This window comes from Stegostoma tigrinum, chromosome 2 (genome assembly GCF_030684315.1).
Source record: "Stegostoma tigrinum isolate sSteTig4 chromosome 2, sSteTig4.hap1, whole genome shotgun sequence".
Taxonomy (NCBI): Eukaryota; Metazoa; Chordata; class Chondrichthyes; order Orectolobiformes; family Stegostomatidae; genus Stegostoma; species Stegostoma tigrinum.
Genome location: NC_081355.1, coordinates 12,951,046 through 13,063,790, shown reverse-complemented (window position 1 = coordinate 13,063,790; position 112,745 = coordinate 12,951,046). Strand labels below are relative to the sequence as shown.

Genomic DNA, 112,745 nt, shown 5'->3' with positions numbered 1-112,745 from the left:
AGGATTTAGAGACCAGAGGAATCATTCAATATATGAGGAGATTACAAGAGCTCTTGTGGTGTAGTGGTAGTGTCTGTAACTCTGAGCTAAGAGACCTGGATTCAAGTCTTGCCTACTTCCAAGGCATGTAATAACATCTCTAAATGGGTTTATTGAAAAATAATTTACAAGGAGACCATTCAGTCCATTGTGCCTGTGCAAGCTTTTCCAAATACTATCTTATGATTGCTGGATACATTTTGTCAAAACATTTATACTATTCAATTGGTCCAAATCCTCCACTCTTTCTCTTTTTTATGTTTTCTAGTGTACATGCAATTTTTTTTATGAAAGTTACAATCGCATCTACTTCAACCACCATTTTAGTTAGAATAGTCCAGATCATAGCAACTCACAGCAAAAGAAAATCTCCTGCCACGTTTTGCTCTTTAGATAATTATCTTAAATTTGCACCGGCTGGTATACAATACTCTTTTCTCCCTATTTATTCTATCAAAAATTTTTATGATTCTGAACACCTGTAAAACAGTTCATGCAGTTTCTCCTGTGGTGCAGTTGTAATGTCCCTAACTCTCAGCCAGGAGGCCCAGGCTAAGAACCCACCTTCTCCAAAGGTGTGTAGTGAGACCCGTAAGCAGTTTGAGTAAAATAAATATACCAAATCTAGTTGTTCCCTGAGGAGACTGTCAAGGTCATTTGGCAGAATGCCTCATAACCAGAATTTTCCAACAAACTCTGAGACATCGCTCGGCTAGTGCTGAGAAGGACATTACCTGTGGGATCTTTCATGTATATCTCGATTCTCTGCATCAGTGCACACTGCTTTTAAGGCAGCTGCAGATGGTGGGGCGAGGTGGGTAGACACTATCATCCATTTCCTTCTGGAATGTACCTTTGCAAAGGATGTCTGGAGAAAGTTGCAAAAGTTTTTGTCAAGATTTGTCCCAAGCAAATCTGTGAGGTAGGTCTCCGTGTTCTACAGTCTATTCCCGGGATGCACACTGAGACAAAGTAAAAAACAGAAAATGGTGGAAACTCTTGGAAAGCATTCAGCAATTTTGGAAAGAGAAACTGAATTAACGTGTCAGGTTGTGACCTTTCATCAAAAATACAATTGACTGGCTATAGGTTTTTATTCCCAAAACCTCTGTGGATTCTGGTAACTCTGAGCTGTGCTGTGTGGAATCTCTATTCAGGCAGTGGCCAGGTCGTAAACAGTTCCATTCCTGAGTCTATTCACAAGTCAATTTGTATGCAAGTAAGAATACAATACAGGACAATATCAAGCAGCCATAGTTAAGTACAGGAAAAGTTCATATGTCAGATATTTAAAATTAAACCACTGAGTGGGATCACCTTCACGAGTAAGAGCATTTGTCAGTCAAATGTTCATAAATTGGGAACCCCTGTATGTGATTCAACACTTCCTATGCTACAGTGACTAATTGTTGTTTCCTGATTTAAACTGTCTTGTCCTTCTGCTCTTTTCAATGTCACCTGTATATCCATTGGGATTCCACTGCAGATGTAGGACACCAATTCCACTGTAAAGTGCCAATGCTGTGGTCACCGATTGTTAGGGTTGTTAGAAATGGGCTTCAAATTAAAACATTCTAAATCAGAGGTGGGAATTTTATCAATGGCCACTCTGGTTGAACATGGGTATCCAGGTGGATGCCAACTCAGGCTTTATAAACCATAGTGTAGCCACCACTCTGTTGAGGAAATGAAACCAGATGGGAGACAGACATGAGAGCAACAAATCAGAACAGCAGCAGGGATTCTGAATTAGGTCAGTGGAAGTTTAATATCTGTTAGTTGCAATCACATTGTATTGAAAGATGTTTAAAAACTATAAGTGGGCTGTACAGAGTTGATAGGGAGAGCCTATCCCTGCTCATAAAAAAGAATGAGACGACTTAAAGTGTTGTGCAAATGAAGTTAGAAAGTGAGTAACAAACATTTACAAACAGTAGTAAGGGTGTGCAAATGTGATGAAAACATGTTCAAGAAAGCCATTTAAGAGGGCACTGGATGATTGCTTAGATAGAAATGGTTTGCAGGAATGTGGGCGGAAAGGCAGGAGATTGGCACTATGTAATAGAACGAGTACCAGCATGTTTGGCAGACTCACCTCTTTCTATGCCATAACGATCCTGTGATTCTGTAATGTCAATCCTCAGTATACTTCTCTGTTGGAAAGGCAAATCAGGGCAGGATTTATAGACTGAATGGTAAGGTCCTGGTGAGTGTTGCTGAACAAAGAGACCTTGGAGTCTAGGTTCATAGTTCTTTAAAAGTGGCGATGCAGGTAGATAGGACAGTGAAGAAGGCGCTTGGTATGCTTGCGTTTATTGGTCAGTGCATTGAGTATAGGAGTTGGGAGATCATGTTGCAGCTGTACAGGACATTGGTTAGGCCACTTTTGGAATACTGTGTACAATTCTGGTCTCCCTGGTCTGGGAAGGATGTTGTGAAACTTGAAAGGGTTCAGAAAAGATTTACAAGGATGTTGCCAGGGTTGGAGATGTGTGATCCTGTTCAACAGCAACCGAGATTGGTAAGTGGCAAATAAAGCCTCTTTATTGAGCATCTGCAGTGCCATAGTTTGGGGCAGCAATGGAATCCAAATTACAGTTTTACCGTAGCCTCTTTATACACAGTTTTTACATGCATTAAAATTTTAGCACTATGCTGTACATGGTTGTATTTATTGTACACAATTTTGTGTGACAACTGGGTTGGGGAAGCAGGAGATAGTTAAGTGTTTGTGAAATGTTGACTGTTACTCCTGATGGGATTAGAATGTCTATCCAGTCGGAGCTTGCATAATTAAGAGGTGAGGCCTTTTGTCTTTAAAGTTAGTAATGTTAGTGAAAAATATTAGTCCTATATGATCTAAATAAGTGAGAAATTATATGTGTACTAAATAAAGTTATAGAGGATATTAAACTGATCTCCTGTAGCTGGGTCATGAGATTTCATCCCACTATTGCTGTTTTTTGACAGTTTCTACACATTCATTCATCCAGTTTCATGAAAGCACTCTTTTGACTGTAAGTTTGTTAAAGAGGGTAGCAGCTCTATTTAACATGTATTTAAAAAGTATAAATCCGTGTGTTAGAATAAGATGGTTGTCCTAAATAGAAGTTAGAAACAGGTTGTACCATGTTATAGAAATAGGATGTGTATAATGAAATTTTAAACAGATCAAAAGCAGTAGACTGTAGGCATTTGATGGTGGAGGAAACTCTTTGATGTCCTGCAGCCTATTCAAGTCCCAAGAAACAGTTACTAAGGGTTAATTAATATTATAAACTTTCTGTGAGTGAGTTATGCAGACGCGATGGCAGGGATGGCATTGTTCTGAGTAGGTTACTGTATTAACATTTATTCAAAGGTAGCCTTTGATACAGAAACAGGTCTAAATACTGCTTGCAGCATGGGGCTGATAAGAATTGAAAGGTGTAAAGAAACTGTAATGGGTTGGCACCCTAGGAGGGGATGTTTAATTTAGTTTATTTTGTAAGAGTAAAATGTACTACAAAAATGCATCTTTTTGAATGAATGAATGGAAATGTGGTATAGTAAACACAGAGTGCTTGTGAGTGAATCCGTGAAAAGAATCATAATACAATATCTCACAGAGGATTTGAGCAATAGAAAGAGGCTAAAGAGGCTGAATAGGTTGAGGCTATTTTCATTCATTGGAGTGTCGGAGGCTGAGGTGTGACCTTACAGAGGTTTATAAAATCATGAAGGGCATGGATAGGGTGAATAGACAAGGTCTTTTCCATGAGGTGAGGGAGTCCAAAACTAGAGGCTATAGGTTTAAGGTGAGAGGCGAAAGATTTAAAAGGGACCTAAGGGTCAACCTTTTCATGCAGAGGGTGGTGTGTGCATGAAATGAGCTGCCAGAGCAAGTGGTGGAGGCCGGTGTAATTACAGCATTTAGAATACATTTGGATGGGTATTTGAATAGGAAGGGTTCAGAGAGATATGGGCCAAATGCTGACAAATGGGATTAGATTTATTTAGGATACCTGGTCAGCATGGACATGAAGGGTCTGTTTCAGCGCTGTTCATCTCTATGAGTCTATAACATGATAATATTCTTCAAATTGAAGGTGGACTAAAACAATATATCTCTTCTGTAAATATATATGATGGAAAAGTGAGAATAACGTTCTCAACAAAATTAAGAAATAAAGAATGTACGATGCAGAAGCAAACTTGGTTATTGATTTGGTATAGTAAGCTCACTTTATATGGACAGAAAGTGCAAGCAGCAGAAGCTGAAGAACCCCTTAAGAAACAGATTTGTCGATCTTTGATCATGGATGTCTTGAGAGGGTCCATTTTGCACTCCTAGACAGGATACAACAAAATCTCAACAAGCATTTCCTGAAACACAATGCAAAAGGAAAGATTTCCTCTGGCCAGCACATATAGTAAAGCTTTACGCCATACCCCAGTGAATTTGGCCTCATTTAACATGTTATTATGTAAGGTATTGAAATACCAGCGCTAGCTGCAGTCAAATAAACCAGGCCTGGGGACCACCCATGACGACAGGGTAACATGTCACATTTACTCATCTAAGTTTGAAATCCACAAGTGGGTAAGCTCCTCCCAATTTTACTCTTAATGAAAATTCACTACCATTCCTAGCACAAGCCCAGCTCCTATAACAAATTGCCCTTGCTCTAGATTCCTCTTGGTTGCCTTCATTACTGCCCCTTCTTCCTTCACTTCTCTCCAAATCTCTGACCCTATCCCATTTTACAGCTCTGGCAATCACTAGACCCGGTGATTCCCACATCAGTCACTGAACCCTGGGTCCACCTGTAAACTGACAACCTGATGCCTTGTTAGTTATAGTCTGGTCTTCCACTATCCTTCACTAGTGAACACTCCTCACCTCACTGACTCCACTATAGTGAGATGCTTTGCTGAGGGCACTTCACATGACACTGGAGGATCACGTTAACCATCTCTGGGACAAGATAGCCTGACTGCGTCATGTCAGTGTGAGATGCAGCATTCTAAGCTGGTGAGCAGAATGGCAACAGCTGGGCACTGACAAAGTTAGGGAAGCTGACATGGTATCCTCCTGAGAAAGGTGACTCCAAAATCATGTTAGCGGTTGTCTGAGTTTTGGCTGCCATGGTAATTTAAGAACCTTCATTGTAGCAGTTTGGTAAAAGATATTCCATCATGGTGGATTCCATTTTGATGCTGGTGATAACTGTTCGGTCTAGATTTGGAAGTCTGGGTCCCATTTTCTGCATAAATTGAGACAAATTAGAGGTTCATGTCGTGCAAGGGATCGGAATGTGAAAGACAAGAGTCAGTACATGGTCAGATATTACGACGGAGAAGGGAGACTCGGATGTAAGAGAGCAGTTTGGTTAAGTACTACAGAACAATCTTAAGAATAATGAAAAAATAATGACGGAAGGGCTAAGCTCATGCCAGCTGATGCAGGCAAACTTGAGAACTACAGACAAGAATGATCCCCAGTAGCTGTTTTGATTTTGCAATGAAATAAATGTGAAAGGTAGCATGATCTGTTTGCTACAGATTATAAAGGTTACTGCATCTTAGTGCCCTCACTGAAGGCACTCAGAGTATCCTAGACTCATTCAATGAGTTGCCTGTTTCTGAGTATTCTTCTTCAATTCTCAGTCCAAAGTGTTGCAACATTCATATTGGGCAGTGTAAAGGTAAGTTCACCATAGCCTTACCAGATCGTAGGGCTGCTCTCTTATTAGATAGAGTCAACTGGTGGCAGTTTACCCTGTGGGTCACGATGCTTCAGGTAACAGGAGAGGTTGAGAATTGAATCTACATTGTTGGCATCGCAAATCAGGCATCCAGTCAACTCAGCTAACCAACCATCTCAATTTTGGGTATTGTTAAGAGGCAGGTGCGAAACCCATCCCAGCAGAAAGGGGATCAAACCGTACGCTGTTAGCACCAATCTGATCCACTTTAACTGTCAAGCCATTCAGTCCCACAATGTGACCAAGCTGCTATGGCAAACAGCACTTTTATGCACATGTTAAAGTTTTGAATCCTGTGGCTCTTCCTCAAAACAAGATGCAGCCATGAAAAGGTTCTGTCTACCGGGGTGGGGGGGGGGGGGAGGAGGAGGAGAAGGTAGGGGGAAGGGGGTAGAAGTGGAGGAGGGGGGTAGAAGGTGGGGAGGGGGGAGGAGGTGGGGCGGGCGGGGGGGGGGGGACACGAGGGAGAAGGGGGGCGGTCATGAGAAGCGAGTGTGGAGATAAGTGGAGAGACCAGTGAGAGGCAAAAATGGAAAGGGAAACAAAGGAATTGTTGATAGTTGAGGTGGACATGTCTGAGGGTCCCCTGCGGAAGATAGTATCATCAGAACAGATACAACAAGAAACAGACAGGGGAGAATGGAATGCTGTTCTTACAGGAAACAGGGTGTGAGGATGTAAAATTTTGTTTCTTTCAGATCTCCAGCGTCTGGAGTTCTTTTCTTTTTCTATTCATTTTGTGGGATGTGGGCGTCGCTGGCTGGCTAGCATTTTTTGCCCATCCCTAGTTGCCCTTAAGAAGGTGGTGGTGAGCTGCCTCCTTGAACCGTTGCATTCCTCCTGCTGTGGGTTGACCCACAATGCTATTAAGGAGGAAATTCCAGGATTTTGACCCAGCAATTGTGAAGGAACAGCGATATATTTCTAAGTCCGGATGGTGAGTGACTTGGAGGGAAACTTGGAGATGGTGGTGTTTCCATATATCTGCTGCCCTTGTCCTACGAGGTGGAAGTGATTGTGGGTTTGGAAGGTGCTGTCTGAGGATCTTTGGTGAATTTCTGCAGGCATCTTGTAGATAGTGCACACTGCTGCTACTAAGCATTGGTGGTGGAAGGAGTGAATGCTTGTGGATGTAGTACCAATCAAGCGGATTGCTTTGTCCTGGAAGGTGTCAAGCTTCTTGAGTGTTGTTGGGGCGCTACTCATCCAGGCAAGTGGGGAGTATTTCATCACACTCCTGACTTGTGCCTTGTGGACAGACTTTGAGGAGTCAGGAGATAAGTGACTCACCGCAGTATTCCCAGGTTCTAGCCTGCTCCTGCAGCCACTCTGTTAATGTGGTGAGTCCAGTTAAGTTTCTGGTCAATGGTAACCCCCAGTATGTTGATACTGGGGGAATCAGTGACGGTAACACCATTGAATGTCAATCGGCAGTGGTTAGATTGTCTCTTATTGGCGATGGTCATAGCCTGGCATTTGTGTGGCAGGAATGTCACTTGTCACTTGTCAGCCGAAGCCTGGATATTGTCCAGATCTTGCTGCATGTAAACACGGACTGCTTCAGTATCTGAGGAGTCATGAATGCTGCTGAACATTGCGCAATCATCGGCGAACATCCCCATCTCTGACCTTATGATGAAGGGAAGGCCATTGGTGAAACAGTTGAAGATGGTTGGGCCTAGGACACTACCCTGAAAAACTCCTGCAGAGATGTCCTGGAGCTGAGATGATTGACCTTCCACAATCACGACCATTTCTTATGTGTCAGGTATGACTCCAACCACTGGAGAGTTTGCCCCCAACACCAATTGATTCCAGTTTTGCCAGGGCTCCTTGATGGCACACTTGGTTGAATGCTGCCTTGATATTAAGGGCTGTCACTCTCATCTCACCTCTGGAATTCAGCTCTTTTGTCCATGTTCGAACCAAGGCTGTAATGAGATCAGGAGCTGAGTGGCCCTGGTGAAACCCAAAATGGACATCACTGAGCAGGTGCTGCTTGGATAGCACTGTTGTTGTCACCTTCCATTACTTTACTGATGATCGAGAGGAGACTGATAGGGTGGTAATTGGCCGGTTTGGATTTGTCCGGCTTTTTTTTAATGTACAGGACACACTTGGGCAATTTTCCTCGTTGAACCCAGGTTCCCAGAACATCAGCTGGGTTTCTGTATTAATTGTCTAGCAATAATATCACCAGGTTTGACTTTATGTGAGATATTGGAGTTACGTCGGACTATGTAGGTTGGAAGAGTTGGAAAACAAACATAAAATACTGCAGATGCTATAAACATGAAATAAAATACAGAAAACACCAGCAACACTTCTGTGCACCTGTGGAGAGCTTATTCTTTCAGGATAGTGACTTTCAGAACAAGATGTGTAAAATTTCAGAGTATAAATGAGATCCATATTTAAACAGGGCAGGTTTGAGGGGCCAAAAGGCTTATGTTGGGGTCAGAACATGTGAGAACGACTCTTGTCTTCTTGGACAGGTGAGGGGTGGTGTTCTTCACCAGCTTCTATCACACTTTTGACTGCAGTCCCCAATGAAGTCTGGTACGGGGAAGCAGAGTTTTCACAGCATCAAACCTTCTGGTAGACTCCAGTTGATTTTTTTTGTCCAAGCCAATAAACAGACAACAGGTTTAAACCAAATGCCACCAGACAAAAATACAGCCAACAACTAACAACCTGAAGTGGAAGGCATCACAAACACAAGTATCCCTTGTATAATGTGCACATGTACACTGTTAGATATTCAAAGCTAATAATATTTATGACGTGTCTAACAGTGAATAGATGGTCAAAGAGTGCTCATGTTCTGTGTTTATTTGATTATGCAAAAAGCCTGAGAAGGATATCAAACTGTCAAAGATCCTCCTTCCCAACTGCACCCCCTCCAGTTTCCCCTCAATCCCCTTCACATCCTTTTACTGCCCCACTTTCAACTTCTCCCTCTTCCCCCAAAATCTCCGCTCAACTTACCCCTGCCTCCAGTTCAATCTCTCAGCCCACTGGTCCCGCTCCCAACTTTCCAACTAACTCATCCCTCTCCCCTCCCTTTCCTCCCTTCTGCCTCTCTCCCCATTTTCCTCCTTGGTTAAAACATCTCCTTCTAAATTCCCTTTCCTCCCAGTTCCCCAAAATCATAATTGTAACATTGCCTTCTCGCCTGACAGTTCACCATCATCCTGCCAAACACTCAATCTTCATTCCTCCATTCACTCCAACTAGCAACTCCAACTTCCTTCTCCTCCCAACCAAACCTAACCACATTATTGCCCAGGGCAGATTATTTGCTAAAATTTATGAAGAATTCTGAAAAGGTGTCATACTGAATTTGAAATGTTAACTGTTTTTCTTTCCACAGATAATGCCTGGCCTGCTGAGTTCCTCCAGCATTCTCTGTGTTTGATTCAGCTCCTTGGTTAAGCAGTCTAAACTGATTTGAGAATAGCGCTTTAAGAGCAGCAGAGGATTGATAATTTCTGGTATTAGCCACCATGCTCCATAGAACATAGAAAAGTGCAGCACAGTACAGGCCCTTCGGCCCACAATGTTGTGCCGTGGAATAACCCTAATCCAAAAATAAAATAGCCTAACCTACGTTCCCCTCAATTCACTGCTGTCCATGTGCATGTCCAGCAGTCGCTTAAATGTCACTAATGACTCCACTTCCATGACTACCACTGGTAAACTATTCCATGCGCTCACAACTCTCTGGGTGAAGAACCTCCCTCTGACGTCTCCTCTATACCTTAAAACTGTGACCTCTCATGGCAGTCAATCCTGCCCTGGGGAAAAGTTTCTGGCTATCGACTCTATCCATGCCTCTCAGTACCTTGTACACCTCGATCAGGTCACTTCTCTTCCTCCTTCTCTCCAGAGAGAAAAGTCTGAGCTCAGTCAACCTCTCCTCATAAGACAAGCCCTCCAGTCCAGGCAGCATCCTGGTAAACCTCCTTTGCACCCTCTCCAAAGCCTCCACATCTTTCCTATAATAGGGTGACCAGAACTGGACACAATATTCCAAGTGTGGTCTCACCAGGGTTTTGTAGAGCACCCGTTTACCCCATTCTGGACTGCAGCACTGGGAAAGGAGGAGAGAGTGATACATGACTGGGAGAGGGGGACTGGCAGGTGAGGAGATGGCGGATCTAAGGAGACGAGGTGGATAACAGTATGTGATGGGGTGAGAGTGATGGGGAGAGACAGAATGACAATGGTGATGGGGATAGGAGAATAGTGTGACAACAGTCAATGGAGGGGGAAAGTAGCTGTGCTGACAGGGAATATAGAGTGACAGTCGTGATGGGGTAGGGGGATAGAAAGACACTGGTGATGTGGGGGGGGAAATAGACTGATTACACTTATAGGGAATAGACAGAGACAGCAGTGCAGGGGTACACGGTGACAGAAGGGAAGGGGAGAGAAAGAATGACCACAGGAGGGGAGAGTAACATGTCGGGCACAGTCTCCTCAGTGTTGTGAGTAAGTGATTGGAACTCTCCTCCATGATGGAGGTTAGACAGCAGGGGTTTGAGGGTCCCAATCTCCTCAGAAATGAAGCACATGGGCAACGATTGGAGTGGAGGTAGTACACACAGGGACAATGGACAGTGGTGGGGGAGGGAGTTCTGGGTATCCAACAATCAGTGAAGGAGACAGTGACCCAGAGTGGGAGGGGGTCTCCTTAGGGATGGGGGGAAAGGATCAATGAAAGTAGGGGGAGGTGAAGAGGTCAGTGAAGGGGGTCTCCTCAGTTACAATGCGGGGGGGGGTGGAGAGAAGTTGAGGGGGACAATGATGGGAGGCGTAGTTGGCCTCCTCAATGATTTGGACAGTGATCAAAGTGTTGGGGGGGGGGGGAGAAGATCTTCTCAAATGGGGAGGGGTGTCAAGGACAGTGACTGGATCTTCTCAGCAACCAGTAACGGAGATAGTGACCTGGGACCTAGTGGTGAGAAGGGTCAGTGATGGGGGCAATGACCAAGGTGGGGGCAGGTTTTCAGAGAAGACCCCCTGTTGTGGGGGAAGAGGCAGTGACGGAGGTCCTGTCCTCGTTGCTGACGGAGGGAGAGACATGCCGATCTGCTCGGAGGCCAGAGGCAGGAGTGGGAGTAACCTCGACGCCCTGTTGGTGCGCGTTCGCCCCTCACGCTCCTCCGCCGCAACCAAACTTTGGTGTCGAAGGATATCCCGCCCTTTCCGGTGGAGCGGGCGAATGGGGTTTGGGCCTGTCGTCAAACCGTCCATTCCGATTGGTTGCAGCAACCGCCAGTCATAAGGACCCCCCCACCGCTGTTCGGACCGTGTTTCCGGTTCCGGTAGGCCGAGTTTGGTTGCGCCGTGTCCGGCATGTGTGAGGCGGTAGGGCCCGAGTTTCGATCGCCATAGACATCGCGGCGGCGCCTGCTGCTTCTCCCCCACCCCGCCACCAGCCGTTCAGTATGGCCGAGCGGGACGACAAGAGTCTTGACGATTTCTTCGCCAAGAGGGACAAGAAAAAGAAGAAAGACAAAACCAAAGTGACCAAAGGAGGGGCGGCGGCAGCGCCCAGCGGCCCGGCCAAGGCCGCGGTGTCGCCTGACTCCCCGGCCCCCGCTCCGGACACGACCGCGACCGCCGCTTCCCTCGCACCGGTGACTGCTCCCGCCGAAGCGGCGCCAGTGACAGTCCCCGCCGCCTCCAAGAAAGGCCGGAAGGAGAAGGAGAGGGCGGCGAAGAGCGAGTGTCAGGATCCGCAGCAGGAGAGGGTGAGGGGCATTGAGGGGTCGGAGGCGGCCTTGAAGGCCGCGCTGACTCAGACTAAAGGCACGGGCAGGCCGAGGGTTTCGGGTGGGTAGGGCAAGGCAGAAACCATCGGCAGTTCAGGGATTGGGGCTCCCTGGTCGGCCGGCGTGGGGCTGGTAACGAACTGGGTGGATGGGGCTTTGGGGGGCAAAGTTTAAAAAGGACATCGGGGGCGGCCAGTAGAGGCTTGGGGAAGCCCCCACCCGCCTCCCCCTCGCCGGTCCAGTGGTGGATTGCGACGAAGGACCAAATTAAAGGAGAGTCCTCCTTGCAGGTGAAGGTGTGGAAGTGGCATCGGAAAAGACACTGGGACTGGGTTCGGGGGGTTAACGGTACAGCGATTTCTATATTGCTAAGTCTGGGAGGGGTCTGCAGAGGAATGTTTGTGGGCTGTGTGTGAACCGAGTGAGGCCAGCGTTTACTGCCTATCCCTAATTGCTGTTGAACTGAGTGGATCGCTCAGCACTGTTTCAGAAGGCTCTCGGGGAATTAGCCTAATTGCTGTGGCTCGGGAATCGAGTGTAAACGTGACTGAATAAGGATGTCAGGTTTTCTTCCGTAGAGGGCATTTGTGAACCAGATGGGATTTTATAAATACTGCTGGCTTTCTCTGGTCAGCGTTGTGAATTCTGTTTCACATTTGTCAGGTGAATTCAGATTTCACCAGTTTTGTGGTGGAATTTGAACCATGTCTGCAGAACACTGGCTGGAGCCTCTGGATTTCTACACAAGTGACATTTCCACTATGCTCCCATTTTGTCTCTAAACTAGAATTACATAAAGGCCACTTTCTTTAGGGATTGAAAAGGAACTGGGAGGTATTGTCGCATTTGGCATTGGAAATTGGACTAAAGGGAATAATTCAGAAAACTTCTGGTCCATTTGAATTGAAGGTGGGTAGGTGGTGTAATGATGTGGGCATTAGGTTTTTATTTCTCATTCTGTATATCCAAGTTCCTGCACCCCAAATTCATCAGTGTTATCTAGGTGCTAAACTTAATCCTTGTGACTCTCCTTAAAATCTCTTCAAACAAACCTTTGGTCACTTAGCATGTTACTCCTTCCTTAACTTGGTATCAGTTTGGCTGATTAAAAGTCCTGTTGAATCAATTTTTGACTGCTTTGAAGAGGCTGTGGAGATGCAGTGTTCTATAATTGTTCACATTCAGCCACTGAGCAATGCTAGTTAATTTTACAACCCTATGTATATAAGTAAATCTGAATTTGCATGTTCACTTTTCTGTTCTTTAAAAATGGTCAGAGCAAAGTAAACCTATGCTGAATAGACTGTGCAGAAATAAGGGGGTGTATTATTTCTGATTGTATTGTACCAAGATTTCGGAGTAGGATTTGTTATTTTTAAACAGTTGACTAATTTTTTTCTGACTTCAGTGTGTTGAATTTTCTCATTCATCTTGTTCAAATTTTCAGCATCCTCCACCATATGTGACACTCTGTTAAGCGGCAGTGTTTAGTAACTGAAAACTATCCATTCCTGACACACAGCCATCAAAAGTAGATTTGTTTTACAGCCACAATCTGTAGCCATGTGTCCTAGCATATCTCTTGGTCACTTAGCAAGCTGAAAGACTGCTGGTTCAGTGTAGAAAGGCATACCAACAGCAGCACCAAGCATCAATCCAAAGAATATGTACGCTGGGTACATCTAATTTGATAGGAAGCAGTTCCAAGTACAGTGGATGAGAGTAAAACACTCGCCCTCCGGTTAGTGTTGAATGCTAACGAGCAGACTTACATGTCAACTTCTGACATTGTGAATTAACTCAAACTAGAATAAAACAAAAAAAAGAAAATGCAGGAAATACTGTGGATCAGGTGACATCTGTTGAATTTATTAGAATGATGGTTTCATTGAAACTTGAAAGTGGGCTAGACAATGCAAGTGTTCAATGGATTGTACCCCTGGCTGGAGTGCCCAGAATCAGAGGTCACAACCTCAGGGTAACAGCAGAATGGTTTACAACTGATTTTTGACTATCTTCATTCAAGGTTCTGATTCTGCCCAGAGGGCTGTGGAAGCTCGGTCGTTAACTTTATTTACAACTGAAGAGGTTCTTGAACTTGAGAATGATCGAAGGGTTTAGGAATCATGTAGGGAAAGTGGAACTGGGGTCAAAGATTAGCAAAGACACTGACTCTAAGATCTGAGTGTGATCACCCTAATACACCATTAGATCTATTTATATCTGTTATTTCATATACTCCTGATAATATAGGAAAAATGTGTTGCAACAGAGCAGATGATGGCTATGGGAGAACAAAATGGAGGGTCGAAATAGGGCAGAAGGCAGGAATGAGGTGAAAGGGGTGTGGCAGAAAAATAAAAGATGGGAATGAAAGCAATGGTGAAAATGCTCAGGTTTGACAGTGACTTTGGAGAAAGAAACCAGTGTTTCTGGTCCTTTTGAGCTGCAACACCAGTAGTAGCAGCATTAATGACAACTGCTATCTCAAAAAATAAAGGAGCGATTATCTGAAATTGCTGAACTCTGCTTTAACAGGCAGCAGTGAGGTGCCTGTGAAACCAAGCTGCTCTTCTTTGAGCTTGTGTTGAGTTTCATTAGAAATTGGAGGGAGACACAGACCAGAGCTGGCTTGAGATTTAAAATGAGGGCATTGGGAGCGTTACAAGTGTGTAATTGCAGACTACCAATCTACTGTACAGTAGAACACATCATAAAATTCCAATCAATTAAATTGAAAGAGATGAAATTGCTCACTCTCAAAAGAGCATGAGAGACTCCTTTGGAAGAGAGAGAGTAAAGAAGGTAGGTGATGCATACTGTGCAAGAACAGAAGTAATTTTAAGTGATTGAAGAATGAACCAATATGGAAATGGCCCTTTTAGAATTCTGAACAGGGAGAAATGTATGTGGTATCAGGCTGGATGTGCTTGAAATGTGAATGAAGATCCAATGGATATGGATCGCTCCAAAGATGAAGATAGGGACCATGACCGTGTCTTTTGGAAAGAGGGGTGGGGAGAGAATAGATGTGGAGAATGAGATTGGTTGACAGTCCTGACTGCCTCAGTGGAGGAAAGAGGAAGACTTAATCAGAATAGAAGGTGTCAGCAGAAGAAAAGATGCATTGCAAAAACTGGAAGAATATAAAGCTCTAATACAGTGGGAAGAAGTGAAATCCAGGTGTGGATGTGGAATGATGCAGTGAAGCCCAAGAGTTTAGAAGTCATTTCATAGTCAGCATTAATCTGTTCTCAGTTTGGATTGTATCAAAACTATTTAGCTTTGGAGCTTGGTGCAACTTTGATCTCCGTGTGAATGCTGTTTAGAGATGAGTAACTGCCCTAGTCAGAACAACATTTGGCTGAGAACAAGAATCTTCAGCAAAACTAAGGAACAGCATTTGGTGGCTGGAGATGTTCTATTGTTATGCAGTTTGGGCTAGTCAGCTAAGGAAACTAAAGGGGTTGAAGACTGATGGATCCCCTAGACCTGATGAGATGCATCCTAGATATTAAAGGGAATAGCTGAAGGTAACAATCTTACAGCAATCTTTATGTTCTGGAAATGTTCCAGAGCATTGATGGCTTTTCAGTGTAACACTTTTTAAATAGGGAAAGAGACAAAAATAGGTACCTATAGGCCACCTAGCTTAATATGTCTTTGGGAAATCTTAGTCCTTAAAGGTGTAAAGCAGAGCATTCCAAAATGCACGTTACGATCCGGCATAGTCAGCATGGCCTAATGAATTGGAAATTATACCTATCAAATTTGTGAGAATTCTTTGAGGCTGAATAGATAAAGTGCAAGCATCAGATGTAATGTATTTGGATTTTCAGAAGGTTCTGATAAGTCATCACATCTTAAGCTTCTTAAAATAACCTGTGTTGGAAGTATGTACTAGCAAGGATAGAAGATTGCCAAACTAATAGTTGGGATAAAGTGAGTATTTTTAGGATGGCAACCTATAACTTGGTGTGCTATAGGGACCAACACGGGCTGCATATTAATGACTTGGATGAGCAAAGTGGATATAGTATAGCCAAAAAAGATCAGAAAGCAAGTGTTGAGGGCTATAAGCAAGTGAAGTTAATGGGTGTAAACTTAGCAGATGGAATATAGTATGGAAAAATGTGAGCTTATCTACTTGGGTAGAATGAATGGAGGAACTGAATATTATTTCAATGAAGGACTGCAGAAAGCAATGAAACACATGGATTTGGGAATCCTCATCCATGAAACTTTTCTTTTTAAAAAAAAAGCATTCAAATTCCGGTAATGGGGAGGGCAAATGGAATATTGGTTTTTATTTCGGGGGAATGGAGTATAAAAGTAGGAACGTTTTGCTAAAATAAATCAAGGCACTAGTCACACCACAGCTGACAAACTGTGTCCCATTTTGAGCCCCTTAGCCAAGAAAGGCATAATTACATTAATTAGAGAGGCTCACCAGGCTGATATCAGGCATTGAGGAGCTGTCTTATTAGTGGTTGAATAGACTGCATCTGTACATGGAATAGAGAAGAATAAGCTGATCTTAATTGAAAAATGCAAGAATTATAGAAAGCTTGACAATGGATGGGAAAAGATTGGTCCTAGATTTTCTCACAGGTAAAACAGAGGGCATAATCTCATGAGGGGTCGTGCATTCAAGATGCTAATGTGAAAAATTTCTTCAGATCATAAGAAATGGGAACAGGAGTAGGCTGTTCAGCCCTTGGAGCTGTTCCGTTGTTCAAAAGGATCATGGCCACATAACCCTTGATTCCCCAACTGATCAAGAATCTATCTTGGCCTTATGCACACAAGCACTCTGCCACACAGTGGTCTATGTGGCAGGGAGTTCGAAAGATACTCAACCTTCAGATAAAATTTAAGGAGACTTTACTTATCTCTAAGAATAATAGCGTGGTTATGGGAGGGGATTTAACTTCCCAGAAGTAGACTGGGACTACCATAGTGTTAAGGGCTTGGATGGAGAGGAATTTATGTAAGAAAATCTGATTCCACGTGTGGAAGTACTGACTCGAGGGCACAAAACTGGTGGCAGATGTTTGCAGATGGCTGGAAAATGGAAAGCCTTCAAAAATGAGGTAATGGTTGCCCAGAGACACTATGTTCCTGTTGGTGTGAAGGGCAAGGCTGGTAGTTCTAGTCAGTGCTAGATGACTCGAAATTGAGGCTCTCGTCAAGAGAAAGAAAGAAGCATGTGCCAGGTGTGGATGGCAGAGATCAAACTGAATCGCTAGAGTAGAAAGGCAGTAGGAGTATACTTGAGAGTCAAATCAGGAGGGCAAAAACTGAACATGAGAACTTTGGCAAATAGGATTAAGGAGAATCCAAAGGGCTTCTATAAAAATATTAAGGACAAAAGGGTAACTAGGGAGAGAATGGGGCCCCTTAAAGACCAGCAGGGCCACTGTGTGTGAAACTGCAGGAGATGGAGATACAAAATGAGTATTTTTGCATCATTGTTTACTGTGGAGAAAATGAAGAACTTGGGGAAATAATATGGACATTTTTCAAGATGTCACTATTCAGAGGTGGTAGTGTTGGATGTCTTAAAACACAAACATGGATAAATCCCTAGGACCTGATCAGGTGTTCCCTAGAACTCTGGGTAGCTAGGAAAATGATTGCTGGGTCCCTCACTGTAGAGTTTGTATCATTGCTAGCCACATGAGGTACCGGAAGACTGGAGCTTGGCTATTGTAGTATCGTTATTTAAAGAAGGTGGTAAGGAAAAGCCAAGGAAGTGCAGACTGGCGATTCTCACATCGTGGTGGGCAGGTTATTGGAGGGAATCCTGTGAGACAGGATTTGTGTGTATTTGGAAAGGCAAGAACTGATTAGGGATAGGCCGCATGGCTTTGTGCGTCAGTAATCGTGTCTCGATAACTCGATTTTTAGTATTTTGAAGGATTAAGGAAGAGGGTGGTGGAGGGTTATTTCTGGACTGGAAGCCTGTGGCTAGCAGTGTGCCACAAGGCTTGGTGCTGGGTACACTGCGTTTTGTCATTTTTATAAATGATTTGGGTGTGAGCATAGGTGTGGTAATAAATTTGCAGACGACACCAAAATTGGAGGTGTAGTGGGCAGTGACAAAGGTTACCTCGGTACAACGGGACCAGTTGGGCCAAGGAGTGACAGATAGTTTAATTGAGATACGTGAGGTGCTGCATTTTGGAAAGGCAAATCAGGGCAGGACTTAAGCACTTCTTGATAAGATCCGAGGTGCACGGAGATGTTGGAGTGTTGGTTCACTGTTCCTTGAAAGTGGAGTTGACAGACATGATAGTGAAGGTGGTGTTCGGTACAATTGCTTTTATTGGCCAGTGTATTGAGTATAGGAATTGGGAAGTCATGTGGCTGTTCTGGGCATTAGTTAGGCCACTGTTGGAATACTGCATGCGATTCCAGTCTCCCTCTATAGGTTAGATGTTGTGAAACTTGAAAGGGTTCAAAAAAGATTTTCAAGGTTGTTTCCATGGTTGGAGTGTTTAGGTGAGGCTGAATAGACTGGTACTATTTTTGCTGGAGCATCAGAGACTGAGGGGTGACCATAGAGGTTTATAAAACCATGAGAGGCACAAATAGGATAAATAGACAAGGTCTTTTCCTTGGGGTGCCCAAAGGCAGAGGGCATAGGTTTAAGGTGAAAGAGGAAAGATTTGAAAGGGATCTAAGGGGCACTGTTTTATGCAGAGGGTAGGATGTATTTGGAATGAGTTGCCAGAGGAAGAAGTGGAGGTTGGTACGATCACCACCATTAAAAGGCACCTGGATCGGTGTATGAACAGAAAAGGTTAAGAGAGATGGGCTAAATGTTAGCAAAGGGCACTAGGATTTATTTAGGATATTTGGTCGGCGTGGGTGAGTTAGAACAAAGGGTCTGTTTCCATCCTATATATCTTGATTGTAAGAGTTCCTCTCTATCTCAGTCTTAAATTGGCACCCCATTATTCTGAGACTATGCAGTCTGCTCTTAGACTCTCCCATGAGGGGAAATACTCATCTCCTCAAACCCCTGAGAATCCTACCTCAGGGTAGTGAATGTAGAATGCTTTACCACAAGAGTGCTGTTGAGGCTGGGTCATAAAGTATATTCCAAGGCTGAGAGAGACTGATATTTAACTATAAATAAATCAAGCTTTAGAAGAAAAGAGCAGGGAAGTGGAGTTGAGAATAATCTGATCAACTATTATCTCATTGGTGCAGCAGACTCTGATTAATGACTGCCTCCTGTTCCTACGTCTTGCCTTAGTATGGGGAAAGTGGTTGCAGTTATTAGTATTTAGTTGTCTCAACCTTGGCATTATCCCTTAGGATAGTGTGCCTAAGCAAAGCATCTTAAACTGCTTTCCTCTTGTCATAGACAAGCATTTGAGGCGTCTTACCTTTTTCGTACGAAATAGGTTGGCTTTGGTTGCCATATTCTGAAGCAACTGTTAGCAAAGGCAGGTAATATTTGTCAGATATTGACCATCTTTAATGAGAATGCCCAAACCCACAGTGTCAATACATCACTTTAACTGAGCACAATGGATTTCAATTGGTGCTGGCCACAAGAACACAACAAAACCTTATTGTTCTACTAAGGGTGACTGGAGGCAAGTGTTTATCACTTAGTTGTATTCTGTGTGATATCTAAATGTTCTGTAGAACGTATAACTAGTGGGTTAAATCAAAAGTGTTTATTGATATATTTGTCTGCAGCAGCATTTTGCATTGATTCCAGAAATGAGCAGTAAGGGAAACTGCAAACATTAAGGGTGGCACGGTGGCTCATTGGCTAGCCCTGCTGTCTCACAGTTCCAGGGACCCGGGTTCGATTCCACCTTCAGGTGACTGTCTGTGTGGAGTTTGCACATTCTCCCCTTGTCTGCATGGGTTTCCTCCAGGTGCTCGGGTTTCCTCCAAATATGTACAGGCTAATTGGATTGCCCATAGTGTTCAGGGATGTGTAGATTAGGTGGGGGATAGGGTGGTCTGGGTGGGATGCGCCGAGGGCGTGGACTTGTTGGGCTGAAGGGCCTGATTCCACCTTGTAGGGGTTCTATGATGATTTTATGATAAATCTACTCCATTGAATATGAATAGGGCAGAACATCAGGTAGCCTCTTGACTTGCTGTGCTATTTAGTTTGATCGTGGATGATCTTGGGCCTCAATTCCAATTTCCTGCCCATTTCTCATACACTTTGATTCCCTGAGATACCAAAGATCTGTGTCTCTGCCTTAAATATATTCAAATCTAGAACATCAGTAACCCTCTGGTATAAAAGAATTCTGACAGTTTGCATTGTTTGAAAAGTATTCATATCAATGATCAGCTTTCTATCCTGAGATCATGTGGCTGTGTTCCAGATTCCTCAGTCAGGAGAAACAACATTAGTGTATCTTGGAGCATGTTCGTAATCTTTACTGTTTCAATGAGATCACCTTGCATTGTAGAAAGCACCACAGGATAGAATCTGTTTACTCAGCTTCCCACTGTAAGAGAACATACTCTCATTCCTGGACCAGTCTAGTGAATCTTTGTGGTTCTGCCTCCAATGCAAGCATGTCCTTTATAATGAGTCCAAAATTACCACACGTCAGGTATAATGTCTCCATAGCCCATGCAAGTATGGTGATATGTCCTCCAGTCCCCTTGTAATAAAGTCAACATGCACTTGCTTTCCAAATTAATTGCTGTACATGCACACTAGTCTCATGTCCCTTGCATGGGTGCAGCCAAGTGTCTCAGCATAGTATTTACATGTTTCGCATCTTCTAAAAATGTTTCTCTTATGAACAAAGTGAATAACTTGCCCTTGACCATACTTGTCTTCTGCCACTGTCATAATGAACTAATTTTACCTGAATACTGGACTTTGTCTTCCCTGTACCTTGCATTCCGACTAACTTTATATTACCAGCATCCTTGGATGCATTACCATCTTTGTCTAAGTCATTACTATAAATTGTAAATAACTGTGACCCCTGCACTTGCTCACTAGCCATAGTCTGGCAACTGAAATTCTCAATTTATCCTTACATCTGTCCTTTCACCAATCTGTGATCGATACTCATTAGGTACAATTCTCCCATCACTTTCTCTTGAGTTTGCTGATGAAGCCCCTCTGTCCTCCCAGTATCTTCAAATAAATTCTGATCCTTGTTTTTCATCACCTGACCCTTCCTCCATCTCTAACCTCTACCAGCTGTCAACCCTTGGAGAAATCAGTGGCCTCATGCATTCTGCACTCCTTTCATCACTAGTGGACATGCCTCCTAATTCTGATTTATAATAGGAAAATTTAATGCAGGTACTAGAATTTGAAATCTTAACACACAATGCTAGAAATGTTCAGGCGATCAACCTTAAATGTTACCTTAGTTTTCCTCCATGGATGCTGCCTGATTTGCTGTGCGTTTGCAGCATTTTCTGTTTTATTGGCTATGACTTGGTAACTGACGTACATTGGCTTTTTTGGTCATCACAAGTGGTTTTAATTGTATGCAGGTGGTGGACATTAGGTCGGCATTGATTTAAGCTGTCTGTAAATGGACAGCATAAAACTAATTGAATTAGAAGGCATTGACTTAGCTGTAAATATCAGTATAAATATGATGTTCTATTCACCAACTATCTTTCTGGATATAACATTATAGCACCGAGTTTACCTAAAGTCAAATAAATGTCCTCCGAATCATACTGAGTTTCGGGAGGACATTTTGCCCATTGAGTCTGCCCTGTCCTGTTTGGAAGAGCTAGCTGGTTGGTTTCACGTGTCCCATAGCTCTCAATTGTTTGTTCAGGTATTTATGTCTGATTCTCTTTGGGAGATGCATTCCAGATCGTGTCAACTCCGTTTATATCAACTTGTCATTTTTGTTAAAAATTCATTCTTCTGATTTCTTTTGCCAGTTGTCTTAAATCTGTCCCCTCTTGGTTACTTGGAAGTGATACAATTTCTCTTCTAGTTTTCCAGCCCTACTGCACAACTGGCCCCTGTTCCAAGTATCATTCTAGTTAATCTTCGCTCCGTGGCTATGTTGCTCTTTTTATAAAGTATAATACCCAATATTGAGCAGAATTTTGCCAATTTTTCTTGACATCTTCAAAAAAACTTTTTACCTACTGCGTTTCTCCCCTACTTTGTTCAAGGTGCTACCACTTCATTCCTACTACTTTTGTATTTCTTAACCAAAGTACTTCACACATCTCTACCTTAAACTTGAATCTGCGTCTATCTGCTCAATTTCCAAGCTCTCGTGATACCTCTTACTGTCTTGACTGTTCACTGCATTTCACTGTTCGTTGTACATATGTGCTTTGAGTCATATGCTCTTTATCAATGACCTGGACTTGGATATATACATTCAAAAAGAGCCACGGACCCATAGGCACGTAGATCCGGGAGTAGACATGAATCGGGTTCTAGAAGATTAAGCTTTGGTAGCTTGACTCTCTTTTTTTTATTTTTTTTAAATGTTCATTTCAAAACAAAGGTTAAAACAGGAGAGCTAATCCTTGGTAATTTATGTAAGTTATCTTAATTTTGGTACAACCAAGACAGTTTGGTTTTTATTTCAAGAAGCATTGGTCCAGATTTTATAATAAGGAGCGAAATGCACGTTCAGGTTGCTGATTTCCAAGAAAACTATCCAAAAATCTTGTGGTCTGTCTGACCTGGATGTCACTTTTTCAGATATGAATGTAGTTGAGACTATCCATAGGGAAACACTGATATCCAGCAGCAGTGATTATCAGTAAGCTGCCAGTCACTATGAAGAATTTAGATTAGGAAGTAATTAACATTTTATCTCTTATTTTGTAATATTACAGAAAGTACATGGTGTTGAGAGAGAACTGGCCACATAATAAACAAGAGTTTTTAAAATACTATGGAAATTCTAACATGGAAGAGATTATTCACATGTATAGGTGTCGAACTTGTTTTATATGTAACTTATATATAACCAGTGAAACTTAACTCAAGACGAATGGTGTCAAAAAAATGTGCAATATATCAAATCAGTGATTCCTAATTGAATTCCAACTGTAGGGATGTCAACAGCAGACATTGTGGAGCAGTGCGGAAATCACTAACTGCTTCTAGATTTCTGTATTTTACTGTGAATGTATGATAGCCCGAAGTTGCTGTCAGTGACGAAAGGGGTTTCTCTGGCATGATGACTACAAATTCGGGTCTAATCCTTTTGAGGCTTTTACAGAAAATTGCCTGTGCTTCATATAAAGCTAGGTTCTCAGCATTCAGTTGCATACAACTGATAAACTAAGCTTGCTGTGTACTTTTAGGAGGATGAAGAATGGAAGGAGTTTGAGCAAAAGGAAGTTGATTATAGTGGCTTGAGGATCCATGCCTTACAAATCAGGTGAGCATATTAAAACATTGAGTCTGTCAATTATTAGAGAGCTCTTTGCTAAGATTTAACTATAACTGCATGTACTATAACCATTAGTCTGATTCCACTTTTTCTTAAAATTCTGAATTACCATTAAGTAATTTAATTCTTGAAAAAGTTGAGTTCACGCTGAGTATTGAAAATTATACATTGTAACTAAATTAGTAATACAGCACAGAAAAAGACCTACTGATTGCACTTGGATCTGTCCAATTAATCCCACTCTGTTTCCTTTTTCTTATAGTCCCATATTTAATTTGTCTTAAAACTTTTAAGTAATTGTGGGGTACTTCTAATGCCCTTTTGAAAGCCTGTGTGCCATATCACCTACATTAGAGTCATCAGCTTCTACGGTTACATCACCTTAGGCAAATGCAATCTGCCTCAATTGAGTCTGTGGTAAAAAGGTGTAGAGCTGGATGAATACAGCAGGCCAGGCAGATCAGAGGAGCGGGAAGGCTGATGTTCCGGGCCTAGACCCTTCATAAATGGGGGAGGGAAAGGGGGTTTTGAAATAAGTAGGGATGGGTGGGGAGGTGGATAGAGGAGAAGATAGGCGGAGAGGAGAGATAGTTCAAAGAGGCGGGGACGGAGCCAGTGAAGGCGAATGTAGGTGGGGAGTTGGGGCAGTCCAGGGAGGATGGACAGGTCAAGGGGGTGGGATGAGGTTAGGAGGTAGGAGATGGGTCCATACTGCTTTAAGTTTATTGTCCAAGTTTTTGGCTGAACTCCATTTAATTTTGTCCCAGTTTGGTGTTTCTAAGAACTCCCCCAGCATCAGCATAACACATAACATGTAGAGTTGAAATACCGATCAACATTGCTTAAAAAGATGATGGAATGGATTCCTAAGGGTTGAATATCCCTCTATTTCTTATGGAAAGCAAAATCTTCAAAAAAAATTACAGGTATCACTTGATGGTACTAATAACCAGGACTGCTGCAATTTGTTCTCCAGTATTATCTTGCTGCAGATTGAATGTTGAGCTTTGGCTAGCACCTCAAACTGAGGTCATTCTGGCGGGGCTGACAAGACTGGATTTTTGGGCCCGGGAATGCTATGGACTTTGTCTTTAGAATGGAATCAGCAGATTGAGCTTCTGGTTATGCTTTTTCTTCTTAGCATACATAGAGAGCAGTGATTGGATTCTACAATATAAAATCATTGTATGTTGCTCTCCATCCATTACCACTGGCAAACCACTATCAGAATTATTGTCACAGCAGACAGTATCTTACCTCAACTTCCATCCACTTCCCCGAACTGCCTAGCAATGCGTTTGTGTGCATGTGATTCAGATTATTACCATACATTGACACTGTAGTACTGCAGGACAGTTCCAGGATGGACTTTGCCACAGTGCCCAATTTGGGAATTTGTACTGAAGTTTCTACTTATGCCATCTGCATAAGAGCAGCAGTAAGAACTGTGGAGGAAATTCAGTCCACTGTGCTTTTTGCTTAACTGGATTGAAATGATATGAGTCTAACTTTCAAAGGAAATGTAGAATTGTCTTGTGCAGCACAATGTAGAATGCTGCTCCTCCTGCTGGTAGAGTTCATTTTTTCAAGTGATATGATCAGAGTGCCAGATGGTGACGATGCACGCAGGAGGAGGAAAAATCTGACTAATCCCAATCAACTTTCATGTACTTTCTAGCAGGATGGTAGGAATTTGGTAGGTTGACCCATTTTCAATCTGTTTTGGAACTTAGTATTACTAGGAGAATTGTAAAGGGATGAGAAGATAGTTTGAAGTTTTTTGCTCACATAAAACACTTGATTTGGGATTATCCAAGTGTGGAGCTGGATGAACACAGCAGGCCAAGCAGCATCTCAGGAGCACAGAAGCTGATGTTTTGTGCCCAGCCCCTTCTTCAGGAAAAGTAATGGTTTTGTGCTCCTAGGATGCTGCTTGGCCTGCTGTGTTCATCCAGCTCCACACTTTATCTTGGATTCTCCAGCATCTGCAGTTCCCATTATCTCTGATTTGGGATTATCAGTTGTCATTGACAACTTGTTCTTATTCAAACATTAAAAATTTGTGTTGACAATAAGCCATATCATTTGTGAGTGTTGTGTCAATTTACACAGCAAATAATCACTTGACCTAAGACACATTGTAACATTGCAGAGTTCTTGTCAATTTAATTCCTGCTTCTATCCATGCTAACTGATTTTACAGCTGTTTGAGCTTTATGAACAGAATATTGAGTTAGTGTAACTTTTGCTGTTACTAATGTGACAGTGATGAAAGAGAGGAAGAAGACGATGAGAAGAAAGATGATCAAAGTGAGGATGGTGAGAATGTCTTGTATAGAGATGGAGACGAGCTAGCCGGACCTTGGAACAAGATGACACAAATTCCAGCACCACCTGTTGTGGGTAAGTGTCAAGATAGCTTTGACCAAAGAATCCCAAAAAAATACACTCATGTATTGCTCCAGGCAACAATGCAACATTTTCTTTCAAAAATGTTGCACCTGCTGAGAAGAACCACTTTAGTAGTCAGATTCTGGAGATGACAAAATAATTAGTTGCTGAGGATGAAACTAGTAAGCTTAAGTGAGAGCTAGACTTGGAAATCGAAACTACATGCTCTTAACTCTGGTCCTTAGTCACTGGTAAAAATAGACATTTTAAAGTACTTTTGATAAGATACTTAAATTACCCAATGTGGGCTCAAAACCATGACCCTGGGATTCTGAGTTTTTTTAGAAACTTAATTCACTTGTATCAACAAATCTGAAGTTAGAACATTGAATGGATAAATTTGTGGTATTAAATGGGCCTGGGAACAAAGCAGCATGCAGCTATCATTTTGATGGGAAAATCAGCATGTGTGGCCCAACTGTGTGTACTAGTGTTCCTGGCAACTTTCCAGGAGTTAGTGTTTTAGGTTTGAAAGACTGTCATGCTCTTTACTGCTATCAGACAGTGAATAATCTCAAAGCAGCATGAACTATTCGGTGAAACTGTTTGTGATTATGCTGATTCAGACATGATTAGTTCAAAGGTTATTGTGCAGCTACTGTTGAGCACATTAATTCCACAACCATGTATGTGTGCAGCTTATTCCAGAATTGTGGAATTTGCTCAAAACATGAATACTACCCCCATCAGTTCAAAGAACTGAATCTGAATCTTTCAAACTTTTTGACCATTAAGGAGAGTTTGTAGGCAGTGTGGAGGAGGAATGTAAAATTGGTATTTGAATGTATATTTGCAGGGAATGTCAGTCTGCCTCTGCTGCTAGAGATATCCTGACTCTTTGGCTGTCCTTCCTTGTTTTAGTAGTGCTGACATTCACTATTGAGTAGGAAATAAAAATAATTTCATGGGGTGCAGTATTCCAGTTGGATCAGTTCAGCAACTTATTTGAGACCCTGATCATTTATACTTCTGGGGATAATGTCTGACCTTTCTAAGCAAGCCACCAAGATCAAATCTCTCAGTTCAACCTTCTCTAACCCTGCACGGATGCCCCATGTTAGATTGTTATTTTGTTTGTGTAGAACTGTTTGAACTATTGCACGATGTTAATTAAAATTTGTCTAACGTAAGTGTGACTCCAGTTGCAGAAGTCCCGGAATCAAAGCCATCTGGCGTCTATCGACCTCCTGCAGCCAGATCGGGTAATGTGCGAAGAACACAATCACAAGGACCACCAGAGATTTTCAATGACGCGCAGTTTCCATCCCTACAAGCTTCAGCAAAGCATATAGAAACTAGAAAGTAAGCCTCGGATGTGTTCGCTTTAGTGATTTGCTGGTTGTTGATTTTTCTTGGACACTTGAAAATTTTGAAGTTTCTTTGCATTTCAATGAAAGACATTGAACATTTTCAGTTTCTTAAGGTTCTTCATTTTCACAATTTTTAACTCTGGTTCATGGCCTTTCCAGTCTACCATTGTTCCAGCATCCTGATATGTTAGTCTGACAGGAATTTGTACTATGAACCTGGCTATTGCATTTAAAATGGTGTCTGCTGTGTCTTCTCTCAGCTATTTTCCATTACACCAGCAATCATCTGTGAAACATTTGTATGACTTAAAATTAAAAAAAAACTTGTTTTTCGCACTAGTAAATCTACATTCCTGTAGATATCAGCAAATTTAATTTTGGTTTGTTTGTTCTTTAGCACTTAAGCATGTCAGTGAATAAATACACTATCTGTTGCAGAACACACTATGAATTATTTGTTGGGAAGAGTTGGTGTTGGGACTGCTAGTGAGATGGGTTGAAGTTACCTCAGTACCCTAGGATAGTTGGAGTATGGGCAGGGGAAAGATAAGGAGTATGCTCTTGAGGGCTGTCCAATGCATTAGAAAGCCTACTGATAGATCAAACTACACTGAAGTCCCTGCAGTAAAAGAGGTTGCTGCCAGTAGCATACAGTGTCACTTCTGCATAGCTACTAGAGGACTGCTTCCATTGCCTAAATAGATTGCTGTGAATCATTGAGGTGGGGAGAAGGAAGAAGTGAAAATGAAGAACCATATATTTTCTTGTGCAGTAAATCCAATTAAAATCATTGTACATGTCAGACAGATATCTTGCAGTTTACTTAAATATTTGTATTTTTCAGTTGATCTGACTTGTCTTCATTTATGTATCATTTTTGTTCAATCTCCGCATACAAATTGGCTGCCGTAATTAGATTGTACTACTTGTCATAAATTCATCTAATTTCATCTAGAGCATATTAACTGTACAGTTAATGTACCCTGGAGTCAAAGGTTTGGGTGCTTAAGGGTAAGATGTCAAATGCAGTTGGAAATAGTCTGCAGTGACTTCTGTGGCGTATAGTCCCACAGATCACGTTACCTTGCTGGGATTTTTTTTAATTTAAGATGTCTGGTTGCAGCTCACGAGAGAGCAAGGAGAGAGGTGTGCAGAAACAGTGGTATTCTCAATGCAATTTGCAGTATGATTGGCTGCACGGTGCATTGGCCTGGGGTTGCCCACCCGTGGATGGGGAGAATGACGGGAGATTTTCTTTGAAGGCAGGATATATCCTCCACCCGAATTAAAGAGCTGGAAAGGAAAAGTACAAAGTGGCATTAGCTTGTGGGTCATACCTCTGCACCCTACCAGCAGCTTACTAATAATTTGCCAGTGGGAGTTAGGTTTTATCTGGATCAAGAGTAAGCACTGAGTGAGCTACACTTTCATTTCTTTTTCTTCAAGTCTTCAAGTAACTTCTGGGTAGGCTGCTTGTGGCCGTTGCAATGTGGCTCTCAAACCTTCAGTGTTGCAAATTGAACAGGAATTATCCTTCAGGGTGAGGAGAGATGGCTAAGTCCGCGATCATTAGTTTACCCTTGTTTATGGTCATTTTAAATATTGAATTGTCTCATTGGCAGATTCTTCTAAAACCACACAAGTTTACTCATTGCCTCTGCCACGATCATGTAGGATTTAATTCTGTCTGAATCATCTTGGATATAACCCAGAAGTCTTCAACTTTAAGGAAATGAAGCACCTGGAATGCTGGCTGTTACCTGACTGAAGCTTCATCTGCAGGAAGTAAATTATTAAGTCTCTCCCTTGTAACTTGACTGAAATGAGTGGTAGCTTTGACATTTCACATTAAATCATATCTGAATGATATGATAAACCTAATTATTTAAGTGCCTATACATGACAACATGAAGCGGTGATCCCTTACTATAGTTAACAAATCCACTGTATGAAGCTGCGAAATCTCATCTTGGACCCAGAGCAGTATACTACTGCCAGGCATATCTGGAGGCATGTACACGGGAGGTAACGCCCCTTCGGCATGTAGCCCGAATCCACAACTGAGTTCTGTGGAGATCCTCAGATGACAGCAAATGGCTTTTGTGGTATTTTATGCAAAATTGTGTCCATTTCACCTGCTTTTGTGGTTCCAGATGTATTGTTATCGATCAGAAATCTGCCAGGAAGTGGCCTGAAACTTTTTTAATGATCTTGAAATGAGGATAAGCCAAGTCTGCAGGTGCTAAGCACCTCACCATCCTTGAGGCTGTTTGGAATCCAGTTTGCAACATTGGAGGTCTGAGGGCTCTTGTGAAAGCTACGGGGCAAGATTTAAAGCAGCCCTTTGTGGTGTGAAACAGGGCAGTCAGGGCAACTCAATTGTGGGAGAACTCCATGTTAGTGTAAGCAGCAGGGAAGTCTTGTCTCCAGGTTGGGCAGAAGTGACTGCCATGGGGTGTTCTTTCAGCTCATTAATGAGCTAATTGATATCCCATTATTCTGAGTCCACCTTCAATTTGAAGAACCTGGCACTGACACAATCACGGCTGCTGAAAACCACGACCCTCCACACCCTTGCATTGCAGGCAGGGGACAGTGTATGCTTTTGAAAAAGTCAGGGGCTAACTAACTTCATCTGCAGAATGTAAATGATTGAGTTCCTTCCTTCAGGCCTCATCCTGCCCTTACTAATTTGTGGCCTATGGTCTCCATGGTCTTGGCCCGCTCAGGGAGGTACAGTGCCACCAGCAGTCACTTCCATTGGTGCTGTCAGCTTCTGATAGGCCAGCAGCTCTCAGTGGAAAGGACTTCTACTACTTGGGATGCCAATCCCTGGGAAGGTTCAGTAGCCCATTAAGTTGAAGAGCATGAACGATGGGCTTGCCAAATGGGATTGAGTGTTCCTGCTGGTTGTCTAATCAGTGGGTGGCCCACCAGGGTTCCAGCCATTGCATGTAAACCAACATTAATTTGATGTGATGCTTAAGAACATGTCAGATAATTGGCTACTTATTTATGACATTTTTTAAAGCAATGACTTGGTATTTAAGCAAACTCGATGCTTTTCTGCATTGCTATATGGGTGTAAATACCACAAATTATCAAAAGGCTGACATGTACAGATGGAGTCTCTCAACGCCTTTTTTAAAATTTTGAGGGTATGACTATGGAGTTGGTTCGTTGCCAAGCAAGTTTTCAGAACTTTAAGGCTACAGTAAAGTTTGATCCCGTTTCAAATAGATTGCATTCAAAGGTGAAAAATCAATTATGACAAATGATGACTGAATTGTTTGTCATCTTATGGCAGACTGTTCATGGGATCCAAGTGGTTGTAATCACATTGACTTCCTTTTGATCAGCCAAACAAGACATGGTGGTGGGAGCTATTGGTATTGTGCTGTTTGTCCTTGACCTGATTGGGTTTGTTTTTTTGCAGAGTGAGCGCCTTCAAACCAAATGGCTTTCAATGCTTGACTGTCTATTTGATTTAGCAGCCAGACTGTGTGTCTTTTATTTTCAAAGCTTACTGCCATTAGTTGCTTCATTTTATTAGCATTATAAAAGTTGGGAAAAATCAGAAATCATCATATTTACATGTGGTTGGGGATGTAAATCTTGCTGTGTTTGTCCTAGGCTCACCTGGATGTTGATCATCTGTTAAATTTGAGTTGGTTTGGATCTGCTGCCTGCTAGAATTGTGAAATGTGATTTTGATCTTGAGTAATTTGTGTTCACGTCTTGTACAGATTTGTCATAATTCAGTACAAGATTAGATTCAGTCTGGTGCTTCTAATTTTAAGTAGTGGCAAGATAGGGCTGAAGATTGTCTAAAGTGAATTTAAACTTGTCGCAATTATGATGTTTAGTTTTATCTGGTTTTGGAGCGTTCTTGTTGAGTCATCTGATGCAGACAGTTGTCATTTAGTCCAGTCAGTGTTCAGAAGCAAAATATTATGTAAGCGGCACCTGAATAAGATGTAGCCAGTCAGCAGAATACGTTAGCATGTAATTCTGTTTGTGCTCATGCCATCATGGATGCTATATTTACTGCGTGGAATAATTAAGAATTTCAAGCCTTCATTCAGTCTGACTTTTGGAGCTATAGGACTTGCAGCTTCTGTCTGTGCCACAGCAGAAATACTAATTTGTTTGTGGAGGTTGAATGAAAGTGGAAATGCTAGATACCTGCTACATGGTAAGGTCTTTACTTCCTGAATGTAGTTCAGCCTCCATATACAAAGCTTCAATTTCCTGCTCCCAGGGAATTTGGAACTTTCTTTTTGTGCATTTACGTTCTTTGCTGTTGCTTTTTGATGAAACTAACTACCTTTGCTTAACACGGACCTTCCTTATATTTGGGTGCAGGAGCACTGTATTGCTTAGTCAGTGAGCTGGTGCTAAATTTTGAAAGGGTGGTTTCCCTCACTTGAATCACAGCCTTTTTGTATGTGGAGGTTAAACTATATTTAAAGAATGAGCAAGACTGCGCCAGTGGTAGGTAATCTTAACATTTGGTCACATTTTCCAGTTGTGTTTGAGCATTTTTCGAGCTGATCATTAAAAATTATTTTTTCCCAGAGATAAAGAAATGGAAAAGACCTTTGAGATGGTGAAATACAAAAACAGAGCCAGGGAGGATGGTTCTAAAAGTCAGTCCGTTCAGCTAGAACTTGGCAACCAGTTTGCTGTTCTTGGGGAGCAGTAATATTGGTGCATGTTTTACAGACTGGTGCTCTGTATTTCATCCCAGGTAACTAAACTACATGGATCCCATTCGTCTTCACCCTACAATGCCAGAAAAAAAAAGTTTGATTGATCTGGTATAGACTTCTTCGGACGATGAGGCATCTGCAAGACATCATGGGAATTTTAAGCTTGAAGCACAATAACTGCTGTCATCTACTATGGACTGGAATTGATATAAGGGTTTGAATGAAGTGTCAGTTACTCTTGGAGTGACGTTTTTGGATAAAGATTAAAAATGCAGCCATTAAGTGGTCCATTTGTTTATAGTCCTGCTTCCTGTTTGAATGTTGAGCCTCTGCAAGGTGACTACCTCAGTTTGACAGAGAACTGTGGACACCATTTTGACTGTACCTCCTTTGCCACCTCAATTTTGCTACCATTTTTCTTTAAAAGGAGTATTACAACACTGTAGTTGACTATTTCAGAATATTAAACTAAATTCCTGGGAGCAGAAAGAGAGAAATCGTCTATCAGTCTACAAATTGAACGTGAGACTGCGCAACTTCTAAGTGCCCTTACCTTTAAAAACCAGTGCAGTATCCATTAAAACATGTGCTTAACAGGCTGGGGCTAAGAGGCTGCATGCAAAGGCTTGGACTGCATCACTTTCCTGCATAAGATCATTCTCCATGTGTGCATTACGATGGCAGTGAGCTGTAATCTGCTTCACCACTCTAGCATCCTCTTCCAGAGCGCTCTGATGCTAGCAGGACCGTAGTCTGATTTGAATCTAGGCCGCACTTCATACTTCATAGCTTTATGTTGACCTTTGTAAGTGATATCATCTATAAACCGCACAATCCTCTGATTTCAACCTGCTAAGAACTGTAGACATCTAAAATGGTCACCAGCAGTTAAATACCATCCCTGGAAATATGGAATTGAAAAGAGGGCTTTGCAACAGTATTCTTATTTGAATTATTTGCATAACATCACCTGAACAATCAATCTAGTGCTTGTTACATGTGACATTAATGATGACACTCGTCAATGAACCTCCAGAGGTTGAATTTAATTCATCCAATTTTTGTGTATTTATGTAATTAACTATTATGAAACCTTAACCTGGGGCTGGGGAAAATAAAGTTTAAGGTTAGTTTAAAGAAACAGCTGTACAACTATTTATGAAGACTTTCTGGTACAGTATTTTCTTAAGGTTCTGGTTTTAAGATCACTTTTAAAATTGGGCATAAATGTGCATCTTAGGCCCTGACTAGTTGCATTTTCAAATTTTCTTCTTTTTGGCTTGCAATAAACTTGATTCTCTGTTCAAGAACTAACAGCAACACTTTACTCAGAGTAGGCATCATTGGGTTGTTTTACAATGCACACTTAGAACCTATTTTGTGCTTTACAAATAGAACAGCAGCTATTGTCTGAACATGTTTGAATCCTGGGCATGTATTATGGCTGTACTGGAGAAAACAAAATTGAAATAAATCAATAAAGCTGCAACATTTGGCATTTTTTTCTTAGTTGGTTTAGCTACTGCCTGTGGTCTGCTTGGAAGGTAATGATTGAGATTGCTGCAGGCCGCCTTTTGGATAAGAGGCGTTGAGATAACAGACATTGGTTCAAAATGCATTGTTACAATGGGTGCATGTTAGCTTGACTTGGAAAACACAACTGCAGTATAAAATAGAAATTTTGCTATGAGCTGAACAAATGAACTCAACTGCATTGCTTTCTATTAAAACATCTAGTGGGAGAACTAGTAGTGCAACAAAGATCTTAATTTTGTCAATTCCTTTGTAAAGCAGAGGAAAGATTAATTTGTGGCTTTGTATCCAAAGTAATCCTTTGGCACTTGTGAATCTCAGGTGGGGGGAAATACGCCTGGGAATCCCAAAGTTTTAATGTTTTGTTGGAGAGGGTAGGCTGTGAAGCAAGTGCCTGCAGTTGTAGCAGCTTCATTATGGTCACGTAGATAGCCCTCTAACTTTAGCCTGTTTTGTCCCATTGGGTACTGCATTGACAATATTTTTATTCATTGATTCATATAGTCTCCACAGCACAGAGGCCATTCAGGCCTGCTGTGCAGGAGTACTTTGCAAGCAGTTTCTAAAATGTTAAATGGATGGCAGTAGAAAGAGGCGTTGACCTAGTTTTAAGCCACAATGGGTTACAGCCAAGATATGGTGGACCTGAGGATGGCATGAGATGAGTATGGAAACCATAACAGCGCCTCCTACCAGGGTGTCTACATATGGCAACCTTTGAACAGAGCTGAGTCGTGGTTATGTCTAAGTACATTGTCCTAAAGCCACTATTCCCTTATAAACACTTGTGCTTAGGTAGATATGAAAAAAACAGAAAAAGAATGAAAATGCAGTTACTCCATACCTGTGGCTAATAATAAAATCAAACAACAAAATGAAACCAAATAAATGCCCCAGTTATACCAACCTTAGCTGCTTTAATGTAAGTTACTGCGGAGTGGTACTTTATTGCCTTAAGGAGCTGTAAACTATTAAGGGTGGGTACTGGTGTTCTCAAAATAGTCACCATTCTGACCTTGGGTATTGTGAAGAAAGTAGTGAAAAGAATGAGTTTAGAGAAGCTCTGAGGAAGAGATTTTAAAGCTTTGCACTCTGTGTTCAATCGTTTTTTAAGAATGCTCAACGAATGTAGAAAGGATAAATATAAAATATTGCAGATGCTGGAAACCTGAAACAACAATGTTGGAGAAATTTGGCAGATCTGGCAGCATCTGGTGAGAGAAGTAGTTAGTTTTGAGTCTGGCATGACCTCTTGTTGATGCCTTGAATGTTCAAGTCAAACTAATAAGACTTTTTTTAAAAAATTAGATTTTTGAAATAGATGAAGACTGATTAATATGTTTCCCACCACTACATTATCAAGCTGATTCTGAGAGGGTTTCAATGTGTTGAATGTTGTGCTGCAGTTAGAGTGAAATTTTTAACGAATGGCTTACCCATTGACCTTGTTTTATATTCCTGGTGTGAAGCTGTTAACAAGTGGAAATAATATACCATTCTAATTGAGAGATTGCTATCAAATTCCATTTTGGTGTTTAAATTCTGCTGTGCTGAATGATCACTTGTGAAATATTGAAGAAAATCTCAAGTGGTTTGAAATTTCTGCTTGAAGTTGGCTAGTGAAGCTCACTAAATATTTTCTTTAAAGCAAAAGACATCAGCTTTTCTGGAGCAATCAGTGGAACAGTTTAGGTGAAGGTCATTTATGGCAGTCTGTCGCATAAGTTCATAATTTGAAAAGAAATTGAATACGTAGACTTTATAAACCATAGTGCACAAGTGTTTGCAAGAAGCCTGCTCTCAAATTGATTCCTATGTATAACTACTTGAATTGTGTAGTTCTCTGGTATATAACACCACTTTATGCAATTGTATGACATGTCTAAACTAATTGTGTAATTGCAGAAAGGATACAACTGTTGTGGGTGCTCTGATCTTGCAGTTACATGAACCAACTATTTCATAAGTGTATTTCTATAAAAACACAAGTTAGCTAGATTAAGTATACTCCAAAAGAGCACATTTTTTTCATTGTGTATTACCTCCATTGTAGACTCCAGGATTTATTTCCAGACACTAACTTACTGAGCTTAACCCCAAATACATACCAAATTGGAACTCAAATAAATAAACTCAAAGATATGTGAGCATTCTTACTGTTGGTCTAGTCAGGCCAGGTTTTAAATCTGTTTTAGTATTTGCAAACCCCAAATACAAATCTTACTGGTGTTATCAACATCCATATTGAAATATAGACATTCATCTACCAGGCCTCCACATGTATAATGTTTTGAGAATACGTATAGTTGCAGAATGCAAGAAGACCCCTCAGTCCAGCATCCAGTGAGCAAAATGTAAGCAGGAGCCTTGTCCAACTCGCCTTCATTGTTCAACTCTGAATGTCAGGTCCAAGTGTGAAGCTGAGGTGAGACTACTCTCTTTGTGCCATTGTTATGGATCAAGTTTCTGGAGAACCCAAAATGAAAATTGTCCAATTTGAGTGCATCCATTTTGTGGGTTTGGGACAATGACTATTTTATCTTTAAAGCTTTTATTCTGTTTTATGGTTTGGACAGGAGTCTTTCCCTAACTCAGGCTCTGTTTGATCAAATGTTGTACTTTGATTTTTGGACTGTAAACAGTTAGATTTTAAAAACTTGTAGGTGTTAACATTTTACATAGTAAATGAACATGGTAGATTTCATAGATGATCGTGTGCACAGTTTCTTGTAGGAAATCTGTTCACAGGTTGATTCCTTTGCACAACAATATAAAATGAGTAATGGTAGTTGGTTTGAGATTTTGTTTGCTTGTTTGTTTGGTTTCTGATTTCTGACACATTTCAAGAATTCAGTCAGTTGGTGTCCTTGCCCTTCTGGACCAGAGAGTGGGTGATTGTGGTCAAGGCTGTTGTGTGCTTTAGATATTAAAAACAGAGCCAACACAGCTGTTGCCTGGAAGCTGGGACATGTTAAGCAATTTATCACTTGTAATTCAGATGTCCCTTACAGCAAGATTCCAGTTTCAGAGCTGGAAATTACATTGAGTCTCATGATGCATGTTTGACCTCTGAATATACAAATCATATTCATGACTTAATGGTAACCAGTGCAGTGCAGGAATTGTTTCAATCAGCAAAGTTGAAATTGAGACTACCTGTCTACTGAAGGATCTTCAAATAGCCATGCAGGGACTCACTGGACTGATCTGATGCCCATCTAATCCAAGACTCTGAATCTACCTGAGTTGTGTTCTCTTGGGAGCTCCCACTGTGCCAGAGTGCCACAACACTTGATCTCACCTGTTTAAGTCCATTCTCATCTTGTTTTAGGACCTCATGCTGTTTGAGATGTATTCTCTCACACTTGCAGATACTTGCTAGAAGAATACTTACTAGTTTTAACTCCAAAAAGTAGCAAATTGGAGCTCAACACAGTTGACATTAGTATTTGTAAAACCCAAATGCAAAACTTACTGGTTTGATCAATACACATACTGAAATATAGAAATTCACCGTCCAGGCGCTCATACCAATACTGTTTTCTGAGAATATGTATAGTTGCAGAATGTAAGGAGACATCTGTTTAGCATCCAGTGAACACAAAACAAGCAGGAACCTTGTCCAACTTGGGACTTTACTGTTGAACTAATTGATCGTTTGGAGATGTTAATAGACATGTCTGGAGCAGTGCAACTTGAATCTGAGCCTCCTTGCTTAGAGGCAGTGACAATGCTGCTGTCGTCCAAATGCCCCTTCATGCTCCTGTGTACTGTTAAGAACATGGAGCTGCAGCTGTCCAGATCCTTAAATTTGAGTGGCTTTTCCGCTCTACAGCTGCCAGCAGTCCTTCAACCTGGCATGTTTGTCATGATTAAATCTTCTGATTTGTCCATTTTCCAAAGGTTGGAGGGACTGAACATGGCAAATGTTGTATGATGACATTAACATAATCTACTTCCCAAAGTCTGGAATGCATCAGATAATTTGGTCCCTCAGATGTAATAAATTCAACTGCATTAAAACAAGGCAGAAATGTGAGTGTTCTTACTGTTTGTCTAGTCGGGTCAGGTTTTAAATTCCTTGATTCCTTTTTTGGAAATTGCACGTCACCTTGTAGGAAAGAAATTACTTCTGGTTATCTGTTTAAAATTAGAATAATCCGTTGCCCAGAATTGGCTGTTATTTTTGACAATGACAACTTGATTCTCAAGAGAAAAAAGCTTGTTTGTGTTTACTGTATCAGATCCTTTTATATTTCAAACACAAAGTGAAAGAACTGCAACTTCATCATGCAGTTGTTTAACAAGAAAGTTGGCTGCTAGTGAATTTGCTGATGGTCATCTATCTGGCACATGTAGATTACATTTGGTAGGCACCTCCAAGTTAATGTTTTGTTGCTGCTGTATTCTACACAATTGAGAAAATGCTTTGTGCATTCCAACATGAAAATGGACTACAGTTGAAATAAGTGTTGCTAACGTATATATTTACAAAACTAACAATCAAATGAATTGAGATTCTAATTTTATGCAAGCACAACTTAAATAAGGCTATCTTAGTGAACAGAAAATGATATCTTTGGCAGGTGAAAGGTTCTGTTTTTCACATCCTTGGCCCTTCCCAAACAACTTGATAACTGAAAGATGAGGTTTTGAAGCAGAATCACTTACATATGAAAATGTGGCACACTGCTAGCCACAGGCTTCCAGTCCAGAAATAACCCTCCACCACCCTCTTCCTTAATCCTTCAAAATACTAAAAATCGAGTTATCGAGACACGATTACTGACGCACAAAGCCATGCGGCCTATCCCTAATCAGTTCTTGCCTTTCCAAATACACACAAATCCTGTCTCACAGGATTCCCTCCAATAACCTGCCCACCACGATGTGAGAATCGCCAGTCTGCACTTCCTTGGCTTTTCCTTACCACCTTCTTTAAATAACGATACTACAATAGCCAAGCTCCAGTCTCCCGGTACCTCATGTGGCTAGCAATGATACAAACTCTACAGTGAGGGACCCAGCAATCATTTTCCTAGCAAAATTTGCTAATTTGTCAAGGTGAATTAACATACTGTGGTGTTGGTTGGAGGGAATAAATGTTGGCCAGGGAATGAAATCTGTTGTTTTTTCTTTGAAATGCTGCCTTTAGGACCTTTGTCACCTACTGCAGCGGGCAGCAGCCTCAACTTTAAAAATCTCATCCGGATAGGCGGCATCTCCTATTGCTGGAATACTCCTTCAATGCTGCACTGAAGAAAGTTTAAATGAAAAGACATCACTGTTGCATTTTTTCCCCAAAATGAGTGAATTTTTAAGTGACATAATCACCTCTGCTTTGACCAGCTGTGAAAACCGAAGGATAATGATTACTGCCAGCTGTTTCCTTCAGTAAAACGACCTACATGCATTTGCGAAATATGTTTATTGCTTGTTTTGACAAGGTATTAAAAGGCAAAGTTAAAAGGGCATAAGCCCAGGCTATGCATCCATTTTGATTTGCAGTTCTGATCTTGAATTCAGATCTTCTCTGGATTTGATCTGATCTACATACTTTCAACATGGCTTTTCTTTGAAGAGTCATACCAGACTTGATGTTAACTGTTTCTTTTTCTTGCAGATGTTGCCAGACTTACTGAGTTTCTCTCATACTATTTTATTACAGGTTTTCCATATTGTCTTTCTATTTGGCTAGTCTCTTAAAGTTTTACGGGTTACTCTGATTTTATGTGGAAAAACAGATGAGCAAATCATTTTGCAAGTGGACACCAGATAACTGAAATGTGTTCAGAGTTATTGATTTTAAATGTGATTTCAGGGGGTATCATGTGCCCCACCCCCTCTGCCTTTTCAGAGTCTAAGGCAGCATTTAGGGAGAGTAACGGGTTGAGTTCGGTTATTGACCTCTCATCTGAACCAAAGATAAATAGGAACGTGTGTGTTTTGAAGATGGTTGAAGTGAGGATGGAGTAGGAAGAGGAGGAGATATGTGAAGGCCATGAGTATTGAAGTAACAAAATATTTCCTGATGTAACAGCTAATATAGTGTGACAGCAGATAGTAAAGGAGGTTGTCGAAATGAGTTCAGTTGCTACATAACCAAAACACAAATACAGCATGAAGGGATAATGAGAAACAAGGCAAAGAGCAATCCAACAAAACAAAGCAGAAGATAGAGGCAGAACGTGTAACTGAAGGTTGTTGAACTCTAGTCCTGAGGCTATATAGAGGGCTGAGCTGCAAGTTAAGTAGTTGTTCTTTGAGCTTGGTTGAGAGTCACTAATAAGTCAATGGGAAGAAAGATGAACAAGAAGCAAGATTAGAGAAAAAAAAAATGTGGTCTGAAACTGGGTGTTGTACTTGGGGGAATTGAATAAAATTCGGCAAAGTGGTTGCCAAGTCTAATACTGCAATCAAATGAGCTGTGAAAACTGAATTGCAATTTTCTTAATGAAGTGAAGGGCTACACTGATCCCAATAAGTGTTGGCAGAGGTTTTAAAAAATTGTGCAAAGTGGCTTGTGCACAGAACAAGAGGTCTGACAAGTGACTTTATGATGAACGTTGCAACATTATGTAGATAGTGTCCTATTTTGACTAACATTAAAGTAACATTGACTTGAATCAAGGTTAAGTGGAGACTTGATGCATAAGCAAATTGCTGTTAGAGCTGGAACTTAACCACCTCACTTCTCCCTGTCAAAGTTAAAAAGACAATAGTTGCATCTCTCTTGACTTGGTATTCTGTAGCCATATAGACTCAATCACTGTCTATCATGTCTGTCTGCAGCTTAGAACATGAAGTAGGAGCAGGAGTATGCCATTCAGCCCATTGAATCTGCTCTGCCAGCGATATGATCGTGACTCATGTCGTCTTGGCCTGAAGTCCACTCTTTCCTAACTACTCTTCATAAGCCTTCAACCTGTTATTAATTAAAAATCTGTCCACAATGTTCTTTTACTTCAGCTTGTTCCCATCTTATTTATTTTAACTTTGTATTCAGGACACTCTTTGTTTCCTCATTATATTCATTGCCATGCTTTCTGGTTTTTGCATCATAAAATGTTTTGTTTAATCTCCCCTTGCCTCCACCCTATCAATCTTCCTGACCCCTCCCCTCTTCCTCTGACTTAACACTTCCTTCACAAGTGAAGGGGAATCGTAATTAGGTTAGATTCCTTACTGTGGAAACATATAAGGTCATTGAGCTGAAATCTTAATCTGTTTCTGTCCCTGACCTGAGTTTTCCAGCTTTCTTTGTTCTTAATTTCAGATTTCTAGCATCTTGTCTTTTTAAAAAAAAGTTAACCTGTTTTTCACATGAACCTGTTCAGAATGTTATTACATACCTCCTGGAGCAGGTGGGACTTTAAACCTGGGCCTCCCAGTCCCGGAATAGGGGCATTATCACTTCCCCCCAAGAGGGCCCTGGTGCACCATTCCCAGAGGTACTGCAGTACCAAGTCAGTGTGTGAAGTAGATGGAGCAAGCTCTTATTCCATCTCTGTGCCGAAGATAAATTTATGAGCCTCTGATAAGGGATGGATTAGATAGTAAGCTGATGAGAACGGATATGTTTGATCTTAGCCTATTGGACACGGAGCGATTAAAATTGTTTTTGAATTATTTACAATACATTAGATGTACCATTTTGTCTTGTTAACCCTATAGATAAAAGTAATGCATGCCATCTTTGAATGAGAAGAGAGAACAGGTAGTCAAACTGAGAGACTGATACCATTTATATTACCTGATTTGCTTGTTTTTCATTCCCTTTTTTCTCATGCACCCTTTACCAAATTGAGAACTCAGGCTAATACTGAACTAATTGGAGGCTTAATTTGAAGAACAGAGTAAGACCCTAACAAGGTGGGTAACGTTTCTCTCTGGGATTTTTGGGTAACAGTAATTCCTGAGTGAGGTTTACATTGGCATCTAATTTTATACCAGCACTTTATACGGACGTGTGGAATTATTTAAAACTTGTGGATCAGGTGTAAATGTCCGTGACAGCATTTGGTGGGTTTGTAAATATCTGTACATAATGTGTGCTGACATCTACCCAAGCATTTTGTCTGAATGAGATATGATCGAAGATGGATATTGCAGACAGTTGCAACCTAAAACACCTACATTTCCTAAACTGTTTATATTGTAAGCTGTTCACTGAACAGGATACAGTCTGACATTACTAAGTACTTGGAAGAGCGTCAAGATCATTCAGCAGTGGGTTCTAAAATACAAGATGTTTAGCATGCATAAAACTTATGGAAATTTTTTAGAATTCTTTAAACATAGATAAAAGAAATGCAGTAGATGTGCCTTATGGATTTTCAGAAAAAAAATCATTAAGCTACAACATGAGATTGAAGGCAAAGGTAATAGTGGGACCAGCCAATAGACAATAGGTGCTGGAGTAGGCCATTTGGCCCTTCAAGCCAGCATCACCATTCATTATGATCATGGCTGATCATCCACAATCAATATCCTGTTCCTACCTTATCCCCATAACCCTTGATTCAACTATCTTTAAGAGCTCTATCATCTCTTTGTTGAAAGTATCCAGATACTTGGCCTCCGTTGCCTTCTGGGGCAGAGCATTCCATATATCCACCACTCTGGGTGAAGAAGATTTTCTTCAACTCTGTTCTAAATGGCCTACCCCTTATTTTTAAACTCTGTCCTCTAGTTCTAGACTCACCCATCAGTGGAAACATGCTTCCTGCCTCCAGAGTGTCTAATCCCTTAAACTTATACATCTCAATCAGATCCCCTCTCATCCTTCTAAGCTTGTGTACACAAGCCCAGTCGCTCCAATCTTTCAACATATGATAGTCCCGCCATTCCAGGAATTGATCTCGTGAACCTACGCTGCACTCCCTCAATAGAAAGAATGTCCTCCCTCAAATTTGGAGACCAAAACTGCGCACAATGCTCCAGGTGCAGTCTCATCAGGGTCTTGTACAGCTGCAGAAGGACCTCTTTGCTCCTATACTCAATTCCTCTTGTTATGAAGGCCAGCATGCTATTAGCTTTCTTCACTGCCTGCTGTACCTGCATGCTTGCTTTCATTGACTGATGTACAAGAACACACACATCTCGTGCTTCCCCCTTACCTAACTTGACTCCATTTAGATAGTAATCTGCCTTCCTGTTCTTGCTACCGAAGTGTATAACTGCACATTTATCTACATTAAACTGCATCTGCCATGCATCCGTCCACTCACCTAGCCTGTCCAAGTCACCCTGTATTCTCATAACCACCTCCTCACATTTCACACTGCCACCAACTTTGTGTCATCATCAAATTTGCTAATATTACTTTTAATGCCTTTGTCTATATCATTAATATATATCACAAACAGCTGCGGTCTCTGCATCGAACCTTGTGGTACCCCACTGGTCACTGCCTGCCATTCCAAAAGGGACCCGTTTATCACTAGTCTTTGCTCCTGTCAGCCAGCCAATTTTCAATCCAACTCAGTATTTTGCCCCCAATACCATGTGCCCTAATTTTGCTCACCAATCTCCTATGTGGGACTTTATCAAAGGCTTTCTGAAAGTCTAGGTACACTACATCCGCTCGTTCTCCCTTCTCCATCTTCATAGATACATCCTCAAAAAATTCCAGAAGATTAGTCAGGCACGATTTCCCCTTCATAAATCCATGCTGACTGACCTATTATGTTACTCCTATCCAAATGAGTTGTAATTTCATCTTTTATAATTGACTCCAGCATCTTTCCCACCACTGATGTCAGGCTAACTGGTCTATAATTTCCTGTTTTCTCTCTCCCTCCTCTTCTTAAAGTGGGACAACATTAGCCACCCTCCAATCCGCAGGAACTGATCCTGAATCTATAGAACATTGGAAAATAATTACCAACCATGGATAATGTGGCACATGGACGGTACAAACAGGTTGGGGTAAAGAAAGTTTTCATGGAGTCTGTTATATGGCAGCTCCAAATACAAAAGTAAAAGTTTGGAATTTACAAGTTAAGAGAACTTGGAAATTTGTAAGGTATAACAGGACAGTAGTGAGAAGTTGCTCGCTCATGACTGAGAAGGGGATTGTGGACAACCCAGTGGTCAACAGGAGGAAGAGCACTGAACCAGAGGGGCATTTTGGGAGCTCATTTTGGAGGGGGGGGGACTGAGGTTAAATTGCAAGCTTTGGTAAGCATTGAGCTTTGCTGAGGAGGGTAAGCAGCATTAAGACAAGGTCAGGTCTCCTTTTGTTTAAAACCAATAGTTACTAGAGGAACAGTAGTGGTTTTTGAGTGGTATGCTTCTCCTGTGAGATGTGAGAAATCGAGACTAGTCAAATGTCCTTCAAGAAGGCACCACCTGCAGCTCCCCTCTTGCTTACATGGATTGGTAGGAGTGGTAGTGGGACCTGCTGGGGAGTATACAGGAGCCAGAAAGTTTTATGGATTAGGATGCAGGGATGTGGTCAAAGGTTCAGCCAATTAGGTTGGTGACAGTAGGAGGGGCAGGCAGACAGTGCAGGAGTTTATATATAAGGGAAAGCAAAAGCAGGAGCCAGATCAGAGACACTGCAATGTCACTTAAGCAGCTAAGAGGGTTCAAGTGGAGGTGAGCAGTACTGATAGGTAACTCCCATATGAGACTCCATGATACCAGGATCAAGGATGTCCGAGTGTACACAGAATATCCTGAAAGGATGCTAACGTAGGCAGGGAGAGAGGAGGCCCTGCAAAGGGAAATAAGGAAACTGGGAGCTGAAAAGGAGGATCTGGATTACACCCTGTGCAATGTGCTAGTGAGGCCACAAACTGGAAGGCAATAAGAGGTGAACGTGTGTCTAGAGAACTGATGTAGGAGGGAGGGCACGGTTGTACCAATATCCTGGCAGGGAGGATAAAAACAGGGTTGTTGTATTGAGTAATTTTAACTTCCTCAATGTTGACTGAGACTCCCTTAGTGTAGATGGGGCAGAATTTCTTGGATGTATCCAGCAGGGCTGCTTGAAAAGTGTAGATAGCCCAATTAGGGAAGGAACCAAACTCTTGGAGAATGAGCCTGGCCAGGTGATGCAAGTTTCAGCTGGAGAGCATTTTGGGAATCGTGATCCTAATTCTGTAAGTTTAAGTATGACTGGTCCTCTGGTGCAATTGGAGAAGATTAATTACAGCAGTACTAGACAGGAACAGGAGAAATTAGATTGGGGACAGCTGTTAGAATCTATTTGGAAAACTACAGTATCACCACATCTGATGTGGGAGTTTTGTTTAAAAGGCCAGTTTTAAATTCAGGATTTAAAACTGAACTTAGGAATTCAGAATCGGCATATTCCTGTGAGCATGAAAGAAGGATGGCAAGATTTGGAAATCATAGATGACGAGACATTGAAAGTTTTTAGTCAAAAAGGAAGCTGAAATCAGACAAGGCTTTTGAGGAACATGAACCAAGAAAGAACTTAAACAAGGAATTAAGAAGTCTAAAAGGGGCTATTAAATGACCTTGGGCAAGTAGGATTCAGACTGCCAAGGCATTTTATATGTATATTGGGACTAAGAGGGTAGCTAGGGTTAAGGTAGGTCCACTCTTGGACAAAGGAAATTTGTGCGGAGCCAAAGCAAGTTGGTGTTCTCCTTTAATGAGTGTTTTGCATATGTATTCACCAAGGAGAAAATATGGATGATTGTAAGATTAGGGAAGGGTATGTTGATATTCTGAGTCATATTAATATTAAGCAGTGTTGGGTGTCTTCAGAAACATTTAGGTAGATGCCAGGAATAACAAGGTGTAGAGCTGGATGAACACAGCAGGCTGAGCAGGAAGGCTGGCCTTTTGGGCCTAGACACTCCTTCAGAAATGGGGGAGAGGAGACAGTAAAGGTGAGTGTAGGTAAGAGTTAGGGAGGAAATAGGTCAGTCCAGGGAGGAAGGACAAGTCAAGGGGGCAGGATGAGGTTAGATAGGAAATGGGGGTGTGGCTTGTGGTGGGAGGAGGGGATAGGTGAGAGGAAGAACAGTTTAGGGAAGCGGGGACAAGCTGTGCTGGTTTTGGGATGTGGTGGGGGGCAGGGAGATTTAAGCTTGTGAAGTCCGCACTGATACCATTGTATTGCAGGGTTTCCAAGCGGAATAATGAGATGTTGTTCCTGCATCGGGTGGCATTGTTGTGGCACTGCAGGAGGCCCAGGGTGGACATGTCGTCTGAGATATGGGAGGGGGAGTTGAAATGGTTCGCGACTGGGAGACGCAGTTGTTTAGTGGGAACCGATCGTAGGTGTTCTGCAACGTGGTCCCCAAGCCTCCGCTTGGCTTCCCCAATGTAGAGGAGGCCACAATGGGAACAGCGGATTAAAGAATACCACATTAGCAGATGTGCAGGTAAACATCTGCTTGATGTGGAAATTCTTGGGGCCTGGAATGAGGGTGAGGTATAGGGGTAGGTGTAGCACTTCCTGTGGTTGCAGGGAAAAGTGCTGGGTGTGGTGGGACTGGAGGGGAGTGTGGAGTGGACAAGGGAGTCTGAGTGGTGCATCTTTCTGATGAAGGGTCTAGGCCTGAAACATCAGCTTGTGCACCTAAGATGCTGCTTGGCCTGCTGTGTTCATCCAGCTCCACCCTCTATATTCTGTTGTTGTTGTGTTGGATTGGGTAAACAGAAGTTTTTAGCTGACTTTAAAACTAGGTGTCATAATTGTACAACAAATACCAACTAGTAATTTGAGAAGTTTCTGTTGCCAGAGACTGGTTGGTTAGATTGTGGAAGTCACTCTCTCTGATTTGAGTCCTTCAGGCAAACAGTATAAAACAATTGAAGCACAAGCTAGATAAATGCCAAAATGAAAGGAGTAGGTTATAGCATGAGATGAAGAGTGAGAACAAGCTCATGGAACTTAAACACTGCAAGGACCAGTTGAACCAAATAGCCTGTTTGTGCTTTAAATTCCTACTTAGCTTGATGCTCTTTGTAATCACTTCTGTAGAGCTTTGTTCCAAAAGGCCTATGTATATTAAAAGCCAGGTTTCAGCACAGATGGTACGCCTCAATTAGCGTGCAAATGGAAGAGTGGAGTTTGATTTTTGAATATTGTTAAAACTTGTGGAATATAAACAGTCAAGAACTGAGCTTTGTTTACAGTGCTGCAGATTGAGGTGTCTGTCAACAGCCCCTCATTCTATTCAAACAGGCTCTGTCCATGTTTAAACTAAGCTTATGCTAACTTTTGCATGGGTGCATTAACACCTTTGTAGATGATTTAGAGAAAGTGGAGACTAACTTTATAATACAGCAAGTCACCAGCAAATAAATCTGGTTGACATTTGTCAATCCTACAATTTTATGTACCTTTTGATCCTTGTAACATGTTGAGCTGTGGGGGTAGAGAAGGAACACAAGCCCTGAAGATTAAAGCTGTAGTCACGAGTTGAAGATGAGGTAATTTTTAAAATCCTACCTCAAATCATTTCGAGAAGTAGTCAAGCCATTAACTAATTTGCCCTTATCTTCCTGCTATCTCATTAAACGTTCAATTCACTTGGAATATAATGGCTCTGGCAATAATCGGGATTGAAGGCCGATCTTAAGTACAAAGAAAAATGCTTAGTCCATTTTAATATTGCCACATTATTATTGTACAAAATTCTATCCTATCATGATTAATGTTTTTGGAATAGAAACCTGGATCGAAATTTGTATTGCATTTTTCCTCCAATAACAGCAGTACATTAAGGAGCCAATGAAAACAAATTCATGGTTTAAACAGGTGCCTTTTAAAAATTTTGGAAGTGGTTTATGTTGTCCATTCTTTGAGAATACAGTTTTACATTTGAGTTGGATTGGCTGGTTTTCCTGTGCATTGACAATTTTTTAAATGGCTTGAACCATTTGGTGCAAAAGGGCACCATAAGGTATATTATACACCATATGTATTGCTTCACTTCTCCAAAAATAATGGCAGAAAAAAAAGTAATTTTTGCACAACTTACTTACATTCAGACATGTACTACAAAGTTACAACAGTGCATTATTTGTATCTTTACACCCAAGTATTATTATTCACTTCAAATCAAATTCTGCAAGATGATTTAGTTTTGGTTGTGTGCTACTAGCTCTAAGATTTTTAAATGTTTCTTGTTTCCATGTTTACTAAATTCATTGTGCAATTTATTTTGATTTTCACACTTTCATATGTTCTGGTTCTCACCAGTTTTCATTTATTTACAGGTGCTGTTGGACATGAGTGCATTTGGATCCAGTGAGATAGTAAATTTCTCTCCAGTGCTGGAAACCTGACAGTACAGTGCTACTGCGTTCACTAGAGCAGTGAAACCACTTGGTCTATTTATGCACTGAACTGAAATACTTTGTGCAGAATAAATTAATGGCACTTCTGTAGTCTCATTTTCTGATCACTTTCTGGGGATTGGAGTCACACTACTTTGGGAAACTAAGGTGGGATGGGAGGTAGAAGTGAGTTAGTTCAGTAGAAAAATAGCTGTCATTGAGACATCAACAGGGGTGCTTATTCTGGAGAGGTGTGTGACTCATCAGGTATATATCAATGAACAAGGACCATCTTCGAAAACCCTCGTGGCTTGCTTTCGATAATCCTAAAAGTAGTAGCTGGAGATAGTAGATGCATTGGTTGTGGCTTTCTTTGGTACTTTCAAAAATCCTTGGATTCCAAAGGATTAGAAACCCGCCCATATGACATCCCAGTTCAAAAAGGGATGGAAGCAGTCAGGTAACTGTAAGCTGATTAAGCAAACATCTATTGGAAACATGTTGGAATCAGTTATTAAGTAGTAGTTTCCCTTTTGTGAAAAATGTGCTATTATCTACTGTGTTAGTTTTTTGCTGAAGTCTCTAGTAGAATAGCCCATGGTGTTGGAGCTAGTGTTTGGTGTGGTTAGGAAATTGGCTAATGGGCAGGGAACAGTGAGTGGGGATATGTGGTTCTTAGGCAGCTTGGCAAACCACAATAAGTGGGTTTTGACATGGCTAGGTAGTGGGATGGCAAATGTTTACACTATATCAAAAGGAAGCACATGTACTATAGCCAAATTGGCAGACTACTCAAGATGGAAATGCAGGGAGAAAGTTTACAGAATGATTGCAATAGGTTAAATAAGTTGGTGTATAAGAGCACGATTCAAAAGCTGAAACACAAACTAGCACATAGATGCAGCAGGTAATTTGGAAGGCTAACCATTATTTCAGACGGATTTTGAGTATGACTAGAGAAGTTTTGGTACAACTGTACATGGTGCTGGTGAGACCATATGGTCCTCTTACTTAAGGAAAATTGTCACTATTGGAGGCAGTTCGGAGCAGGTTCACAAGGATGATCCCTGGTGTCGAGGAATTGTCTTCAAGTAAAGTTTGGACAGGTTAGGACTCTCCTCATTGGTGTTTGCAGACTGAGGGGTGGTTTCATTGAAACACAGAATTCTTAAGGGGCTTGACAAGGTTAATGGTGAGAATATGCTTCTCGGAGTATATGAGCAGAGAGCACAGTCTTGGAATAAAAGGAGCACCTATTTCAAACAGATGCTCATGGGAGCAGTGATCTTGCATATATTTAATGCTTTGATAGCTTCTCGACTCTCCAACTGATCAACAATTAACAGGGAAAAGACAAAGTGGTCGTGTGGAATGTCAGATTAGCCATGATGCCATTGAATGATGGAGCAGGTTTGAGGGGCCAAACAAACAGCCTATTCCTATTTCTTATAGTCTAACTGTGGGGAACAGGTCAGTGGCGTTAGTGGATAAATAATGAATATTCAAGACATTTAGCCCATTCTTTTAGTTTAAAAATCATTAACACAGTTGCCTCTAACTCAACATTCAAAATATAAGGATTTGAGTACAATTTTGGTTGCAATCCAGCATGCTGCTGGATTATCAGAGGTGCCATCTTTCGGATGCAATTTGAAAAGGAGGCCATGAAAGATTCCATGGCATTCTGAAGAAGAGTGAGGGACTTATCGCTAGTATCCTGGTCATTATCTTCAAATCAATGTCATGCAAAACATGAGCTGGTCATTCTCACATTGCTGTTTGAAAACTTGCTGGTTTTTCCTCCATTAGATGTCGTCTGAATTTTTAAATTTAAAAAGAGGCATGAAACTAATCCACTGGTAAAATGGTTAAATATGGCAGTGATAAGTTATCAATAGCAGGGAAAATAAAGCAAAAGGGATTTGTGACATTACTCATGCAGAAAGGAACATAGAACAGTACAGCACAGAACAGGCCCTTCAGCCCACAATGTTGTGCTGACCATTGATCCTCATGTACGCACCCTCAAATTTCTGTGACCATATGCATGTCCAGCAGTCTCTTAAATAACCCCCAATGACCTTGCTTCCACAACTGCTGCTGGCAACGCATTCCATGCTCTCTCAACTGTGTAAAGAACCCACCTCTGACATCCCCTCTATACTTTCCACCAACCAGCTTAAAACTATGACCCCTCGTGCTAGCCATTTCTGCCATGTAAATAACAAAGGAAAAATTAATTGTTTCAGACGTGTCCCTGTTTAAATATTATATTGTTGACAAACAAAAGGGTTAAAAATGCATTGATTTTCAGTGGTGGGGGAGAACAAGAGATTGGAACATTTCATTGAGCTGTGGAATGGATAATTGTAGAAATATGGGACAAGTGGCATGCACCAAAGCAATGCAGAAACAGACTAGGGCCAGGAACAACAAGTGTCCAGTGGGAGGAGGATTGCTGGATTTAGTGTAGGAGAGGACAGCCATTTAGAAATGTGTTGTCTCATGGTATGTGAAGATGGAACATAAGAAATGCTGTCTGTTGCATCGCAATAATTTAAAGCCACTGCCTTGCTGTTTGTCCATCAACCAGAAAGACTTCTGCACTCCAAGGTTCAGGCTGGGTTAAGAGGTAATCTAGATCTTCAGTCACCTGCAGTCTCAAATGAAGATCAGCAGCCTTCCACCTCAATGTTCAGACACTTGGAAATAGTGCCTACTTTTTGTGTTCCTTCCCTATTCTAAGGAAATACAAGCAATTAATTTAATTCCGTGACCCTGGCAGATTTTCTGCCTATATTCATTTCACATTTATATAGTACCTTCGACAGAGTGCAGAGTCATGATCTACTAAATTACCTGCAGTAAAGGCTGGTCCCTTGTCATAACAAGGCTATGCAATATCCATAAGACAACAAATCTATATGCTCAAAAGCAAAATACTGCAGTAACTGTGAAAAGAGAATCAGTTAACATCAAATCCAGTATGATTCTTGCAGGACCTTTGCACTCATTTGGCTGAGTAGTGTAGAACTTTGTAATGATTAGTCAGCGTTGTGGAAGCTTGGTTTGAGGAATGCTAACTGTCAGTTCAGTGTTTTTTAGCTCATTGAGTTCTGGATCAGGTCAAAAGAAGATCAGCCTTTGTCACTCAATGGACAGCCTTTAGGTTAGATAAATGATTGGAATGCATGAATTATAGAGGAGCTACAACTGATGTTCTGATAGCAAGCACAGACCGGCATTACATGCTGCCTGTAGTTGTATGTTGAAAACTCCTTTCTCTTGATAAAGAATAAATATCTCATGAGGGTCCACCTTCAGGACTCTATTTCAGCAACCAAGAAGTCATGGAGGTTTCAATTTTCACAAAAACAAAATGACTTACAAAATATGATCCCAAAATCTTCATAAACATTCTGGAGTTCAATATGTCAAAAAAGAATTTAACTTAGTCAAAACTTGTTGCAATTGTACATGTGACGAACATTCAAGGTGTCAGCTACTTGTTGGCTTTTCCAAGTTTTGCAATTCCTAATATGTTTCAACATCCAAGAGGGAATGCTCATATTAGAATGTAAAGAGGAGTAGAAGGAAAATCATTTATCGTAGTGAGATCATGTTTTAGGTGATTCAAGTCACCACTTTGAGAACAGACAGAGACTTAAGTACAAAGGATTAAGGGAGAGATACTGTAATACCAGTTCAGTCTGACACCAAACTTTTCTTGGCCAATATATTTATTTAAAATACTATCAAAAAATTCAAATATTTATCATCTGCTTTAATAGCAAACCCAAGAGTCTGAAAAATATTTAAGGAAGGATCTTTGTATTTTAATTGGTTAACATGCACCCTACAGTGCCAAAAATAAGATGCCTGATTTTATAAATCAGTTCGAAGTTCTTGAGCTTCTGAATACCCCACTGACAAATACACTGAATTTATCATAGCGCCTGAATGTGGAAGCAGAAAAATATGTCCTTTCTTAGACAGTCATTTCTTGGATGAGCAATATTAATGGAGTTTATCAGAAAAGTAATTTACAAACTTTAAAGAACATCAATTTTTTCTACACTTTCTTGGATCAGAATCATCTCCAGATGATTTCCGTTTACGAGTTCCCATCCCACTCTCAGCAGTTAGATAGTAATTCTCAACTGGAGGAGGATGCTCCTGGAAATGTAAAGAAATGTGAAATAAGTGAACAAGTTGTCTGTGTCCCAAGATTCAAATACATGGTCTGATATCAGTAAAAATGAAATGTACTTTAGCCAAATGCTCCTTTACTGAGACCTTCAGATAAACAGTTGTTTGAATAATCAATCTAATAGCTGCAACTATCTCCAATATTACTGCCATCTTATGCTAAAATCTGAGAGCTGAATTTTTTGTTAGACAGGAAATTTGAGAAATTAGGGTCTTCTTAAAAAAAACACAGCTAATTGTTACGATCTGAAATGTATAACCAACAAAAGGATGGTGGAAGCTGATTCAATAGCAACTTTCAAAAGAGAAATGTCTAAGCACTCTGAACAGAGATACCTATGGGTCTAAGGTTTTGGAAGAGACTTGTAGCTCTGATTGGTTGGCTCGCTGAGCTGGTTTGTTGTTTTGCTGACATCAGGACAATACTATGCCCTGACACACACAATCACATTACCCTACATCAGGAACACATGAGAACTAACAAGACTCCAAGACCGCTGGGCATCAGAGGGTCACACAAACCCACGACAACTGCTCACCTGAAATAAAGACCAACTCCCCACCATGGACAGGACCAAGGTCATGGAAATGATTCCCTGCAGAGACTGAGAAACACTACATCGGACAAACCGGAAGGAAACTAACAAGAGTACATGAACACCAACTGGTTACAAAATGACACGACCAATACTCACTCATCTCAATCCACGTGGATAACGAGAACCACCAATTCGACTGGAACAATATCAAAATCCTGGGACAAGCTAAGCAGAGACAGGCATGAGATTTCCTAGAAGCCTGGCACTCCACAAAGCATGCTATTAATAAACACTTGTACTCCACTATGAAGGAAAACCGGAAATGAGGCGATCCAGCTCAGTGAACTCCAGAGTGGAAAACACCAACTCTTCATTGGAGGCTGCACTGAGGATGTTACCAAGTTTGGTGACAAAATGTCTGTGAAACAACAAACCAGCTCGGCAAGCCAACCAACCTCAATGCCTATGGGTCAATGGGAAAGATAACTGAACCCAATTGCACAGCTCTTTTAAAGAACTATCATGATAATGATGGACTGAATAGTGTCCTTTTGTGGTATATCATTTTATTGTGCTAAGCAGGCCCCGTACACTGTTCAGTGTGCTGCAACACCTATGATTGTTCTGCATTTACATTCAGAAAATGTGACATGAATCACAGAAATTTCCATTGGTGACATGATGAGAAAACCACAGAGACAAAACACCAGACACTGCTCCAAGATGAGATTCTGCTCAAGTTTTGGAGCAAAATCCGTGGCAGAAGCTTGAACGTAAACTCTGCAAGGAATCAATGTAATCCACTTGTGACTGGAACAATAACTGAGGTTCTGTAACAGGCATTGATCAAGATTATTGATCATAAAGCACTTATCCCTTTTTGCAAACTTTTTTCAAGCAATATTGCCCTACCTTTATCATTTAAGAGCAGTGTAAAATCTTAAATATAGAATAGAAATTTGTGTGCCATGACTACAACTATTGCGGGAAGTAATCCAAGCAATTGGCGCAAACTGATTGAACACTCAGCACTGATCAGTGAGAAATCTTAATTCGCCCGAGCAGAATGCAAAGCAGTTGAAAGTATTTGTACCTTTTTCACTGCTATTGATGACGTATATTGCAAGATTAAAAAGGATGCCTACAAGAAGACTTTTGACTTGCTGAAGGAGGGTCAAAAGGCCCTCTCAATGAGGTGGAGGCCTAGTGATGGATTTTGGTTGCCTCATCAAAGGATCAGCCTTCACGTGTAGTTAGATGATGTATGTGACAGAGCTGGTGAAGGCTCTTAGCATGTTGATGACAGCAGGTTCTGGCCGCATGACATTCAAACATTTGACAAGGTCAGGGGAGGTGAAAAATTTATTTGTTATTTTTTTTCCATGTCCTATCTGTTAAGACTCAGACAAGGCAACTGTACTAAACTCGCTATCAAAGATAACTGAGAGAGGTGTGATGTGGAGGTGTCAGCGTTGGACTGGGGTAGACAAAGTCAGAAGTCACACGGCACCAGATTATAGACTAACAGGTTTACTTGAAATCACAAGGTTATGGAGCACTGATCCTTTGTCAACCTGGTGTTGTATGACTTCTAACTTTGGAACAGAAGTCTGTTTTTTTTCTTTATTCATTCACGGGATGAGGGCGTCACTGGCCAGGCAGCATTTATTGCCCATCCCTAATTTCCCAGTGGGCAGTTTAGAGTCAACCACGTTGCTGTGGGTCTAGAATCACAAGTAGGCCTGACCATACAAGGATGACAGTTTCCTTCCCTAAAGGACATTAGTGACCAGATGGATTTTTCCTGACAATTGACAATGGATTCACGGTCATCAATAGATTCCTAATTCCAGATATTTTACTGAATTCAAATTCCACCATCTCCCCCAGGGGGATTCGAACCTGGTTCCCCAGAATGTTATCTGGGTCTCTGGATTAACAGTCTAATGATAACACCACTAGCCACTGCCTCCTCGTGGATGGGTAAGGTAGACAGCAACAAGTCATTGTAATTGCTTGTAATATTTTAGATTGGTTTTCTCTTGGCATGTAAAGATGGTACACAGTGCCCTGTAGAGGGTGAAGAATGGTAGGAGCATACAGAGCCCAGGGCAAGCAGAAAGCTGTGTAACTTCGCCACTGCAGGTGTGACAGGGACTAAGGTGGATGGGGAAAAGTCAATCAGCTCCTCTAGATGTTTGATGCTTCCACAATGCCAAAGAGTTAGCCATCCATTTGCTTCCACTAACCAAATACGATAAACATTCTAACTGCACAGTTTATGTGCTACAGCCAAAAAGAACGGCTCAAGAGCAATTGTCCTGGAGCAGTTAGAATGAGGCAATATATGGGGGAAGCCGGAAGACAAGTGGTGGGAAAGTGAGGCAAAAGGACCTTAATAGAAAATGGAAGGAGATTAGCCTTATTTCTGAAGGCACCTTGTGTCCTTTTATGAGGAATAGACTGAAAATTCAGAGATCCTCATCAGTAGTTAAAGCTGTACACAATGGAGCAACTATTGAGAAAGTTTCAAAGCCAGATCTTCAAAAGCAAAGAATTACAAATTTCTTAGGAAGTTTTAATGAGGTTTGATGGTCTGCAGTGTCATTAATGGCTAGGATGTTGCTCAAAAATCCAAGTGATCTTTTCTGACTCCAGCTGTTATTTAATGTGATCTGTGGGGTGTTTGACGAGTTTGTACATTATTCTTATTAACATCTCATTAATTCTGCTGAGAATTCAAATTCGGTATATTTGTATGTTTTAAAGCCTTTTTTAGCAATACTCCATCTTGCTCAAATAAGTTTTTGTTCTGTAATAAACAAATTCTTTATTTATTAATTTAAGGAACCTGATTGACTTGCTTTTCATGCAGAGCCATATGCTGTAGTTAATATGTACAACAAGCAGTATCACATACATTTTAAATTCAGTTTGTTATAGTCAGTGGAAGGAGGAGACAGGAAAGACATCAGTCCACTTCTGCCAACTGTGTCATAAAGGCCACTCCTGTATAACCCGCCTCCAAGATACATTTGAGTTACCGTATTACTGAATGAATTATCTATGGGTTTAAAATGGGAAAACTCCAAAAACAAAAATCATAAAATAATATCTTCAATATCAAATTAAAATTGACTGGAAGAAAAAGCAAATGAAACCTTTCTCTTGTAACACAAAATAACTATTTTAAAAAAATAGAGTGCTCTAAGTTGTATATTAAAAATAGAAATCTTAGAAAATAGACAATCTGTCAGAATCTGTAAACAGCAAAGATAGATTCAAGATTTGGGAGTAAGATGAAGTTTTAACAAAGGGTCTGTCTGCCCAAATCATTTATGCACCCTTGGATCCCAGGGTGTACTAATTGTTTTACGCATCTATTTTGCATGAACATATATGCAAAATCTGATTTTTCATTACAACAAGTTAATAATGCAAAAGGCCACTAGGCATATAATCCCTTGTAGCAAGTCATACATTGAACCCATTAAGGGTTCGCTCTCGAAATAAGAACCTAAGCAAGATAACTCCACAGAATTTTTAAGATGATTTAAAATGGGGGACAAACCTGCATGAGATAGTCTGCAATATATTCTGGTTTGAGGCACATCACATTATGTTCAAGAGCCTCAGCCAAATTCACTCTTGGATCCTCTGGTTTTAGTTTACTGAAGTCAGCAAACAAATGAGTAGCTTCTTTATATTCATGTAGCAAATGAGTGGAAAGTACCTGAAGTTTGAGAAAGGTTACAAAATCAGTCATGAACACAAGATTATATTAAACTCAAAATTATTCTGTACAAGGTTTAAATAACTTGGTGTATTCTTTAAATGAAACTTATGGTCACTGATTCACTCCATCACAGGGCAAGAGGACATGTTACTCTATCATAGCACAGGGGATATGAAGAGACAACTGGCTTTGCAGGTGGAAGGAGCCAAAAGTAACAGCCTCCTAAAATTTCCTGAGATCCTCCTGGTTCCACAAAAGGTACCATCAGTTACAATTGACCAGAAACTTAACTGGACTTGCCATCTAAAGACTAGATCAGAAATTGGGAAGCCTGAAGTGTGTAACTCACCTCCCAACTTGCCAAAACCTGTCTACATCTACATCTACAAGGCACAAGTCAGGAGTATGATGAAACCATCTTCACTTGCTTGAGTGGGTTCAGTTTAACACAAGAAACTTGACACTATTAATCCAAATAACCTGCTTGACTGTCACCACATTCACACCCTCCTCAATCAAAGCTCAGCAGCAGTAAGTAACATATACAGGATGCGTTACAGAAATTCACCAAGACTCCTTCAGCAGAATCTTTCAAACCCACGACCTCTATCTAGAAGATAAGTGCAGTAAACACATGGGAATGTTACCACTTGCAAGTTCCCCTCCAAATCACACACCGCCCTGACTTGAAGTTAAATCACTGGGTCAAAATCCTGGAATTCACAGCACTGTAAGTCTACGTACTGCAAATGGACATCAGCATTTCAAGAAGGCAGCGCACCACCACCTTCTCAACAGTAAATATGAACAACAGTAGGCCTTTTGGCTCCTTGAGCCTGCTCTGCCATTCAATAAGGTCATGGTTGATTTGATTTTAATGTAAATGCTGCCCAGCCAGTGACACCCACACACCATAAATGAATTAAAAATATGAGTCTTATGCAATGATTAGGCAACTTGTAAGGCTGATATTTCAGGCAAGTGTTAAAAATAGCTGTGTGGTGAAAAATGGCAGCAAATGTACGGCTTGGTGTTTGACTTCTGCCGGATCCAGTTTCTGCCAGGCAGAGGAAGTTAAAATTTTCACTTAACTAAGATACACAAAATTAAACTTGTTTATTTGTTTTGAAAGTGGAGTGTGGGATTTTGCTCGGACTAAGATTTTGACAGACGTTACAACAGTAGAGATGCAAAAGACGGAAATTGTGCAGAACTCAGGAGATGTCAGCAGGAAAACCCACAGGTAGTCATACTGCATGGAAGCTAAAATATTTAATGGTCAAATTAATTGATTTCTTTGAGAAATATTTTGATTTTTCAGATGTATTGTCCTAGGATTTAACATTGAAAAGCTCAGTGGCTTGAAAAACAACACGTTTCTAGAACAACATTAAACTAAATGTCTTCTCCTGAAACCGGTTATAAAAGGATACCCATTCAATTACTTAGTTTGGTGCTGGCTGTAAATTCTACACTCTTGTACTACCTGAGTAAATGTGATCATATTCAATCAAATAGATATATTGTGTGTAACTGCTAAGTCATTATTTCAGATAATCTAGAATACTGGTGTGATGTTTTGAACAAAGCATTTATGAAAAGTTCAACACTTCAGATGAAAGCCTTTTAAAAATGTGGATGAATTATGCATACAGGCTGAAGACAACATTTGGAAGCAATCAGAATCAGTACAAGACTAACTAACCTTGGCTCCACCTGAAAGAAGAAGGCGCCTGAAACCTGCCTCCTTGGCATGGTCAAAGTTTAAAATAACTTTCCAACCAGTGAATGCACCAATCTGCAGAAACAAGAGATATTAGTTTACCCAAACATCATGTACATTCTGAACTTCTTACCCATAACTAGAAAAAGGTGGAGCAGCTCCTGTTATCTGAAGTGATTATTGCTTCAAAAGGTTAACACAGATAGCTTGGAAGTACTTCTTAATAATAAATATGATGACATGCATTGTCATTTCTACACATTCATCATAGACACAAAAAACATACTGATGCTTAGGGTGACACTAAATCGTGTAATATGTTTTTCATGGTGCTACATGAATTTCCCTTCTTTAAGTCTTTGAGTTGTAGGCAGTTTGTCACTCTAAATATTATGCAATATCACTAAGACCTGAAGCATAAGGTGTTTCTTTTCAGATTCCTCTTTTGGGAGAATAGAATCCCCTTATATGGCAGACCAAGTTCTGTGCCTTCAGGAAAGAGGACGTTTAAGAATCACTGTTTGCAAAATTGTTATGGAAAAGTTAAAATAATTCTTTGGTACAACTTATAATTTTACATCCATAAAAGATGCAATTTTCAAATCGACTGCTAATGTGTAGGTGCCAAGTCCTATCATCAGGAGATGGAGATGGATTGTAGAAGATTATTAGAACTCCTAACAAACACCATCAACTGAGATTGGCTCAGTTAGTATCACCCTTGCTTGAGTCAGAAGCCCAAATATGCGATTTCGATCATGTTCTGAATCAAGACCAGCATTCTAACGCTGTATTAGAAGATTACTGCTTTTCACATGAAATGTTACACTGAAACTCTATGTTGGTTCCAGTGGTTAGTGTGGACATTAAACATCCCATGACACTATTCAAAAAGCAGGCATTCTATCACCAAAACCCACATTACAAATTCAGAGCTATGTGGCTTAATTTTAAAAGGTAAAGTATAGTCTGATTTTCAAAATGTTTCAAAAGAATTTATGTTACATATAAGTCCAGGTTTGGCAGATCAACAGCATAGCCTCATTTACAAAACTGTTAAAAACAGCATTTTCTAGTTTATAGATAAGTTTTGCTGAAGCCTCTTCATCTTGTACTTATCAGGACAATCTGCAAGGATACCAATTCAAGGGGAAAACCAAAACTTATACTGCGCAAGATGTGAACCATGCCTCTTTTAAAACTTAAGGACAGTTGACTACCGATCAGCATTAATGGTGCATTCTCCATGGCAACGCCTCTTCCCATCGGATTCCACATTTCATGGGCCATGCTAAATTGCCCAAAGTGTCCAGGGATGTGCAGTCTGGATAGATTAGCCATTGGAAAGGCAGCGTTACAGGAATAGGGTAGTGGCGTGGGTCTGGATGGGACGCTCTTCAGAGGATCAGTGTGTACTTGATGCCTGAATGGCTTGCTTCCACACTGTAGGGATTCTAGAAATGTCCCTCAAACAACAGCATAAAAGCAGACTAAATGATCATTTATCTTATTGCTGTTTCTTGCATGTTGGTGTACACAAAATTTTACCTTGTTTGCTTACACTTCAAAAAGTTGCACATTTACTCTTTATCTTCTGATGTTGTATACATGCAATGCGCTCAGTTTCAAAAGGCATTTTCTTGGATGTCATGTGATGCTGTACTCAACTCCTCCAAAATCATTTACAATTTTGTTGGTACTTTTCATCTCCTAAGAGTCGTTTAGCATTGGTGTTCGTCAAGAAGGGAAATTTCAACAACTTTCTTGCCAAGACATGCTGAAGCACCAAAATCCTAAACCCAGAGTGACATCATATAATACCAATGTTGGTCAATGCATCTGGAACATGTAATACCAACTGTCCACCTGACTTCATCGTATCCAATAGGTCTCTTTTTAAGAATATTCTGGTATTCAGTGATCGAGTAAGTCCAACCAAGGAACTATACAAATCTAAAACTAAAAATAACAAAAGAATTGCAAATGCTGGAACTCTGAAACAAAAACAGTAATTGCTGGAAAAACTGACCGGGTCTGGCAACATCTGTGGGGAGAAAGCAGTGTTAACGTTTCGAGTCTAGTGACCATTCTTCAGACTGGAGCTTTTCCAGCAATTTCTGTTTTTGCACCACACAAATCCACATAATTTGTGCAATTTGTTCACCATGTCAGTACCTCAACAGTTGGATCTTTTAGTCTTTGCATTTCCAGGTTTTTCCTCCACCTCATGGCTGCCACTGCAAGTTTCTTCTGTTGGACACTAATTCCAGGCAAAACATCCAGGATGAAACTGCTGCCCCATTCATAATTTTCCTCCTGGAAATGGAAGGAATATTGAGCATGCATAGGACAGATTTTTCTGTTGAAGTTCACACCATCATATGAATTGCTGGTTTTTATGCTGTTGTTTGAGGGATATTTCTAGAATCCCTACAGTGTGGAAGCAAGCCATTCAGGCATCAAGTACACACTGATCCTCTGAAGAGCATCCCATCCAGACCCACCCCACTACCCTATTCCTGTGACGCTGCCTTTCCCATGGCTAGTAAACAAGTAAAGTTTTAAATAACAATACAAATGTAGTACCGGTAAGTTAGCTGAATTGCTGGTTTGTGATGCAGAGTGATGTCGACAACGTGGGTTCAAATCCTGCACCAGCTAAGGTCACCATGAAGGATTCTCCTCTCAACCTCAGCTCTTGCCTGAGGCACGGTGACCCTGGGGATAAACCACCACCAGCTGTCATCTCCAGTAGGGCTATGGTGACTTCATCTTTAAATCACAATGTGAATGTGCTTTAACTGTACATACTCATGTTAAAGGACTCTTTTCAAACTGTCTCGGTAAAGTTTATTGATTTGTTCATGCTGGACTTTTTTGTTCCAAATTTTTTTTTGGGATTAATGAAGAAGCTAACATTTAAACTATAAAAGCTGCAATCCTTGCTTTGTCATAAAATGGAATCTAGGATCTTACGCTGAAAGAAAATAGGTAGTTCTGAATATTACTTACAGTGAAAGCTGCGTATGTGTGGATGCATCACTGAAATATCAAGCTTAGGTACAAGAGTATTATTATGCTAATACTAACATTACTTGGCCAAGATAGTGGAGGAGTAGCAGGGCTGCATGCAGGCTCCTGAACTGGGGGCTCGTCCACCCCCATCTGTTTTCTTTCTTTTTATTTTTGCTCTTTTTCTTTTCTTTTCTCATTTTTCTTTAAAGCCTTTAGTGACAGGTTAATCAGTTGCTTGAGCATGGCAACGAGAGTGGGCCATGCGTGGAATGGTGGCAGCTTCCTAGCGTTCAGAGGCAGCTGACACAGCTCTTCCCAGCAAACAGAGGTGAGACTCGCAGGCCAACTGAGACTTCAGGTCTCAATTAGGCCCAGGTGCCTGCATCAATGGTTCCAATCAAACTGATGGAAAGAAGTCTTAGACTATAAAGATCTGGATGCTTTTCTTACCCTTTGACTTTCTTTTATTTCTGCTTGTTTAAAATTCTGGTCTTGTAACCAAAATAGCACTGGAGAATGCCAACTTTATACAATTTTCACTGTACTCATGACAGACAATAAAATCCAATTCTAATTTTACCCATGTAACAATGCTATAGCACTAATGTTAACACCATGCATACCACTGTTTCATTACTACTGTGAAACTAAACTATGCTGCCAACTATAACCAAATAACACTGAAATAGTTAAACTACATGTAAAACCACTTAAAATGTTATGGCAATCAAAAGAGAGATCGAAAGATTTAGTTGCCATACTGGACATAATGTAAGCTTCAAGATAACTTCACCAAAGTGCAGTAAAAAGGAGGGATCATTGCTAGAACCGTGGGAACACTGATCATGTCAATGTTGCTTAGGAATGGAAACCATTAAAAGATATCAAACTAATCAAGACAAGTATGATGGACTGCCAGAGAGAGGTTAACAGGAGACAGAACACATGATCAATTGTATCAAAGGCAAAGAGTTAAAGAAGGATGAGAAAGGACAACAAATCATGGTCACATTCGCATAACATCATTCATGACATTGAGTACAGCAGTGTCTTTGCATTGGTCTGAATTGAAATGAGATTGCAAGGTGTCAGACAAGTAACTGGTGACAAAACAAAATATCCCGATATTTTGAAGAGGGCAAGAAGATTTGTGCTGAGGAAACAAGCAGAAATAATGAAGGGATTTAAAGTACACATGTGGCATATGGTAATGGAGATAATGGGAACTGCAGATGCTGGAGATTCCAAGATAATAAAATGTGAGGCTGGATGAACACAGCAGGCCAAGCAGCATCTCAGGAGCACAAAAGCTGACGTTTCGGGCCTAGACCCTTCATCAGAGAGTCTCTGATGAAGGGTCAAGGCCCGAAACGTCAGCTTTTGTGCTCCTGAGATGCTGCTTGGCCTGCTGTGTTCATCCAGCCTCACATTTTATTATCTTGGCATATGGTAATAGCTGTTTTGAAGAAAGTAAAGATTTTGTGCAGAATCAGGAGCAGCAGCAGTATGGTAAGTGAGAGCCAGAGTTCCAACAATAGTCCCTCCTTTTTATTACACTTTGATGGCATCATCTGGAAGCTTGCATTATATGCTGTACAGCACTTGGATATTTCTGACTCTATTTTGACTGCTGTGGAGTTTTAGGTAATTTTCGTATGTGTCACAGCATTACAACTATTCACTGTGAAAGACTGTCTTCATTTGAGAGAAACAAGGGAACAGAGATTGAACATTTCTAATGGGATCAGAATATAACACAAGTTCCCATACATGGAGAAGATACAGAGGAGCTGAGCCCAGCCGCCAGAAATCTGAAGTAGTGCTGTGGAGCTTGGATATACACTGCTTCTCTACTCTTCACAGAAAAGGAAATAAAAAACAAACTTCCCTTCCTCTTCTGTATTGCATTCTATTGAGCTCTTTAGACTGAGAAATTAGATGAAGCTTCAACAACATTTGCTGGAAGGACAAAACCAGTAAAGTACTTTGACAGAGATGATGAGAGTACTTAGGCTGGGGCAAAGTAGTACAGTGGGGTCAGTCTAAGAGGAACAGGAGTGCTGGGGTTAGTCCGAGAAATTCAGAGATGAGAATAGCAGGTAGGGCTGTCGTGAAGATTCAGGGTGAGATAGGTGGGCAAAAGGCAAGAAAGTAGCAGAAGAAGATAGCTGGAAAGGTAGAGGAAGCCAGAATCCTGAATAATAGCCATTTCACACATACAGCTGAACAAAATTGGAAATAACTAAACTAGAAAATATTCAAAAGAATAAAACAAAACAAAATTCCTCTGTAAAAGTTTGCTTCTTGGGTCCAAGGTGAGCGTTCTGCATATACAATCTCAAAACAGGAAGGAACAAAGAAGCAGAATTTAAAGCTGTTGCTTTTTAGGTCTGAGAGAATTTTCTCTCAAAATAAATGACAATCATCAAATATGTTTAACACGATCATTATACTTAAGGTGACAACAAGAGTGAAAGTTGCCGTAGACCCATAGGCTGCTCTCTCGTTAAGAGACAGTCTAACCTGAAGGTCACCATGTTTCAGGTGAGGAGTCAGTTTGAAAAGATGGGGCCTTCAAGATGATCTCAGCTAGTGTGGGAATTGAAGTCATACTGGTGGTGTCACTGCATCGCAAGCCAGCTATCCAGCCAAGTGACCTCCAAAGCTGACAACACAGACAATTAAGACTGTCCAGAGAGTAAAACGCTGCACAGAAACAAAGAACATGGTAAAGAGGTTTCAATCTCTAATTTTAGAAACAAAAATGTATCTTATGGGGACATCAGTCTCCTATATAAATTAGGCTAATTTTACATATGTATTCATAAATGATGATTAATATCCAAATGGGAAAGAAGCATTTTTAATGCATTGCTATCACTGAGTGTGTCTGCTGGAAATACATAACCTGGATAAATTTGGCAGCAGCTCTGCATGCCTCAAGATACGAACGATGAAGAACCCATTTCCCAGCTGCCATAGAAGCCAAGTATTTTTCATTACGTAATGGTTGCCCAACAATGATGTGTGTGCAAGAAGGGTCAAAGCATTGTCTATCTAGTACTACTGCACCTAAAAAGAGCAACAAATTCCACATTTACTCAACAAATAGTCAAATTACTGATTTTGAAGATATACTTACTACAAATGATTATATTATTAAAAACAAGATTCCAGTTACAGCACAAATATTTTGTCTGGATTTAATTTCCAATAACAAAGATTTACCAGTCTGATCTTTTATAAAGCTTGCTATGAAAATTTCCTTACATTGATGTCTTGCTGAAATACTCATTTGTTTGATCTATACTCAACTCCACATTAATGCCAGCATCCAGTCACAGAACAGTTTCACTCTGAGACAATTCTTCAATCTATTTTACACAAATATTATTTCATGCTGGAATCTGAACAAATAAATGATTTAAATCAATCTGGTCTTTGAGAATCTAAGAACTGCTGATTTTTCAGCTAAATTCTGGTAGTACAAAGGATTGTATGTTAACCTATTTTGATCTTTGATCAGAACCATTTTTGGGCCCTGTTCGATCAGACATTGTAGAGTCACAAATCTATCAGAAGTGCCTACACACAAAACTGTGTACAAATTTAGCAGTTTTTCTTTTAAAATACTCAATTATCTCAAAGCACAATGTTTTGCTATTTCCCTGCTACCAAAAGTACTTCTTTCCCTATGATTGATTTCTCCTTGCGTTATTATGAGCATTATAAAGTTAAAGACTAATGTCGATATACTGGAAGTTTAGGAGTACTGCTCTAATGTGGTTATTCCTCCTACTGTGATGAGGAGTGTTGGTAGACCACTTGATCTTGGAAGACATTGCAGCTGATGCTTACAAGCACTTTCTAACTTGGGACATTGATACAAGTGGCAGGACAAATGTAGCCATATGGTTTCTCTCCTGTGATCGGTTAATTCAGCACAGAAGCTGGAATCCTGCAGCTATGGTTTAGTACCTAGCTAGTTGCTGTGATAAATAACGAAATGCCGTACTTATTCATAAATCACTGAAAGGGTGCGGCTTGCGTTTAAAAGAATGATATCACGAATAAAGGACTCCAATCACAGAGACACTGCAGAACTTGTAATTGATCTTTTTACAGCATAGAAGGTTGAGAGAAGAACTGGATGTTTGAGACTGTGAAGGGTTTTGATAGAACATCTAGGGAGAAACTAACAGGGCTGTTAGTAACCAGAGATATAAAATAATCAGTATCAATAGCAACAAATTTGGTAGCAACCAGGATGAAGATTTTTTGCTAAAACATGGCTATCAAGACTGTGATGGATGCTGAGACTTAGATTAACTACATTAGAAAATTAAAAATCTGTCTATCTCCACCATCAATTTACTCAAAGAGTTAAGGGTGTTGGAGGTGTGAAGATCTTACTGGGGTAAAGAGGATGACAAATGTGAGGCCTTTTCTGACATCTGTTATGAAATCTTGCTGAATTTTCTTTTATTTAATTGAGTATAGTTTATGTTTTATTTCAGTAATAGATGTTTTGGTCTGTGCTAAAGGTACATTGACAGTCTATGGTGAATCTGTTCAGTAACTAACCTCCACAGTTAAGTTGAAGATATTACAAGACAGATTTGATTCTGGAATCTGACTTGTCCAGAATTAACATCAGCTGGGATCGTAAGAAAAAGTAATCAGATATATACTCGAAAAGGATAAAAAAGTTGCAAGGCTATAGGGTCAGAGTAGGGGACTGAATCTTACTGCAGTTATCATGGGCACAGCAAATTAAATAGTTTCCTTTTGTGATGTAAAAATTTGTGATTCTATGTATCATAGTAAAGTAGCATTAAGCAAAACAACTTTTGAAAATGGAGATAATAACGCGAATTACAAGAAAAACACCACACCTAACTCCTCAATGAGATGGCAGTAGTCAATCCGCTCCTGAGGGTTCAAGGAGGATAACTGGAACCGGCGCCAAATGTGTGTTTCTTTAGTAACACTCTCAACAACAGCAACCTGGAATTGCAAGAAAACATCACCAGATTTATTTATTATCAATAACTAAAAGAAAAATACAGTAAGATGGACTTCATTGTTCATGGGATTTTAAAATTTTTCAGCCAAGCTATCAGAAGTCTCATGGCTTAGGGCTGACCAAGGTCCTGCTTCTACTTTCAAGCTCAGGTGACCCTACAGTTGTTTAGATTTTCAGAAGACAAATACAAATATCTGTAAATACAATTCAAAGGACAGACTGGTCAACTTCAGTCATTCGCACAGATTTTCTGAAGCAGATTAACTGTCACATAATTTTAAAAGGCACAGGAACTGCATGGGAAGAAAACGAAAAATACCACGCAAAACACTTGGCCCAGTGATTTATCACTCAACTATTAATTCAGAGACCCTGGTAATGTTCTGGCTGCCCAGGTCCCAATCCTGCCATGACAGGCGGTGGAATCTGAATTCAACAATAAATCTGAAATTAAGAGCCTAATGATGACCATGAGACCATTGTTGATTGTCACAATAATCTCTCTGGTTCACTCATGTCCTTTAAGGGAAGGAAACTGCCAACCTTACATGGGCTGATCTGTGTCTGAATCCAGACCCACACAGTATAGTTGATTCTTAACTGCCCTCTGGGCAATTAGGGATGGACAATAAAATGCTGGCCTAGCCAGCAACGCCCAATCCCATGAATGAATTTTTAAAAAAAACTTTAGATACCCTAGACAGTTCTGTTCAAATAGAAGATAGACATCAATCAATTTAACCAAAATAAAAATAAATTCCAATGACATTGGAGTGTTTCTCTACTGGAGGAGCTTCGAATTATTTTCTTTATCACTTTACATTGACACAAGTCAAAATATCTGTCTCAATACAATGTTAAAAGGAACAATGATCAAACATACAAAATGTGAAAAAGCAATTTGTAAAAACTCAAGGAACGCTGCCTGGAAAGAAGGCAAACTTGCAAAGTAGTACAAGAAAGGGCTTGTAATAACGAGATTAAACAAATCCAATGTCAAGGATAAATGAAAAACTTTTAAAGTCGGGCTTAGATTCAAAAACATTGGGATGCAGTAATAGTCTTGCTGCCAGAGGAGTTACATGAACTTTAGCCTAATTCTCCTGGGTTCTCCGTTTACTTATTTAACCCCTGCCATAACATTCTTCCTCATCTAAACATAACACAAATAAGCACTTTGCTAGTTCATATAAAAAAAATAAGTGTTTGCCAACCTGTTCTTTAGGCTGTGGTGCCACAGGTGGTTTTGCCAGTGGAAATGCTATACTGGGAGCCTGAGGTGTAGGGGTGAGACGATCATCCTTCAATGGAACGTCACCATTTGTTACAGGAAGACACTGAGGAATTTCTGTCGTAGAAGAAGAATTAATAGCAGAATTTTTTGCATTCATATATTGATTGCAACATGTGCATTAACAATGAAGGATAAGTTGAATAATATTAGTAATATCAAAAACAAAGCACACATTCCAAGCAAATGGGTAACCCTTCCTCAAAGGCCTTATTCTGAGACAGTGTTTTAATTATTTTTAAAAGAAACAGAATCAAAATAGTAAGGAAACAGACACATAGAAACATACAAAATAAGATGTGTAGGCCATTCAGGCCTTCTAACTGGCTCTGTCAATCAATATGACCACAGTTAATCATTTAACTCAGTTCCTCCTTTCTCCATGTACTCTCTGTATCTTTTACCCTAAGCACTATATCTAACTCCTCCCTGAAAACATTCAATATATTGGCTACAATTGCTCTCTGTGGCAAACAGTTCCACAGCCTCACCACTCTCCGGTACTTAAATTATCATCCCTGGTTCAGGACTTCCTGGTCATTGAGTACATCCTTCTTACTCTGTCTAGTCCTGTTAGAATTTTATAGTTTCTATGAGATACTCCCCATTCTTCTAAAGTCCAGTGAACATAGTCCTAATCAATCCAATTCCTCTTCATACATCAATCCTGTCAAACCAGGAATCAGATTTGTAAATCTTGAGTGCATACTTTCCACTGCCAGAATATCCTTCCTCGGATAAGGAGACCAAAACTGCACAATACAAGAGGTGTGGTCTCACCAGGGCCCTGTACAACTGCAGCAAGTCATCTTTGCTCCTATACATGAATCTGCTCACTATGAAGGCCAATATATCATCTGCTTTCTTCACCACCTGCTGCACTCCATACTTACTCTCAGCGACTAGTGTACAATAATACCTATGTCTTGTTGCACTGCTGTTTTCCCAATCTATAAAACAGATGATAATTTCTTTCTCTACAAATGCAGCCTCACCTGACCACTAATTTCAGTATTTACTACAGAAAAGTCAGATTTCTAGTATCTGCAGTGTTTTGCTTTTCCCCACTTAAAGTAAAAACTCTTTTTTAAAGTCAACAGCTCCAAAGCTTTTCTATTCACTGGCATTTTCACCAGTAGGAAAATGAAAGTTATTGATTACTATGAGCATAACTCAAACTAATTTTAAAAAGCATTAAACTCCCCAGAATAACGTGTCTTTTGGAAAAGGTATTAGGTGCTGGAGCACAAAAACAAACAAAGTATACATGGAATTAGTTTAACATACCTATCGCAGCAATTTCTGAATCAGTTAATGAGTCTTTGTGTTTGACGTTTCTTTCCTCTACTTGCTCTGTATTTTTCTGAAATTGTTCGGAGTACTGAGAGGGGCTGCCTGGCCACTGCATGTTGTTGGCCAGTTTGGCTCTCTCTTCTCTAGCTGTTGGATCATCCCAGATAATCTGCTCATTCTGTGATGGCTCTGTATTGATGTCTGCAGCTGCTGAATGTGAGCGCCTAAAGACAGACTCCTCATTAAACTAACTTGGAAGTACAAATGCAACGTAGAATATTTATGCTTTTATAACGACTTATTTTTGGCTATAATTAAATGAGTTACTAATACTCAAAATGACCTGTGGATTTCAGTTTCAAACCAATTAAGAACACTTTCCATTTCACTATTGTAATTTTTTAAATGTCACTAAATTTTTGAAATTAATTTTTCAGAAATCCATAGAAAAGTTCTACACAACACTTCAGTCCTAATAAGATTTCATAGAGGACTCTAACTTTTAAAAAATGCAAATACTGAATACTCAGCTTTAATAATGCACCTAGGCACGCACACAGCTGAAAAACTGAAGATTACACTTTAACAATTCAGTGGAGTTGAAACATAAGGAAACAGACTGACTGAACAAGGGCAATCATTTAAAAAAATGGTTCAATCATACTTAAAAATGTATATGGTAAGAGAACAGATGATAAAAATTAATTTGCACCAGCTAGACAAAATGTACCACTGGGATAAGGTGCACCAAGATCCCACTTCACAATACAGTTTGCAAAATGACATAGAATATTCCACATATGTAAAAGATAAATTAATTAAATAGGCTCATCCATAAAGTTCAAACAACTGCAACACAAACATGATGGCCATAAAGACAAATGCCCATAAGGCACCTGAGGGATTCCAGTGCTCTGCTACGTCCAGAACGAACTGTGCTATCAGCTGATGCTGGAGAGTACTCCAGTGATCCTCTTGACATGGTTCCACGGTGTCCAACCAACCTCTCCACTCTTGTAGCAGAAATTATTTCTTGTAATTGACGCTGGAAATTCTCTCTCATTTCCGAAGTTTCCGTCAAATCTGCAACAAGGGTTGAATACGTAAGACAAAACAAATCTGAAGAATGCCCGACTTTCTTTTTCAAAGGCACATCAGAATATGAGGATTTAAATCCTGGCTAACATAGAGATGCGTTAAAGTGTAAGCCCTTTGAGCCCATTTCCCCACTTAGAAGTTTTGTGTCTGTCCTCAGCTGTACCCTATGATCCAAAACTCATACTTTTATGATATTTATTTGTCCTGCTTGGTGTCAGAAATGCTGGTTACTAACAGGACATTTGGTGCCATGGAGAATGGTGGGATCAACAGTCTATTCCCTTAACTAATTAATGTTACGGATTGAGAAAGAAATGCAAAACCAACAGAGTAGCATGAATTAAAGTCAATGATTTAAAGTCAAAAAATGGTACCAAAAAGGGAGGGAGGGAAATATGTCATTGACAACAAAGTGAGACCACGCAAGGACTGTCTACAGAAAGGAAACAAGAAGCTATGTAAGAAAGATTTGTTTTAAAAAATGAAATTTCAAAAAAAAATCTCCAACAGATCTTGTAAAAAGAAATTCCAAGGATTACATTGTTCCATTTCTGGGACGTTGGGACTGATTGGCATTGCAGGAAATAAACCTTCTCCATAAAAAGAATAATATCAAGAATGATTCCTAATTTAGTGACTGTAATTATATAAATAATGAACAAATGCAACCACTTCATGAAACATGAGTAGGTTGACGGCAAGGTGTGCCATTTTCTTGAGACTAATGATGAATGCCACAAATCATCCAAGAGTATATGGCGATTGGCATTTCACATCATAGGTCGCTGGAACAGCTACACACTAATAATGCTGAGTTCCATTAAACTTGCCATTAGTCTGAAGACAAAATGTTTATTTTCAATTTCTGATAACTAATAAACACAACCATGTGCTCTAAAGTCCAAATACCAGAAAATGTTTAGGTGTGTATAAACAACTTCTGGAAATTTCAATTCCATTCATGCTGCTAGCCACACTACAAAATTTCTTTCCATTATACCGTGGGATGTGAGCAGTGTTGGCAAGGCTGTTGTCCTAATGGCTTCTAAAGACAGTGGTGGAGGAATAACATAACAATGCAGCCAAAACCTAGAATCATGGAATTATGTTGCTGATGAAATTTGAAAGCGCACCACATCTTCTCTGTTCTGCTAAATGTTGGTTGTGTCATTTATAATGGACTTATGAATTATCTACAGTTTATATGGAAAATTGACAAACATTTGAAATTCAATATTGAAAAACAGTGAAAAGATGTCATGCAAAGAAGATAATTTGATACATTCATGCATGTCAATCAGCAATTCAACGATGGTGCATTACAGGATTAACAGTAAGTAAAGTTGCCATGACCCCACAGGGCCAAAGGACTGCTCTCATAACAGAGACAACAACAGTAGTGGGCTTAGCCTGAGAGTCACCATGCCTCAGGCAAAATCATGAAAGTGGGACTTTGGTGGTGACCTCAGACAGTAAATGCACTATTCCTACGCTGCCAACTGAGCTAAGTGATCCCATAATATCTTATAAAACAGCAATCCTACAGGACATCCACTTGCGTCTTTCCAAAGACGGGGTGAAATATGGACAGGGCCAATAAGCAGGAACAGTGACTAATCAGTGTTAAAATTCCTTCATGGCGTCCAAGATTTCTGCTCTTATTCAATGCTTGAATTTTGTGCCTGCCTAATTTTCATCTTTTAGCTGTCAAAGCTATAACCTGTGGAAGTCTCTCCCTGAATCTTTCTCTCTTCTCCCTTAAGATGTTTATATCTGCCTGACCCAACTTCTCCCAATTTCATGGACCAACAGACTTGTTGAGTAACTGGTGTAGTGAAAAGTGTGGTTTAATGCAAGATTGTTGGTTTGAAATGTCAGGCTCACCGTTAGAATGAGGTTTGATACCATGGCCTTCCAAATCAGTGGTATCAGAATTATCACAGAGCTGAGCTGAACACACAGCTGAAGGAATAGGTGCACAGCAAAGACCACTGTATATCTTTTTAAAAGAGAAAACATACATATTCGAGCAAAAGGAAAATACAAGGGCACAGGGAGAGACTGGGCAGTGGAATTTTTACAAAATTGCTTCAACACAAAAGATGATGCAGACATGATTGGGTCAATCAGCCTTTTTTATTGGAAGTAACTGCAATGCCATTTCTATTGAAGGAATCTGGTTGGTCAGACCATATCAGAGTTAATACGGACTCAATCATTCAGCAAGTCTGGTTAAAACTGACAAATTTTGGTGCAGGGTCACAATAAACTATTGTCCAGAATTATTTTAGCCCATGCTTTGAACTAAGAGCAAATAACAGATTAATGCATTTATACGGTATTTCTATACCATATATTTGTACATAATTCAAACAATTTAAATTACACGGGTTAGCACCCTTGTGTAAATGGGAAAGTATACAACTATACAAGCATGTCAGGGCCACACCTCCTATTATTGGCAATATTAATTTCTTTAACCATGAGAAATATTGCTTAACCTCTAAACGGGAGCTAGACAAAGTGCAAATAGTAGAATGAATGAACATGCTGCATGATAACCAACTGATTGTATTCACCTCCACATTCTTCATTTTGCTTCTCCTGGAGAGTTATCTCAATTTGCGGCTGTTCATCAGTTTCACTTTCTAGTTCCTCAGCCTCTGGCATACCACAAGTCTGTCAAAAGTGACTGTAATCATTTCTTTGCATTGGAAAACCGACAAAAATGAAATCACATTTAATAACTCATTGCTGGGATTTTCTTCAAAGTAACAAATGGCAGCACATCAAAATTACGCAAATAAATGCAAGTCTGTTTTTTTTAAAAAACGACTAGGCGATAGCAAGAACTGCAGATGCTGGAAGTCAGAGTGGATACTGGAGGAACACAACAAGTCAGGCAGCGTCAGAGGAGCAGAAAAGTCGATGTTTCAGACCAGGAGCTTTCACCAGGACTGTTTTTATTAAATGTCAACCTACAGCGTGAGTGTACACATTCTGGACTGAGGCAATTCGTGTAAGAACATAGAACAGTACAGGCCCTTCAGCCCATGATGTTGTGCCAACCTGTTATTCTACTAAAATCAAATCACCCTGCATACCCTACATTTTACTATCTTCCACGTGCCTATCCAAGAGTCACTTAAAAGTCTCTAAAGTATCTGACTCCACTAACAATGCCAGCAACACATTCCACACACCCATCATTCTCTGTGTGAAGAACCTACCTCTGACATCTGCCCAAGATATTCCGCCAATCACCTTAAAATAATGCCCCCTCGTAACAGTCATTTCTGCCCTGGAAGAAAAGTCTCTGACTATCCACTCTATCTATGCCTCTCATCAACTTATATACCTTTATCAAGTCACCTCTCATCCTTCTTCACTCCAATGAAAAAAGCCCTAGAACCTTCAACCTACCCTCATATGACCTGCTCTCTAGTCCAGGCAGCATCCAGGTATATCTCCTCTGCACCCTCTCTAAAGCTTCCACATCTTTCCTATAATGAGGTGACCAGAACTGAACACAATATTCCAAGTGTGGCTAACCAGAGTTTTATAGAGCTGCAGCATAACCTCATGGCACTGAAACACAATTCCCATGCCAATGAAAGCCAACATACCATACGCCTTCTTTACAACCGTATCAACTTGGGTCGCAACTTTGAGGGATCTATGGACATGGGCACCAAGATCCATCTGGACACTGCTGAGAATCCTGCCATTAACCCTGTATTCTGCATTCAAATTCGACCTTCCAAAATGAATCACTTCCCACTTTTCTGGGTTGAATTCCATCCGTCACTCTTTGCCCAGCTCTGCCTCTTGTCAGTGTCCCCTTGCAACCTACAACAGCCCTCCACACTGTCCACAACTCCCCCAACCTTTATGTCATCGGCAAACTTACTAAACCACCCTTCCACTTCCTCATCCAAGTCTTTTATAAAGATCACAAATTGCAGAAGTCCCAGAACAGATCCCTGCAGAACATCACCGGTCACCGATCTCCAGGCTGAAAACTTTCCACCTGCTACCACCCTCTATCTTCCATTGGACAGCCAGTTTTGTGTCCAGACTGCCAAATTTCCCCGAATCCGATGCCTCCTTACTTTTTGAATGGGCTTACCACGTGGTACCTTATCGAATGCCTTGCTAAAATCCATATACACCACATCCACAGCTCTCCCTTCATCGATGTGTTTTGTCACATCCTCAGAGAATAAGGCTTGTGAGGCATGACTTGCCCCTCACAGAGCCATCCTGACTATTTCTAATCAAACTGTGCTTTTCCAAATAATCATAAATACTATCTCTCAGAATCGGTCTGTAATTCCTAGGATTATCCCTATTCCCTTTCTTGAATAAGGGAGTGACATTTGCCACCATCCAATATTCTAGTGCTACTCCGGTGGACAGTGAGGATGCAAAAGATCATTGCCAAAGGGGAAGCAATCTCTTACCTTGCTTCCCATAGTAAGCTTGGGTATATCCCATCTGGCCCAGGGGATTTATCTATCCTCATGCTTTTCAAAACTTCTAGCACATCCTCTTCCCAACGTCAACCTGTTCCAGCATATCCGCCTGTTTCACGCTGTCCTCACAAATGTCAAGGTCCCTCTCACTGGTGAATACTGAAGCAAAGTGTTTATTAAGGACCTCCCCTACCTCCTCTGACTCCACACACAAGTTCCCTTTACTATCCCTGATTGGCCCTCACTCTGGACATCTTCAAGTACCTCACATATGTATAGAAAGCTTTGGGGTTTTCCTTGATTCTACCCACCAAGGTTTTCTTATACTCCCTTCTAACTCTCCTAACTCCATTCTTCAGTTCCTTCATGGCTACCTTGTAAACCTCTACAGCCCTGTCCAATCCTTGCTTCCTCAACCTTAAGTAAACTTCCTTCTTTCTCTTGACTAGGGGTTTCACATATACATTATACTTTAAAACAGTAGGGCAATGACAGATTAGTCTATTATTTTTGATAGTGCGTGAAGCTTTCAAAGTCAAGGCAATGGTGTTTCAGAGCTCTAAAAGGTTTATAAAATTAAAATTACTTAAACTTGCAGAAAACATTTACAGTCCAACTAGCACACAGCAAAGCATGGTTAGCCTTTTGGTCTTAGTCAGAAGTATTTAATATTTGACGGAGAACCATAATCCAGAGAAACTTGTGACTTGGTAGGATGATGTGCTTAGCTTCATAGGAACAGAAATAGGTCATTCAGATCTTTAAGCTTATGTTGACCTCAACCTGTCTGCATCTTAATTATAACAACCTTGCCTAGTTTCAAAACTTCAATATATATTTGCTTAATAAAATCTAGCAACCCAAGTTTAGAAATTTGCAATTGGCTTAGCCTCAATGATTTTCTGAAAGCAAAAGTTGCAGATTCCAACTCCATTTCTTACGAGGAAGCCTTTCTTGATGCCATGCCTGAATGACCTTGCTCAAAATTTTAAGGTTAATTTCTTTATTCTGGACTCCCCCACCAGAGGAAATTGCTTTGATCAATCTCTTCATACCCACAAATGCACTTAGTGTTCATAATGCCACAACTTCACATTAAACAATCCTGTCTTTTATATGTTATGTCCCAAATTGGAGTATCAATTTGTTTTACTCAAAAACTTCAAAAGTAAAATGTCTTACCTACAATGCTCAAAAAGTACCAGGTGGGAGTAGCCCACATACAGATATTCTGACTGATGCAGCATCAGCTTGCTGCTTTTTTTCAAGGCATTGAGAAATTTCCTTTTGGTCCTATCCTGAATTGGTCATGAACTAAATGGCTGAATAGTTGTGCAGACTCTGAGAATGGGCAGCATTTAGGAAAGAGTTGACAATGCAAATTCAGTATCCTAATTTGGATCACACCTTGTCAAATGTCTGGAAGTGCAAAGAAATTGGATATTCATCAAGTTTGACATTCATGTTTTACAGCCACACAGCTAATGAGATGAAGATACAGACTGAAAACATAGTATGAGACATCTAGCCGACTGGCATACCTATTGCTGATTCATGCTTTGTGGGAAATTAGAGGAAAAATTCTGATGTAACAGAGGGGGGACAAAAAATCTAATATAACAGAAGGTGAAGCAAAAATTATAAGCAGAAGAGGCAAGACACAGATATTTGCATTTTAAGACAATATTAAATTCCATTTTAGGAGGTAGTGCAAAATATAAATGACTAATAACACTGCGAAGAACAATTCATTCACATCCTGTGAATGAATAAAGGTTTCAATCATAAAGAACCTTGTACCTTCAACAAGCTTTGTGAAGTGGTATGTTTGTAAGATATATATGTGACATTTAAATAGCTCTTGGATATTTACTACTGAAATCACATTTTTCTCATTGTGGAATGAAATGAATTGTACTTCTTTCAAGTATGACACACAAATTCTGTATTTCTACAATACCTGTTCATCTCTGCATTTTGCTTGAGAAAGACATGTACGAGTGGACATTCTGGTTTCTTGAGCTGCACTCATATCCAAACTCATATGTGGATTATATGTGTGAGGATAGAGAGATTCAGGCACCTTCCTTTGTTCATCAGCACACTGTATAATAGAGTTCCAGAATTAGCGATCCAATTGACAAACTATTCATAAACTAGAAAATTACAGTGGGCAGTTAAATGTAGAGGCTTAGGTGAAGGCTCATGTGGAGCGTAAATCAGATGGGCCAAATAGTCTCCGTCTATATTACAGATTTATTTAAAACTATCACAAAATGCCTGAAAATTTCACAGAAATAACTAAGGATATAATTTCCAAACAGCAATATTAATGCAAGCAAATTGTTAATTATCAATTTTTAAACCGCTAACCCCATGTTTATAACTCCAAGACTATAAATGTGCACTGTAAATATGTTCAGTTTTCTAGTTCTTATAAAGATCTTGAGCCAAGTTACTATTATGAATTTCACTATTGTATAAAAACAATATTTACAATGGAATTTTCATTCAGAAAAGTAAACAAAAATGGAAATGAAATATACTAGTAATGGTTTACATTAAGATATTAAATAGGAACATCGATTATCCTTGTGGACAAAGCTATTGATACTTATTGGGAAGCTGGTAACTTGATGGCATAAATTCAGCAACATCAAAAGAACATATGTAGTATTTGACAGGATTTGCTTCACACATTTAAATTTGATAAAGTAATAAAAACAGAAGGTGCTGGAGAAATTCAACAAGCCTGATAACGTATACGGAATGAATTTGAGTTTGAGTTTCAAAGAGGAGTCAGTTTGGAACATTAAGTGACTAGAAATTAATGTTGTTATATTGTAGACAAAAGGGAGGGTGCCCAGAGCAAAAAGCAAAGGGAGTTTAATGAAATACAGAAGGGATAGAGATGAATTGTTATTAATGGTACGTGTGATTAGCAGAAAATAGGTCAACTCTGCAGAGAGCAAAACACCTCCCATTGATATCAATTTTTTATCCATGTCTCTTAACTATCATTGATGAAATAAAAATGAAACAAAGTATTTATGAAAGATCAATAATTTGTGATCGTTAATATTAGAATACAAAAAACAGAAGTAGGCCATCTGAGCCTGCTACGTCACTCATTTCAATCATTTACTGTCAATGCCAGCCTTACATGTGCCTATACACATACTATACACCATAATCCTTTAAGTCCTTTAGACCCCAGTAACTATAATGCATTACTGTTTGGAAGTTTAGAGTGTATCACTTAAGAATAGCTTTTTACCAGGCCCCATATTGATAGTTGCAAATAGAAAAATATTTTTCTTACAGCAAACAGCCAATATTCAGAGACGATGTGTATGCCCTTTTCTTTGACAGACTTGTATTCTCGATTGCTGTCATTCTGCCGCCCCTGGTAGATGAAATGGGTTACTGTTTCATCATAACTCCATCTAAAAATACAAATGCAAAGCATAACTTGGAGTGTAAAGTTCATTTTAAACTGAGTGATATAGGAAACATCTATACTGAGAAGTGACTTCTTAGCACCTGTAAACAAATACCTGTAATCTGCTCCCAGGGAGGCTGCAATTGCATTCAAATCCCCCTGTTTCTTACCAAGTTTCTTGCTCACACAAATTACTACATCTGCCAGGACTTTAGGCTCTTCCTATAAAGAATTGAGAGAAGAAACAATATAAGAGGTATAGTAAATGTATTGCACTTTGTCTTGGTTAAATTTTAAGGAGGCTGTTACAAAACTGAGAGAAAAAACTCCAATTTGTGGAAAATCACTTGGTTAAAGATAAATTTAATTGCTCAAAGTACTGCACTAATACAGATTGTAGCATCAATAAACAAAGGTACAAGACAAATCATGGCCATGTCAAATTTTCTTGCTCACTGCTCCTCAAAAGGTTTAATATATTTGTACTTTATCAATATAATGCTGAAGAAGTAGATAATGACTAAAAATGCATATGTTTGAAAGAAGAGAACTTCAAGGTGTGGGAAGCAAGCAGTCAATGTGATTCAATTAGAAGGCTCAATGGAGCATACCAGTAGCAAAGGCTTGGTGTGTCAAATATTCTACTTTTTCACTGTAACGCACTGATTTGAAGATTCATTAGAAACATCATGTTGCAGCGAAACAGGCCATTGGTGCAGCCACTTTTAGAATACTGCGTATAATTCTAGTCATCCTTCTACAGGAAGGATGTTATTAAACTTGAGAAGGTGCAGAAAAGAGTTATGAGGATGTTACTGGGACAGCAGTGTTTGAGTTACAGGGAGAAGCTAAATAGGCTGGGGCTTCTCTCCCCGCAAGTGTCGGAGGCTGAGGGCTGACCGTACAGAGGTTAATAAAATCATAGAGTTATTCAGCATGGAAACAGAAACTTCAGTCCAACTCGTTTGCACCAGCCTAGATATCCTAAAATGATCTAGTCTCTTTTGCTAGCATTTGGCCCACATCTCTCTAAACCCTGGCTATTCATGTACACACCCAGATGCCTTTAAATGTTGTAATCGTACCCACCTCCTCCACTTTCTCGGCATCTCTTTCCATCCATGACCACCTTCTGCATGAAAAAGTTGCTCCTCGGATCCCTTTTAAATCTTTCCCCTCTCGCTTTCAATGTACTCCCAGAGGTTTTAGACTCCTCTAACCTGAGGAAAAGACCTTGGCTATTCACCCTACCCGTGACCCTGATGATTTTATAAATCTCTAAGGTCACCCCTCAGCCTCCAACACTCCATGGGAAGGGCATGGAATTGGTGAGTAGCCACGGTCTTTTTCCCGGGGTGAGGGAGAAATAAACTAGAGGGCATAGGTTTAAGGTGAGAGGGGAAAGATTTAAAGGGACCTGAGGAGTAGGTTTTCACACAGAGGGCAGCACGCACAAATAACAAGCTGCCAGAGGAAGTGGTGGAGTAAAGTACAATTACAACATTTGAAAGGCATCTGGATGGGTATATAAATAGGAAAGGTTTTGAGAGATAATGGGAACTGCAGATGCTGGAGAATTCCAAGATAATAAAATGTGAGGCTGGATGAACACAACAGGCCAAGCAGCATCTCAGGAGCACAAAAGCTGACGTTTCAGGCCTAGACCCTTCATCAGAGAGGGGGATGGGGAGAGGGAACTGGAATAAATAGGGAGAGAGGGGGGGGCGGACCGAAGATGGAGAGAAAAGAAGATAGGTGGAGAGAGTATAGGTGGGGAGGTAGGGAGGGGATAGGTCAGTCCAGGGAAGACGGACAGGTCAAGGAGGTGGGATGAGGTTAGTAGGTAGATGGGGGTGCGGCTTGGGGTGGGAGGAAGGGATGGGTGAGAGGAAGAACAGGTTAGGGAGGCAGAGACAGGTTGGACTGGTTTTGGGATGCAGTGGGTCGGGGGGGGGGGGAGAGCTGGGCTGGTTGTGTGGTGCAGTGGGGGGAGGGGACGAACTGGGTTGGTTTAGGGATGCAGTAGGGGAAGGGGAGATTTTGAAACTGGTGAAGTCCACATTGATACCATATGGCTGCAGGGTTCCCAGGCGGAATATGAGTTGCTGTTCCTGCAACCTTCGGGTGGCATCATTGTGGCAGTGCAGGAGGCCCATGACGGACATGTCATCTAGAGAATGGGAGGGGGAGTGGAAATGGTTTGCGACTGGGAGGTGCAGTTGTTTGTTGCGAACTGAGCGGAGGTGTTCTGCAAAGCGGTCTCCAAGCCTCTGCTTGGTTTCCCCAATGTAGAGGAAGCCACACCGGGTACAGTGGATGCAGTATACCACATTGGCAGATGTGCAGGTGAACCTCTGCTTAATGTGGAATGTCATCTTGGGGCCTGGGATAGGGGTGAGGGAGGTGGTGTGGGGGCAAGTGTAGCATTTCCTGCGGTTGCAGGGGAAGGTGCCGGGTGTGGTGGGGTTGGAGGGCAGTGTGGAGCGAACAACGGAGTCACGGAGAGAGTGGTCTCTCCGGAAAGCAGACAGGGGTGGGGATGGAAAAATGTCTTGGGTGGTGGGGTCGGATTGTAAATGGCGGAAGTGTCGGAGGATGATGCGTGTATCCGGAGGTTGGTAGAGATATGGGCTAAATACTGGCGAGTGGAACTAGGTCAGATTGGGATGTCTGGCCAGCACGTACAAGTTGAACCGAAGAGTCTGTTACTGTGCTGTAGCTTTCTTCAAGTATTGGTTTTGCCTAAAATATAAATGTCACTTCTATTTTACCAGTGCTGGTTTAGACACATGAAGTTGTGGGCTGGCTGCTGATGGCACTATCGTGTTCCGTGTACTATTTGCCAGGGCCACTTTTAGATTCCTGCCAATGACTTCAGACAGCGGAGTACTCATCTTTCTGTTACGCTGATCTGGATTCTTTGGAGTTTCCAGAATTGCCAATGCATCCTGCAGGAAAACGAATATGATTCAAAATCAGGAACTTAAGATAGAGACGCAGGTAAGATCATAGCAGAATAAAACACCAAAAGATTCAGTTCTTTTCAATTACAAGGACAAAGCAAATAGTAAGCTTTTTAGTTAGTCAATATTAAGTGTTAAACCAGAGTTTATCTACAGAGTAGTTTTCCTACTGTAACACTGAATAAATAATAGCTTATTTAGGTGGAAGTATAAAATGTTAGTTATTAAGAATATAATAATACATGGAATACAGAATTCAAAGTTATTTAAATAAAAAATACAGCTTGTGGTCTATCATTTTGACTTAGTGAGTTAATACACAGTAATGGTTACTACACTATTACACAGAAATACTGGCGATTGCACTTTTCAATGGAAATCTGGGCCTGTAGCATGTCATTCTATCATGGAATTGGGGATCCTCCTGATATCCTGGCTAATGTTCTTTCCTCCAGCAACATCATTTAAATAGATTAACTGGCCATTTATCTTGTTTTTTGTGGAAATGTACTTTTTAAATCAGGTTCTCAAGCAGCAGAATAGGTGAGCTAGGAAGAAACAAGCAAATGATAGCAAGGGTAGGTCACGGGTGGAGTTAAAAAGAGGGGAGTTCAGTCAGGAACTACTGGTTGGGGGCTAAAAGTACATTTAAAATAGATCAACCACATGCTCGTCACAAAATAAAATGCAAGAATAAGTTAACATACAAAAAGCTAAACATTATAGATGCTTGAACCTGAAACAGAAAACATTGTAATCAACAGGTAATTTATAAGTGAAGAGAATGAAATATTTTGTCAGATCTTAAATATTTAAATAAGATTAGAGCTAGGTCAGATGACCTGTAAAGCCTCTTTGTCAGTTTCCCATGCTTCTGTATCTACTTGCTGAACTACGTCTTTGAGCTCTTTATCACTCCACAAAATATGTATCTTAATACCTTATGACAATATTAGTTCTGCACTTAAGCACATAGTTTCACTATTCCTTTCATTTATGCAGTTTATCTCCCTCTCCGTATGTTTTGTTCTTTTAAATGCTGTACATGAGCAATATCTACTTGTTATGATAAAGGATCCAAATTTGAAACGTTGATAACCACTTTTGCCTGAAATCGATAACTAGTTATCGATTCTATAAGTGCACACTACCAAGTTCATCGACTGCAGAGACTCGTTAAATTTAAACTTGCTGGTATTTAAAACTTTTTAATCTGTCTTGCACTTGAGGATGTGCTGGTACCTGAACATCAAATGATGGCTTGAAGAGCTTGTCCTTGCATAGGAACTTTGAAGGTGTATCAAGTAGCAAGTTGGCTTCTTTTTGTTGGCTGGGCACTCCTACGTCTGCTCTCTTTTCTGTGGTCTCAGTTCTATTTTGTTGAGATAAGACCAATTGGAAGGCTTTACTCTGGAACCTCTTTATATCCAGTGGAGTCACAGCAGAGTTCTGCATGTTTTTCAGTTTGGACAAGGGATGCTCAGGCGTCTGTTTTGGCACTTTGTCCATACCTGAGACCGTGATCGGTTGATTCACTTTAGCAATATTTTTCATGAAAGATATTACAAAAAACAAGTTAAAATGTTTAACCGTAACTGAATGTGGTTAGATTCCAGCATATGTCAAATCAAGCTGCAAACAACAAAGCAAAATCTTAAAAAACACAATAACCCAATGCAAACAGAAATAAAGCAAAAAAAAAAATCACAGGTGCTGGAACTCTCGCAAATCCGAATGTTTTAGAGACCAGTCATATTCAACTTAAAACATTCAATCTGATCCCCTCTGCACAGATGCTGTCAAACATGCTGAGTTTATCCAGCACATACTGCTTTTATCACTGAAACAGGGTGTAAGATTACTGGCACCTTTAGTTCTATTCATTGAAAATTTGAGACTAAACCATTTACGCAACAGTATTGGTTTTAAATGTAAACCTAGTGCGTTTTGTTAATACAATAAAACATGACCACTGTGTTTCTCTGTGTTCTTAACAGATCCCAGGCAAATTGCGTTTTATTGCGTTCTTTAAAAATGAAGTCACTTAGAACCTACGTTCCTTTTGCAGGTAAGGTCTGAAGTATATTGGAGCATTGCTGTAACTCAGTCACAAGCACTTTAAAAGAATTTTTGTTTCTATGGGATATCTGCACATCTGGCAAGGCCAGCATTTATTGCCCATCTCTAACTGCCCTTAAGAAGGTGGTGGTGAGCCACTTTCTTGATCTGCTGCAATCCATGTGGTGCAGGTCCACCCACAGTACTGTTAGACAGTTTCAGGATTTTACCATGGAATATTGACGGAACTATGACATAATTTAAAGACAGGATGATGTAATAGATGGGAACTTGAGGGTGTTGTGAGCTCCCATGCATTTGCTGCCATTGTGTTTCAAGATGTTAGTGGTCTTGGGTCTGTAAAGTCCTGTAGAAGGTGTCTCAGTGAGTTGAAGTTCATCAAGTATACAGTACACACTGCTGTTACTATGTGAGGGTAGTAGACAAAGTGAATGTTAAAAATGATGAATGGCCTGCCAATCAAACAGGTTAATTCATCTTGATAGTGAGAGCATTGCTGCCCATGTCAGAGCATGGTGGGTTCAAGCCCTGCCCAGAATTTAAGCACAAAAATAATTTTCATTCTGATTCTTGAACTTGTTGGTTGGCAATTTCATTCCTTTTGTTACATGTTCATTGCATATAATTCATTTGTATCTAGAAACAAAATCATCTCCCTCACACCTGTCACATAATATTATAGACTAAGTAAATATGCTGCATCTATAACAGATTATGACAGAATTTAATTTTCTACTTAAAAGTGCCTGTTTGAAAGGAAAAAGGAGGGAGGATGCAACTTTCATCATCGAATGTGCTGAATAAATCAATCTTTAAAGCCTCAAAAAATCCTTCCAAAAACAGTGGTCGATCTCAACGAACTGTCAGTGCAACAGCAGATGGTCAGCATTTCAAAATGTGATGGAAATTGGCACTGATAATTCAAAGTAAAACACTGAATTCATTCAATCAAACAAGCATAATTTTAAATACAATCAAAATGCTTTAAAAACCATGGAATGCAACTTCAGCAGCTGGCGCAGTTTATCAAATTAATTCTGAGTCCCTTTGGTTACAGCATCATCACAAGGATCCCACCCTTGATCAGATGTGGTTCTTTCAGTTTCAGAATCTTTCCTCCACAACAAATCATCTTCTTTTTCTTCAACTAAATAATTTGCATTTTGGAGGATCAGATGACAATTTGTGCATTAGCAGCAACCCATGACTTAATGACAAAATCACACAAATCATCAAAATGGGAAATGTTTATTTTTCTTTTCCATCAACCATCCACCTATTTTGTGCAGCATGCATAAAATCCTTGAATGGCTTGCCGAGGTATACATTCAAGGCTGGATTAAAGACATTGGCCACTTGGTATAAGGACAATTATTTCTTTACAGCTCTCGACACATTCAGTTATACAAAATCTGTATGTGCCCAACAAGACACCACCTTCCAAATCCATGACTACTTCCACCTAAAGGACAAGAGCACTAGATACACGGGAACACTATCACTGCAACTTCTGCTCCAAGCCACTCACCATACTGACTTGGGACTGTATTGCCATTCCTTCACTGACATTGAAGGAAAATACTGAAAATGGCATTTTCTCTAATGGCATTGTGGGAAAAACCACAGTAAGTGGACTGCAGTGGTTCAAGAAATCAGCTTGTCATCACCTTCTCAAGGGCAACTAGGGATAAGCGATAAATGGTGGGCCAGCCAATGACACCCACACCTCTCGTTACGACTACCTGATTATTCTAATCCCGTTGTCTAGTGCTCAGTCTACAGTCTTAAAGGAGTGTCATCACAAGTATACATTCGAATACTAATTAACACTATGAAGGATGCTACATGTACCACCCTTGCAGGCAGAGAGTTCCAGATTCCCAACACATACGGTAAAATTTTTTCTCTCCTCACATCCAAACTAAACCTCCTGCTCCGAAACTAAATCTATGCCCCCAGTCAATAATTGTTCCACCAACGAGAATATTTCTTCCTGTCTACCCTTTCCACACCTCGTAATTTCATACCTCTCAAACATGGCCACCCTCAGTCTCCTCTGCTCCAAGGAAAATAATCCCAGTCTATCCAATCTCTTTTCATAACTAAAACTCAACAACATCCTGGTACAACTCTGCACCCTCTCCAGTGTTATCAAGTCCCTCCTATAATGTGGATTCCAGAACTGCACATAATACTCTAGCTGTGGCCAAACCAAAGTTTTATACAGTGCCAGCATGGCCTCCCAATTCTTAAACTCAATGCCTTGATTAATAAAAGCAATTATCCCATATGTCTTCTTATCTACTTTATCTCCCTGCCCTGCTATCCTAGCAGTCGGTGGACATGCAAGGCAAGACCCCTTTGATCCTTGGTGCTTCTTAGGAGCCTACTGTTCATCATGTATTCCCTTGCCTTGCTTGCCCTGCCCAAGTGCATCAACTTATTTGAATTTCATTTGCCACGATCAGCCTATCTGGCCAGCCTGTCTTTCTCCTCCCATAATTATCATTCCAGACTTCATTCTAGCCATCAAATCACTATTATGGACATGGATAAAATTACTTGCAAAAATCTTTACTTATGGCAGTTTTACATTTCAAAGTTACAATCGGCTTTAATTTTGCTCCACTGGCTACATTGGCTAGTACGACCATAAACCATGTCTTCTCACAGCCTGTGGTTTTCATCAAAACTATTTTCAAAACCTTCCACCTGACAGTTCAGCTGCTGTGCAGATCAAACTTCACAGGGGTTACATCCATGCTTTTGATGTGAAGTAACTGATACTTGTGTTTTGCTGCAAATGCTGAATCTCTGGAATCTGATCATTTTGACATTGACATCTGTTAGTCTTTGAGTCAACTTGGTGTTTTGTCACAACATTAGAAAGTTTTGCTCCATAACACAGCTATAACTCAAAACTGTTGCTTTGAAATCTTTGCTGGAATCAAGGTTCGATTGCTTAAGTATACATTTTCAGTGCACTTCTGGTGGTGATGCTGTAACTATCCCACGATTTAGGAGGATCCGAATCCAATAGAGGTTTCTTGAGGTAAAGAAATGAATGGTCCCTTTCCTCATGGCAGATTTGAACTTGGGGCATCTTCAGGACAGACTCCTCTTTCTTCCGACCTCACACCAGATTTCACTATCATCAAATTCCCTCGTTGCAGCACAATTATTTCACAAGTTAGCAAATGTTACAACTTTTAGCTCAGAGGTAGCTTCAAACTTCATTCTTTGTTGCTGTTTGCCGTGCATATTGCGCTATATGGATGTATTTTAATGTCCCATGCACTTTCCTGGCAACACAGCTTGTAACACCTGCTTGATCCAATGTGCTGTCTTTATAAAAGAGTGGATAAGATGATATATTTCTGAGGAGCAAAACTGAGACCAATTCCTAATGTGAGTATATCATGTCTTTGCAGAAAAGGGGGTCAACTTACAGAATATAGGTCATGATTTTTGGTGCCTAGATAATGGGTCCTTCTAAATGCTGGGTCAAATTATACACTATGATCTACAGGTATCACAACAGCCCACTGGTAAAAACAAATGAAGGTGATAATCCGACAGGCAACAGAAAAACTATGCTGAGGAGCAACCTAATGTGTGGTATTGGTAATGTAGGATTGGGGTACTTCACACATTTTAGCAAAGCATAGTGGCTACAGTGACTTAATGAAATGGATAAGGTACATTCCTTGATAGTGGGCTAGGAATTAGCTTGAACAATTTAGTCATCTCTCTCTTCAGCAGCTAAATAGGCTAAAATACCTAACCTAACCAGATAAATAGAAAGCGGGACATAACACCAGCGCTTCGGAGGCTCACTGATGATGTTACCTAGAATGGTGACGAAACGTCTGAAAACCAACCTTCCAGCTCAGCGAGCAAACTCACATCCAGGATAAAATACAATAAAACATAGAAGTGTTAATTCGATACTTACCAGCATTGTTCGCATTTTCCACAAAGAATTTGCTTTCATCAGCTTTTTTCCCTGATTGAGCAGACGCAAATAACCAAGCAGCAGTCACAGCTGGTAAATTCCATTTCTTTGCAGCTTCGTATTTGGAGCCTTGTGGCTCCTGTAGGACCAAATGGGTGCTGGCAAGCATGCCTTTCTTCAAATTTGCTTTCCGAACAAAATACTCTTGCACTCTTTAAACAACAAAAAAAGCCACAAAGTTTAGCTTTAAGACATTTAATGTACTCTGCTTAAGAAATGAAATTCATTTTCATTATCCCATACTAGTATCGTATCCAAGTCAACAGGGAAGAAAGGCACAGATTCCTACCTATTCAAGGATAGGATGATATTCACAGGAATTAACCTTATTTACTCCTCCACTTGGAAGGACTGGCTCTTCCCAACAGCATAGCTAAAATTCATGTGGAAAATAGAAAGAACATGCTATGTCAAAGCAGTCCTCCCCCTATTACTGAAGCTGTGGACAAATCACATAAAGGTCCATTTTTGATTTATCTCATTTTGCCTTTCCTCCAGCCTCGTTACTTTACTTGCTATTATATAAATTGGTAGATGATAACTTATGTGGAAAATGAAAGGGATCTTGATTTATATTAAATTTAAACTAAAAATACTTGTAATTGGCAAGTAATATTGAGTACCTAGTCCAGAGTTATGAATATGCAAAATAAAGTAGAATGATTATGTGAATGTATTCAAAGGTGCTTTGATTCTTTCAAACATGTTAGTTACCAAGATAAAAATAATTACAAAGTTGAATCTAAAACTAAATCTAGAGATGGTTCCAAGCAAAATCCTACAAACACAGGAAATACACTGAGTTTCAAGTAGGACATAGCAATTTCTTTGCCTCTTCTTATATTTTGCAATGCCATTTTATAATTTAGTGTAACTGAACGGTCTCCTTATGCATTCCTACACCATCTAATTTTTTAATTTGCAGTTTAATACCTAACTTTTTGCTTCTAAGAGCACTTTCACAGTAAGTAGAATCTACCTAGATAAATTTTTAGATGATGATTCTCTTGCTGCAACTGTACATTATTTCCTGTGACTTAATCTTGCAAGAATGCTTTATCACTCCTAAAAAGTAGTTTATTATACAGGTAATGATATTAATCATTTTAGTAGTCAGAATGATGATAGATCTATTCAAACAAAGGGTACATTTCTAAAGAATGTGCAAGAGCACAGAGAGACATGTGCCATATATGCACAAATCATTAAAAGGTGCAGAACAGGTTGTGCAAGTGATCAGTGAAGCATACAGAATCCTGGGCTTCATAAAGGTGGACACTGAACAAAAACAAGGAAGTTATATTGAGTGTATATAAACCCTGATCAGCTGGAGCACTGCATGCAATTCTGGATCCCACATCATAAGAAGGAGAGATTAAAGAACACAATAAAGTGTTCAGTAAAGCTTCAGAAGGATACCTCGAGAGATGAGAAACTATGCGAATAGATCAGATAAGCTAGGGTTATCTCTTTGGAGAAAAGATGATTAAACCTTTTAGACAAAGATTTTCAAAATCATTAACGATCTGAACAAAGCAGATAAGGAAAATCTGTTTCTTTTGGTGAAAGGATCATGAACTGGAAGATGGCGACTTAAGGTGATTGGTAAACAAACAATGCAGAGGCGAAGATTTCTTTTCTTAAACAGTGAATGGTGAGGATCTGGAATGCTTTGCTTGATTACGGTGTGGAAGAAGCTTCAACTGCGGCCTTCAAGAGAAAGTTTGTAGAGCTACAGGGAAGTGGCAGGGGAATGAGGGGACTAGTGGAGTTACTTTTCCAGAGAGAGCTGGTGTAAGACATCAACGGTTGAATAGCTTCCTTCTTGCCCGAACCAAACAAACCAGCTGTTGGGAAGCATTATAAGGTCAATGTCAAGATAAAATAGCAAGGAGTTATTACTACTTCATTGATCATTGAGGCAACTACACTTACAATAACTGTGCACAGTTCTGGTCACCAGAGCATGTAAAAGACATTGCAGCCATTGAAAAGACACAGAAGTGAGCAACCAGAAGAACTGAGCAGAAATTAAGAGGGATCAGATAAATTAGGTGTGTTTCTACTGGAGCAGACAAGGCTGAGTGGTGGTAAGGCTACAGTATTTGGGGATTCCAAAGTTTCGTGACATGACAAGCTGTTTCATCTTTTCCAGAACAGTAATAGCAGAGAACTCAGCCTCTGCTTAATCGGCAGAATCAGTTTCAGTCAATTAATAGCAGATCCATGGAAAATGCTCGCTGATGGAAGCAGACTAAATTGATTTATTCAAATAAAAATTAGACAGATTTCATTCAGGAAATTACAGTTTAGCTTATATAGGAACAGGAGTAGGCCATTCAGCCCCTCAAGGCTGTTCTGCTATTCAATGAGATCATGCGGCCTAATTCCACATAACGTGCCTTTGGCTCATATCCCTTTGCTTAACAAAGGTTTATATGTCTCAGATTTAAAATTAGCAACTGATCTAGCATCCAGTGCCATTTCTGCAGTGTGTTCCAGCACAGGATCATTACTTTCAGCACACATCTCTTCAGTATGACGTGCCTTTTCCTATAAAAATGCATAAAAGGATAATTATTTTAACTTCTGAAAATCTAAGAAGCTGTTATATTCTTCAAATGCTGTACTGTAAAACTATTGGCAAACTAATGTTTAAACAACATGCAAATTAAATTGCAAGGCAACTAGGGGCAGGCGGTAAAAATGCTGGGCAGCCAGTGACATCCACATCAGAAAATAGCCCATTCGTAACCCGGGGACTGCCTGTATATGCATATATGATTAACTGGGATTGAGGGAGAGGACTAAAGGTAGGCAATAGTGTACTTTGCTGTGATAGCAGCTCTGTCAGAGAACTTGTTTTTAATATTAGCAACCAATCACAATGCAGCATCCAGCTGTTGTGGAGCAAAAAAATAATTTCAGCATGTTTTTACTTTTTTACCTTAATGAAATGAGTTTGTTGTAATGTTAAGAATAGTAGAGAATCCCTCAGGGAAAACCAGCTATTGACATGGTCGCAGATCGTGTCAAACAAAGTGTGAAACCACATTTTTAGTTGAATGGCCTGCCTTGGTTTCCCAAGGTTGACATTATTCTCACCTCACGTGAAGAATAGTATCAATTTGTCAAATAAGTGGCTATTTGCGAGTTGTGGCAAGTGTATTGGACAATACTGATTTACTGTAATGGTTTCATACCAACTGTAAAGCAGAAAGGCCGTGCATTTATGTACTCATTGGCAGTTACCGTGCTCCAAGTAGTTCTGCAATGTTAAGTAATGCATCTCTTTCAATTCCAGTAAATTGACTGACTGACAACACACAGTCAGCCAATGGTGTGATTCCTTCCACAATCGATATAGGAGTGAATAAGGTATTTGACTGTGAAGCCAGTATACATTGCTGATCAATGCACATTGCCTGCAAAACAAAGAGAAAGACTGGAGCAGCAGAAAAATATTCCTTTGATAAAAAGGATTTATCAAAATTATTTGAAGACAGATTACAGTACCCAAAGAAATTTAATATTGATTAAGTCATTCCCAAAGGGAAAAAAGTGACAGATTTCAAGTGTTAAATGAAAAAACAACTAGCAACTTGTACTTATGACTGGACAGAGCACACACACGACTGTAATTCCTTTATGAATTAGATCGTCAAGATTTGATTTTGGCTGGAATCTCTTAAAACATTGAATAAACAACTAAATTCTTTCAAAGTAATTAAGGAAAACATTGTTAATGACCCCCAAATTTAACAAAAGTCAATTTTAATCACATGCTTTATCACAAAGATCTTTTTCCATGTGATCGTATATGTTTAGCTGAACCACTCAAGATTATTCAAAATGCAAACAGTAGAGGAGTTGGGGTGCTACAAGTATAGAACATAAAAGGAAAGTGGTAATTACTAGCCTGTATATAAGTTTAATCAAACCTCAAGTAGGAGGTACTACATGTAGTATTGTGCTCCACACTACAGAAGGACCCTGACACGAAGGTCAACAGAAGACATGGTACAGATTTACTGGAATGCAAAATCATAAAAATAACAAAAGGCCTAAACACCAAGGCTCTTCTTGACTACAACACCACAGATTATGGATTGATACGGTAGAATTTTTAAAATTATCAAAGGACAGGTTAGATAGAAACAGCCTACTTCCCTTAGTTCAAGCTTAGAAAAATAAATGTTTTAATAGAGTCATGAAGTTGCAGAATTGACTTCCAAAGTCAGTGGTTGAGAACACAAAGGCCACAAAATTTGAACTTTCATTTTGGTAACTGAACGAAGGAAAAGAGGATGAGCGAAGGCATACAGGAGAAGGGTAATATTATTTGTCAATGTACATGGCGAATGTCAACAGTGAGTTTGGGCTGAATGGTTTATATCCAGGTTGGACCCATTGTATATTATTAGACAGTGACTGGAACAGGGCAAAATGTACTAACTATTATGACCAAAGTCATTCTCTCTACCAGGAGATAGGCTTCAACGTGAAGTTGTAAGCAAGTAATTCTCATCAACGGCTTAATTAAATTTCACATCTTAATTAAAAAAAAGAATAGGTTTCTATTAGCATCTATTTTAAAAATCACACTTGTAACCATCAACCAGATCAATTTAAGCAGTATTTGTCTCAGATGTACTATCAGCTTAATTACTGAACCTTCCCTATTAACATGTCATAATTTCCTACAAGGCTCTTACATGAACAAACTTTGGCAAAACAAAATTGAAGCTGCAGAGTTTAATCACAATACTCTTCACAGTTTTATGATTATATTGTTCTATTAAGTTTTGATGTAAATTATTTCCAATGTAGTGTGAAAGACAGAATTAAACAAAACATGCTCCAAACAATGTTTTTCGATGTTGTACAGCTGAATGAATATATCCACATTTGTCTGAAAAACAAATGAAAGTTGAGAGGCACAGTTACCAGTTTCAAAATGTCACTAGTTTACATTGTCTTACCAGCCACGTGTTTGTAATCACTTCTGCTACAGTTGCATCTACTTGGGTGCCCAATAAAGGCACAACAGCATAATCTGCGACAGTCCGATTGTGGGGCCGAAGCACCTTTCCACCATTGCTCTGAATTAATTCAGCCATATAGGTTTCATCTTCATTAGTAAAGCCAAAAATTAGAAATTTCTTGCTCCAAAAAACTCCCTGCTCAGCGCATGATTCTGTTTCGCATGTGGAAGCATTTGCTGACTGATTCTTTTGGTACTCAGTTTTGTGGACAGTGTCGCTGAAGTTACTTCGTGTTTTATCTTGATTTTCGGGTCCAACTATATCAAACATGAAAACATTTGATTAACATTTAGCTCTATTTGTAGACAAAATGAAGGAAAAGGTAGAAGGATCCAATATTTCAATTTAAAAGCATAAAAACAATGTAAATTATAATTAAACCTCATTTAAAGTACTGGCGTGCTGCCACAGAAGCTGATGAAATAGAGTTGCTCTTCCCAACATGGCATCGCGATACATCTGCAAATGTACTGTAGCACCCATCATGTCACACAATCTACTTTCTGTTCATGTAGGCTTTTAACTCAAAAGCCTCCAAGTGCAAAATGAATGTCAAGAGATTAGAGTCTTAAAGTATTACTTGCTATGCATTGTTACATGCTAAGAATGTGATTATTTATGCATCAATCTTATTGAAACAAATAAGATTCTGAGCGGGTAAAAGGGTTGAGAAGATGTTTCTGCTGGCAGAGGATTCTTGAACAGGGAACACTCAAAACTGAGATGCAAAAGAATTTCTTCTCCCAGAGGGCAGTGAATGTCTGGAATTGTTCACCCCATGACTATTTTGACATGAAATCACTGCAAGTATTTAAAAAGGAAGTAAATTAATTTTTGAAAAATGAGAAATTGAGGGCTATGATAAACTGACATGAAAGTGTGGAGGCCTGGGGCAGAACAGCCATGTTCTTGTTGAATGAAAGGATAGGCTTGAGGGTGAATAGCCTACTCCTGTCTCTTAATTTGAAAAGGTTAACACTATACTGCTATTGTTCATATACATTCATTCAATTTATTCCACTGAGGAAGAAAGGCAGCCTATCTATGCACAGATTACCTGACAGAAACAAAGAATTGATTCAACCAATAAGAAAACAGAAAGTGCGGCCCTAGCTCAAACAGTAAAAACTTCATTTACCAACATTACCACTAAAAACATCCCAAAGAACTTAAAAGGTGTAATAAAAAAAAATGAATATCAAGCCAAAGGAGGAGTTATTATGCATGCAGTTAGCTCCACCTGGCAGGAAGCTTGGCCACAAACGCAGCTGATGAACAGCACTTCCTTTGTGAAGCTAAAAACATGAGGTCAAATGTTGAACTATAAACATCCTGGGAGCTCCCACTGAAGTGAAATTGAACTGCACTCACCATATAAACACAGTAGCTACAAGAGCAGGTCAGAGGCTAGGGAAAGCTGCTGTATGTTGCTTAGCTCCTGACTCCCCAAAGCCTGTCTACCGTCTTCAATGTACAAGTCAGGTATTTGATGGAATACTCCCCACTTGCCTGGATGAGTGCAGCTCCAACAAGACTCAAGCAGCTTGACACCATCCAGGTCAAATCACCACTTGATTGGCACCACATTCACAAATAACTGCTCACTCCACCACCAAATCCCAGTAGCAACAGTGCGTACTACCTACAGGATGTACTCAGAAATTCACCAAAGCTCCTTAGACAGAACCTTCTAAGCCCACGACCACTTCCACTGAGAAAGACAAGGGCAGCAGACACATGGGAACATCACCCCTGCCCAAGCCACTCACAACCTGACCTGAAAATATATCACTATTCCTTCAGAGTTATTGGGTCAAAACCTAGAATTCCTTCATTAGCAGCATGATGGGGTGACCTACAGCACCCGAATTGCAGTGATGCAAGAAGGTAGCTCTTCTCAAGGGCAGTAAATGTTGGCCCAGCTAGCAAAGCCCAAATCCCACAAGTGGATTAAAATCCTTGTTCTGATCCATGGCTATGTCAATTTTGATAAACCCAAGCCACTACTGGGCAGAGGAAATTACAAGAAATTTAATTTGTAACATTAAAAGTTTTTAAAAATGCAACCACATGTAAATAGCATTCAAGATAAAAAGGTGGAAGTGAAAAGGGAGATGGAGCTCAGAAATAAGAATGACAAACAGAATACATAATTTTGTCACGATCTGATAAATGGTCAACATATGAACGATCACACATCTCCATTCTTCTAGACAACAAAGACCCATTAACATTGCTCCCCCCACACAAAACAAATGGGAATACAGTCAAGACACAGAAAAGTCAAAGTGGGGTTCAATACGGGAGTAGAATGGTAGTCAAAAGTAGCAGAGTTTTTTTCAAGCTTCAGGGAAGCAACCATACATTGCTCAGAGAGAGAGAGGCTTTTATTTCAGTTTTACTTTGTTTTGGGAAGTTCTGTGAAGTCCGAGCATGGAGATGCATGTACACAGCAGTGCTCCTGAGAAGGGAAGAATAAACTGGATTACTTTAGAGTAAGGAGTTAGTGAATATCCCAAACCAGAAGTGTTGAGATAAAACTCTGAAGAGGACTTAAAGACCTCAGTTTTTCAACATAATACTAAGAACTCAAATGGAGGAATAGAGATTTGTATATCCATATTTTCAGGTGACTGAAAGTTAGAAGATGCAATTAGCTGCAGGAACATAATCAGGAAATCATACGGGAACATAGGCAGATATAGTGATGAGGAAAGAATGGCAGCCAGGAGTTTAATTTCGGCAAGTGGATCCAGACTGGACAAGTCGGAATATTTTACAAATGGCAAGACATTTGGAACAGTGGTGCAGCAAAGTGATTTTGGTAGTCATGCAAAGAAATTCAAGACAGTTGACTGGCAGGCTTCCAACCAGAGAGGACTAAAAACTTAGACATCTTTGAGATTTGATCTGAAATCAAATTCAAGCAGAGATGGAAAGACATGAAGCAAAATCCCCACAATATTCAGGTCCTTGAGAGAAAGAAAACAGTACATCACAAGTCATTGTACAATCTCTTGAAATGTAATTTGAACAGAAAAAGATCAATCTCTAACCTATAATTCTGTCGCTCTCAAGGTATTGCAAAAGGAGATCATCATCTGCCTCTTGTTGTCTGCCAGGACTGACTGTGGATGTTCTTAGTGCCTTACTGCCAATTAAAGTCAATTGAGCTTGGTTGCTGGAACGTTGCGGTATTGAAATATCAGGTTGATGACTCGGATGGAAATACTGCTCCACGGGAAGAAGGCACTTCTTGGAAAAGCAGTCCACTAACCATCTTGCTGTAACCACATATGGCCTAATGCAAATATTAATCCATCAAATATTATTTGTTTGAAAAGTTATTGAACATGAATAATTTAAAAATACATCTTCATGTTTATTACTTTTGTGGAGGGAACACAAGTGTAAAATGGCAACTACATGAGAGATTGACAGTGAGAAACAGAGCGAGTGATCAAAGAGGCAAATGAAAGAACAGATGTAAAGGGGAAAAAACATAACCACATTTCCCAGAATACCATAACTTTCTAGTGCAAGATACGCCAAGATTAACAGGTAATCTATGAGCATTTGCCGTATATAGAGTTATGGACGCACAAGCATCCACAGCATGTCTGCCCAGTGATTCGTTTCTTGGGTTAATGCTAAAACTAAAGCGTCTTATCCATTTCTGTGCTACTTCAAATCAAAGACCTTGCACCTGAGTTACTGTATCGCCTATATCCTGCATCTTATCCTGTCCCAAGTCTGTGTCTCCTAAATCCCACAATTCCCATCCAGAGCGTTAACTATTTGCTGATATGTTAGTTCCCCTAGACAGGTTTGTGATCTCCTAGTTCAACTAGAATATCGTTTGCCAGACAAAAACAACATAAATCACTAGACCAATCTAAGGCGACTTCACTGTTTCAAGTAGTATTTATCATTCACAGGCATTAACTTCTCTGTTAAATCTACATGCTCCCAATTTACACCTCAAATAGTAGATGGTTCTATGTTCACGCTGTACTACTCACCTACCCAGAAGTCAGCTGACATCTGTTAATAGATCACAGGAAGCATCTACATGACGCAATACCCAAAGGTCAATCTATGGTGCTATCTTCTCTCTGACCCATGACTTGCTACCCCTATGATAAAGTACACATAGTCAATGATTAGAGATTTCCCTTTTTGACCTGTGGAGATCTCCTTTAAAAAGTTAAATTAAATTGCTGACATGACTTGTCCTTATTTATCATGATCCCAGCTGATGTCATTATTGATCAAGTGACATCTCAGACTGAAATCTGGTTCTTTTGTTTGTTTGGTTTTAGCTCACTTAGAAACAAGAAATGTTGCAAATTTTGTTTATCCCAATAAAGATAAAGAGACGGAAGCAAGGAGTGAAGGGAAGAGGAAAAGAAAAAGAATAAGATTAAATGAGAAATAAGTGGAAAAAGATGAATCGCAAATGAGCAGAGACGATAAGAAACAAAAGAGAAAGAGATATATCAAGCAGGTATAAAAAGGCAAAACAAATGTACCTCCAGCTTTTGCTGATATCACAAGGAAAAAAGAAAATTACACAAGTGTAACCTATTTCTTGCGAAATGACATTATACGGTACAGTTTAAATTATATCCAAGTCATTCCCTGTTGTCCTTTAAGAGTAAAACATGCAATGACTATACCTGTTTGATATTTTGTTTAAACATTGTTTTAGCTCCTTATCCTCTTCTCCCATGATTATGTAGGTAACATCTTCACAGACTTGATTAAATCGAATACCACCTCCAAAATTGATCAATCGTCTTAATTTGTCCAATTTCTTGCCAATAAATCCAGATAAATAGATCTGACCAAGATATGCATGGGTGTACATATCAGACTTCATCTTTGAAAATATTAGCTTATTTGCAACAATTATTCACCAGATTGGGAGTTCAAAAATACACGATTTTGCAATTAAACAAGATTAATTAACAAAATAGTGGGGGGGAAAAAGTAAAGTACTGTTTGGTTCAAGAAATAGATGCTCAAACAAGGAGCACTGCAAGTTCATCACACTAGTTCATTCCAACATAATTATCTGCCATGATGCAATATTTCATCACTGCAAAACATTCCTGAGACACAGCTTAAGTTGTTTCCTTACCTTACATCCATCCAGCAAGTCCTCAGGAACTTCAACAACATCAAGATCTATTGCCTCAAGACAGTCATCAGGGGGTTCAAGTTTGGCAACCGTGGCAGAGGAGAATGTAGACTCATTTATACAGCTTGTGCTAATACTGGAAATATGACTCACATCTGAGAGGGGTCGGGCTAATAGTCAGTAAAGGAAGAGAAAACGGAAAAATTACATCATGTCATTCTTGGCTTAAGTCCAATATTAGTTCATTATCTACATAATATGCAAAGTTTTAAAAATATGTATTTTTCCAATAGTACACTCTTGAAACAAAACAAAATCCAAGGAATTATATAATATCCAAAACACTGGAGAGCTTATGATGGCATTGCAGCATGGAATACAATATTTTGCAAGCACAGCGCTAAGTTACGATCTCAAAACACTGTCCTATAATGCCAGGTGAAAACTGACAGCATCGAGTGTGCAACTAATGTAAGAGTCAGAGTCTCACAGCACAGACACAGACCCTTTGGTCCAATCAATCCATGCGGAACATAATACTAAACCAACCTAGTCCCACCTGACTGCTCTTGGTCCATATCACTCCAAACCTTTCCTATTCGTGTACTTATCCAAGCACTTTTCAAATGCTGTTAACGTGCCCACATCCACCACTTCCTCAGGAAGTTCATTCCACACAGATACCACCCTCTGTATAAAAGATTTGCTCCTCATGTATTTTTTAAAATCACTCTCTTCCCACCTTAAAAATGTGCTCCCAGTCATGAAATCTACCCTTCCTAGGGAAAAGACACCTACCATTAACTCTATCAATACCCTTCATCATTTTATAAGCTTTGAAAAGGTTGATTTCGTCTTTTGTAGCTTTGGACTGTGGACAGAAAATGAGGAAGAAACATAACAGTGAGAGATACTTAGCAGGAGTGGAGAGAGAAACAGTTAACGTTTTGAGACAGAACTGCTGAATTTCTTCAGCGTTTTGTGTTTGTTTCAGATTTTCAACATCTGGAGTATTCTGCTTTTGTTGGAAAATGAGGGAAACAAACACTGCTTTTAAAAGAGGAGAACATACAAGAAGTTGTTTCCAAACTTGAAAAAAAAACAAGTGAAGCTATCTGATGCATAGAAGACAACAGTGTCCCCAAGACACGGAGACCAAACAAACTGGCACTATCAGTTGTGGGATCACGAGAGATTGGCAAAGTAACAATCCTCTGATGGGGTCTGCGATAATCTGCACCAAAATCATGACGGGAATGTAAACAGAGAAGCAGCAAACTCTCCAGAAACTGACTGTATTAAAGTCACTCCCTATCCACTCTTTCACTAAGTTCTCTTTCCAATACCCTGTCAAAAGAGCAGAAAAACTACATCCAGTGACACTGAAAAAGGTAATTCTAAAACTTAAAGGAAAAAGATAGATCCTGGACGCAACGAACCAACTAGTGAACTGAAGTCTAATCAGGAACAAAAACAAAGTCGCTGGAAAAGCTCAGCAGGTCTGGCAGCATCTGTGGAGGAGAAAACAGAGTTACCGTTTCGGGTCTGGTGACCCTTCCTCAGAACATCACCGAAACATGAACTCTGTTTCCTCCTCCACAGATGCTGCCAGACCTGCTAAGCTTTCCAGCAACTTTGTTTTTGTTCCTGATTTACAGCATCCACACTTTTGGTTTTTAACTAAAGACTAATCATTGCTGTGCAGATAACATCATGGCACCATCAAAGAAACAAGAGCTGTGAAACCAACAAATCCAATTTTGTGATTTGGATTGATGCTACAAGACCCTGTTCTCCAGACTATATTTTCCCCCTACACATAAGATTTGCATCATTTTTTTTTATTTGTGTCTGGGGGCATTTAAAAGGGTAAAAGTTAAGTTGTATAGTCACTAATTAACAATTCATTTTCCTTTTTTAAGATAGGTAGTTTGGTTGCAATAGCCATTTTCTTGTTAATTACAAAAAACTAGCCTGTACTTCTTTGAACATGATCAGACTGCTAAGTAAGCAGACATTTTAGTAGTTTGATTAAATTTTCATGTATGTGGCAACTCTGTGAACAATACAGCTCAATAATGGCACAATGTGCCAAGTAAGTCACGATAGAAACAGTAAGTAAAGTAACTTTCCTTTCAGAAGGGATGAAAATTCATAGATGTTATTGCAATTCAATTGACAAAAGCAAATCAAATCAGTTTTGAACGCTAGTGGTGCTGCTGATTGTAAAAGAAGAAATGTGTTTATATAACAGGAGAGTATATCATGAAATGTGCAATATCCCAATGTTCCTACAGCACAGCTCTGCCAGAAACTAGTAAAACATTCTCATAACTTGCGTTTAAACACAGAAATAAGAAAATGTCCCACTTTGTATTACGAGGCATCACACAGAGACAGCTAATTATTTTTATTCTTTCGTGTAATGTGGCATGGTGCCCATTCCAAATTAGTCTTGACTTTAGGGTATTTCAAATGGCAGTTAGGAGTCAACCAGGTTTGGGGGTCACATCTTGGCCACAGCAGGCAAAGATGTCAGATTTTCTTCCCTCAAGGATGTCAGCAATTAAAAAAAATGCTAAAAGTTGATTACTAAGATTAGCTTTCAATTCCAGATTTTTATTTATTGATTGTAAATTCCACAGTTGCCAGTTTTAGTTTGATCTTTAGAATTATAGAATGGTTATGACACAGGAGGCTGCCATTCAACTATTGTGTCTATACCAGCTCTCTGGAAAAGCAATTAACTTCATTCATTCCAATCACCTGTAGCACTATAAATTTTGTTCTGAAGGCCACACCTGAATCTCCCTCCACCACACACACAGCATTCCAGGTGCTAACCACTGGTTGTATGGGGGGGGGATAAAAAATTCTCACATTACCATTGCTTCTTTTATCAATCACTATCTTCCGATTTTCAATCCTTCCTCTAAGAGGAACAGTTTCGACCAGTAGTTTTGGTCATATCCCCCATGATTTTGAAAACACTAACAAAATTCTTCAAATTTTGATCGTCCAAGGAGAATAATCTCAGCTTGTTCCAATCTGTACAGGTACATTAAGTTTCTCATCCATGGAACATCCTTGGGAATCTTTTCTGCACCCTTTTTTAATGGGATTTTGATCTTTACTGAACTGTGATGCTAAAGTGGGCATGAGATACTAGCTGGGCAGGATTTTATGTAGGTTTATCATAGTTTCCTTGCTTTCATACTCTTTGTCCCTTTATAAAAAAAGCCCAGGATCCTGTATGCGTTCCTTCAATAAAGAGAGCATCTTTAATGAACGGTACAGATAGAGTCTATTTACCATGTTACCTCTTTAAAGAAGCAAGTGATTAGTCACATTGGTATAAGTTGGGAAATTGGATGGTAAAGGAAATGGTAACAGTTCACATTAACTATTTAAAACGGCACCGCAAAATTTAAGAAAGGGGAATAGAAACATCAATATCCTACTACTTACAGCTCAGTGCATCTCCCATGCAAGTTGGAGTTGAAGTGTTTGGTGCTACCTCTGCAGATTTAGTTTCAGATTCAACTTTGTAATTGCTTTCATCTTGGCAAGTACCATGTTTGATAGAATCAAAGAACCATTGGATAGATACACAATATACATTCCACTTTTTTGCACATTCATACTTCTGGCCTAGACACAGAACAGACAAGTATTGAAATCAGCACAATAATTAATATTAGTTGGAATAAAAAATGATACATATGACATGACTGGACATGATTTTACAGAATAGCAAAACCTTTTCATGGGGCAATGTGGCCTACATCTGTTGCAACTATCCTACCTACCTACCTACCTCATAAATTTAGACAGCTAATGAGCCACGTAGCTACTGAACTGGTCACGACTGAACAAATGGTTCAGTTAACTAAGTGCACCAGGGCAACTCCAGCTGTACCCATTAAAATAAAGCAGGGAAGCCTTAACCTAGAAATGAACTCTAAAATTACAGAGAAAAGTTGATATGGTAGAATTAAACAAAGGTTACTTAAAATGGCCTCCTTACTTTAGGAAGTAAACCCTTGCATTGGAAACACTTCTCAGAAGGTTCACTGGCTGGATTCCAGGAACATGGGGCAGGTGGCTTTGTGCCTTATGAGGAAATGTTTAGTAGGTTGGATCTATACTCACAGCTTAGAAGAATGAGAGGTAATTTTATTGAAACATAGAAGATTCTGATGGTAGGTTGCTGGGTACATGCTTGGAGGTGTCCTCTCACAAGGTAACTTAGTAAACTGTACAGTTTAAAAATAATGTCAATTAAGACAGAGATTAGGAGGAATGTCTCCTCTCAGAGGGCTGTTACACTTTGCAATTCTCTTCCCCAGGCAGCAATAGAGGCTGAATCATTGAATACATTCAAGGCTGAGTTGACAGATTTTTGTTTGAGGAGATGGTCAAAAGTCATGGTCAAGGGTTAGGAAGGAAGGCCCAGTAAGGCCACAATGAAGTCTACCATGAACTTAAGGAACGGTAGAAGAGTTCTGATGGACTTAACAGGTGCTCCTTTCTACTTATGATCTTATAAAACGCTACCAGGAAAATGTGGTAGACCCTCTTAGAAATCAAAACAATTATTGAAAAATATTTCTGTCAAGATATAGATAAAGTTGTGAAAAGGCTTGAGAAATTCACTGCAAAGCCACTTTAAATTCAAAAGCAATTTTTCCTAAAAACTAGTAAGAACTGCTTCAATTTTATCTGAAAGCCAGACAGAGAACAGCGCTAAGCAAGTATATTGTTTATTGATGGAACAAGCTGCAGAGAAAAATCAGACCTGAAGGGCAAATTATATATGCTAACAGCCTTAATCTTGCAAACTGGCTTACAGAGCAAATTGTGTGCAATATTTCAAAAGCAGTATTCTTACATATGAGAAATATCAACTGTCGATAAGATTTATAATCAATCCATAACAGTCCTATCAATCTTACTTTGCTGGCTTTCATCACCTTAATATATCAAGCTTTATATGTGTTATTCATTAGCCTTGTTGCACGTTGATCAAATCTCATTTACACATATAACAGAATCTCACTTTCAGGAAATGGGATTGCATAAATTAGTAAACAGTTGACAATCTCCATACTGCTTCTTGCACATATATCACAGGCATGGCAATAAAGACCAGCAGAAAAAAAAAAACAGTCTCATTCCTTATAGAATATGATACAAACTATAAAAGCTGAACAATGTGATATGAATACTTCGATAGAAAAATGCAATATAAAGAGGCTTTGCTTTGACATTTCTGTAAAGTCTGAAAATTGAACCATGTCATATACGGCATTTTTACCTTTAGCTTCTTGCACAATCAAATGTGTGCAATCATTCATCTTCAGCTGCCCAGTGTATTGGCCCCCATTCTCCAAGGTAAGTCGCTGTACTTCCTGTCTGTCCTGACTACTCAGCCCAGTTACACAGATTGTGCAGCCAAGGAATGGAGGACAGAGGTGCTCTGCCATATCCACATCTGTAAGGTTGATGATGCTGTTTGAAAGAAAGGTAAAGTGAGTGAAATCAATACAAACAGTATGACAGTTACTTCATATAAGGTTCCTCAATATTCATTAAGTCACCAAGAACAAATGTACTTATATAATGTCTTATTGCCACCTCACCACACCTCCAAGTCTTCACATCTTCTGAACTACTTTTCAACTATTGTTATGCTTACTTAAAAAGGAATAGCAGTCAAATTTCACACAACATATCAAGTCAATAGCAATGTTTTCAAAGCATCCCCAATATTCTCAAGTTTCACTTGCACATCCTGCAAGTTAATTTTTGACATTTTTAAGACCTATGTAATAGTGTCATAATTACTGCCTGAAAATTGTCAACTGTGGAAAAAGTTAGACACAGTACTTACACTAACTCTCCAAAACGAGCAAGCCATCATCCTTTTCCATATAATCCCACTGTCCTTTCTTCATAGCCTTTCACATCTTCAAATCTTTCACATTTGTTCACTTCATGTTTAAAACCTATTTGCTGATCCTGATCAGTGCTGTTTCCAACAAGTCTTTTTAGCACCAAATACACAACACGATACAACACCTCAACTTCTTAAAAAAAACAATTTGAAAGGAAATACTATCCACCATGGATACTTACCCCTTTTTAGCTTTCTCCCAGCATGCCTTAACCCAGGATGGAAGTAAAATTTTCTTTTTCAGACTGGCAGCTACTAGATACTTCTTGCTTCCAACCTCTCCAGCTATCAGATGAGTTACCGAGATGTTGAAATCGCGAAGGATCCGACCACCCATCAGTTGTACATGTTTATGTACATGATCCTTAGGAGATAACACACAATCATTCAGTCTCCAGGAAAGTAGTAATTAAGACATTGTGCCTTGAGCCTTTAAAAAAAATTTCAATTTCAAAAGTTTAGCCATGTCCAAATTATTACTAATGCAGGCAGCACAATTTTTAATAACTGATTTAAAAGTGGTACGGTTCACTAAGTCTGCCTTTGGACTGAAAACAAAAATGACAATGATTTCACTTAATATACATTAGGTGATAAACTGTAACTTTTTCTTAGTTGTCATTTTAACTAATAAAATACTGGCACTATCAAAGATTTTGTCACATGGAGACATGTCCGAGCATTTTACACAATGAGGTAATTGAATTAGTATTGATTTTTACCAAAGTTGTTAACAGAAGACTCGATACCATATAGTTTAGAAATTAAACTGCAACCAAAATTCTCTCCGGCTTTGAAACTTTGCATGCAGACACAGCTTTTGATCTAATTAGATTATAGAGCCTTTGGAATCATTTAATTTGTAGATTCCCATCAGAATTCATCATGCAATGCAAGTTCAAAGGCCTATGCATCACTCTCTCTAAAAATTACACCTAAGGCTTCAGTTAATAGCACTGCTCTGAAATACATACCCTGGTTTGCTTATCCAAGCTGGTGCATGAAACCACCACATCAGCCATGACCATACTATAGACGGGATGTACAGCTTCAGGTACACTCTGTTGTTGTTGAAGACAAAATACAACCACTTGTGGGCCAACAATCCTACATTCAAGCTGCACATAAAAAAGGCAAGTCAAAGTATAAAGCGGTAATTATCCCTGCAGTAAAACTGAAATACTACAAGTTCAAAGATGCATGTTCTGTCAACCAACTGAACACCTAAGTAAATTAGTTTCAAATCAGAAACTTGCCTCATGGTCTCCTGCTCATATCTAATTTTATTTGTACTACTGTTAATGGTTGTGCCTTTAGCGGCTATAGCCCTGATCTCTGGAATGCCCTCCCTTTGCTCCTTTGTGAAACTCGTTAAAGCTTGCTGTGTGCACATTAGCTGCAGTTTCCCACATTACAAGTCACTACACCACAAAGTACTCAAATAAAACAAAGAACTGCAGATGGTGGAGGTCTGAAATAAAAACAGAAATTGATGGAGAAACTCATCAGGTCTGGCAGCATAATCTATAATCAGAGAATCCTTGGTTTAGAAAAAAGCCATTGGGCCCACTGAGTCTGCACCAACCTTCCGAAGAGCACCCTGCCCAAAACCTAATCTTTTGATTGCCAATTTGATACTGCAGGATTGTGGAGAGTAACAGTTATCTTAAAATTTCAGAGCTAGCACAGATTGCAATTACTATTAAATTGTTTGCATTGAGGACTGTTCATTTACCAGTTCAGACCTCCGACCCTATCCCCATAACCCTTCATTGACCATAGCCAATCAACCTAAATTGCACGTCTTTGAACTGTGGGAGGAAACTCGAGCACCCAATGGAAATCCACGCAGATACAGGGACAATGTGCAAACTCACCGCACACAGTCACCAAACGCTGAAATCAAACCAGGCTCCTGGCACTGAGGCAGCAGTGCTAACCACTATGCCAGTGTCATCCAACCTGATGAAGAGTCAACATACTCAAAACATTACCTCTGCTTTCTTCCCAGAGATGCTGCCAAACCTGCTGAGTTTCTCCAGCAATTTCTGTTTTTATACAACAAAGCACTTTCAGATGTCCCGAGGCCATGAAATGGACTCTTAATACCATATATTTTTCTGCCATTTTCTCATGTTGCTGCATCACATCTCTTTCAACGCTCTAAGTAATTATCAATCATTATAATTTGGAACTATCTTATAAACTATTTACTCCCCCAAAAAAGTCATTCGACAAACGCATTTCTAACAGCTGTTAACACAACATGCATTATGCCACTGAGACACAAATAAAGCAATTTTATGAATATTATCTTAAACCTTTTTTTTCCGATCACTGCATTGACGTGAAGTTTGGTCACTGCCATCTGCTCCGTAAGCTACAGGCAGTATAGATTACTGTAAGGTATGCGAATAATGGCAGGGTATCCGATGCTATTCGCCTTGTACAGTGATTCACTTTACAAACTGTTTAGTAACTGGAGCAGATCAATAGCTTTCTGAAGAAATAATTGAATGACAGAGCTTGCTAAGAGCCCTGAGCAATTATACAATTTAAAATAGTGAATTTTACACAAAGGATAGCTTTTAAAAATCATTTGGAGACATCATTGAGCAGAAATGAATGTCTATCTAAAGTTAAGCAGCTGATCAGTGACTTTGGCATAACAGATAGCTTTATAAAAACTAAAGGAGCAATCTTTCGATTGCCAATTTGATGCTAGAGGATTGTGGAGAATAACAGCTATCTTAAAATTTCAGAGTTAGCGCAGTTTGCAATTACTATATACTGTTTGCATTGAGGGCTGTTCATTTACCAGTTCAGTGCTCAATAAACTTGTCTGGTAGTTAGTAATCTGAATGTGATCCATTAAATTATACAGCCCTTCACCTACTGAACACGAGATCTTATGGCTGCATATTATAAATTCTAGCAGCTGGTGTACAGGTCACAATTGTTCTCTGCTTGAGGGCTAAATTTTGCTGTCTTGTGGTACCACCATTGGTTCAGACAGATGTGGCAGTGGGCTTTCTATTTGGGTTCAGGCCACACTTGACAAAAAGCAGTATATAACAAAATCAAAAAAACATTCTACAAGAGCAAAAAATAAACTACATACCTTTTTCAGGTGATTGTAAGCATCTCCCTCAAATGGGTCACATATATAAAGTGAGCTGTCTTTTACTTTCAAGTTAAATACTTCATCTTCATGTACAATCTGCAGGAAGTCCTCAGATTTAAATTCTTTAATGGCCTGCAAATCAGAAAAAAGTTGTATGAAATGAATAAAGTTAAAAGTCAGAAAGGTTTAAACATTAAATGGTATTTTATAAACCAACCTTATACGCTTTTGTGAAATATTCAGAATCGTTCCCTTTCATTTTTATAAATTTCACTAGAAAAGGTTCAGGCTTTGCAGAGCTCGGCATTTTCACAATCTAAACCTGGAGAAAAGAAATGTCAAAAGGTATTTAAAGTCTCTCAATATCAGGACAAAAAAGTTGTTTGGAAACTACCACAGTGACTATAATTCAAAAGTATTTAAATGGTTGCAAACCACTTTAATACTTCTAAAGTCATTAAAGACTCTATATAAATGAAAGTTTTCCTTTGTCTCTTTCAAATTAAGAGTAAATCTGACCTTTGAATATCACTGAACACTGTGGAAATATAAGCATTAAAATTTGCATTAAATAAACTTCGGCATTATGTCCTGCTTGCAAGCCAAGATAATTCAACATTTTCCTCTGGTTCCATGTTAAGCAAATTCTGTTAAAAGATCAATGTCTGCAGAATCGCTAAATTTCTCTTCAAGTAACTAACACAACACCAGGAGAAAACAAAGTCTGTTTTCTCCTCCACAGATGCTGCCAGACCTGCTGAGCTTTTCCAGCAACTTTGTTTTTGTTCCTGATTTACAGTATCCGCAGTTCTTTCGGTTTTATTTTGAAAAAGTTGCCCCATTGGTGCCTTTTAAATTTTTCCACTCTCACCTTAAAGCTATGTCCTCTAGTTTTGGACTCTGCTATCCTGGGGAAAAGACCTTGGGTATTCACCCTATCTATGATCCTCATGATTTTATAAACTTCTATAAGGTCATCCCTCAGTATCCAAGGCTCCAGGGAAAATAGCCCCAGCCTATTCAGCCTCTCCCTATAGCTCAGACCCACCAACCCTGGTAACATCTTGTAAATCTTTACTGAACCCTTTCAAGTTTCAGAACCTCTTTCCTATTGCAGGGAGACCAGAACTGAACACAGTATTCCAAAAGCAGCTAACCAATGTCCTGTGCAGCCACAACAATGATGATTTGTACACAAAATTTCTATTTATCCTTCAATGAAATGGCATGTGTTCAGTCTACAGCTACATTACCAATTAGCTTTATAGTCAGAGACATCAAAACTGCTTAATAAACAACCTGTATAAGAGCAAATACAAAAATATACTCACGCATAAAGCACTTTCTGAATACTACTTGCTATCTTGCTTAAATACCATGCATTTGAAGCCTTTGAAAACTCTGAATACCCAACCTCCCACAGTTATTTCAGCAGTAGTGCCGGAGCTGTCGGAAACATTTCACAGCATATTGTTACATATCCAACCATATGACATTCACCGTGAAATATGAGCTGCAAACATTTTTACTGTCAGCAATTCTTGAAACCAATTAGTGAATGCAGTCAGTTTCCGTTACTCAAGGAAATTTAGCACAATAACTGTATACAATAAGCCTCTTTAGTGTCAATTCCAGAAATGGTTACAAATGTGACAAAGTCAAATGACATCAAGAGCACTTTTATGTAGATGCAGTCTGTTTAACTGATGCGTAAACACAAGTAGAGTGACCATCAGATAGTCACATACCAGAATCTGTTTTCAACTTTATATTACACATCAAAGCTGGATTACTTCTAGGTTTACGATTTTTTTTACAAAAGTGATCTGCCACTCTGGATGGTGCTGCCCCCCCAAATAACTGAATTTACACATGCACATAGAAATACATTTGACAATAAAGCTGCAACGATTGAAAAAGAATGTAGAATATTTTATCACTTATTCATTAAGCTGATATGACTGAAAGATCTAAATAGGAGACTATACATTTAGTTCACAGATCAAAACAAGACAGTCATTTGTTACAGTAATGGCATATCACATTGTTTCTGACTTCACAGTACTGGGAAAATAATTCCTTCAGTCACAAGGAGTCAACACAGTAAAGGTAGAAAGTACCTCAGGTCTTCCAAAAAGATCCTGGCACATTGCAAGATACAAAGCGTGGAGCTGGATGAACACAGCAGCTCCACACTTTGTTTCTTGGATTCTCCAGGATCTGCAGTTCCCATTATCCCAGATACATTGCATCAGTTATTCAGTCTTACCCAGTCTCATTGCAAAACATAAAGCTGATAAATGTTGGGAGAGTTGGTGGCAGTTAAGATGGCGGGGGGATGTCGGGGAATGAGAACAGGGTTCCCTCAGCCCCCGCTCACTCGAACCCACCTACAGCGGCTGCTGGACTCCCAGGGCGGATGCTCCAGGAAAAGAGGCATCAAAGCGGGGCCCCGGCCTCTCCCGGAAAATTTCTCGCCTCTCCCGGGCCCTCCCTCCCTCCGCCTCCTGCGGCCCCGGTGACCGGCTCCAGCTGCCGACCTCGGTTACCCGGGAAACCAGAACTGCCGCCTGTCCGCCTCACCATCAAGAGCCGCGGGTCCAACACATCTCTACGCTTCCCCAAACACTGATCGCTGTTTATGAATTTAATCTTTATGTTTCAAAACAAACATTCTCGTTTCCCGCTCGGAGTGATTTCAGCAAGTACTGAAAGGCCCTCAGGCACATTTGTGGACGCAAAAGGTTTAGGGGTCCTGACGATCAGGGCGGGAGACTGGGAACGTAATGGGATCATGTGACTGAGAACAAACCCCCCGGAAGTAGCTAAGGAGGCAACATGTTGTAGCCGAGACACCACATCTGGAGTACTGTGTACATAGGAAAGAATGTAAATGCTTCAGAAAAAGTTGACGAGAAGGTTCACTTGTCTGATTCGTGGGAGTGAATGGGTTAGCCTCTGCTTCATCTTGAGTGGTTCACAGACCAGTATCCACCAATATTTATGTACATAGCTCTGGCTAAGCTAGGCGCAACCTGCTGATTTGGTCATCCAGGCTGTGAAAATCTTTGAACGGAAATAATCCAAATTTGGGTCTTGAAAAATGTGTTATTTAGCTCCTAAATTTGGGGGCTATGACCATTTGCTTTGGCCGCTTTCATTGTGCCCTCGGGAAGACAGTTTGTGCTTTGTAACATGTTATTGCCAGATGGCACGAGATACTTAAATAAAAGTTAAATACTTCAAGAATACTGGAAATCCGAAATAACACAAGGGTGAGGAGTTAGCTATGTGGAGTGATAAACAGTTAATTTTTCAAGTGCTCCTAAGAAGCTGCTGGGCCTGCTGTGTTCATCCAGCTCCACACCTTGTTATCTTTATGTCTTATTCAATACCACCTACTTAGTTCTGCCAATTCTCTGTATCTATTCCATATTTTGTAGATCATGGTTAGTCTACTCCTTCCTCCTCTGCGCTAGTGACCACCATTCAAAATTTTTGATCCACTGGTAAAACTAGTGTATTTCCTTTAATTTGCAAAGCATATCTTTGAATTACATTACACTCACTTGAATCTCGTTATACAAGAATCCCACACCTTTTGGCCATACTGCAGGATTATTGGGTAAGGTATAATGTCCTGATTCTAACAATACAACAAAGATTTGTCCTCAGAAATCCAAAACTCCTGTTTGCTTAGGATAGCGTATGCTAAATGTAGAACCATAGTTGAAGAATGATTTTAAGATGAACCTTCATATATGTTTGCGCATCTACTCATTGCAGAATTTGATTACAGAACTTATACCTGTTGATGGATCCTTTCATTTCACAAACACATACAATAAAGCAATGTGTCAGAACAGAATACTTTCTCCCATTAGTCCTGCCAGTTTTGCAATTCCAACAAATCATCTTTCAAGGAATTGATACAATCTTGAGTTTTTCCCCTTGATGCATGAACTATACAGTCAACTGCAAAATCTTGTGGTTTCTTTTAACCTTGTTGAGAAGGTTATTTACACATCCTAAGAAAAGTAAAGGTACCATCATGTTACCCTGCCCACTTGGACAGGATGATTCCCCATCGTACAGTGGTGCCTTCTGTCAGCAGGTTCATATTAATCACGTCACCCTAATTCCATAGTAATAAGTTTGGACAAAAGCTTTTCATGAGTAACTCAGTGAAAAGTTTTTCAAAAATCTAGTTTTGGCACATGAGTAGGTTCATCTCTTTCAAGTCTTGAAGCTTGGTCATCAGGGGCAGCACAGTAGCCAGTTCTGTTGCCCCACAGCACCAGGGACCTAGGTTTGGTTCTGGCCTCAGGTGACGTTCTCCCTGTGTCTGTGTGGGTTTCCTGTGGGTACTCCAGTTCCTCCCACAGTCCAAAGATATGTGGTAAATGGATTTACCATGCTAAATTGCCTCAGTGTTTGGGGGTGTGTAGATGAAATAGATCAGTCCTGAGAAATGCAGAGCGGGTTTGGGGGGGGGGGGGGGGGGGGGGGGTGGCGCGCATGGACAGAACAGACAAACATAGGAGTCATGGGGGGGGGGGAATGGTCTTCAGAAAGTCACTGTGGACTGGAGTTGAAGGGCCTGTTTCCATAAAGTAGGGATTCTAAAAAAAAAGCTGTGTTTTGTTTAATCAAAAACCCCAAATGAGTACAAGGCACATGGCAAGAATAAACAATATTAACAAAACAGTTTGAATATTATCACAAAATCATGATAGTGGCAAATGGGACAAGATTAATTTAGAATATCTGGTTAGCATGGATGAGGGTCCATTTCTGTGCTGCACATCTATGACTTGAGTTCTGGTCTCCATCCTATAGGACAGATGTTGTGAAACTTGAAAGGGTTCAGAAAAGATCTACAAGGCTGTTGCCAGGGTTGTAACTGCAGGGAGGCTGAATAAGCTGGGGGCTTTTTCTACCCCAGAGTGACTGAGGTTGAGTGCTGACCTTAGGTTTATAAAGTCATAGGGTTACTAGCCAGGGTAGCAGATTCCAAAACTTGAGGACACAGGTTAGGGGGGGGGGGGGGGTGCAGGGGGGAAGAGATTTAAAAGGGATATTCCATGCAGAGGGTGTCACATGTGGAATAAGCTGCCAGAAGAAGGGATTGAGGCTGGTACAATGACAACATTTACAAGGAATCTTGATGGCTAGATGAACTACATGAATAGAAAAGGGTTCAGAGGGATATGGGACAAATGAGACTAAATTTAAGAGACCTTGTTGGCATAGACTGTTGAGTCCAACTTGTCCATCTCCATGCTGTACATTCTCTGACTCTATACAGCACAGGAGGCCATTGCCCCATTTTGCCTGTATGTGCTGTACAATTTATTGCTAAGCCTCTGCTTCTTCCCCATATCCCTGCACCTGTAACTCAGTCATTTTCTGGCTGAAATTTATACTCCTCTTTAAATAAGTTTTCTTTTCCTATTGGTCTGGTGAGTACTATGAAACATTTGTTATAAACATATTGATAAGTGGGAGGTATAGGCTGGCTAGAGCAGATGCAGACATATACATATAAAGTAACCTCCATGAATAACATTCAAATAGAGTTGGCAATCAAGTGAAAGACCAGCAACTGGCTAACACCAGAAAAAGGAGCATATAAACACACCTTCTCATGTTTAAAGGAAGAAATTGCAAAACAAATCACAAGAGGGCATTCTATTGGAGATATTGAAACACAGCAGGCTAAAAGTGGAAAAGCTAAAGTCAAAAGGTGCAGGTCATAAGACAAGCGGAAGTTAGAGACTTACTGAGAGCAGGAGATACTGTTTGGCCATGAGATGGTCTAAAATACATGGCTTAAAACACCTCCTCTAGGTGGCAGAAAGAGCACACATTCACTGAGCAAACTAGAATCACTTGGAAGTGATTGCTTCATTTCAATCAGTTGCAAAGATGGTAAATTACATGCAGTTCCTCCTAAATATTGCATTCATGCTTCCAATAAGTTGTCCCAAGTTTCTTGGATAAATTCCCCAAATTAGCCATGTTGGCATCATAACTGTTTAGTTAACATCACTGACCACCATTCAAATGCAAAGAAAATGAGAACTTACTGCCTTTCCCTTCCATAAATTACATTTCTCAATATATTTGCACATGATTAGTAATGTCAGAAGGGAAGAATTTTCAATTTGCTAAAAAGAATTAGAAGCTAGGTCTCAATGAGTTTGGTTTCAAAACAAAATCCATCACTATTCAGCCATTCAGCTTGTGAAACATTTCAGTCATATCAATGAAGCATGTGTCTTGCTAAGATATGCTTGGGAGTGAATTGTCATTTTGTTTTGCTGACCTACGGGAAAAGCTGTGAACTGCTTGCTGAATACCTTGTCTTTCCAATTGACTGTGGAAGTTTTAAATTTAAAAAAAAAACACAGGGAGACTGCAAGGTGCAAGTGATAAAAACAGAAAATGCTGGAAAACTCAGCGGGTCTGGCAGCATCTGTGGCTAGAGAAACAGTGTTAACGTTCCAAGTCTACTGACTCTTCAGAACTGAGGTCATATTGGACCCAAAAGCATTAACCGTCTTGTCTCTCCACAAATACTGCATGCGATAATGGTGTGAATTTAAGGGGTTATTTTGTCCTGGTTTTTTTTTGGAAGAGGTTTTAAGACAGAGTTCTGAGCAGTCCACCAAAACCATGTGTCAACAGCACAAGGCCTTGGGCCTCCCACAGAACCAGGATCTCTAGTTTAGCTTTCAGCAGAAGCTGCTGGGTTTGTTAAAAGCCACCACACCTCTTTGCTACATCCAAAAGCTGGGAGGTCTTTCAAAATTGTCTTTGATGTTCTTTCCTCCCAGACTGGAGTTTTGTTTCCATTTCAGATTTCCAGCCTCTGCAGTATTTTAATTTTGTTTCAGATTTTGTGATGTCAGGTGATTAGAACAAGTTAAAATATAAACGAGGTCAGACCAACCTCAAAAATGGAAAGAGCGTCATGTCACATTTACCTCAATTGAAGAAAATTTGAGCTAAATCACAAGATTTAATCTGACTCTTACCCATGTTGCTTTGTTACGTATAAAAAGCATTAAGTTTCAACCTGCCCAGTGTTTGGGCTTGCCTCTAGAAAACAGGCAGGAGCCTATCCAAAGATGTAATATCCAGCTCAGATCTCATGCTACAACTCTGGAGAGCACAATTAGATTATGGGCACCACAGACTCAACTCAGTGATACTGAACACCCCAAATGATTTGCAAGAATTATCCACAATGTTGTATCAGAGTTGTAGCAGTCATGTGTTGAGGTCATCTTCTGATGAAACTTAAAGGATTTTAAAACATGCTAGAGGAATGG

At 40.0% G+C, this 112,745-nt stretch overlaps 2 protein-coding genes and 1 pseudogene across 9 annotated transcripts; 1 reads left to right on the top strand and 2 right to left on the bottom strand.

Moving 5' to 3' along the window:
- The first annotated feature begins 11,090 nt into the window (after positions 1 to 11,090).
- cdv3 (carnitine deficiency-associated gene expressed in ventricle 3) lies at positions 11,091 to 47,347 on the top strand. 5 transcript variants are annotated; one of them, XM_059652452.1, is made up of 6 exons: positions 11,091 to 11,545; positions 22,874 to 22,950; positions 25,229 to 25,365; positions 26,556 to 26,715; positions 40,784 to 40,840; positions 47,177 to 47,347. In XM_059652452.1, exons 1-5 carry the CDS (start codon positions 11,240 to 11,242, stop codon positions 40,797 to 40,799), a joined length of 696 nt encoding a protein of 231 aa, XP_059508435.1. In that variant the 5' UTR covers positions 11,091 to 11,239; the 3' UTR covers positions 40,800 to 40,840; positions 47,177 to 47,347. The 5 variants fall into 5 exon arrangements, with proteins under 5 accessions (XP_059508435.1, XP_059508433.1, XP_059508437.1 ...); XM_059652450.1 differs by having other exon boundaries at positions 40,777 to 40,840; XM_059652454.1 differs by lacking the exon at positions 40,784 to 40,840.
- On the bottom strand, positions 40,398 to 40,578 carry LOC125449199 (U2 spliceosomal RNA; annotated as a pseudogene).
- A 3,611-nt stretch (positions 47,348 to 50,958) lies between the features above and the next one.
- topbp1 (DNA topoisomerase II binding protein 1) lies at positions 50,959 to 108,137 on the bottom strand. Of its 4 annotated transcripts, none has more exons than XM_048524222.2 (28): positions 107,992 to 108,137; positions 105,626 to 105,730; positions 105,406 to 105,540; positions 103,259 to 103,402; positions 102,467 to 102,648; positions 101,646 to 101,839; positions 99,797 to 99,979; positions 96,329 to 96,498; positions 95,865 to 96,028; positions 94,242 to 94,486; positions 91,123 to 91,442; positions 89,393 to 89,565; positions 86,081 to 86,292; positions 81,289 to 81,581; positions 79,855 to 80,031; positions 77,199 to 77,305; positions 76,964 to 77,087; positions 75,602 to 75,745; positions 71,746 to 71,845; positions 68,965 to 69,151; positions 68,063 to 68,292; positions 66,699 to 66,832; positions 65,354 to 65,465; positions 63,367 to 63,530; positions 59,619 to 59,759; positions 57,426 to 57,518; positions 55,556 to 55,717; positions 50,959 to 51,412 (listed from the first exon to the last, which is right to left on the bottom strand). In XM_048524222.2, the coding sequence occupies exons 2-28, from the start codon at positions 105,713 to 105,715 to the stop codon at positions 51,299 to 51,301; spliced, it is 4,494 nt and encodes a 1,497-aa protein (XP_048380179.1). In that variant the 5' UTR covers positions 105,716 to 105,730; positions 107,992 to 108,137; the 3' UTR covers positions 50,959 to 51,298. The 4 variants fall into 4 exon arrangements, with proteins under 4 accessions (XP_048380179.1, XP_048380165.1, XP_048380174.1 ...); XM_048524208.2 differs by lacking the exon at positions 107,992 to 108,137 and adding an exon at positions 107,799 to 107,949; XM_048524217.2 differs by lacking the exon at positions 107,992 to 108,137 and adding an exon at positions 107,678 to 107,792.
- Between the last annotated feature and the right edge of the window lie 4,608 nt (positions 108,138 to 112,745).

Excerpts from the sequence above, each read along its gene's own strand:
- cdv3 (XM_059652449.1), top strand. The coding sequence starts at position 11,240 with ATGGCCGAGCGGGACGACAAGAGTCTTGACGATTTCTTCGCCAAGAGG. Across the intron at positions 11,546-22,873 it reads AGGATCCGCAGCAGGAGAGG|GAGGATGAAGAATGGAAGGA; the intron begins GTGAGGGGCATT and ends GTGTACTTTTAG. Across the intron at positions 22,951-25,228 it reads ATCCATGCCTTACAAATCAG|TGATGAAAGAGAGGAAGAAG; the intron begins GTGAGCATATTA and ends CTAATGTGACAG.
- topbp1 (XM_048524222.2), bottom strand. The coding sequence starts at position 105,715 with ATGCCGAGCTCTGCAAAGCCTGAACCTTTTCTAGTGAAATTTATAAAA. Across the intron at positions 89,566-91,122 it reads TGATTACAAACACGTGGCTG|GCAATGTGCATTGATCAGCA; the intron begins GTAAGACAATGT and ends TTTGTTTTGCAG. Across the intron at positions 63,531-65,353 it reads CCATCTCATTGAGGAGTTAG|GTGCAGTAGTACTAGATAGA; the intron begins GTGTGGTGTTTT and ends TGCTCTTTTTAG.